General features: G+C 59.8%; 4 protein-coding genes across 9 annotated transcripts; all 4 read left to right on the forward strand.

Moving 5' to 3' along the window:
* The first annotated feature begins 19,974 nt into the window (after positions 1 to 19,974).
* Adgra1 (adhesion G protein-coupled receptor A1) lies at positions 19,975 to 51,370 on the forward strand. The gene is made up of 7 exons (XM_047537880.1): positions 19,975 to 20,352; positions 21,104 to 21,318; positions 27,820 to 27,947; positions 29,814 to 29,937; positions 33,331 to 33,476; positions 47,419 to 47,517; positions 48,325 to 51,370. The coding sequence occupies exons 2-7, from the start codon at positions 21,316 to 21,318 to the stop codon at positions 49,529 to 49,531; spliced, it is 1,707 nt and encodes a 568-aa protein (XP_047393836.1). The 5' UTR covers positions 19,975 to 20,352; positions 21,104 to 21,315; the 3' UTR covers positions 49,532 to 51,370.
* A 13,596-nt stretch (positions 51,371 to 64,966) lies between these two features.
* Kndc1 (kinase non-catalytic C-lobe domain containing 1) lies at positions 64,967 to 108,439 on the forward strand. 4 transcript variants are annotated; one of them, XM_047537886.1, is made up of 30 exons: positions 64,967 to 65,421; positions 71,932 to 72,130; positions 72,707 to 72,765; positions 78,427 to 78,573; positions 78,964 to 79,081; positions 80,134 to 80,864; positions 83,254 to 83,368; positions 84,048 to 84,119; positions 84,190 to 84,251; positions 87,245 to 87,403; positions 87,842 to 87,937; positions 88,259 to 88,343; positions 89,068 to 89,242; positions 89,318 to 89,982; positions 90,297 to 90,441; positions 90,811 to 90,890; positions 91,784 to 92,193; positions 95,816 to 95,909; positions 95,980 to 96,077; positions 96,876 to 97,096; positions 98,940 to 99,053; positions 99,263 to 99,410; positions 99,496 to 99,675; positions 100,159 to 100,365; positions 100,987 to 101,069; positions 101,230 to 101,380; positions 103,716 to 103,838; positions 103,913 to 103,972; positions 104,639 to 104,796; positions 106,825 to 108,439. In XM_047537886.1, exons 1-30 carry the CDS (start codon positions 65,320 to 65,322, stop codon positions 107,054 to 107,056), a joined length of 5,289 nt encoding a protein of 1,762 aa, XP_047393842.1. In that variant the 5' UTR covers positions 64,967 to 65,319; the 3' UTR covers positions 107,057 to 108,439. The 4 variants fall into 4 exon arrangements, 3 of the variants coding, with proteins under 3 accessions (XP_047393842.1, XP_047393843.1, XP_047393844.1); XM_047537887.1 differs by having other exon boundaries at positions 87,860 to 87,937; XM_047537888.1 differs by lacking the exons at positions 64,967 to 65,421; positions 71,932 to 72,130; positions 72,707 to 72,765 and adding an exon at positions 73,457 to 73,627.
* Positions 108,440 to 111,545: 3,106 nt separating this feature from the next.
* Positions 111,546 to 112,647, forward strand: Utf1 (undifferentiated embryonic cell transcription factor 1). Its single transcript, XM_047537863.1, has 2 exons — positions 111,546 to 112,098; positions 112,178 to 112,647. Exons 1-2 carry the CDS (start codon positions 111,546 to 111,548, stop codon positions 112,645 to 112,647), a joined length of 1,023 nt encoding a protein of 340 aa, XP_047393819.1.
* A 12,460-nt stretch (positions 112,648 to 125,107) lies between these two features.
* On the forward strand, positions 125,108 to 127,912 carry Ventx (VENT homeobox). Of its 3 annotated transcripts, XR_007106831.1 has the most exons (4): positions 125,108 to 125,436; positions 126,472 to 126,711; positions 127,124 to 127,236; positions 127,317 to 127,912. XR_007106831.1 is itself a non-coding variant. In XM_047537902.1 (3 exons), exons 1-3 carry the CDS (start codon positions 125,232 to 125,234, stop codon positions 127,506 to 127,508), a joined length of 510 nt encoding a protein of 169 aa, XP_047393858.1. In that variant the 5' UTR covers positions 125,108 to 125,231; the 3' UTR covers positions 127,509 to 127,912. The 3 variants fall into 3 exon arrangements, 1 of the variants encoding a protein (XP_047393858.1); XM_047537902.1 differs by lacking the exon at positions 126,472 to 126,711; XR_007106830.1 differs by having other exon boundaries at positions 126,472 to 127,912.
* Positions 127,913 to 131,642: the final 3,730 nt, after the last annotated feature.

Raw genomic sequence — 131,642 nt, forward strand, 5'->3', positions numbered from 1 at the left:
CACTGTGTGTGTCACAGTAGAGTCACCTCACTGTGTGCGTCACAGGTAGAGTCACCTCACTGTGTGCGTCACAGGTAGAGTCACCTCACTGTGTGCGTCACAGGTAGAGTCACCTCACTGTGTGCGTCTCAGGTAGAGTCACCTCACTGTGTGCGTCACAGGTAGAGTCACCTCACTGTGTGCGTCTCAGGTAGAGTCACCTCACTGTGTGCGTCACAGGTAGAGTCACCTCACTGTGTGCGTCACAGTAGAGTCACCTCACTGTGTGCGTCTCAGGTAGAGTCACCTCACTGTGTGCGTCTCAGGTAGAGTCACCTCACTGTGTGCGTCTCAGGTAGAGTCACCTCACTGTGTGCGTCTCAGGTAGAGTCACCTCACTGTGTGCGTCACAGGTAGAGTCACCTCACTGTGTGCGTCTCAGGTAGAGTCACCTCACTGTGTGCGTCTCAGGTAGAGTCACCTCACTGTGTGCGTCTCAGGTAGAGTCACCTCACTGTGTGCGTCACAGGTAGAGTCACCTCACTGTGTGCGTCTCAGGTAGAGTCACCTCACTGTGTGCGTCACAGGTAGAGTCACCTCACTGTGTGTGTCACAGGTAGAGTCACCTCACTGTGTGCGTCACAGGTAGAGTCACCTCACTGTGTGCGTCACAGGTAGAGTCACCTCACTGTGTGCGTCACAGGTAGAGTCACCTCACTGTGTGCGTCTCAGGTAGAGTCACCTCACTGTGTGCGTCACAGGTAGAGTCACCTCACTGTGTGTGTCACAGTAGAGTCACCTCACTGTGTGTGTCACAGGTAGAGTCACCTCACTGTGTGTGTCTCAGGTAGAGTCACCTACTGTGTGTGTCACAGTAGAGTCACCTCACTGTGTGTGTCACAGGTAGAGTCACCTCACTGTGTGTGTCACAGTAGAGTCACCTCACTGTGTGCGTCACAGGTAGAGTCACCTCACTGTGTGCGTCACAGTAGTGTCACCTCACTGTGTGTGTCACAGTAGAGTCACCTCACTGTGTGTGTCACAGGTAGAGTCACCTCACTGTGTGTGTCACAGTAGAGTCACCTCACTGTGTGCGTCACAGGTAGAGTCACCTCACTGTGTGCGTCACAGTAGTGTCACCTCACTGTGTGTGTCACAGGTAGAGTCACCTCACTGTGTGCGTCACAGTAGTGTCACCTCACTGTGTGCGTCACAGGTAGAGTCACCTCACTGTGTGCGTCACAGTAGAGTCACCTCACTGTGTGCGTCACAGGTAGAGTCACCTCACTGTGTGCGTCACAGTAGAGTCACCTCACTGTGTGCGTCACAGGTAGAGTCACCTCACTGTGTGCGTCACAGTAGAGTCACCTCACTGTGTGCGTCACAGGTAGAGTCACCTCACTGTGTGCGTCACAGTAGAGTCACCTCACTGTGTGCGTCACAGGTAGAGTCACCTCACTGTGTGCGTCACAGTAGAGTCACCTCACTGTGTGCGTCACAGGTAGAGTCACCTCACTGTGTGCGTCACAGTAGAGTCACCTCACTGTGTGCGTCACAGTAGAGTCACCTCACTGTGTGCGTCACAGGTAGAGTCACCTCACTGTGTGCGTCACAGGTAGAGTCACCTCACTGTGTGCGTCACAGGTAGAGTCACCTCACTGTGTGTGTCACAGTAGAGTCACCTCACTGTGTGTGTCACAGGTAGAGTCACCTCACTGTGTGCGTCACAGTAGAGTCACCTCACTGTTTGCGTCACAGGTAGAGTCACCTCACTGTGTGCGTCACAGGTAGAGTCACCTCACTGTGTGTGTCACAGGTAGAATCACCTCACTGTGTGCATCACAGGTAAAGTCACCTCACTGTGTGCGTCACAGGTAGAGTCACCCTTACTCTGTGCTGTCATGGGGTTCATAATCCCAGTGCCAGCAGACTCTCCTGGAATGTGGCTTCGTATCAGGTCCTCCTCCTCAGAGGGCTGCCCGTCACTGTCCAGTCACCGGGGCTTAGGTCACCAGAATGCCCACGCAGCCCTCCCCAACACCCACGAGGCACGTCTAGGCGCCAGGGTGTACGTGAGAGCCCACACTGCCGTCCAGGGCCACCCAGCAGGGCCACAGGCTACCAGGGCCACGGTTGCCCAGATGGGCCCGCCCCATGTTCTGCCCAGCACACCTGAGGAGTAGCAGTGCGTGGTTGACAGGGTGGAGCACTGCAGGACCTGTTTTTCTCCGTATGTTGCCACCCTGGCCTTTCCCTCCACAGCTGAGAAAGCCCAAGGCACCCAGTGCCCGGGTCTAGTTCTGCATACAGAACCCCTCCTCCTGAGCTGCTCCCACCTCTGGGAAGCCCTCTCTGGCCACAGCGCCACCTGCCTGATGCCCCGCACTCAGGGCAGCAGGACTGAGCACAGCACCAACTTCTCTAGGGGCTGGTCATGCTCCTGCCTGGACCTCACAGCACCTGCCCCCACCAGTCCACAGCAAAGCCCGTGCCTCTCCCAGACCCGACAGATGTCCCTCTTGTACTCACCTGTCAGCACCCTGCTCTGCACACGGTAGGTGCACAATGGATCAACATTTGGTGATTCAGATGTTCTGCACCTACTTTTACCCAGGGCTTGGTGCACAAGGGAAGGAAAGCTCTCTGAGAAAGGAGGCCCATGCCCTCCAGCCCCAGTGCACACAGCCACCCACCAGGAGGCCAGCCACTTCTGAAAGTTAAGTAGGACGGGACCTGAAAGTCATTCCAGCTGCCTGGATTTAGGGCAGTGAAGGAAGTCCAGTCCGAGCGTCCCTGGCTGGAGGCAGGAAGTACTCCCTTGGTGGTGAAGCAGGCACTCTGACCGCTCCCATGAGTCCCGGAGGTGCTGAGTGCAGAGGCCTGGTTCCAGCTGAGATGTACACAGCCCCCGACTCACACCATCTTCAGGAAACATCCCTGCTGGCCAGCACACCTGGATGGGCCTGGGAGACGCTGACCCCTGTCTGCCTCCCACTGCTTCTCCTCCATCTTCTAAACTGACCATTTCTTGTCCAGGACCCCATCTGGGGGCAGGACTGGCCCTGATTTGGAGGAGGAACTGTCCCCAACCCACAGTTACTGTCAGGGTGTAGCACAGGTCACCTAGCTGTAGTGTGAGAGTCATCCCATATACACCCTGAGAAAACACCCGGCCCAGGACCCCCAGACCACTCAGCCCCGAGCCAGGGGATGCCCTTGAGCCTCTCATAAAAGGAACTTGTACCACACTTTTCTGTCAGGGAAAGTCGTCAATGCTGGTGGGATCCCTAATGTGAACGCACCAGAGCTCACCCGTTCTAACACCAAGGAGAACAGATTGCTTCCGGATTTGGGTTCTTAAGGAAAACACTGAGGAGAACATTCTTTTTCTTTAGGAGACATGAGATCTCATTTCTCTTGAGTTAGAATGTGTTGGATGGAAGGATGGATGAGTAGGTGGATGGACAGACAGGTAAGTGGATGGACAAAGGTATGTATGCATTGGCAGATGAGTAGATGAGTGGATGGGTGGATGGGTGGATGGACAGACAGGCAGGTGAGTGGATGCATAGGCAGATGAATGGGGGAGGGAGGAAGGAAGGAAAGGAGGAAGGAAGGAGGGAAGGAAGGAAGGAAGGAAGGAAGGAAGGAAGGAAGGAAGGAAGGAAGGAAGGAAGGAAGAGTGAATGGATGGATGAGGAGGTAAGGGAATGGATGGATGCATAGGCAGATGAAGGATGGGTGGAAGTATGGGTGTGTGGGTGAACGGATGGATGGATGGATGGATGGATGGATGGATGGATGTTCACATGGAGAGTGAATGGACAAGTGGTGGGTGGATAGATGGATGGATAGATAGACAGACAGGTGGACAGGCAGGTGGGTAGATGGATGAATATATGAATGCTTAGGCAGATGAAGACTAGGTGGGTGAATTGATGGAAGTTTGGGTGTGTGGGTGGGTGGATAGAAGGATGGATGGAAGGAGTGGACAAGAGAGAGAAGAAAGAACAAATGGGTGGCTAGAGAGTTTGCATGGCAGCAAATGTTAAGGATATAAGATTATGTCACCTTTCACATGAAAAGAGGAAGGTTATTCCTCAGGAACAGCAGTTGAGTGTTTGCAACTCCTTTTACCCCTGAAATTCATTACACCTTTGTGAATACAGACAACACACAGGGGCAGACGTTTTTATTCATCTATTTATTTCACTAGAAAATTTTTTCTTTAAATTCAAGAACTGGATGACACACAGGGAAACACAATGGTGTCTCAAACTCCCTAAAAGAAATAGCAGCTCCTAAGTGATGCGTGGAGGAACTCTGCACTCCCTCACGGGAGATCAGTGGCCAGACTCGCTGCAAGGGGGTGCTGCTCACGCGCCTGGGGCTCACGCGGCTCCTTCCATCCGTGGTCCAGAGGGGCTGGGACGATGGGAGGACAGTCATTTTCTGAAACAAGGTGAGTGAAATAAACATGCAGGTTAGTTTAACAGAGACGTATTTGGGAGTTCCTCAGCTACTGGGTGAATTATACCTCCATCTGGTAAGAAATCACAGGCTCGGTGCTGTCTCCAGAAACAGTTCTTTCGGGACACGTCCAACGGTGGCAGCCAAGCAGTAGACCAGTTGCTGCCAGCTGGACAGGGCTGGTCAGGTGTGGGTGCATACGAGACAGACACACAGACAGTGGACGTGTGGGCAGGGACGCAGCCCTGCCTAGCACGCAGGAGTGCTGAGGCCCAGGTGCGGGCTGCAGAGGACCAGGGTGGCTCCTCCGTGCTCTGGACGCTCAGACACTCCAGCACAGCGGGAGGCCGTGCATGTGCCATCCTGGGAGCTGAAGAGCAGGCCACGAGCCCCGGCCATCTGTGCTGGGCCGCCTGCCTGCTGGCCACCTGCTGTCTGGGGTCTGTAGCTCAGAATCCCACAGAAACCAGTCCTGTGGCTTCAGATTCAGTGTCCTGGAGCCTCCCGCTCCTTCCCCTCTTCTTGTCCACTGTTGACCTTGACCCCAGTGTGAGGCCACCTTGGGGATAGACCATCAGTAGGAGAGGGATGTTGACCCAGGGGGCAGACAGAGGCCAGCGGGGCAGGTGGGTCTAATGACCTGCCTAGCAGGTGGACTCCAGGCCTTCTGGGCCTTCAAGAGAGGCTCCTCCTTGCGACACAATCGGCCTGTGAGCAGGTCTGTTGGTAGCACGTGTTGGAGGGCCTCGGGGCAGCGGTGTCCAGCCCCTTAGCCATCCACTAGAAGCCAGGGAGGCTCCAGCCTCTTCTGCACTGACTGAGAGAGCCAGTCCACCTTTCTGTGGTCACAGCCAGGTCAGGGCCCCTGAGACTCCACCGCGTGGCACAGCTCAGAGACCAGCCCCACCCGTTTCTCAGCCAGCGGAGCACAGCCTCCGTCTGAGCCGCCTCCCCGGCACCCATTGCCCTTCCCCCTGGACAGGCCCTCCCAGCTCCTGAGGTTCCCCAGGGAGCCCCTCAGCCAGCACGACACACCCACCATGAGGCCAGGGCTCTGCCCCCTGCCAGACTGGACCCCGGGCTCCTGTCCACCCATGTCTGCCATGTTGCCACGAGGCTGCCTGTGGCCAGGACAGCTGTGACTGCCAGGCTGCAGCCCTGGTGCAGCCTCACCCCACCCTGGCTTTCGGTTCACAGGGAGCCCTGACTCAATCACAGGGAGCACTGTCACTCTCGCTCACAGGGAGCACTGACTCGATCACAGGGAGCACTGTCACTCTGGCTCACAGGGAGCACTGTCACTCTGGCTCACAGGGAGCACTGTCACTCTCGCTCACAGGGAGCATTGTGACTCTTATTCACAGGGAGCACTGTCACTCGATCACAGGGAGCACTTCGACTCTGGCTCACAGGGAGCACTGTCACTCTGGTTCACAGGGAGCACTGTCACTCTTGCTTGGGGACAGTGGTGGGGGTTGGTCCTGGCCACAGCCCAGGGGCTTTGGCTCCCCAACTCACTCTGCCCAAGGCCTCCCTCCTGCTGGACATGCACAGATGCTCCTGGTGTGAGGGGCTTCGTTTGCTGCCAGGGTAGAAGAACCAGGCCACCTGCCAGGGGGTCGGCTCTTGCTGCCTCTCTGGGGACAAGTCAGGGGGGTGTGTGCTATGCCACCTTGAGGTGGCCCTGCACAGACATGTGAGGATCACGGGGTGGGAGTCCCAGCCTGGTCCCTGCCTGGGCTGCTGGGGGCCAAGAGCTGCGTCTGGGCGGGAAGTCCTGGGCCCTCCTGAGAGGAAGGCCTGTGTCCCCTGGTGGCCTCTGGTGCTCCAGGATGCCCCTGGGCGGCTCCAAGCAGTTAGGACAGAGAAGCCCTCTCCTTGGTGTGTGGGGCCAAAACCTGGCCCATGGCCCCTCCACGCAGCCCCAGCTCAAAGCCGGGTTCCCAGCCACCGCTTGCTGGGGCTCTTCTAGGCTCCTGGGCTTCTGGCACTTTATCCTTTTAATTAACACACAAGAACTGTGGCCTTTGGTCCCTTCTGTGAAGCAGCTCAGGCTCTGTGGGGAGACCAGAGAGAGTCCTCACCGTGGGGACCGCAGCTCCACAGCTCTGCGGCTGGCCTGGTTTAATCATTGCAAAACCCTTCGGTGACTCTTCATCTGTTTCAGACCAAAACCAATAAACACGTTCCTTTGTGGGATGCCAGCCAGGGCAGAGCCGCAGGGAGATCCGACCTGCCTGTCCTTCCCTGCCCTAAGCCAGGAGGGTCACGGACCTGACTCACCTCAGGCTCCTGGCCCTGCGGCTGGGAAGCCCTGGTGTGGCGGCCCCTTGGGTCTGAAACAGGTCCTGGTGCTCACACCCACCTGCCCCGGGCTCGGCCTCCGCACACGGCGCAGAACACCAGCAAAGGGCACTGGAAATGCCCCTCGCGCTTTCCTAAGCCATGGACAGATGGCCTGGACGGTTCCAGCTGCATTGGCCAAGGAAATTCAGTGCCCAGCACAGTGCAAGAATCCCTCCTCTGCCAGGGCAGGACCAGGTGCAGAAGGGACGGGCAGCCGTGGCACAGCAGGTGGGCATCAGCAGCAGCCTCTTCCTGGACCCTCTGGGAGCAGAGCCAGGGGAGGGAGAGGAGTGAAGCAGGGCAGGCCCACGTGGATCCCCCAGAGCAGGCTCCCTCTCCTCAGGAAAGAGCCAGCAGCCAGGCCTTGGCTTTGTGGGACGCGCGGTCTCTGCCCTGGCCGCTCTGCCCCACCTAGCCTGGCAGCGCTCCAATAAGGAGACCTTACTGGAGACCCTGCAGCTGGGCTGCGCCTCTGGCTGCACTGGGGACGGCGTGGGCTCATGGAGGGAGAGAGCAATGAGCCCAAAGGCTGGGGCTGGAGCTGTCAGGGCCTGGCAGGCCGGCCCCTGGGGGGCGCTGTCGGAAGGAGGGTCCGCAGGCTTTCCCTTGGCGCTGGAGCAGGGCTGGAGCACTCCTGCCCCTGGGAGGGACCTCAGAGGCTCCCTCTGGGCCCAAGACACCAGAAGCAAGGCCGGCAGCGGGACCAAGCCCTGGACCAAGCCCTGGACCACCTCACGCAGCCCCAGGCCCTGTGTCCCTCCCACCAAAACTTGGACCGCCCCACCAACCCCTGGGGCCTCCTCTCCTTCCCGCCTGCTCACTGCTGGCATCTGTGAGAATCCCCACCCACCCTGCGGCTTCCTGCTCTGCTGAGGGAACTGCCCCTTCACCAGCCTCTGAGGCTCCCCAGAGGAGCTGCCCTGAAACCCTGCAAGTGTCCACTCTGCCAGCACACTGGGCCTCCCGTCCACACTGTTCCTCCCCACCTGTGGGCCTCTATCTGTTCAAGGCACAGTTGGAAGGCTGCCTCCTCCTGGTAGCCCGCCCGCTTGCCCCGCTAGAGGATGGATGACTCCTGACAGCCTCCCAAAGACCACGGCCTCTTCCACTTCTCCAGACAAGCGTGCCAGGGATTCTGCTCTGTGCCAGCTTTTCAAAGCCTCTGGAATTTCCAGGCCCAGGACGCTCCTTCTTCGTGCACAGGGCCAGCCTCCCGCCCCAAGGACATCATGGCAGTTAAGCCCTGCAGGCCACGGAGGGGTCAGCTGAGGGAGGCTCCCTGAGGTCCTTCAGGAAGGGCCTGGAGGGGCAGAGGAGAGGCCGCGGCCCCAGGCAGCCACAGGGGCTCAGACTGTCCTTCCTGACCAAACCCCAAGAGGGGGTACCATAGAGTTCTTGGTGAGGAAGGGCCGCAGGGCCCACGGAGGCTGCCCACGGCAGGACGTCCACCTGAGGGCAGTGTGGGGGGTTCTGGGAGGGAGGGCGAGGAGTCAGCTCAGGGCCGAGCCACCAGGGTTGGATACCCCCGAGGAGCGGAGCTCACTGAGGCTGTGGTCAACAGCTCTGGGCCATGACCAGCCCCCGGATGTCAGCCCCCGGATGCCCAGGAATGGCTGTGGGCTCCAGCTGAACCGCTCCATCCTGCCCGGGGCGTCCCTGCGGCCCACTCTTCAGCTCCAAGGCAGAGTTCAGAGTGCACACGTACTCGCCACACCTGGTTGAGAGTTAAGAACTGCAGTTTCACTTACAGTCGCACATAGAGTGTTTCAATTTCATTTCCAATTTAATATCATCAGCTCAAAAGTGTTCTCCTCCAATCTTGAACAGCATGCGGGAGACGGCGCTCCTTCAGCAGCGCCTCCCGCCACGCGCATCCGGGAGTGCTGGCGCCTGCCCACAGTCTGGATCCCTCAGGCTGCTGGTGGCGGTGGCGGGGCCTACAGGTGGCGGTGGCGGGGCCTACAGGTGGTGGTGGCGGGGCCTACAGGTGGCAGTGGCGAGGCCTACAGGTGGTGGCGGTGGCGGGGCCTACAGGTGGTGGCGGTGGCGGGGCCTACAGGTGGCGGTGGTGGGGCCTACAGGAGGCGGTGGCGGGGCCTACAGGTGGTGGCGGTGGCGGGGCCTACAGGTGGTGGCAGTGGCGGGGCCTACAGGTGGTGGCGGTGGCGGGGCCTACAGGTGGCAGTGGCGGGGCCTACAGGTGGAGACACAGCTGCTCAGCCATGGGCCTTCCTCCCGCTTTCCTAGGGAACCAATCACAAGGCTGCCAACTCTCCCGGGAAGTCGTCTCCTGAGAACTGTTGTTTTTACCTCCATCTTGTACCTGTGGCACAATGTCCACCCACCACCCACCAACCAGATGTTCGCCAGCCACTGAGTTGAGAAAACAGCCAACCTGGGGCGGGGCTGCCAATCAGCAAGCCCAAGAGGGCTGGGAGCTTGGCCATGCTCTGCCCCAGGGCCAGGCGCTCCCAGTGCAAGGGCAGGGTGCAGGGGCAGCAGGGCTGAAGCTGCAGAGCTGGCCCATGGCAGGCGGGGTTGGCTCCACATCTCAGCGGACAGCAAAGACCCAGGAGGTCTGGGAGGCCAGCAGGTTCAGGGCCAGTGGGTGGAGGGTCAGCAGGTAAAGGCCAGAGGGTGGAAGGCCAGTGGGTGGATGGCCAGTGGGTAGGGGGCCGTGGCACTGGGGGCTGCCGGGAGGACCTCGCCGGGCGCAGTGTCTTCCGTGCACGCGCCCATGAGCACACACATCTGCCAGCATCGCAACTGGTCTGGTCCATGAGGAGAGGACATTGACCCCTGTCCTCCCCGAGGCCATGCACAGCCTCCGGCACCTCGGCAGCGCCTCCCTCTGCTCCAAACCCCAGACGTGTCATTGTCTATAAATGCTCGGCTGGACAGTTGAAAGATGAAAACTGTCTGGTCAATACCTCTGACACCACTGAGCAGCCTTACACGTCACAGTGGAATCCTGCGTCTGCTCCGGGGCAGGCCCGGTTCCTTCTCTGGATCTCCACCACCTCTGGCCCGCGTGCACAGGTGGGTGTGTCCCTGGCCCTCTGCCTGGGCCCCTGGCTGTGCCCTCCCTGCACCTTTCCTGCTGGGGGCGGGTATTCCGTCTGCCATTCCCCCTCCTGGACTTTGCCCCTGTCCTGGGTCCCCGTGGCTCCCGCATGTGGGCAGCCGTGCCTGAGGCCCCAGTGGCTGGGCGATTCTGGCACGGCTTGCGGGGTCCCACCTGTCCTCTTCTCCTGAAGGTCGCTGGCGATGTCAGCGGGCCACGAGGCCTGAACCCCAGCTCCAACACTTTCTCCTTTTGCTGAAACGCGTCTATAAAGAGGCTTCCCCATCCCCCGTCTGGGGACCCCTAGGCATTCACACAGGAACGCAGGACCTGGGGCCAAGACGGAGCTTGGTCCTGCACTCCTGTGCGGTGCCTGGGGCGACCTGTCCTGCATGTGTGGGTCCCGAGGACAGAACCAGCCCGTCCTCCACAGCCTCATCCTTGCGGCTCCCGGTCCTCCAGAGTCATCTGGTCGAGGCAGCCTTGCTTTCCGGTGACACAAGCCACCCAGGCTCCTCCCCAGGCCAGGACAGTCCTCCCTGGCGACTGGCTCCTGCGTGAGGAGCACGCCTTGGGGAGCTCCACGAGCACTCGGCGCGTGAGGAAACCGGTCGGCCTGTTTGCTCCCTGGCTTCTCCTCCTGCGAGTCAGTCGTCAAGCCTGGGGTCTCCCCAGGGGTGCGGAGGGGAGGCGGGGGTGCCCGTGTGAGCCGCCCGGGATGCCCGACGTGGAGCTTCGAAGGCCTCAAGCTGGAGGCCGCCTGACCTCTGTGCACCTGAGCAGACCCAGGTGGAGAGTGGCCTGCAGGAGGACAGGCCCAGGACTCTTGCCCGTGGGAACCAGGAGCAGTGCCCAGCTGGCCCTCCCGAGCAGCACCCCCTGGCACAGGGCCAGGACACCTGCCAGGCCTGAGAGACCCAGGCCACCTAGGCGGCCTGAGTCCTCTCACCGAGTAGCTGTTTGGGGACACTTCTCAGTAACAGACATTTCTAATGAACTGCCCCAAAGCTGTGGTGCAGGAGACCCAGGGGCGTTTCCATCTCAGCTCAGAGAAAAGCATGATTCCCTCAGGGGCCAGCCAAGCGTCCAGAGCAGGTCCCCCTTGGTCCTGCCTCCCCAAGAAGTGGACAGGTCTGCAGGTCTTGTCCACAGCTTACCTGGAAGGGGAAAGGTGTTGCAGAGGCACCTCCTCTTCTGGGGCTTCAGCAGAGGCCTCAGGGTCCTGCCTGTCTGTGGCCACTGAGGAAGCTGGCCTCAGGCCCCACGCCTCCATGAGGCCTGGCCAGCGGCTGCCCTCTGTGCCCAGCCAGCTGCACCTCCTTATCTGTGCACCCCAGGTGGAGCTGGTCTGGGAGCCTGGGCCAGCCGCCTGTCACACAGTGAGGAAAACCAAGGCAGGAGCCCCTCGCAGTCTCCCAGGGGCCGCTCACAAGTGCAGACCCAGTGTCCTATCAGACGAGCCCTGGGGCAGGCCAGCGGGGGCCAGAGGCCGTCGGAGGCAGGAGTCATGGGGAGGCCAAGAGGGCTCTGGTCAGAAGGAAGAAGGGGTGGCCAGAGCTGGCACTGCCTCTGCCCCACATCTGGGTCACTGGGGGGGTCCCAGGGAATCCCGTGTGGGAGCCCTGGTCAGGAAGACCCCAGCCGTGGACGTGAGCAGGTGCTGCCCAGCACTAGGCTGCTCCTGCACGCTGGCCCCAGGAGGGCTGGCTATGGAGGCTCCTCTGCCACCTGGTCAAGGCTGTCAGGTAGCATGGTACAGCCCCTTCGTCCCCTCCAGCTCCCCAGGTCTTGGGTGCCCAGCAGGGGCAGCTTAGCTGGAATGGGCAAAGGAGCCTGCTGCTTCAGGCAGAGCAAGGGTGAGAGTCAGGGGGACCTCGAAGGTTGACCTAAGAGGCCAGTCGAGGGGTCTGCCATGCAGGTCACGTCTGGAAAGACCACCTGTCAGGAGTCGTCCTTTACACTGGGACTCAGCAGGGCCCGGTGACCTAAGGTCTAAGTGACAGGGTGGCATGGTTCAGTGGCACCTCAGTGGCTCACCCCTCAACCCTCGTGGGCACGGGATGGCGGAATGCTCCTGCCTGGGCAGGCTCCCTCTGCGCCCACCGGTTGTTCCAAGTCCCTGGCACTGGGTGTAACGGACTTGCCTGTGCCAGGAGCTCCTTCACTGGAGTCGGCACCCACTGCCTCAGGGGCTGGTGGGTACAGGAGGAGCAGGGTGGGCCCTGGGTGCTGGCAGAGGGTGGCAAGGGTGAAGGACGGGGGAGCACATCCCCTGCTGGTCCTCGCCAGCTGCACCCACCTCCTCCTGCAGCACCTGGGAATCAGGACCCAGGGTCTGGGCTGCAGGGTGTCTGCTGCTGGCCCTCCCTGCCTACCCGCCTGCCCAACCCAGAAGCCAGAGAGCGCGTCGCGCGCCTGGCCTCCGTCACTCCCTCTGCCTCTGGCCTCTGCAGCCTCCGAGTCCTGGGAAACTGTGGACATGTGGCTGCACTTGTCAAGTATGTGGCGTTTGGAGCTACATTTTTAAATTAATGAAGGTTTCAGCTTTTATAGGTAAAACGTGCCCCTTACGAGAAGCCAGCTCCACCAAGCTGATCTCTTCTGGGCAAGCCCACGGCTCCCTGGTCCTGAGTCCCTGGGTGTCGAGCCTGCCGTTATTCTCAGTGCTATGCTTGACAAAGAGGTTCCCGAGAGAGCCGGTCTCTGGAGGGTGTTGGTGGTGCGGCCCCTCCCAGGGGCACTGCCTGGCCACAGCCCAGCTGCCCAGCCCTGCCCAGGAAGGCACCGGCTTCCAGGGGCTGGAGCAGGCAGCATGGAAGTTCGCTGGCTGCAGAGTGCACGTCTCCCCCAAGTCTGGGGCTCCTGCCTCTGCTCTGAAGCAGATAAGTGTTCAAATAACACGAATAACCACAACTAAGAAAGCAACCAAAAAGCATCACACATCACCACCTGCAGTCTCCCTGTTTCCCGTTTAAACTGGTACACAGTGAAGAAAGTAAGGGCCGAAAGCAGGATGCAGAAAAGAGGGTGATGAGTCCTCACGGCCAGCAGCCAGCTCAGGCTCACACTCACGTGGACACGCCCACACACGCATGCTCACATTCAAGTGTTCACACTCACACACACTCACTTGCTTACACACTCAAGCTTGCACACTCTAATGTTCACAGTCACATTCACGCTTGCACACAAACAGGCTTGTGCACACGCACTCTTAGGACTTGTCACTGTGAGCTGCACTTGGCCTGCTCTCCCGATGGGCTGACCGTCCCAGGGGACGATGTGTGGGTCACTCCAACTCGCCTGTTGTTAGTTATCTGCATTGTTCCAGACTCCTGCTCTTACCAGCAACTTACAGCAGGAAAAACTGACCGAAATTATTGGAAATTTTAAAATAAAAAGATTATTTTTAGGCTCAAAGACATTTTGAACGGAGGGAAAGAAATATTTCAAGATTTAAAGAGGACCATGCATAGTGGCACCTGCCTGTAATCCCAGCAGCTCGGGAGGCTAAGGCAGGAGGATCACCAGTTCAAGACCAGCCTCAGCAACTTAGTGAGGCCCTAAGCAACTTAGGAAGAACATGACTCAAAATAAAAAATTTAAAAAGGGCTAGATGTGACTTAGTGGTTAAGCTCCCCTTGGTTAAAGCCCCAGTACAAAAAAAAAAAGACTCAGAGGCAGAAGCAGTCCCTTGGTGTGCCAAAATTCTGGCCCTAGGAAAACCGGTGCCTGGGTACCATTCACCCCCAAAACAACCACTTTAACAAAACGCCAGGTGGAACCACTTGTTTCCACCACATCTAATCTGGCAAAATTGCTTTGGCACAGTTGCAGAAAGCTTGGCAGGAGCCAGGCAGGCCTCCAGGCCAGGGAGCAGGGCAGACAGCGAGGCCAGCTGAGCACCGATGAGCCAGTGTGGGCAGGGCTCAGGCAGAAGCACCCAGGCTGAGCTGGCCAGAGGGTGGAGGCTGAGGCTGCGACTGGACAGGGGTCTCTAGCAGGCTAATGGGGCCCAGGGCCAGGCCCAGCTGCCGCAGCCCCCACCCCCCTGGGCAGCACCAGGCACCTCTCCCAGGCAGGTCCCAGGAGGGCTGACCAGGCACTTGTGCAGAGTCTTCTGCACAGATGGCCCCCTGGACTGAGCCTGGGCCTGACCTTCAGTCTCCGTGGCTAGTGGGTGGTCAGGTGCTGCGATTTGGTCTTAAACATCACCCAAAGCCCAGGGGTTGGAGGTGTGGTCGCCAGCTGGTGGCCTCACGGGAAAGTAGTAGAAGCTCGAGCTGGAGGAGGTGGGTCCCTGGCTCTGCCCTGAAAGGTGGCCTGTGGTCCCTGCCCCTCCGCCTCTCTGGTCCTGCTTCCTGGCCACCGTGAGGTGACGGTTCCCTCCACCACTCGCTCCTGCCATTGCTCTTCCTCACTGAGGAAGCCACCAGGCCAACCCAACCACGGGCTGAACCCTCTGGAACCACGAGGCAGAATCAGCCTCTCCTCATTCCCAGCGGCTTACCTCAAGCATGTTGTCACAGAGACGCAAAGCTGACCATGTCAGGGAGGATGGGCCGTGAGCTGGGTGGGAGGAGTGGATGGGCATGAGCAGGGTGAAGGGGTGGGTAGTGGGCAGGGGCATGTGGGGCCCATCCTCTGGAGGGGGAGGGAGCGGCCGGGCCACCACCCCTTCTCCCTGAGCCTCCTCTCTTGGCCTGCGCCTGGCCCTGGTAGGTGGAGTAAGGGCCTGGACCCTGGTTCTCCCTGAGTCCTCCTCTCTCTCTGCTGCCCAAGGAAGCAGGCCAGAGAGAGTGGGGTCCTAGTCCTGACCACAGGGACAGGACACAGCCAGCAGCCAGCTCCACCCCTGGGAGGACCCCAAGGGGGAGCTCTGCCCTAGGGAGCACAGATCCCCAGGACACAGGCTCCTGTCCCGTGAGGACAGATCCTTTCACAAAAAAGCAGGTCACCTGGTGGATCATTTGGGTATGGAAACCAGAAGGATCCCTAAAATGTGGAGCCATCTGGACACCTGGATGCTTCACGTCTGTGCTCACCCCACACTCCAGGTGCTGGCTGCCAGCCGTGAGGCCAGAGGGTGGGGCAGCTCTGCTCCACTGCAGGAAGGCCAAGGCCACAGGGGCACACCTGCTCCCGAGGACCCGCACTGACTCTAGAGTCCAGCAGGTACTGTCTGCATGAAATGAGGACCTCAACGGAGCCAGTGTCTGCAGGCCAGCGCCTCGCGGCTGTGCTCTGTGGGCCGGCGTGGTTGGCGGCTGTGCTCTGTGGGCCGGCGTGGTTGGCGGCTGTGCTCTGTGGGCCGGCGTGGTTGGCGGCTGTGCTCTGTGGGCTGGCGTGGCCACTGGCTGCAAACCAGACTGCGTGGCTCTTTGTTGCTGCTCGTATCCCTGTGAGTGGCCCTCGTTAAAATTCTCAGCCGCACCTGAAGCTTCTGCGGTGGAGTTCATAGGCTCCTCCCTGCCTCCAATCTGCAAGGAAGGCTAGGCCATGCTTCGGCAGGGGAGGTGCAGGGGTGTGTTGAGGGGAGCCAAGCTGCCCAGCATGGCCACTGTGCCTGGTGCTGCGTCTGTGTTGTGTCCTCTATTAGGCACCAATGGTCTTGGACTGTGGAACCCCAACTCCATGGAGGGTGGTCAGGCCCCTCCAGGGCCCCCGTGTGCTGCCAGGGATGTGGGGTGGAGGTCAGAGTGTGCTTCCTTATTGCCCCAGGCCGTCAGCAGGCAGGCACTGTGTTCTCCTAAACACGAGGAAGCCCCTCCAACGTGCTGGGTGAGCCCGAGGCACATGGGGCAAGCGGCAGGGGCCACTGCCAGGACCCAGCTCCTGGGGAGGACACTGGGACACCCAGCTATGGGCACAGGCACCAAGAGGCACAAAGCCGCGCACACCCCATATCACCATGACCCCTGGGGGCACACCTACTTCCTGCCCTCTCCCCAGACCCCTGCCATGGCTCCCCAGTGCCTGAAGAATAGAATGAATCCCACAATGCCGAGCCCTCCCCACAGACCCCCAGCACGTCCCAGGCTCTCTCAGACTAGGCCTGGGGGTGTCAGAGGCAAGAGGCCCGTATGACTTCTCCGAGACCCTCCACAGAGCTGGCAAGGGTGGGCAGGAGGCCACTCCCAGGGCCTCCGTCATGATAGCAGGGCAGGGCAGGGCTCTCGAGGACCACCAAGGTCAGGGCAGCTTCGTCCCCTGCCATTCGTCCACGAGCCTCCCACAGACTCGAGGGCCCTGGGTTCATGCCTTATGCCTCCCTCAGGAGGGGAGGAACCTGAGGCCCGGGAGGCCAGCAAGACCTCGACAGTTCTGGCCTGGGCATGAGGAGGCGGAGGACGTCCCTCCCAGCCTGAGCCGTGGCCTGCAGAGGCCCCGCAGTCCAACCCCTCGGATCTCCCAGGCCGGGCCTGGACACAGCAGGCCTGCGCCCTACAGAGGGGCCTCCAGGCTTGAGAGGACACGGACCCCAAGCTACGAACACCTTTTGGAGGTGGGACCCACCTAAGAACCCAAAGGGGCCTGATGGTCAGGAAGCATGGTCAGCAGGAGCTGGGTAGTCAAAGGGCTGCTGAAGCTTTGGGCAGAGCTGGACTTGGAGGCTTCTCCCCGCTCCCATAGTGCTGGCTGAAGGACCAGCAGCATGCGTTAAGCACATTAATTCTATTATCTGGTCCTCAAACCCAGCCTCCCCTCGGGGTAAGCATGAGTTTGTTGGCTTAAATCTGTTAGAAACGGTCTGCACAGGTTCGGATTGATGCCGCGGGGGAGACGCTGGCTGCCATGGCAACCAGAGAGGGATTTCATTCCGCCCAGCGAGCCAGCGATGCTCACAGGCAGGCTGGCCACGGCCCCATGCCCTCCAGGGCCAGGCGCACATCCAGGAGGCTGCCATGTCCATGTCCCAGGAGCCTCTGATTTGCTTCTCAGTCTCCTCGAGGTGCCTGGAAGCAGGCAGCAGCGGACTTCAGTGCTCAGGAAGGACAGGAGCCCTAAGGCCCGCAGTCTCCGGGCCGTCCTTTCCCCAGGGGTGTGAATTTCTCACAAGGGCCAGTCCACACCCACAGCAGCCCCAGCCCCAGTCCTCCCGGAGGGGAAGACGGCTCCGTCACTGCCGGACATCCCCTCGACGTCCGTCTGCTGGACCCTAGCAGAGCGTGTCTCAAGGCCAGCCTCATGGCCTACAGGCCCCTGTTCTCCATGAACAGCCTGCAGAGTCCTGAGGCCCCGAGGTGCAGAGGGGAGTGTGACCCCCTGTGGGCCCCGGGCCTGGCATCTGGGACTGGACGGCTGCTGCAGGGCCGATCAAGCTGCTCCTTCTGAGCAGCCAGCTGGGTTCCCATCCCTAACAGCAGCGAGCAAGCTGGAGCCCACCAGCTCCCTGGGCAGAGGCGCCAGCATCCACTAGCCCACTCCACGGCCCGTGGAGGACCTTCCCGTCAGCCGGAACCACGAAGCGGCAGCTCTGTCAAGGCCCCGTCCCTTCAGAGGAGGGCAGCGACCTACCCTGTCAGTGAGACCTGCTGACCACTCTCATGAGATGTCCAGTGCACTGGCTTTTCCAAGAGGCAGGCAGAGATGGGGCAGTGGAGGGGCTGTCCCCGTCCACCTGTTGGAGAAATCTCTGACCAGGTGAAGCCAGTGTCTGCACTGAGTCAACTGCAAAGCTGGACCTGAAGGACCAGTGTCTGCATCCGGGGCAGCACTGTCCCACCCAGCTCATGGGCAGAGGGCCAGGCAACTCTGCAGTCCAGGTGCCTCGACTCCTCCCACGGCAGGGCAGACAGTGCTGCAGAGCCAGCGCCGGTCACAAGCAGCCTGTGAGCAGAACGTTCACTCTGAGCGGTTAGAAAAAATCAGAAGGAAAATGTCTCATGACACGTGAAAATCATGTGGCATTCAGAACTCAGTGCCCGTAGGTGAGCTTCCCAGCACCCACCTCTGCACGTGCAGGGCCGGGCACCGCCAAGCGCACCCAGCCTGAGGAGTGGAGCTGCCAGCCGGCCCTTTGTGGAGAGGCGTGCGGACGGACGGTCAACTCTGTCCCTGGGGCTAAGTCCACCACGTTTCCTCTAAACACATCCAGGTGTTGCTGAGAAGGGTTTCTGCAGACAATGCACTGCCTGTCTCCTGCAGGTAAAGGGGATTGTCCTGGACGACGGGAAGCCCTGTCCTGGTCAGTGGACAGACATGAAGACTAAAGCTGCCCAACTGAGAAAAAGGAATCCCATTGTGCACAGCAGTTCAGCCTGTGCCCAAGGCTTCCAGCTGCTGGGCCTCCATCTCCTGTCTCCCCACAATGAGCCTCTTCACCAGTGGCTATGTCCAGAATGGGCAGCAAGTGGCCACTGCTCTGCAGCTCAGCAGGCGGCAGGAGTGGACCCGGGAAGCACCTCAGAACGCGTGTGCGGAAGACCACCTCGAGGGAGGCCCACCCACGGGCAGCGTGGCGCCTGGCACCCAGGGGCCCGCCTCCCACTCTGTCGACCAGCACCTTCAGCGGTGACTTGGCCTGGCTGGCCTGGCCTGGCCCTGTCCTTCGCCTTGCTTGTCTGGCCAGGGAAGAGAGGGGACCTTGTGCCTTCGGGACACCTAGTGGGGAGATTCCCTTGCGGCAGACGTTGGAACGGTTGGGCAATGCTGGGGGCCGAGTCTGTGGCCAGCTGAGTGCACAAAGCAGAGTCTTGCTATGGACAGCATGGGGAGGGCACAGAGCTGGCCCTGCACACACCACGCGGGGGAACAGTGTCCTGAGGCTCCGGGTGGAAGAGCCCAGGCTCTGCTGCACTGCAGGCCAAGTGCCACCCGGGGGCCAGTTCCACCCTCCTGCCCTGGCCAGCTGGGCAGTTCTGGTGAGGCAGAAAGGAGACCCAAGGTTCCAGGCCTACTGAGAGCCCAGGGCGTGAGGCCCGTGCACCCCATCGACAGGCCAGGTGGCCCCAACGGCAGACTGAGCCATGAGGCAGCTGACAGCTGGGTCATGGTTTCCCAGGTCACCATGTCCTGCCCTGTGGGAGAGCAAAGCACAGATCTGTGCCCAGTACTGCCCCAGACCAGGTCCACAGCAGCTCTGAGGCCTTTGCTCCAGGCCAGGGTGGCTCCAAGCTCCAGCTCCAGCCCCTCTGGGAGGAGGTGGGACACCTTGCTCCGCACACCAGGACCGACTCTGGAGTCTGTGGGGCACAGATGTCCAGCAGAACCCTCCTGGCCCAGGGTCCCTCCCTACCCATTTGTTCAGGACCATCCAACCCTGGGGGAGCCATCCTGAGAAGTCGGGACACCAGGTGGTCTCCAGGACTCCTGGGAGGCTGTGGGCAGATGAAGGCCCCAGGGTCTCACATCCCTCAGCTGAGGTGCAGGGCGGACACAGCCCCCAGACAATGTTCTGGCCAGGCCCACATCCTGGGGACCCTCAAAATCCAGGGCAGCAGGTATGTGGAGATGCCCTGGAGCCGGCACCAGGCTGAGCACAGGGAAGTGAGGCCTGGGAGGGAGGTGGAGAGCCCAGGAAGGCGGCACAGCCCCACTAGCTGGCTTTGCCCCAGGCACCCCCAGGGGAGGGGCTGTGAGGGAGGTAGAGCCCCCAGGCTGCTTGGGGCTGGTGTGGGGCAGTGGGGCCCACCCTGCTCCACCAGCACTGTCCTCTGCAGGCCCAGCTCCATCGCCCAGGCTGCAGGAGAGGGAGGGCACCTCCAGGGGCAGAAGGGGCCACTTTCTGCCTGACAAGGCCTGTCCACAGGAGGACCAGCCTGCTGACTCACGCTGGGATGGACTGGGCTTCACCTCAGGCTTAGCATATTTGGATTTAAGGATATTTTCATACAAAGACTATGAAAACTCCTCCAAAATCAGTTTCCTGGTTCACGTTTCTGTTCTTGGAGTCTCAACAGGCAGGGATCTTCCTTAAAATCGAAGCCCCGTCGTCAGGCCCTCCTTTCGAGGGAGCGCTCAGGCCCCCTGAGTCTGTTGGAGGGGAGCATAAACCCTGGGCGGTTGTCTCTTTAAATCGGCTCTGCAGTGTGACGGGCGGGCGGCTGGCCGCCTCGCTGGGAAGAACCATTCCACCCTGCGGCAGGGAGCCGGCCACAGAGCCGCCATCCGCGCCTCCCCCAGTCCCCATGGTTACGGCTCCTGCTTCCCGGCCGTCCCTGGTCCCTGCCCGCCGCGCGGAAGGAAGGCAGGCACCGGCGGCAGGCGCCCCCCGCCCGGGCCCTGGAAGCCGCCCGCTGAGCCGCGGTGAGTGCCTGCTCTTCCTGGCTCTGACGCATCCTCTGGGTGCAGAGCCAGTCACCACCGTGCCGTGCGCTGGCCACAGCTCCTGGCGGGTGCTGCCCTGCAATCTGTTGATAACCGCACTTGCAAGCTCCAGTCTGATGCCACCGGCGATGGGAATCTGCTCCCCAGCGCTGGGGACCCGCCACTCTGCGCCTGCACGTGGGGGCAGGGGGCCAGCACCCCTCCTGCCATCTCTGCCAAAATAGGTGAGAAGTTGGTGCTGGTCCTGGGGTCTGAGCGGTGGGTGGGGGCCTCCTGCAGGGAGGCAGGGAACACCAGCAGCCAAGGCGATGGTCGAGCTGCTGGAGACAGTCCACTCATCAGGACCATTTCTTGGGCAAAAATGCCAACCTGGGGGAGAGACAGCCCCTGCACTGGAGAAGCAGGTCTGAATAACTTTGGGTGAGCTGAGTCTTGGAGCCCGGTGAAGCCAGCAGCCCCGGCCGGGGGAGAGCCACTGTGGGAGGTGCCAGCCCTGTCCACCACACCGGCAGCCTGAGCTTCCGCCTGCCGGGTCTGGCTGTGAGCCGGAGAGTCATTCAGGTTTATTTGACTCTCTTGATTTAAACTGACAGACATGTTTATTTGGCTTTGTCTGAAATGACCGAGTTTGGTTCTTGTACTGGATGGTGAGCAAAGATTGATTTTTAAACAAGGAGGGGAGTACTGCCCAGGAGGGCAGGCACAGGCTGGCGGCACTTCCCTCCTTCCCCCGAAGTCCCCAACTTGCGAGTCGGGCTGTCACCCAGGTCCCTTCATGCCCTGGACGGAGCCTGAGCCAGACTCCAACAGGCAGGACCAGCTGAGAGGAGTCCAGGAGGGGCAGACTTCCAGAGGTGCCGGCTGCTCCCCATCGGAGTCGGCAACTAGTGCTGACCTGTAACTGGCGAGGGGTCGGCCAGCCACGGATCATGGAAGGACCCTCCACGTGCCACTGACCATGCACTGTCTCTACAGATGGGCGCAGCCTGCAGACCCCTGCCCGCCCTGTTGCGGCCACCCCGGCACCCTGAGGCAGGCTCGTCAGGAAGCTGGACCCGAGGCTGCCATTTGGGGTTTTGACCTTCTGGATGGCCATGGAGGCTGGCGGGGAGAAGGGCGCGACATAACCCTCTCTGCCACAAGCCAGTCCCCTCCAGTGCTCCTGCCTGGGTGACTCTGCAGGGCTCATGGTGAGTACTGGACCCCCGGGCCATGGGTTGGGCGACCCCCATTCAAGGAGGAAGCCTGGTCAGGGAAGCCGGGTGAGGAGTGGCCAGCCAGTTAAGGGCAGCCCTGTCCTGTGTGGGGAAGCTCGTGGGGGCGGGGGCCCGCCCTGGGTCTCGCTGCCTGCCCAGTTCCTTCTGCTGGCTGCAGGCTCAGTGCGGTTCATACTGATTAGCTGCAGGCGTGTGGCAATGTCAAATCATTTAGTCCACTGATGTCCGTCCTGTGGGGACCAAGGCCTTGCCTGGCCCCTGGTGTCCCTCCCCCTCAGGACCCACAGCCGTCACAGGCCCTCCCCCACACCCCAGCTTATCTGATGCGGTTTTTTTGCCAGAAAGGGGCACGTTGTGGTCAGCTGACTGGAGCAGGGACCAGGACCCTGCTGAGGGCTCCCACAGCCTTGCTGAGGTTGCCGCAGGTCTAGACCCTCCAGGCAGGCGGACAGCAAGTAAATAATGCTTTGTGTGTGTTCATGAGGGACAGCTGATGGGGCAGCACGGCCGGGCGCGTGCGGGGAATGCCGATGGCCTGCGGGACAGCGCTCCCGTGGCCCAGAGGCCGGCAGGAGCGCCTCTGAGCAGGCCCGGCGTCTGCCTCGTGAGCGGCTTCTTTCTGAGTCACCACCTGGTTTTCCTCTTGTTTGACTCAAAGGGTCCAAACAAGAGAGATGCTTTCTGCCAAAACTCAGCACGAGCCCCAAGGCTGAAGGTCAAGGGCCACATGCCCTCTAGGACACCTGGCGACCATGTTCAAGGTTCAAGTGGCTCTCAGAGGACAGCAGGCAGGCCCTGGGCCCTGGCCTCCTACCAGTCCCTCGCTGCTCCCCAGGTGCCACGCCCAGCGTGGCTGTCCCTGCACTTGGCATCATGCGTGGCTTTCTGTCCTACGATTCAGAGCACCTGTGAAGTGGAAACCTGCCCTTGGCAGATGCCAGGCGGACTGACCGGGGCTTCCCAAGGCAGGGGTGGCCATGGCAGCAGCCCTGCCTGGGCACTCGGACTCAGAGTGAAATTTCAGCAGTCTGTGGGGTTGTTCTTAACAAATGACACCCACACCTGAGGATCCAAAAGGCACCAAGTGTGTTGTCCACCTCCAAGTTGCCTTGTTGGGGTTCATATCTTCCGTGGGTCTAGGGGCTGTGCTGCAGGTGTGTGGGCAGGTCCAACTGGGGCCCAGACGGGGGCCTCTGATGCACGGTGACTGCCTGCACAATGCCCACTCAGCTTCCCCAGCACCTGTCCAGGAGTGAGCAGCCTCCTCTGCTCCCTGTGTGAGACAGAGCTCCTGGTCTTCCAAACCACAACACAGCCTTGTGCCAGGTTCCCTCCCTGGACAGGATCCCTCCCTGGACACGGCCCTGTTGGACGCAAGCTCTGACAGGACAAGCCACTCCCTGCCAGAGGGGACACATCATTCAGGACCCAGATCCACTGTGAAACTGAGGCCACCTCCGTTCCCCACGGCACCCCTGCATCCCTGCTGCTAAAAGGCACAGCAGATGTGGCCCAGCTGCATCCCCAACAGGTGATGAGCCGGGAAGCCCAGCCGACTCTGAGAGGCATGCGGCTACTCTCATCTGTGGCCCTCACTCCTGACTCCAAGGACACCTGTTCCTAAGGGAACAAGTGACACCAGTGACTTGCAGTAAAGGTCGTGCAGGACTTTGTGCTCCCTCTGCTTCCTGGTGAGCTGACGAAGGTGCTGTTCAGGTGTGTGGCTCTGGTGGTCCAGCCACGCTGTTGGAGGAGTCGGGAGAGCAGGGAGGATGGGCGACGCACAACGGCGGGTCGCGGGTGGGATCGGGTGGCATGGGGCCGAGGTGGACGGTGGGGAGGTGCTGCGTGGCATGCTGCATGGGGGCGAGTGCACAGTGGGGTGAGGTGGCACGCGCTGGCCTCTGGACCTATCTGCACGCTCAGAGGGGGCGATGGACACGCTCCCTCCCTCCTCCGCTGCTGCACAGTGTCCGATGTCCGGGCTTTGTGTGGGTTTTGGTGCTGTGAATGGAAGCAGCAGCCAGACTGGGGGTCTCACTGAGGACTCGCTCTACCCCTATGCTCTGGATTTGGGGCTGTCATTGGGAGGTCCTCTGCCACATGCAGCAGGGCCCCAAGCCCATCATGGAGCCAGAAGCCAGAACTGGCCCAGCCCCTGCTGGAGCAGAGGGTCCCCATGCACGGTGCTTTGGAGCACCGCTGGGAGCCCTTATCTCCCCCCTTCCAAGCACTAGCGCCCCACATTCTAAAGAGGCTTGATGGGGTCACCACCCCAAAGGCAGGGAGTTGGAGCACAGAGACCTCAATCCTGGCCCTGTGGCTGCACAGGACAGAGACAAGCCCCAGAATAGTGCCTCTTTTCCCACAGTGCCCCAGATGGATGGGGACCTCAGTTGCTGCCCTAGGGCTGCCCCTGCATGAGGTCAGCTCTGGCAGAATCGAGAATCAGGACCCAGGCCACGTAGGTGATGGGACTGTCTAGCTCTGAGCTGCTGGAAGGTGCTTGCCGCGCCTGTGGTGGTTTGCTCCCCTCTGAATCCACGCCATGTGGCCAGGCCCGGGCGCTCCGTGGTGGGCAGGAGCCTGGACGCTTCTCTCCTGACAGGCACATAAGAGACCCTGGTCAGGATGACAGACCTGCAGTGTGCGCGCCCTCCCGGCCCAGCAGGCAGCAGACTGGACCAGGGCCTGGCGTGTGGAAAGCTCTCCACCTCCCAGCGCACCCCACCGACGTTTCAGAACTCTGACAAGTCTTCTCAGTTTGCTGCTTTTTGTTCTCTCCAATCTGAAAACTTCTAAAATGTACCTTGATCTCAGAGGTGGAGAGCGTCGTCCTACTGAACATTTCCCCTCAAATTCCGAACTTTAAGCAAGTAGCCCCCAGCCCAGGAGGAAAGTCTCCTTGATCTCCCTGTCCTGTGCACCCCTCCAAAATGCAGCCAGTGCAGCAGTATCCACGTCGTGTCCAGGCAGGTTCGTTTGTGTCGAGAGCAAGCAGGTCACCTGTCTTCTGGCTTTCCCAGAAACACCTTCATGAAAACGTGATTGCTCAATAAGATGCGATCGTCATTATAAAGGCATAGGGGACACTTCAGGCCTTGATGACATCGATCTGACTCCACAGAACCAAGAAGAACTAGGAAGAAGGAGGCAAAAGCAGAAGAACCGGGAGCGAAGGCCCGGCCCTCAGGGCGCCCCCTGCTCAGGAATGGGCCTGGAGAGTGGCCTTGTCCCTGCTTGGCACTCACTGCCCACCGTCACACAGAGGCTGCCCGGAGCCTGAGCACAGTCTTCCTCCCACCTTCTCCCTCCTGACTTCTTACCATCCCACACGTCCTTCACAGGACACGCCACAAAGGATGTGTCCTCCTAAAATAAGAGAAAGGGGTACGAGCTTCTCTGGGGACAACGGGGACGCCCCTGAGACTTAAGCGCCAAGCACTTTGGTCCAGGGGACGCCATGTTTCCCAGGGAACAGAGCCGTCTCCCAGTGGCCTCTGAGGCAGACTGCTGCCTGTGGGCACAGAAACCAGTGACCTGCCAGGCCTCTCGTCAGGGCCAAGAAGGCTGGGGCCTTGGTCCCTTCCTCCCGGCCCAGAGGTCCTCCCACCTATCCCCAGCCTCGGACCTGAGAGCCACTGCCTCTCTGTCCCCGCACCTGGGTGCCCCAGCTTCCTGGCATCAGAGGACTTACACACCCAAGCCGGGCAGATTCCAATGCACGTGGGATCGGCACCAAGATCGTGCCTAAGGAACATTTGCACAGCAAACTCTTCCAACAGGAACTTGCCCATGTGTGAACTTTGAAATGTAAAATGCATCTCTATTTTGCATTAGCTACTTTGAATTTTAAATGCCAACTCTAAACATGTAGAAAGGCACTGCCGGTAACTAATTTGGAGAAAGAAAAACAGGAAACCAAATCAAATCCTTATGACAGGAGCGCTCCTGAGGAATCCACTCCTGACCCCAGTCATCTTGCTGCATCATCCCCAGGCCCCAGCGAGAAGCGGGTCCCCACCCCAGGCAGGTGGGACATACCCCTGCCCCGGTGGCATTTCTATAAACACCTCTGAGTCTTGAGCTGGCTCACTGAGAGGTTGGCCTGTTGCATTAAAAACCAGTTCCAGTTTCTCACGAGGCCAGCCATAGCCAGGTGACTTGGAACCACAGACGAGGTGTGTCCAAGTGCAAGTTCCACGTGGGCCCTGGGGACAGAAGTGATGCGGCGGGCAGGGTCATGAGGGAGGCTGCAGACACCGCTTCAGGCCAAGCCAAGCCCTCCCTGTGCTGTGACTGTCCCCGCACCCCGCCCCAGCAGAGCAGGCCAAAACGGGCAGGAAGGCTGGCCCAGCACATGTCCCACTGCAGTGGCAGTGGCCCCGCGGAAGGCTGTGGAGGACTCATGAGCCCCAGACGCTGGTGTGAAGCCCGAAGCAGCCTAGCGGGTCATCGTCATCGGAGGAGGAGCCAGACGTCGCTGTGCCCAGCCGGACCTCTGCCCTCAAACCCTCACAGTAGCCCCTCTCAGCAGCGGGGAACTCGCCACACAACTCGACAGGACTTCTCCAGGACATGCTGACCGTGACAGACAAGGAACAGCCTTGGCCATCCCAAGGTGACACAAGGGTCCCCATTACCCCATAGCCAATGCCTGGAGGTCAGGCACCAGGAGATGCGTGAGCTCCCCAGTAGGCCAGGCAGAGGAGGCCACTCTCACCCCACTGGCAGGCCACTATGCTGCAGGAGGCCCCTGACCCTCGGGAACCAGGGATCTCGGAAGATGCAGACGGGCCCTTCCACCTTTGCTCTTCTCAGAGGGAACGGGGGCCAGGAGTCTCCAGGCAGCCTCCTCTTCCCAAACCCTCAGGGCTGTGTCCACGCCCATCACCGACCTGAGCCTGACTAGTGTCCAGGAAGAAAGGACCTGCTGCAAATGCTGCCCTGGGGAAGCAGCCAGTCCCACTGCCTCCCAGACACCCTCACTCAGCAGCGCAGGGCCTCCCGACAGAGGCTCCTCCGCGAGTGTGGCAGGTCTGGCCAAGGTCCAGGAAGAGGCTTTCCTGAAGGCCAGGATGGGGCTTGCCATTTCCTGGTCCATCAGGGACAGGGGACCTCGGGGTCTCGCATTGCAGGCCACGGTCTCCCGGTGGACTCGCCCTCTGGCAGGAGGACAGCTGCATGGCCCAAGAGTCCCGCAGCTCCAGGTCTCCCAGAGTCGTGCGTGTTCTGCCCTGTCTACACCTAACCCTCAGACAGAAGCCCTGTGCTGCCCACGTCCAGCAGGCTGGGGGGACAGAGAGCAGGACAGTAAGCACCAGAGGCAGCTGCTGCCTGGCCAGGGCATGGCCCCCCAGAGCCGCCTTGAGACTTGACCCTCTGCCCAGACCCACATGGGGCAGTAAGGGGACACCTCCATCCACTGCAAGCATTTCCCCCAGGGGGTCGGTTCTACCCCAGCAAGGAGGTCGAGCTCACCTGTAAGCCCTCGGCTCTGCCGCCATGCACAGGGGAGTGGGGAACGAGATGAGAGCGAGGTCCTTGGTCCCCCGTGTGTTTATCCACAGCAACGCCTTTTCCTCCGTCGGCCATGGTCGACCTGCACAGACCTGTTGCAGTGTGCTGCCCACTCCCAGGGGTGGCTCAGAGCAGAGCAGGGGTGGGTGTGAGGTTCGGTGGGCTAGGGTGGGGTGGTGTCTCCCCGCCTCTCTGCAAGGTCTCTGAGACCCAGCGGGCATCTGCTGGCAGGCAAGCGCTGCGGAGGTCAGCACCGTGTCCATGTCATTCTGCTCTGCGTTGCTGTGACCAAGAGGATGATGTAGAGAAGGAGGGTTCATTCCAGCTCAGGGGTTCAGAGGTTCAGTCCACGGCTGGCCGGCGGCACAGCTCTGGGCCCAGGTGAGGCAGAGCGTCATGGCAGGTGGTGTGTCTGAGGAAAGCGGCTCAGGACACGGCCACAGGATACAGAGGGCTCCACTCGCCAGGGACGGAAGATGAACCCTACAGAGGCGGCTCAGGACCACCCCCCGGACGCAGCCCTCCCGGCTACTGTGACCACCCAGCTGGTCCGCCTGGGTGGCTCAGGTCGCACCTCGTAGCGGTCACCTCACCTCTGAGCGCCCCTGCTTGTCTCACGCTGGCTTGTGGGGATGACCATGTCTGAACGGTACCACCCTGCCTGTGCCAGCCACCGCGGACAGCCGGGCGAGGCAGGGCCGCTCTGGAGGAACACCACCCTTTGAGAGCCACCGTCGAAGCACGCAGGACGCCTCAGCCGAGCCGAGCTGGGCAGACGAGGACCGGGCACACGCGGGCAGAGGCCGCTGCAGAACCCCTTCTCCTGGGCAGGGTCTTCTCAGCCACCACCTACCCCTCAGCGGGCGCCTGGGCCACCAGAGGGGAGGCCGGCCCCTGACCGGCCACGGGCGACCCCTGGCCTGGGGTCACACGGCGGCTCTGCTTCCTCCCCAGGATCTGAAGACCGTACTCTCCCTGCCCCCGGCCCCAGGGGCGTTCCTGCACCCCGTGGTCTACGCCTGCACCGCTGTCATGCTGCTCTGCCTGCTGGCCTCCGTCCTCACCTACCTCGTGCACCGGAGGTAAGGCTGGCAGCCGCTGGCCCCGCACGCCTGCCCTCGGCTGCAAGCCCCTCCCCTGTCAGGACACCCTGGGGGACCCCGCACGCCCTCCAGCACCCAGGGCGACTCGGTGGCCTCAGGGCCTCCATCTGTCCTCAGCTGCAGCTCCACGCCCTTCCTGTAGGGGGAGCCTGTGGGTCAGCGCCCTCCACTCAGGGCCTCCATCTGTCCTCAGCTGCAGCTCCACGCCCTTCCTGTAGCGGGAGCCTGTGGGTCAGCGCCCGAGAGCCCATGCCCGAGGCCGGCAGAGCCCCCACGAGTCTCCGTGCTGAGACTTTTTATTTGGGAAGAGCAGTCTGCTTGGATTCTACTTCTGAGCTGGGCTCTGGCCACCCTGCCTGGGGCGGGGATGGCCTCAGGGTCTCTGTCACCTGCAGCGGCACTGAGCTGTAAGCAGGGTGCTGACACAGCCAGGCCACCCACAGCCAAGACACAGGTCAAGCTGGGCCTGGCCACGGCCACAGCGCAGAGACAGGGATGCAGTCAAGACAGCAAGTCACTCAGGTTCATTCGAAGCCACAATCATAGAGAGAGGTCTGGGAGCCAAGGTCACAGTCATGGACAAGAACAGAGGCCATGGCTATGAGATAGGAGGGGCAGGAACAGAGGTCTTGGTCATGGGAGAGGAGGGGCAGGAACAGAGGCCTTGGACATGGGAGAGGAGGGACAGGAACAGAGGCCTTGGACATGGGAGAGGAGGGACAGGAACAGAGGCCATGGCCGTGAGAGAGGAGGGGCAGGAACAGAGGCCATGGGGGGCAGGAACAGAGGCCTTGGACATGGGAGAGGAGGGGCAGGAACAGAGGCCTTGGACATGGGAGAGGAGGGACAGGAACAGAGGCCATGGCCGTGGGAGAGGAGGGGCAGGAACAGAGGCCTTGGTCATGGGAGAGGAGGGACAGGAATAGAGGCCTTGGTCGTGGGAGAGGAGGGGCAGGAACAGAAGCCTTGGTCATGGGAGAGGAGGGCAGGAACAGAGGCCTTGGCCATGGGAAGGGGCTTTGAGGGTCTGAAGTCCTTGTCTTTGTCACTGGGTTGCCATGATAAGTGACCGGAGATTGGGTCATTAATAAGTTAGAAGAGAAGTTGATTTCTCACAGTTCCGGAGACAGAAGAGTCCCAAATCAGCACAGTGATCGTTCGGTGCCTGATGAGGCCTGTGTCCTGACCCACAAGAGCCGCCTGCTCTCTGCGTCCTCCCGTGGTGGAAGGGGCAGGCAGCTCCTGGTCCCTCTACAAGGACCCTGATCCCATTCACTGGAGCTCTGCAGACATCCCACTCTCGGTTCCATTGTTTGGGTGATTACGTCTCAGCATAGGAACAGGGGCACACACAGTCGGACCTCAGCCCCGGGATCATGGAAGAGACCCAGACATGTTCAGGGCCATGGTGAAGTCCAAGGCATGGCAGCACCAAGCCCTGGCCCCCGCCAGTTGGGCAGCGCCTTAGACACATTGTTGTCATGGAGATGGTCACAGCCCAGGTGACATCCCAGTCCAGGTTGTGGGCGCCCAGTCACGTAGCTATGTCCTCCCCAAGGGTCAGACACCTGCTGGGAGGAAGGAACCCATCTTGGGAACCAGACATGGCGTCCCTTCATCTGCCATGCTGTGAGACTGGTGGACTCTGCAGAGCCTCCGCTTCGCTCTCTAGGCGATCTTGCAGGGAGCTGTTCCCAAGCAACTGCTGGCACGCGTTGGCACAGCCGCCATCTTGTCTGCGACGCTGGCCCCACTGAGGGCTTCCAGCGCCCCCAAGGGTGATTCAGGGGAGAGTGCTCTTCCCTGAAGTGCCGGTTCCTAACCTGAGGTCTCTGTCTCCCGCAGTGCCATCCGGATCAGCCGGAAAGGCCGGCACACGCTCCTCAACTTCTGTTTCCACGCAGCCCTGACCTTCACCGTGTTTGCTGGCGGCATTAACCGCACCAAGCACCCAATCCTGTGCCAGGCGGTGAGTGTCTTCGTCCTGCTTCAGATGCCAGTGTCCTCAATGTCCCTGGGGTGGGAGTGGGACTCTGCCTCCTGGCTGTGAAGGGGTCAGGCATCCATCCAGCGCCTGCGTGACAGCTGTGTCCACCGGGAGCCCCCAGTTTGCTCAGTCACACAAAACAGCACCCCCAGCCTGGCCCACTCTGAGGCTCTTTCCCAGGAGTTGGGCCGCACTGCCCCTCCTGAAGAGCCCCCGGGTGGGGCTCAGGGGAGAGTCCAGTCAGAACCCCAGATGCCGCCTGCCTGAGGTCAGGGGAGCTCAGGGCCACCTGCAGACCACCTGTGGTTCTGTTCTCTCAGGGAAGGGAGGTCCTCAAAACGCCCAGCATGAAAAGCAGTGAAAGCCACAGAACGGATCCTCTCCACTCCTGTGCTGGCCTGATGCTGTTTAAAAGGGAAAGTAGGAACTACCTCCTGCTCCTGGAAAGCCCATGGTGGAGGTCCTCCCCTAAGAACCAGGCTAGTCCTGTTCACATCCGGCTGTGGCTCAGGCCCAGGAGCCCAGCTGTGGCTCCAGGGTGCACACACAGCCCCTGACCTGCTCTGAGCCCAGGCTCCATGGTGGGGCTTCTCCTGTACCCAGAGCAACACGCCAAGGACCCATGCAGTCTGTCACTTCTTGGGCCAGCATCTGCCTGGGCCCCTGGGGCCTCAGGCTGGTCTCCTGCTGCCCTAGTTACTACAAATGCAGTGGACGTCTATTGATGGGCGCGGGGGAAACCTGCCTCATTCCTTGGGCCTGGGCCCGTGTGACCCAGCACTGACCTCAGTGGCTGTTGGCATCCCCTGACCTGTCCAGTTGCAGGAGAGGCTCGCCCCAGGCATTTGTGTGCCTCAGGAGCCACCCAGGCTGCAATCGAAGTTCTCCTCCCCTGAGCTCCTACCACCAGTCACACCCAGCACCTGGGGGCCGCCTTCTTTCCCAGTACTGAACGGACGTGAGTCTGAGTGTTCTACGGGCAGGGCAGCCACACCTGGAGACAGTGCTGGTGCCCCTGAGCCCTCCCGCCGCGTGTTCTGAACCCGTGACTACATGCCATGTCCAGGCGGGAAGCCAGCCCAATGCCCGGGCCTGAGCAGGAGAGTTGGTCACACATGCCTGAAGAGACCCCCGGGTGGGCAAGCTCTCGAACTGCCCTTCATGAGCTGGGGCCACAGCAACGCCCGGAATCTTGTTTGTGTCCTGCTGTAGACGGCCATCTGCAGCCTTCTGAAAGGCAGTCTTGTGGTTGTTCTCTTCACGTCCAGCATGTTGTCTCCGAGTGTGCCCCAGCCAGGCCCTGCTAGCCACACAGCCCCGGGAGTCGCCCTGGGGCCTTAGGGAACCCCGCCACCCCCTGCAGGAACCTGCACCAGTCCCCAAGCTCCAGCCAACCTGGACCAGCAGCCGGGGCTCGAAGCCAGTCCGGCCCCAGCAGAGTGCTCGGCAGGCAGGGTCAGGTCAGGAAGTCAGGAAATGTCTGTAGAGGTGGTGTTCTGCGGGCAAGGCTCCCTCCAGCATGAAGAGCCTCTGGACAGAAGAGGCCCTCTGCCAGCTGGCGGAGGAAAGACCATGGCCTGTGCAGATGCCGTCCCCACCTCTTGCTACCATTCCAGAAGGGGCAGGCCTGTCCACTCACTCACCCACTCACTTGGCCAATGTGCCTGCCAGGTGCCAGGCCAAGTTGTGCGGTGGAACAGCCGGAAACAAGCCTGCCTCGCTCAAGTGTTGGAGCTGGACTCCGGGCAACAGCGGACAGAAGACAAGCACAGACAAGCCGGCAGCACCCTGGGAGCTGCTTAGCTGCCGGCCAGAGGAGCAGAACCAGGCCCAGAGGCCGCTCAGGACACACCTCGGAGGCCGCAGGAGCCAGCCCCCCCCCCGAGGGTTAGCTCCCAAGCGTGTGGACCCGGATGGACATGTGTTCCAGGGCTCACGAGGTGGAGCCCGGTGGGTTCTGACCGGCAGCCTGGCAGGCAGGAAGGGGGCTGGCCTGGGCATCCACACAGCATGGTGGCTCCAGCACCTGCTGCAGGGGAGACACCGAGGAGCCAGATGCCTCCACCTCGGTCATCCACCTGTGACCACAACCCAGTGCGGGAATAAGGGCTCCCAGCCCACGCCCCAACACCACAGCAGGATGCCCAGAGAAGTGGCCCCAGGCCTCTGCATGACTGGAGAGAAGAGGCCGTTGCTATGGCGACAGAGATGACCCTGAGTCTCACTGAAGTACTAAGTGACATCATAAGCGACACCCGTGGCCACGTGTGTCAGCGCTGGCCCTGGCCCAGACACGCGGGCGTGAGCGCTGCAGTTTGCTATCTCCTTTCCTGAGGTAGCTGCAGTGCTCTGGCCTCCCGACGTGTCCATGCACAGCCTAGCCAGGCCAACCCCTGAGCGCTCTGCCCTCCCCGCCCTGGACTGATGCTGGGCTCCTTCTGAGGACGTCTCTGAGTTTCTGTGTGCACACAACAAGGGGAGCCACACGGGGATTCTTGAGGAGCGAGAGAGACTCTCCTCCAAGTCCAGGTCAGGCCCAGGTGGCCGCTGCTGCCCATGCTCTTGGGGGCAGAGAGCTCCAGCACCTCATGCTCCTGGCCGGGCTAGGGTCCCCTGAGATGTGCACACCAGCCCCCACCCCGCCCAAGGGCCAGGCACGCCCAGGAAAGCCCTGAGCCACTCGCAGGGAGCTCCTCCAAGACCACAAACAGAGCGCTTTGATCTTTCCACCCCCACAAAATCCTCGTCAGTCATCATAGAGTTCACTCATACGTAAAAATGGAACTTCAGATTTGATAAGTCGTTTTAACGGTGCAACGTTAGCTTTATTCAAGGAATCTCTGTATTCCTTAAACGTTTATGTCCTTTCCAATTATAGCAATATTTTACTTGTCATTTTGAAATGTCAGGTTATTACCTCAAAGGTAACCCCGTCTCAGGAAATCAGATGGAAAGGAAGTAGTGCGGAATGTGTGATTAGCTAGCGCACAGGGCCGGCCGCCGCTCGGGCCGTTTCCATGGTGATGAGGCACTGGCGGGCTGTCCGAGCCTCGACCATGGTGCTTTCTCTTACCTAGTGCCACAAATGGCAGCACTCGCAGTGGTTCCTGCCGCAGGCTGCACTGGGACAGGAGGCCAAGGTGTGGGCGCTACTCCAGGAAGGGTGCTTGAGCCACGGGCAGCCGGGGCACCTGCCCACTTCTCTGCAAGAGATTAAAACTACCCAGCCACAGGTCTCTGCCACCCCTGCAAGTGCCCCACACACTCCCGAGCCTCGTTTCTTGTCACTGACAGGTGTAGAGTGTGGTCCCCTGGGAGCCTGGTCACCAGGTGGGCCAGCTGCTGGGCCTGTGGCTGACCCCTCTCCCCCTGCAGGTGGGCATCCTGCTGCACTACTCCACGCTGTCCACCATGCTGTGGATCGGAGTGACCGCCAGGAACATCTACAAGCAGGTGACCAAGAAGGCCCTGCCGTGCCCAGGCCCAGACCAACCACCGTACCCCAAGCAGCCCCTACTCAGGTACCCAAGTCTGTTTCCCCGCACAGCTCCCTCTGCCGCTGGGGCCCCGGCCCCTGCGCCTCCCCCAGGTCTCGGGAAAGCCTGTCCAGGCAACTCCAGGCCTGGAGATGATCAGATCTGCATGGTCACCTGGGGCCGGGCAGCACGGGGGTGACCTGGGGGATGACGTGCTGGGTGGGGCTGGGTGGCTGTGGCTCGCCCCTGGTCTCAGTGACACAGAGGCACCTGCTCCTCAGCTGAAGAGTCATTACACACTCAGGCACTGATTTTAAGGTGACCATGGCTGGCCTGTGGGACTGGAAGGGTCTGGAAAGGGGCCCTGCTCCCTGCTCAGGGGGACTCAGCAGATGTGACAGGAGCTGTGTGTGTTGGGGCTGCGGGAACAGCCCAAGGCGAGGGCGAGGGCGAGGGCGAGGGCGAGGGCGAGGGCGAGGGCGAGATAGCGGCCCCTCTCCCCACGGCAGGGCACGGAAATCCAGGTTCCTCTTGCTCCTCACACTGCAACCGTAACTGGACAGCAGCAGGAGCTTTGCTGTCTGCTCTTCCAAGCGGAGACCAAACCCCAAACACTGCAGCCTGCAAATGCCCAGCTCAGAGCAGCGCCCCCAGGCTGGAAGCAGACCTCATCTCCCTGTCCGGGAGGTCACTGAGTCTCCACCTTGGACCTATTACTGAGTCCTCCTGGAATGACCCTGCCCGGGGGCCCTCAGTGTTTGAAAGACACTTCGCCCAGAGGTTCTTGTGCCGGGCACCTGCTGCTGCTGGAGGTGTGATTCCTGAACTGTGGACGCCCAGCCCCTCACAGCTCCCTCTGACACTGACCAGGAAGGACTACCCCCAGCTCCACCATGGTCCAGCACCATTGGAAGAGCATTTGGGGCAGGCTGCCCCTCTGCAGCCCTCTGGTGGGAATGTGCTGCACCCGCCCCTTCCCAGGAGTTGGTAAGCTGGAGGCTTTTCTCTCAGAGCCCCTGAGGGCCCTCCACACCCTGGACCACAGCCTCTGCCATGATCTCCTCCACCCAGCATCCCACTCAGAGGTGGCTCTTCCCCTGGCCCTACAATGGGCATCTGGGGTCTGCACTGCGGGTCCCAATCCCAAAACTCATGAGCAGCCTGGACAGAACATTGCCAGCACCCAGGTAACGCTGCTCTCTGAGCTTCAAGTCCCGAGTGCCCTGGCCCAGCCTGAAGTTCTCCAATGAGGTAAAAGGAAAATAACATCCCACAGGCTCTTTAGGAACACCAGTGATGCTCTGGGCTCTCCACATCTTGAGAAGCCCCTTCCGGAGGCCACAAGGTGTTTGTGTGCATTCCACACCACCCACTGGGCTTTGGGGAAACCAAGTCCATTCCAGGGAGAGCACAGGGAAAGGGCAGCCATGTAAGATTTTGCAGGACTCAAGTGGATGAACCCAGGACAAGGCTGCCTCCCCTTTCTGCATGAGTTTGGGCACCATGTGGCTAGGTTAACTTGGGTGCCTCCTCTCTCCATACCTGGTGGGCAGTGGGTGCTGGCCCCTCAGCCCCAACATATGTCCTTGTCCTTGTGTTGGCTGTGTGGCGGAGGAGGAGGGCTCAATGGAGGCCTGGCAGAGGGAGGCCTCAGCCTCTGAAGGCTGGAAACTTTCTGTTGAGTAGACTCATTGCCAAGGTCAAAGTCATGTCTACCTGCTCCCAACCATGACCAGGGTTTGTGGTTTCCCTGACAGCAGGTTCAGCAGGTGTTTTGCGACTTTAGATGGTGAGTTGCCTGGTCTCCCTCAGACTTGGACGTGCCCCTGGTGCACATGGCCAGTACTGAGGCAGGGCTCCCTGAACACCCTGTTTGGAGGCACCACAGAGGGGTCCAGGCCCTCAGAGAACAGCCTGCTGGGCGTGAGGAGAAGCAGTGAAGCAGTGGCCCACCCAGGCTCCCTGACGACAGAGGCAGCGGGAGCCCACCCCGTGGCAGGCTCCGGGACGTGAGCCAAGCTCGGCACCAAGGAGGGTGCCTGGCCACTGCAGCAACACCCAGCCCGACTGTGCAGGGCCAGGTGAGTGGCAGGCGCGGGGCCTGGGAGCAAGCTGTCAGGCCAAAGGCCCTCAGGTGGAAGGCTGGCCTGGGCCAGCACAGCTCACAGCTCTAGACTGAGAGTGACCAGCTCCACTGGGGCCACAGGACACGCGGTTCACGGAGGGGGAGCTGCCCCTTCCACGGGACTGGATCCTGCACTCGCAGGACACGCGGTTCACGGAGGGGGAGCTGCCCCTTCCACGGGACTGGATCCTGCACTCGCAGGACACGCGGTTCACGGAGGGGGAGCTGCCCCTTCCACGGGACTGGATCCTGCACTCGCAGGACACGCGGTTCACGGAGGGGGAGCTGCCCCTTCCATGGGACTGGATCCTGCACTCGCAGGACACGCGGTTCACGGAGGGGGAGCTGCCCCTTCCACGGGACTGGATCCTGCACTCGCAGGACACGCGGTTCACGGAGGGGGAGCTGCCCCTTCCACGGGACTGGATCCTGCACCTGCAGCCCCGGGTCCTCCCGGCAGCGCCTCGCGGCCTGCAGCACAAGCCCCACAGCTCCCGGTTGGCCTCCCTGGGTCCTCCTTTCTCTTCAGTGCTTCTGTACAGGGCTCCTCCTGGCGGCGCTCCCACTTTCCTTGTCCTCGTATAGAAACATGGTCCCTGCACCCACGGTTCTGCAGCTCCTCACGTCACCTGTGCCTGCGGACGCTGCTGCAGCTCACGCCAGCCCAAGCACTCGTTTCCCTTCCTGCCTGGCTGCCCAATACCTCCAGGTCCGGCAGAGGTTACCACTGCTGTTCTTCCTAAAACTCAGCTCGGTTTATCTGCTTTCCCTGTCTATCATCATTTCTGCTCTGGTCTTGATGCCCCTTCTCCCACTGACTTCGGGTTGGGATTTCTCTCCTTCTGGCTCTACAGCATGACCTAGACCATGGATCTGAGACCTTTCTCCTTTAAGGTGGACATTTCCCTCTGAGCTGCTCCTCTGGGTCCCAAAGGTGTGTCATGGGGGTTTCGCTCAAGCTCAGATCCTCTTCTAGCTTTCCTCAGGGTTTCTTCCTTGGCCATTGGTTATTTAAGAGCATATAGTTAGGGGTGGTGTGTGCAATCATGGAGAGCCCATCTGACCACGTGGCTGTGACTGCCAGTCTCTGTGGAGTGATCTCCACATGAGACACGTCTGTTCCTGCCCCATGTTTGGAGAATCTGCACCTGTCACGTGGCTCTGCAGGTGCTGTGGGAGCAGAAGGGCCAGGAGGAGGGGGTCTGTGCATCCTCCTGTGCCGCCAGCTGCAGCCAGGCTGGCCAGCACCTGCTTTCTTGGGACCTCAGGAGATCTAGGATTGTGGGCCACGTGCCCAGGGGAGCTGCCATCTCCAGAGAGGGCCTGGGTTAGGCCCCTGAGCAGGCTTCGCTTAGACCTTGCTGGGGTCTATGACCCAGGAATGGCTGTAAACTGAGTAAGTTAGGTCCTAGAATTTTGGTCCTGCAGGTGAGACACCACCTGGAACTGAGTGTCAGCCTTGACCAACACAAGTGCCGCTCTTAGCTTTAGAGCAGAGCCCTGGGGAGGGATAGCCTCAGGGCCTGAGCTCTGCTAAGGACATTCTGGATTTCCCAAGGGACTGAGTGAAGGTGACCTTGGGCAGAGTCAGCACACACCAGAGCAGGGTAAAGAGTGAAGAAAGATAGTGATGGGAGGAAGAGGATGGGAGGGACATGAGGATGGGAGGGACATTAGGAAGCAAGAGAAGAGACCCCAAGAGGGCAACGGCCCAGATGAGAGGGACAGAGCTGCACTGAACTGTTCCATCCAGCTCCTGGGAGGCACTGCCCAGGCAACCCAGACCCACACAGGGCCTCTCCTGGTTGTAGGACATGTTACTAAACCCACCACTGTCACGTCTGACATGCTGAGCTCCTGCCCATTGGTCTCTGCAACTTTGCCAGACTCCACGAGGTCCAGACATTGGTCCCACCACCTGTAGAGGAGATCAACCACCTCAAGTGACATTGTAAGAAACTATGACCACCCTCCTATCATCCACGTGGAACCAGGACCACCTCTTCACTATCCACAAGGAACCAGGATCTCCCTACCCTGTCCATATGGAATCAGGACCTCTCTCCACTATCCACATGGAATCAGGACCTCCCCTCTACTGTCCACAGGGAACCAGGATCTCCCTACCCTGTCCATATGGAACCAGGACTTCCCTCCACTATCCACATGGAACCAGGACCTCCATTCCACAGTTCACATGGAACCAGGACCTCCCCTCTACTGTCCATGTGGAACTAGGACCTCCCTACATAGTCCACACAGAACTAGGACTTCCCCTACATTGCCCACATGGAACCAGGACCTCCCTCCACAGGACACAGGGAACCAGGGCTCCATTCAACTGAACACAGGGAACCAGAACCTCCATTTCCACTGTCCACACAGAACCAGGACCTCCATTTCATTGTCCACATGGAACCAGGACCTCCCTCCTCTGTCCACATGGATCCAGGACCTCCCCTCTACAGTCCATGTAGAACTAGGACCTCCCTACACAGTCCACACAGAACCAGGACTTCCCCTACACTGTACACACAGAACCAGGACCCCCTCCACTGAACACAGAGAACCAGAACCTCCCTCCACTGAACACAGGGAACCAGGAGTCCTTCCACAGGACACAGGGAACCAGGACCTCCATTCAACTAGACACAGGAAACCTCCCTCCCCTGGACACAGGGAACCAGGACCTCCCTCCACAGGACACAGGGAACCAGGACCTCTCTCCACAGGACATAGGGAATGAGGACCTCCCTCTACAGGACACAGGAAACCAGGACCTCCCTCCATAGGACACAGGGAACCAGGACCTCCTTTCAACTGGACACAGGGAACCAGGACCTCCATTCAACAGAAAACAGAGAACCAGGACCTCCCTCCATAGGACACAGGGATCCAGGACCTCCTTTAATCTGAACACAGAGAACCAGGACCTCCCTCAACTGGACACAGGGAACCAGGACCTCCATTCAACAGAACACAGAGAACCAGGACCTCCCTCCACAGGACACAGGCAATCAGGACCTCCCTCCACAGGACACAGGGATCCAGGACCTCCATTAATCTGAACACAGAGAACCAGGACCTCCCTCAACTGGACACAGGGAATGAGGACCTCCCTCCACAGGACACAGGGAACCAGGACCTCCATTCAACTGGACACAGGGAACCAGGACCTCCCTCCACAGGACATAGGGAATGAGGACCTCCCTCCACAGGACACAGGAAACCAGGACCTCCCTCCACAGGACACAGGGAACCAGGACCTCCATCCACAGGACATAGGGAATGAGGACCTCCCTCTACAGGACACAGGAAACCAGGACCCCCCTCCACAGGACACAGGGTTCCAGGACCTCCATTAATCTGAACACAGGGAACCAGGACCTCCATCCACAGGACATAGGGAATGAGGACCTCCCTCTACAGGACACAGGGAACCAGGACCTCCCTCCACAGGACACAGGGTTCCAGGACCTCCATTAATCTGAACACAGGGAACCAGGACCTCCATCCACAGGACATAGGGAATGAGGACCTCCCTCCACAGGACACAGGGAACCAGGACCTCCCTCCACAGGACACAGGGAACCAGGACCTCCATCCACAGGACATAGGGAATGAGGACCTCCCTCCACAGGACACAGGAAACCAGGACCTCCCTCCACAGGACATAGGGAATGAGGACCTCCCTCTACAGGACACAGGAAACCAGGACCCCCCTCCACAGGACACAGGGTTCCAGGACCTCCATTAATCTGAACACAGAGAACCAGGACCTCCCTCCACAGGAAATAGGGACCCAGGACCTCCATTCAACTGGACACAGGGAACCAGGACCTCCCTCCACTTTCCACAGGGAACCAGGACCTCCATTCCACTGTTCATTCAGAACCAGGACCTCCCTCCACTTTCCACAGGGAACCAGGACCTTTATTCCACTGCCCACACAGTGCCAGGACCTCATTCCACTGAATATGTGGAACTCCTGATTAGGGCCTGGTACCCAACTCTGGTCACCAAATGCTGATACTATGAGTAGTCTTGGGTGCATCGCCTCAGTGCCTAGTCTGAGTTAGATATTGCTGAACAAAATCCATCTCTAATTTTCCCTTTTGTGATCAGAGTGACTGCTGTTTCCCACTCTTGTGTATGGTCAGGGCCACTGCCTCCCACTGTCGGAGGCCAGCTGCCACGGCACTCAGGCTGTCGCCTTCCTGAACACGGCCCCTCTTGCAGCAGGATGCTCTGCAGGGCAGAAGCCCCATCAAGCAGGGTCCAGCGAAGAAAGTCATCCCCCTGGGAGGGGAGTCCACAGAGGACCTCCTTCCTCCTACATCAGCCAAACGTATGCTGTTTCACCCTGGAAGGCCAGCTCAGGACACCATTCAGGATCTTGCTGGAACAGGTTACAAGGTGCTCTCTTCCTGCAGCCTCAGATCCTCAGCCTCGCACACGCAGTCCAGGGGGCTGTTCAGCAGGCTCGGTGCCCCGATCACTCAGCCCTGCCTGTTGGCAGCAGGGGAACATGCCCAGAGCAGAGGTCCCTGACGCTGGCCCTCACTGACCAGGAGCTGGCCCTCCCAGAGCAGTGTCATCTGCAAGGGGCAGCCTCCTGAGCAAGGCTCGCCTTCTGCAGGGGGAGCCACTGGACAGTCCACTCTGGACTACATGGGTGAGAACAGATAGATACCTTAAAGAAAGTGAAAGAAAGAAAGAAAGTGGCCGGGGCTGTCGCCCAGGGTTAGAGGACTGCCTGGCCTGCAGGAGGTGCCAGAACTGAGAAAGATGAGGGGCACAGACCGAGGCCCCTGAGCCGACCCTCCTGTCAAAGCAGGGCAGGTCGATGCAGCCCTTCTCTGAAGGACTGACCGCCTCAGGGCTTCACGCCAAAATTTCATAGTCCAGGCGGCTTCCCGAAATTTTCCTCCCTGAATCCGAGCACTTTCCAGCCAGTGTCTCCGATTTCACCCATGTCATGACAACAGTCAGCACTGCTGGGGTTCCACACGCACCCTTGGACTGCATGCACTGCCCCCTTCACCTATTAGGACAGGTTAAGTCTTGGGCAGCCTGGGCTGCAGGCGATGGCTGCCTCCCCACCAGGGAGGGTTCTGGCTATACCTTCCGCCCAAGTCTTCCACTCCCACCAGCCAAGGGGAGACATTTTGAACCTTCCTGCTGCAATTTTGTAGATACTTAGGGGTTAATTCTCAATTTAGCTACCTGTGACCACAGCCTGATTGTACGGTCTGTTCTGCTGCTTCCAATGCCACGCACCAGGTGGTTTCTGTCATTGAAGGTCTGCTGTTTGAAAGGACAATCACAGAGGCACAAAGACCCCCTTGCTGCACATCAAGGACACAGTTCCATGCCCACATGTGGGGCCAGCTCTGTGTAGGCACCAGGCCCAAACGTGTCCTTCAAAGGCACATTTGCAGTTCCCTGGGACCCTGCAGCCAGGAGCACCTGCTCGGGCCGCAGTGGCAATCCTGGACTACCCTGGGCTTGGATGTGCTCACAGTCAAGCACTGGCCGGGCTTGACCCACACAGGGCCAGGGCCCTGGGGGCACAACAGCCCAACTGCTTCTGCAGACAGTTCTTGGGCAAGCCGCCTTAGTGAGCTGGATCACAGGCAGGTGGACAGATGCTGGGCAGGAGGTGGGGCACAGCTGGCACCCCTCCTCCAGGAGCAGGACACGGTGGCATTCATGAGGGAGAGGAAGGGATGGAGAGGGCCAGGAGGCTGGGGGAGGGCACTCAGGAGGGGAAGGGCCCGGGTGTGTGGGAGCTCCAAGTCCCAATGAAGCAGCCCCCATACCTCTCTGCACGCATCCTCAGGCATCAGGTCAGAAGGGGCCTTAGGGGCTGGGGAGATCGCTCAGTTGGTAGAATGCTTGCCTTGCACGCACAAGGCCCTGGGTTCAATCCCCAGCACCACAAAAAAAAAAAAGAAGGGGCCTTAAGTTAGTCTCCTGGCGCACCCCTGAGCTTTACAGATGGAAAACCAACCTCAGAGAGCTGCAAAGGTTGCCCCAAGGAGCAGCTGGACAGCCAAGATCCAGTGGTAGACAGACACCTTGGCCCTTGCCAGTCACAGAGTCTCTTCACCCAGATGATGGAGGGCCCACCGGGGACACATGCCCCACCTAGACAGACAGGGCCTTGGTGGGGTCACATTCCCCCAGAGAGGCAGCACAAGCCCAGGACCCACTCCCCAGATCCCTCTGCAGGGCCCAGGGCCAAAGCCTCAGTGGGCAGGCAGGTAGCACTGGGACTGGTACCCACGTGCAGCGACGGCCCCTGAGGGCCAGTGTGGGCAGAAATGTCTAGGGCAGAAAGGACGCAGGCACTCGGTGCGAGCGCAGCTCAAGCCATCCCGAGCAGCGCTACGGTGCCTCAGCTGCCGCCTGTCTAAGGCTGTGGATTCTGATCCCACCTACCACCAGGCCAGGAGACCCTTCTCCCACTGGACTGGGGGGTTCCCCTGGCAAAGATCACATCTGGGTTAGCCGGAGTGGTCACAGGCAGCAGGGGCCTGGGAAGAGACTCCATGGCAAAGGAAAACCATTAGAGGACCTGTCAACGGACCTGGACACCCAAGCCCCAAGAAGCTCACTGGGAATCCAAGAAGCTCAGCTGTTGTCCACTGCAGAGCTGCTGAGGCCAGCAGCTTCCCAGAGAGAGACTCACCGCAAGTGCAGAGAGGACTGTAATTAAGAGCAATTGAGGAAAATTAAGAAAAGCACAAAGAACAAGTCCCCAGAGTGAGATGGGACAGTGATGGGATTGCTTCCAGGCCAAGGACGTAGACCATGTCTACAACCCAGGCCCCACCGGACGCACAGCACTGACTCTGCATAGACCAGGGAGCAGTCTACCGGCCGCTGGCCCTGTCCTGGCCCCACGGCCATCTGCACTCCAGGCCCCTTATGGAAGCGTCCTCGAGGAGCTCAGGCTGCCTGCCCAGCCCCCAGGCCATCATCAGACCTGGGCCGCCCATGCAGCCCCGATTCCTCCCTGCCTGCCAGAGACCCTTCCCAGGAAAGAGGCAGCATGCTGCACTGGACCCCAGTCCCCAGCTACTCCCTGTCCCTTCTGCCCACTGCCCTCCAAGCCCCCAGGAGCTCCGAGATCTGCTCTTGCTTAGACCCCTCCAGTTTTCTGTGCCTAATGGGGACTTCTTTGTGATGGTCACCTAGAGGAGGCTGACCCCAGTGCTGAGGGGCTTGGCCTGTGCTTCTCTGTTCTGAGCAGCTACAGGGCCAGCAGAGAGGTGCCCCAGGGCGTCCTGGCTATGGCTGCTGGGGACGTGAGCTCCCTCGAGGGCTAGGCCTGGCCCCCAGCTGCCGGCAAAGGTCTCAGACCTCATCTCCAGTTGTCAAGGCCACCGCCTCTCTGACCTGTCCGTCTGCAGACACAGCTGCCTGTGACAGGAGGGAGGCAGGGCGAGAACAAGCAGGCCAAGGTGACCCCGGAGGTCCTGGGGGTGCCAGACCACACGCCTGGCGTCCACCAGCCCTGGCATGAGTTTCTCAGCATTCTCTGTTCTCACCGCCTCCAGGAACAGCGCCCAAGCCCCTTCCTGCCTCAGGCCCCCAAACGCCTGGACCTGGCTGCTTCAGGTCCTCGAGGACCCTGACCCCCCCAATTGCCACGTCCCTCAGGGCTCATGTCACAGAGCCACATCCTGGGCCAGGCCTCACCCTGCTCCTGTTCTTCTTCTCAGTTAGCTGGCAGCCAACATGGCTGCTTCCTGCAGTGTGCAAGCAAGAATGTGTGAGAGTGTAAGTATGCATAAGTGTGTTCAGGTTGTGTGTGTGCTACCCGAGTGAGTGCATTACGTGTGCAAGGGTACAAGTGTGTACATGTAAGTGAGTGCAAGTGTGCCTGTATGTGCAAGCATGTGAGCACTGTGAGTACCCACAAGTGTGTGTGTACTGTGCACATCTGTGTGCATGGAAATGTGTGAGCATGCATTGTATACTGTGATTGTGTGTGTGAGAGTGTGTGTGATTTGTGCACATGCATGCATGTGTATACAAGCATGCGTGCATGTGGTGTAAGTGCTGGTCTGTGCATATGTGAGCATAAGTGTGTGTGCATGTGTGTTAATGTGCATGTGTGTTACCTACTGTGCATGTAGGTGTTTGCAAGCAGGCATTTGTATACTATGTGTGTGCATGCAGGTGTGTGTACAAGGGTGCTTTTTTGTACTCTACAAGTGCATGTGCACACATGTGGATAGAAGTGTGTGCAAGCATGCGTGTGCGTGCTGTGTGTGATATTAGTGTGCATATGTGTGCAAGCAAGAGTGTGCATGTGTGCAGGTCACCGAGAGTGTGCATGTGTGCAGGTCACCGAGAGTGTGCATGTGTGTAGGTCACCGAGAGGCCCTGAGTTCAGGTAGAGGCAGTGCTGCAGGTTTCCAGGTCCCTTCTTGGAGTTGAGCCTGTGGGTGCAGAGCAGGGTCAGAGAGTCTGCCCCCCAGGGTGTGGACAACTGGGCAGGAGGCGCTGGGGGAGGGCCACACAGCTCCATCATGACTCCCCTGCCATCTGCTCAGTCACCCACAAAACGGTGGGCTTGTGTGTGAGCACAGACACCCTGGCGGCAGCACCCCGGGTCTGAGCCCTTTCCCACAGTCACTCTGTGTCCTGGGAGACTTTTTTCCAAAGGGACCATCGATTCCAAAGGGCAAAGGTGAATTTTGAGGCAGAGTCAGGGGGCCAAGGAGGAGGTGGACGAGGAGCTCCAGGGACAGGTGAGATCACCTGCTGAGGCCTGGCCAGGCTGGGTTGGAGCAGCAGCTGCTCCTCTGAGGACCCATGTCCACCATCCACACTGGTGACCACCCAGTGGCAGCAGCAAGAAAAGTGGCAGCCAGATGGGAGGCACTGTAGCGGCCTCCAGCGCCCTCTACTGACTGAACCTGGCCCCGCCACCAGGAAGGCCCTGCAGAGGAAGCCCGCCCGCAGAGGTGTGGGAGGAGGAGGTCCTGGTGCTGCCCTGGCCTCACCTCCCCCAGGAGCCCAGTTGAAGCTGAAATGGCCTGCAGTTAGGAGGTGCTGCGGCCAGGCGGGGCTGGGACAGAGACCAGGACGCCAGGATAGTGTTCCACACCAAGGGTAGAGAGCCCCAGGGCCCCAAATGAAGAGCCTACTCCGAAGGGCTCCCGTGGCCGAGCAGTCAGACTATCTCCCAAGAGGCACAAGCTCGGACAGGCAGGCCTGGGCTCCCAGGGCCTGGGCAGGGAGGGCCTCACGGGCAGGGGAGGCTGGAGCGGAGCCCACAGGACTGGGCCAGTAACTCAGAGGATTGGGTGCTTCCAGAGCCCCTGCTGACTTCAGGGACACAGGCCAGGTGAACCCCGTGGACTCCCTTCACCCAGGCCAGAGGGGCCCTTGGTGGGCTCCAGGCACTGGGCCGAGCTCTCCCCACCTTGCCTCAGTCCACGGGGGATCAGGCAGGGTGCTGGTGACACCGGCACCAGGCCAGATCCCACGGCGGCCTTCCAGCCCCGCACGGCACGTGTCCTGCAGTCCTGTGGCTGCCGCCCCTCAGACTGGACCCTGTGTGCCTCCATGGCATTGGGTCCCACTGAAGAGACACTGTGCTGTGGCAGGTGCCCCTGCACTTCCAGAACATACGTGTCTGCACAGCACTGGAGCCAGAGACCGCACCCCCGTTCTACCCCTCGCCAGTCCACCCAGACCTGCACCTGCCCATCACCCTCCACCTGCCCATCACCCTCCATCCATCCATCCACACCTGCACCTGCCCATCACTCTCCATCCATCCATCCACACCTGCACCTGCCCATCACCCTCCATCCATCCATCCACACCTGCACCTGCCCATCACCCTCCACCTGCCCATCACCCTCCGCCTGTCTATCCACATCTCCACCCATCCATCTCCCTCTGCCCATTCATCCATCTGCCTAGTATTTGTGCATTTCAGTCCATCACAGCCTCAGCAGACGCCCTCCAAACTGTTCGGCAGTCTGTCTGCAGGTTCCGGGTTCCAGGTGTGTGGGGTTCACTTACAGTGAATCGCACGGAGCTCCCCCTCCCTCGAGACCAAGCCCAGCAGGGACACACACCAAGCAGAGAGCTTGACCGCATAAACCCAGATAACCCCAGGGAGACGCTATGAAGACGGTGTCAGAGGGAACCACGAGCCTATGCAGGGCAGACTGGAGGACTGTCCTCCCTCCAGGCACTGCCCAGTGCCTTGGCCGAAACCACTGACTGACTATCCCAGACCCCTCCCACGATGGGTCTTCTCCGCTCCTTGTCAGGGACTCAGTCCTTTCTCCAGGATCACGTTGGCCTGGTCTCCAGCCATAGCGTGGCCCTTTGAGATGGCTCCGCATGGTCTGTGGGTCACACTCCACACAGATACGGCAACAGGCTGTTTGGGACTCCTGGGCTGATGCCTTCGATGCCTTAGGGTGGCCTCTCTGCTTTGTTTTCCAGTGGCTTCTGCTAACGTATCAATATAAATCCATGCTGTGTTGGCCTCACCCCTTCCTCAACTCACTCCCTATCCTGGCAGCTGTCTGCCGGGAAGCTTTCTCCCCACCAGGGACCAGGACAGCCTCCACCGGCCTCCTTGGGCTCTCTCATCTTTGTGCTGCAGGGACGGCTCTGGGGCCAGCCCACAGCTGGACCCTACTTCTGCCACTCTGAGGCCCTCTGCCTCCAACAGGAGCAACGGGTCCCTTCAGGTCTAAGGCGGAGCCTCCGCTTCAGCCTCCGCTGTGCCTCCTGATGCTGTGCTGTGGTTCTTTTGTTGTTTTTTCGTTCCTACTTTCCTCTGTCTTCGGGGCTGTTCTAGCGCTTTACAGTTTTTGTTTTAATTTATTCATTAGTTCTTTTCCTATCAACTTCTTGTGGCTGCTTGAGAGACTATGACCTTCAGCTTCTTCACACCTGTGTAAAGTTCATACTACTTCACATAAAATACCCAGAGAGCCTGGCCTCCGAGGCCCACCCGCCTCCTGTGTGAGACCCAGGTGGCGTTGAGGTCCTCCCTGAGGAAGTGAAGGCTGCCAGGCCTCCGACGGTCCCCAGTGTTCTAAGTCTTCTTACTTCCTTTAATTTTCGAAGGCTGTTTTCTTTGGCTACAGGAAGCTTCTAGGCAGCCTGGATTCCCTATGGGGGCCTCCTAGTCCCAGTCCTTGGATGTGAGACCTAGTATCAGAGCTTGTGGGACACGCCACTTCCCCGGGTCTGTAACATCCAGCTGGACGGCTCCTTCTCAGCAGGCGGCAGCTCTGTGGTGCCCCTTGCTGGGCACAGGGTGCTGTGCTGGCCAACCTGTTTGCCCTGGGAGCTGTTGACCAAGGGCCCTGTGAGGGAGTCTCAGTCCATCAGGGTGAACTGCTGTCCCTACAGGACCCGGCTCCGAGTGACAGCTCTCCCAGCAGGCACAGAGGGCTGGAGGGGCGGAGGACGTCGCCCTGAGGCCAGGAGTGTAGAGTCCCTAGACTAACCTGGGGCAGGAGGGGCACCACCCAGGCTTTGCTGAGGACAAGTCCAGAGGAGACTCGAGCCACCAGCAGCCAGCCCCCTTAGGGAGGGGCCCACCCTGCCTCCTGTGCCCAACCCACTTCCACCCTGGGTTCCATGAGGCTGGGGTCTGCTGCAGACCAGAGAAGCCACAGGCCCACCAGCAGCAAGCCCAAGGGAGCAGCGCTGCTCCCTTGATCAGGCTCACTCGTCCAGGGGGAGCTGCCCGCAGGGTCCCTGGGCCACCTCTCGGTGCACCAGGAATGGCTCGAAGCCCACGCTGCCCCTCTTGGAAGCGTGGTCTGCTCCCGAAGCCAGCGGTCAGCACCCTCTGCTCTCTGGCAGGTTCTACCTCATCAGCGGAGGCGTCCCCTTCGTCATCTGTGGGGTCACTGCGGCCACGAACATCAGGAATTATGGGACTGAAGACGAGGGAACGGCCTAGTGAGTGCTGGCAGCCTGGGAGAGCGGAGGGTGGGCGCGAGCAACCCCTGCCCGGCTCCTCCCGGGCAGCCCAGCCTCCCGTGCCCAGGTTGGGGGTGGGTGGCAGGTACCCACAGGCGGCCAGTGGTGTCAGCTATCAGTGACCATCCCTGAGGTGCCTGTGGTAAGAGCCCCCTTGAGAGGAGCAGCAAGTCCTGCCCTGAGCCCGGCCACTCAGCGGTGCCCTGCCCCTCCTCTGGGTGTGCAGACCCTCTCTCCCTACAGACTCAGCTCTGCATTGCTTTCCTTGGACACCCAGGTAGGAGAAGGCTGGGGACAGATAACAGCTTGGCCACACCCCAGCGTCACCTGCCCCCACACAGGAGCAGGCCCAGCACGGGCCACACGGAGGCCGATCTGACCCTTCTCCCTCTCAGCACCCTCCCCATCGTCTCCCTGGGCACAGAATGTCCAGCCTGGCCACTGGGCCCTGGTGGACCCCTGGACCCCTCCCAGCCCTGCTCTCAGGCCCCCTGTCCCCCAGCCTCACCTACCCCAGCTCTGCCCCTGCCACCTCCACACCCAGGACACTGTCCCACGGCCCCCGACCCCCCAAGCACACGGGAGGACCAGTGGACCCATCCAGACGGTCTCCATGGCACTGAGCTGCGGGTGGTAGTCAGCCAGCACCTGCGTCCCACCACCCTCGGGCCTCAGCTGCCCTGCACTTTCCCTCACCGCCAAATTAAAGCCGCCCACTGAGGTCCCCGGCCCGGGAGCTCGGAGCCGGAGCCGGCGCCCGGGCTGCTCACCCACGTCTCCCCACAGCTGCTGGATGGCCTGGGAGCCCAGCCTGGGCGCCTTCTACGGGCCCGCCGCCTTCATCACCCTGGTCACCTGCGTGTACTTCCTGGGCACCTACGTCCAGCTGCGACGGCACCCGGAGCGCAGGTACGAGCTCAGAGAGCGCACGGAGGAGCAGCAGCGGCTGGCGGGGCCCGAGGGGGGCCACCGCCACGGGGCGCGGCCCTGCACCCCGCCCGCCTGCGGGCCCCTGGCCGCCTCGCAGCTGCAGAACGAGCACTCCTTCAAGGCCCAGCTGCGGGCCGCGGCCTTCACACTGCTCCTGTTCACGGCCACGTGGGCCTTCGGGGCGCTGGCCGTGTCGCAGGGCCAGCTGCTGGACATGGTCTTCAGCTGTCTGTACGGCGCCTTCTGCGTGACGCTGGGGCTCTTCGTGCTCATCCACCACTGTGCCAAGCGGGAGGACGTGTGGCGGTGCTGGTGGGCCTGCTGCCCCTCCCGCGGGGACCCCGGCCTCCAGCCCAGCGCACACCCCACGCTCGATGCCAACGGGGACGTGCTGGGGCACGTGGCCTGCCTGCAGGACTCACCCTGCCCTGGTCAGGCAAGGGGCTTTGGACACCCGGTGCCCGGCCACTGCAAGATGACCAACCTGCAGGCCGCCCAGGGCCACGTCAGCTGCCTGTCGCCCGCCACCCCCTGCTGCGCCAAGATGCACTGTGAGCAGCTGATGGAGGCGGAGGCCCACGGCCACGTGCCCGAGGGAGAGGCCTTCCTGCACCAGCCCCACCTGCACACGTGCCTGGAGGGCAGAACTAAGGCCCACTGCTTCCACCCGGCCGCCCCCGCCCCCGCCCCGCGGGAGTACGCGTACCACATCCCGTCCAGCCTGGACGGCAGCCCCCACAGCTCCCGCACGGACAGTCCCCCCAGCTCCCTCGAGGGCCCGATGGGGGTGCACACGCTGGCCTGCTGCACCCCGGGGGACCCCTTCCCCATGGTCAGCCAGCCCGAGGGCAGTGACTCCAGCCCAGCCCTCTACGGCTGCCCGCCAAGACTGCCTCCAGGCCCTGCCCACCTGGAGATGCTCCGCAGAACACAGTCCCTGCCCTTCGGAGGCCCCAGCCAGAACGGGCTGCTCAAGGGTGACGTCCAAGAAGGACTGCCGTTTGGCACCGACGGGACCGGCAACATCCGGACTGGGCCCTGGAAAAACGAGACCACGGTGTAGCTGGAGCCAGAGCACGCTGGCCTCCAGAGCCCCGTCCCCGGAGAAGCTGCGGCACCACAGGGGCCGTCGCCTGAGGGGCTGGGGGTCACAGAGAGACTGGGCCTTTCAGACGTGGCTCAGCCATCGCCACCAAGACCCTTTGTTGTGAAGACGCCGGTGAGAAGCATTCGGCTGTGGCCTCCACCAGCCCCAGGTGGACCTGCTGTCCACATACTGTCACCCACTCTCTATTTGTAGTGTCCAGTCCCCAGGGCAGCTCAGAAACAGAGCACTGGATTCTATCAAAGGAGCTGCCCACACCCCAGGCAGAAGATGCAGGGTAGTGACCAGGAGGCCTCAGCAGGGCCCCCTTGGACATTCCCAGGCATTTGCGAGGGTGCTGAGCTTGCTCCACGGGCCAGGGGACCTGCTCCTCCAGAACACGCTTACACTGGGCAGTGTCTGCAGACCCCTCTGCTGTCCTCGTGTCTGTCAGAGCTGCGGGTGGGGCTCACCCCGTGGAGGCTCACTCCCTGCCCCCACACCAGCCCTGCCCTGGATGTAGCCACCCGCAGCCCACAGCACCTGGATGCTGGATGAGCCCCATGCCCCGCTCTGGAGCTGTGGGGAGGAGCAGCTCATGGCTGCCGGCCTTTGTGGGTGGGTCTCGGGGCTGTGCCTCTGCAAGATGCCCAGACCCTTCTCAGTGGAGACTCGGCTCCCACCGCCAGCCACCGTCAGGCCTGGGTTCTGCCCCTGCGTGGGCACGTCACAAGCAAGTTCCCTTGCACAAAGAAAAGGGGCTAACTGGGGGGCAAGGTCACCAGACAAAATTCCTTTTTCTCTTTTGCATTTCCATGAACATCTGGGAACAAAACCCCAACTCAAAGGACAGATGTTGATGAAAGCAGGTGGCCCGTCCCTGGGCAGAGTCCTCCAGATGCAGGAGCTCATGTCCAGGGGCCATGCCTACAAGAGCCCACAACCCTTCCCCTCCTTCTCCCTCCCAGCCTGTGGCTCATGTGCACACACGCACACACACATACATGCCAGAACATGTGCACACAGGACAGAGCGCACACGCATGCACACCGTACATACCACACACGTACATGCGTGTATACACATACACACGTACTGGAATACATGGACACACATGCACGCATGCATGCAGGATCCTTACTGTACACATGTGATGTGTACACGGGCCAGCACATGCGTACTCCATGCACACGTGCACAGAGTCAGGTGTCTTCAGCTGCCCGAGCTCGGCTGTCATTGCAGCTGTGGGGTCAGCAGCAGGCCAGCCATCCACGTGCCTCACCCTGTGCTCTGCTCTGCCCACCAGGCAGTGGCTGCAGAGGAGCAGAGCCTTCTAACATGTGTCTCAGAGGAGAGGGCGTGGGTGCGGGCATGTGCACGCCATGTGGGAGGCCACGCGAAGGCCCACACTTGGGGTCTGAGTGGAACCTGGGCCTAGCACTCGGAGACCAACAGAGACGCCGCGACTTCCCACAGCACTGTGCCCAACATGGACTCCTCCGTGCATATGGGTCAGCACAGGGCGGTGAGGGCCACCAGGTGGGTCAGTCCCCGTCACTGTGTACCTTCCCACCTGCTTCTGTAGCGACGCGTGGACCCTGACATGCTGCCATACGCTGCGGAAGCAAACCGTCCTGACAAAATACAGTGTTCAGCATTGTCTGTCCTGGGTGAGGCTGGTCAATAGCATCCGTGCGTGTTTCTCGCCCTCCACGGGAAGGAGGGTCCGGGCGGGGTCAGGACCTTGTCCAGGATGCTCCCCGGGGCCCCTCAAGTCCTTTCTACCCTCTGTGCCCCTGGCAGAACAGAGAGGGCACCTCACCATTCAACCAAAGAATTCAGCATTAAACACTGAACCTTGCTGCTTTCTGATGTTGATTCCACCTCGCGAGTCCAGGTGGACCAGGGTGTGGCTCCCTCCGCCTGTGCTGTTTTCAGAGCGCAGACTCAGGCGTAGCTGTGCCCAGGAGAGCGTGGCGCAGCCACTTCCACGGACGGTGCAGTGGGAGGCCGTCCAGCGCCCATCTGCAGCCTCTGTGTGTCTCTTCCTTCCTGGTGAGTGTGGAGGGGAGGGCTGCTGCCATTGGGGGTCTTACGTGCATGAGTGTGAGCACACAAGAGTGCCCGTTGTGCACAGACTTGCATGTGCACATGTGAGTGTGCGTTGTGTGCACATATGCACATGGACGTCCTTCAGAGGTAGCATGGGGTGCCCTCCACCTGGTGTGTGATCCCACACACAGGGTTGCTGCAGCAACTCTATCCATCTAAAGCAGCAGAGAGCCAGAGCCCGACACCTGGACCCCGGGGTTCTGCTGCTTCCTGCAGCCAAGCCCCAGCCCTGGAGGCGCCTTGGCATCTGCAGATCTCCCGGGAGACTCCCACAGCACAGCCAGGTCTCCGATCTGCCTGCTGGGGTGCCAGAGTTTGTTAGATCAAGAGCACCCTGGACTGCTGCCTCCTCCAGGAAGCCTTCTGGGCATCCTACAAATGAGATGGTCAGGGAAGAGCTAGTGGGGCCACATTCCGCCTGCATAGCTGAGACTCTGAGACCCACAAAGCCTAGGACAGCTCTGGGCCCCAGGAGCCTCCTTCAGAGGAAGGTCAGCTCAGAGGACAGAACCCAGCCATCAGTGGTAAGGAGCAGCCCTGGGGTGGGACCTGCTGCAGACCCTTCTGCTTAGATGGCTGCCCTGGGGCTTCTGAGCTCTGCTGGGCCAGGGTGTCCTGGCCATGAAGCAGCAACGGGAAGCCCTTATCTAATCCAGTCCTGCTGTCACCCAGAGACCCTGAGTCTGGGCCAAAGAACGTCTGCTGTCCCGTGGGTAGCCAGCCCTCCTCCAGGCCACAGACTGGGCTTCCCGCCTCAGGCTCCTCCCCCAGGGCACCGCCAGGACTTGCCATTGAGCCCAGAACTGCCCAGCCCCTCTGCAGCACAGCCTGCCGTTGGGCTGAAGGGGCATCTGTTTCAGCAGAGACCAGACCATCCGGCAGCCTCTGAACTGGGCTGGGCTGAGCCACGGCTGTGATGGGTGGAGTGCCCAGCAAGGCGGGCAGAGGTAGAATAGAGAACACAAGGTGAACACTGGACTCGGTACAGGGCAGAGGCAGGGCCCCATGGGCATCTGGGCAGGTCACACGGGGCAGGGAGAGAATTTGAAGTTCGCAGGCCTGAGCAGCCTCTGGGGACAGCAGAGCAGGAAGGAGCCTACAGGGGACAGAAACAAGGCTGAGGGGAGTCCCAGGGCCACTCTGGGAGACAACCTCTCCCCAGTGGGTCAGGCTGCAAGGGCAGCAGCAGCAGAACAACTCCCCAGCCAGGTGCCGCTGGCTCCCGAAGGCCCAGAGGCAGGGGAGGTGGGAGGAGCAGGGTCCACATGAGCAGCTCTCCCTGCGGTGGCTCTCGGCCTCCCGTGTCTGGGCCAGCAGCCTGAGCACAGGAGTATTTGCCCCACAGCCAGCCCTCCTAGGCCTCGTGCAGGATGTGGGCACCACCCCACTGGCTTTGCTCTGAATTGACAGAGGTGCCCTGAAGATTTGATGCTACTTGACACATTGCAGAGGGTGAGCCCGGGCACACCTCGGGCCTCAGCTCCTGACGCACACACAGTCACAGGTGTGGTGGCATATCTTGCGCAGCATGGTCACCCTGGGAAGCAGAATCAAGACTGAAGCCATCTTGTGTCCCCAGGCCTCACACATGCTCAGGGTGTCCTGGTGTTGGGCTTCACTTGCCCTCACCCTCCCATGTTGGCCCTCTCCATCACAGGCCCCCTGACTGGCATGGTTGGGGCCTTGGCACAGACCTAGGGCAGGTAGGCCCCACAGAAACATCTGGGGCCAGACTTGTGAGGCAGACCCTCTGGACACCAGCCACCTGGTGGACACCACTTGGCTGCTCCAGCTCTGTGGGCCAACAGGTGGAGGAGGATGGTGAGCAGAGGAGACCTGCTATTCCGGCCAGTCCAGGTCCTCCTGGGAGGAGGGTGAAATTCTGGAACACCCAGGGAGAGCCCAGGACCCACATCGCCCTGTCGGAATGCTCCCCAGCAGATCTGGAGTTTGTGAGCCAGTGCTGTCCAACCCAGAAGGTCCCCATATTGGCCACAGGGTCAGAGAAGCATTCAAATTTCCCACAGGCAGGTGCAGGGCCCCCAGGCTGACCAGGGAAAAACTCTGCTACAGAAAAATCAGGTGAATTTGCAGGAGCTGGACTAACCTGGGCTAGGGCCAGGAGGGGGCTCTGACTCTTCAAGTGTCGACACAGGGGCCTGGACTTGAACCCAGCTCTGGCCAGGAATGGACTTGGGCCTGCACATCAGCCGCTCAGGGCCAGCTCCATCACAGGCCCCAGGGCAACCTGCAAGGCGTGTCCCCTTATCTAATGTCCTCCAGAACTTGGCCCTGCCCTGGGGACAAGGTCAACATGAACAGAGAAGGAAACACAGGACTGGAGGAGGCCCTAGGCCTGGACACCCAGCCCCAGGGAAAGTTCCAGCTACACAGAGGATGGGCAGTAGACCAGTATCTGGACAAGAGGAAGCCATTCCTAAGCATCAAAGTCTGCAACGTGGATCCTGGGGTGCAGGTGACGGAGCCAGCAGGAAGCCCCCCTTTGGCAGCCTTGATCCCCCCTTCTGTCCTGCACAGAGGTAGCAGGCATGCAGTAGGAGGGCAACAAATGCCCATCCAGAGACCCTCCATCCAGGTCCAACATGCTGACTCCTGACCCAAAGCAGACCACACATGTCAGTCAGTCCTGCGCCCCTGAATCACAGCCGGAAATCTTCAGGGGAAGGGAGAAGGGCTCACTCACCATGTGGGGCAGATGGTAAGATCGAATCCCCGCAGAGGAAACCTGTTCACAAGTGTGAGCCAAGCTCTCTGGGGAAGCTGCACCTGCGCTGAGATCCTGCAGACGGCCTGGTCCAGCCAAGGAGCCAAGTCCCGGGTTGCCCAGTCCCTCCCAGAGCCACTTAACCCCACTGTGGCCTCTAGGTGAAACCCGGAGTGAACAGCTAAGTTCAGGCCTCCCGCCCACCAGCCCCAGGTCAAGGGCACCGTGAGGTGGCATCTGAACATAGAAACAATCTCCCCGGGCCATGGCCCCCAGAGACCCCTGACCAATGCATTTGGTGAATGTGTGGATTTGTGACCTTCTCTCGCTGTTACTAGGGAAGTCCACGCAATCTCCTCGCAGCAGAGCTTGCTGTTCCAAGTGACTCGAATTCAGGTTCCCAGCCCACGGTCACTCAGCTGTGGCTCAAATTAGACTCTCTCTTATGTCCTTGGAGCAAGAACAGTATTTGGGGAAGTGCTGACCAGTGGCAGCCAAGTGGACACCCGGAAAGGCTAAGGAGCCCTGCTGTGGCCCCACAGGTTCCAAGGGGAAGTGCCCATGGCCTGCAGCAGATGCAAAAGACAGAAAGGGCCCTGAGAAGTCACTGGCCATCCTCAAAAGGAGGAATCAGCATACAGTTGGAAGCCCGGAGGTGGCAGAGACCCAGACTCATCTGGGCCATGCCCACGCGGCTCCTTCCAGGCGTCCTGAAGCCTGGTTCCCAAGTCCCCCTGAGATCAACAGCAGCAGAGTCAGAAGGGGCAAGTGCACCTGCCTCAGGGCCTCTCCTGTTCCATCAGGTTCACTTTGCAGGTGGCGGGTGGAGACCTGTGCTTCCTCTTAGACACACAGCAGCGGCCAGGAGAGATGGAGGCCTTTCTGCACCTCAGTGGCGGGACGGGCACATGGAGCCGGTTCTGCCCTTCCTGTGTGGGACAGTGTGGGAGAGCTCCCAGCAACTCCTGTTCATCTTCACCACTGTCACTGTCACTGGCAGGAGGAGGACTCCGGGGAGACAGCAGGAGGCAGCACAGTAGAAACCTCAGGCGTGTCCAGGGGCCACCACAAGGACGCACAGCAAGGATGAGCTGCCCCTTGCCCACTGTCTTTAGACCCGTCTGCAATAAACCTGGTAAAGTCCCACTTCCTTGGGATGTGGCTCTTCAGGTGGCCAGGAGATGTGAAGGCCCTGTGGAGGCTTCCATCCCGGGCAGCAGGACACAGATGAGACTTGGACTTCCCAAAGGCACTGCTTTCCTGTCTGGAGCCAAGACAAGAGTGACCCTTGGAAAGCTCGGAGGCCTCTTGGGGCCGGTGCAAATGACCCATGCACAGCCCATGCACCGGGGGGACACAAGAGAGGAAACCTGGCGGCGCACCTGGCTGCAGAGTGACTCTAAACTCGTTTAAATTCACTCTGAGTTTGTTCTGCGATTCTGTCTTCAAAGATCAACATCAGTCTGCAAGGGATCTGTCCAGGTCTTGAGCAGTGTGCACTCCAGAACAGACTGCCTGACTGGGTAACACTGCCTGAGGAGGCCCCGCTGGCCACACCACAGTGTGAAGTTTGCTTCCGAACTTTGCGCAACAGGAAAAAGCAGCACGCAGCTCCTCTGCACCTTTGTGGAGGGCTCCTGTGGCCAGATGTGGGTCCCCCGCAGGCGCCAGCTAGAGTTCCATCATTCAACTCTCTTCTGACACTTCTGCGGAGATAGCCTCAGACCCTGCAGGCTGAGGGCCCTCTCAAGACTAGCCTGCCTGACACCAGAGGCAGGTCCAAACAGCATGCCCAAGGCCCCCTCTTAACTCATTACATGTGCGGCGAGGGCTTGCAGAACTCAGGGAGACCCTTACTTGAGTTTATAGGTTTATTCTAAAGGACGTGATGGAAGTGCCAGTTGAATAGCCAAGTGAAGGCTGCACAGGGCCACAGATCAGGTAAGGGGTTCCCGAGTCCTGGGCAAGGCTGTGCCTCAGCAGAGTCTCCAGCGCCTCCTGCAGGGTTCCAACCCCACCTCTGGTCTCCCCCGTGACAGGCCCTATCCTTGAGACTCTCTGAGGGTCCTATGGCACCTCATTCACATAAACTCCAAGTCCTCAAAGGGCTCCTTGGGGTAACAAAGACATTCCTGCCACTCAGAGATTCCCAGAGTTCTGCAGCTTTGTGATAGGAAACAAGGACAAACACCAAAGACACTTCATGAAACACCTCAAATAAAGAAGGAAAGGTAGCCAGGCACGGTGGTGCACACCTGTAGTCGTAGCAGCTCAGGAGGCTGAAGCAGGAGGACCCTATTCAAAGTCAGTCTCAGCAATTTAGTGAGGCCCTAAGCAACTCAGGGAGACCCTGTCAATAAATGAAATATAAAAAAGACTGAGGGTGTTGCTCAGTGGTTAAGGTCCCTGGGTTCCATATCAGTACCAAAAAAAGAAGGGGGAGGGAAGGTACCAGTACTGGGGGGAGGGCTGTGAGGTGCAGGGCTAACCCCAGCAGCCGAGAAGGCTGGGCTTGCCCACAGCCCCGGGACCCGGACCAGGCCTTTTCAGCGAGAGTCTGAGCAGCAGAGAGAGGGATGCCCTGCAACCACTCTGGGAAGCGAGCCGTCAGGGGCTCCCGGCTCCCCAGGCTCTTCTGAAGCAGGCCAGTGATTGTGACTGCATTTGAAGTTCTTGCTTTGCTGGGCAGCAGGGGTCAGGGCCTTGCCCGGCCTCCTCCAGTGCTGGACAGCAGGGTGGAGCCCCCTGCCGGCATCCACCCTTCTTAGAAGTCATTGTGGGTGGCATCTAGTGACAGCACAAGAGAGCCGGCTGCTGTGAACTCCACATCTGTGACGTGGCCAACCCCTCGAAGGAAGCGGGCTGACTAGACCAGGGCTGGGTGTGGACTGGCCCCAGCTGCACAGGAAGACCAGCCCTGCTGCTGGGCACACTCCTCATCTACCCTGGGACCACACAGGGCAGGCACTCGCTGGACCCAGGACCTCCCTGCCCAGGAGCAAACACCCTCATGCAGCCACAGAACTGCAGACAACCCCAGCCCAGGGCCCCCTGCTGGGGAGGCCCTGCTGCTCCGGACCTGGAAGGCGCTTTCCGGAGTCCTCGCAGTAGTGACGGTGGGACAGACACACACGGCACGGAGCTGTGAGGGGCTACTCAGAATCCAGACACTGTCCACACATGCCCAGGGCAAGCCTGGCAAGTGGGCTCTGGCACGGGCCAGCAGCCTCTGTGCCACAGGTCTGCTAGGGTGCGGCTGTGGGTTGAACGGGTGCCTCTGAACAGACGTGAGGTCCTCACCCAGGCGCCTGTGAAATACAGCCTGTGCGGAAGTCACTGAGGTAAGATGAGTGGTGCTGGGCCCACCCGCGTCCCTGTGGGAAGAGGGAAGTTTGGTCACAGACACACAAGGGCACAGGGGGACATGCGAGGGCAGAGCAGGGACTGCCACCGTGTCACAGCCAAGGAGCACTGGGGGCCGCTGTAGCCAGGAGCCTGGGGAGAGGCCCACCTCGTGGTTCTGCCAACACCTTGACTTTCCAGACGCCTGTCCTCAGAACTGCCGGAGATCTACGACTGCATTAAGCCCTTGGTTACAGCAACCTCAGAACAAGAATGCAGACACCCGCTGCAGACCAGCCCTACTGAAGAGCTGCCCCACTGCTCAGCACGTCAGCTCCCTCTCCCACGTCCCGCTCCGGCCACACTACATCCACTTCAGGGTCTTTGCTCTGACTGTCCCTCTGCCAGGAACGCTCCTCCCCCAGAATGGTTCAGTCCCTCCCCCCTTCTAGAAATAGGCCAAATGTGACCTTGCGTGCACCTGGCCTCCAGCACCCCTATCCTCTGAAGCGCTTTCTTTTTCTGCAAAGTACCTGTCAAGTCCTAACGTAAGGTATGATTTACTCTTCATAGTTGTGTCTGGAGTTATTAGCGGAACCCTCAGTCAGAGGGCTGAGCTCTGGTCCCAACAGGCCAGTCTGGACACTCACCATGACTGCTCAGGCAGCAGAGGGATGGTGGTGGTGAGGCAGAGAAGGCATTTCCTTAGCGAGGACAACTGGGAAGGAACAGGGCTGGTGTCCTACGCCTGTCTTCAGGACACAGGCAACAGTTCCAGCACTGTGCAGAGGAGGAGCTAGGGCAGGGACCGGAAGTGTGTGTGGTCAAGTGGTCTTGGCTAAACTGAGGTCTGCTTGACCCGTATCTCAGGTTGTGTCTATGGGGTCCCGATGGCACCAGGGAAGTCACTATTGCTTGAGGGACAACTTTGGCTTCTGTCAGGTGATGACCTACCTGCAAAACTTGCTGCTCCTGAAACTTGAGATCAGTTGGGAAGGAGAAATAATTCAGAGAAAGAGAGAGTTGCAGGGAGAAGGAGAGAGGGAGGGAGAGAGAAGAGATTAGACACAAAATGGAGTTAACTAGGACAATGACTAGGTCCTGCTTTAAATCTCCAACTTTAAAGGAGCCCCTGTTACAGAATTTACTTTAAAATACATTAGCATAAGCAATGGCAAATAGCAAACTCAAGTCCCTTCTCGGTGAAGATAAAATAACCCTAATTCTCAAATTATTTCCAAGACAACTTTTGCAAACACAGTAACCAACACCTAATTAAAAAAAAAAAAAACACACATAAATAAAAAGCAGCAGAAACAATAACACTAAGGAAAATACCCCCAGGAACTCCCATTATTGGAGTTTTCAGACACATGTGTTAAAATAACCATGCTTAACTTGCTGGCTCAAGGATATAAAAGATAAGACTGAGAATTTTAGCAAAGAATTCAAAACTTCTAATAATATACTATGATTAAGTTCTAGGACCCCCCCCAAATTCTGAAAGAATTCCATGAATAGATTGGATGGTAGATTAGACACAGTTAAAGAGAGTTTGTAAACCAGAAGATGGACCACATGAAAATATCCGGAATAAAGTTTAAAAAGAAAATACAGAAAAGAGGACAAAAGACATGAAGGAGAGTATGAGTAGATCTATCACAAATGTAACTAAAATCCAAATATCAAAGGCTTGTTAGGGGGGGTTCAGGGGGAAGAATAGGGTGTAAGAGAAAGTAGCTGAAATAATATCTAAAGATAAAACTTTCCAAAATTGATTAAGAACACAAACCATGGATTTCAGAAGTTCTACAAACTTCCAAATGAACAAAGATGAAAAACAAAATACAATAACAATCAATGCAGTGTAACACAGAAGAGAGAAAAAGGAACATAGAACCAGGGGGAAAAGATCTTAACAAGTGATAGATTTAATGCAAATGTATCAGTAATAGAGTAACTATAAATGAAGTAAATGTTGCAGTTGAAACACAAAAATGGTCACACTGGATTTTATTTACATCTTTATCTCTGTCGCCTTATAGTGTTAACAAAGACACAACTTAAATATAAGGATATAGAAAGGGAAAAATAAGAGCGAGCACAAAAGTCTTGCCTAATCAAACACTGTTGATTTTAGCCCTTGAAATATTTTCCCAAATACTTTTTAAGGCAAAAAGTATTTGCCCAAATTCACAAAGAAGTGCATTTCCTAAAGACAAAGGATAATTTCAATAGGAAAATATAAAACGCCTGTGTTTTGCATGTGCAACAACAAATACCTCAGAACAGGCAGACTTAGCAGAAGCCAATTCTCGTCATAGCAAATGGTCTTCACATACCTTCCCAGGTGCAGGCAGTGACAGGAACATGCCCCAGGAGGAGCATGCTGGCTCCACAGCTGCAGACCAGGGCGTCCCAGCAGGAGCTACTCACATCGGGATGACTAGGAAACACCCCATGTTTGGAATTCAAGAAAACATTTTGGCCTGAGTGACCAGGATATGGTGATATCAACCCCCGTCGTGCTAAGATTGTGCCTCGAGAGAGGAGGGTCTGGGGGGAGGCCGAAAGTCAGTGGGCCTCACACCCACCTGGAGAATAGGAAAATGACTCCCTTAGCCGAAAGCAGAAGGGACGAAATAACATGGGGAAGAACAGAAATAGGTAAAATAAAATGACACATTCTTTGAAAAGATGGACAGATCGACAAAAAGATCGACAACCCTCAAAAATCTGATCAAAAGAGAAGAAAGAAAAGAAAGGCATGGGGGCCGTGAGCCGGAACTGGACGGGCTCCAGCTGCCCGTGACCTCGAGAGGACCAAGCGGGGCAGGCAGGTTGGGACCTGGACTCCCAGGGGAGAAGGCGGTCGGACAGCTTAATGGTTATGTAACTCAGAATTGAAACATAATTTGAAACGTCCCATAAAAAAAGTCATCCTGTCCAGATGGCCAATGGCTTGATCACACTGAAGGAGGACCCAACGGAGTTTCACAGGAACTCTCCCAGAGGACAGGAAGAAACACAGCCCCTTATCCATGGGCAGGCATGACCTGTACTTAGAGCCAACAAGGACAGTAAGAGAAAGACAAATCACCGTCCAGTGAAAGCAAAGGCAAGACCACCCCCCAAAAAGAAACCCTGGACCAAGTCCCGCGGTGTTGGGAAGGAGAAAGTCACAAGGGTGCGCACCCGTTCCAGGAACGCTCGATACCTGTGTGATCATCAGCAGGACAAAGGTGGGTATCACAATCATCTCACAGGTAGAGAGCACATCTGACCAACTCTACAGCTGTTTGTGGTTTTAAAAAGGACTCTTGGCAAATTGCAGGAGAGGGAAGCTTACTCTGCTACAGGGAGATTTGAAAAAGAAAAATCTCAGCAAAATGACACTGATTGTGAACTAGAACATCAGGAACCACACCACTGCCATCCCAACACGGCACAGGAGGTGCTGCAGGAGCAGCGAGGGCAGGATGTGACAAGGACCAGCTGCCAAGAATCGGACCTCCTCACACAGGAAATCAGCGCCACTAGAGGCTGGAACTGACAGGCGTGCTGAGCAGCGGCTGGACGTGAGGTCATCACACAAAAGCCCATTTCATTTCCATGACCAGCACTGAGCAGAAAGTCAACTCTGTACAAAATTGTCATTACAACAACACAAGTTCACGTACCCATGATAACAGATGTGCACACGGTCCCTTCACAGAGAACTGCGGGCATCCCCTGGAGGACGGAGGAGACTCCGAACAGGGAGAGGAACGCGTGCGCACAATCAGACCCTCGCAGAGACCTGTGGAAGAGCAGGGCTGCTGTGACCCAGCCAGACATCTAGGGACACAGCACTGACTTTAGAATGTGCACAGAGACCTGAGGGACCAGGAGTAGCCAGGACACGCCTGAAGGGAGAGAGGGCCACGGGCGAGCTCTGCATGTGGACAGCACTGCAGCCCACAAGACAGGCAGTCCCGGGCGCAGCCTGCGTGCTGAGGATGTGGCTTCCTGACCAGTCGGCTGGAGGTGGACCGTCCCTTCTTCACGGGCTCCGTCCAGCTTCCCAGAGCTGTTTCTCACCGGGAGTGCCAGGTGGAGAGCCCAGTCACAGGTGTCAGGAGTTTCGCTGGGCTCCTCGGAGTGTCCCTGACCCACATGTTGCAAGGAAGAGCTGAGCTGGGACACCCGTCCTTTCCTGATCTCACCTCCACACCGAGGCACTGCGAAGACACGTGACCTCCGGTGGGGAAGGCCACGGGGACACGGGCCAGGAGCTCGGGCAAGGTTGCATCAGGGCGCACGCTGGGAACGTGAACTTCGCATGTGCCTTCGTACTCCAGGCTGGTCTGGCCCTCGGTTGCACACTTGCCTGCTTGGGAGGAGGAGGAGGAGGTAGAGGCTGTCAGGGGGAGGGGACGCCCGGGTGGAGGGGCCGCAGAGCCTGCTGCCGGAAGCTGGTGCCCAGGCATCAGGGGCTGGCAAGGCGACAGTCAGGTTCCCCCGCCAGCAACGCGGGAAGCGCCACAACCCTGGGGAGGGCGGCTCTACCTACTCTCTGCTGCCCCAGCACCCCTGCAAGGAGGCCAGGACGGGACAGTGCGGGTGCACCCAGACACGTACCAAGACCAGGAGCAGCCCATGCAGAGGCCTCCTCCGTGTCTGCTCCCACCTCACACCAGCGACCTTACCACTTCCCTTCCCTCCACCCCGTAAAATGAGCACAAGCCTGATGGCCCTGCAGGAAACAGAAGGGTCAGAATGTCTTGTCCACTGAATATTCAGCACTAAAAAGCACACGGATCTGTCGCAAGGGTCAATAGGAACTCCACGGAACAAAACATGTCACAGGAGGACAAGATTCGGGGCAAAGCAGGATGTCCAGGATGAGCTGAGGGAAAGAAGTTCAGAGAGATTTCTGACCTAAAAAAACTGTTTGTGGATTTTGTGAATGATTGATGGTGGGTTAAAAAAAACCACTTTGGTATTTAGCTTCTTGAATACATTGACAGGAGTGACTAACAGTTTTATTTCAGAGCATCAATATTTATACCACACAAGAAATCACATTCTTTGCAATTATTTACATTTTTTATTTTTATTTTTTTTAATTTAGATGTTGACTTGAAAATATACAAGTGGTTCGACAGCTTGTCAAAACTCTTTCTGGGAAAACTACAGCCAAGGTTTTGAAGTCCCCACCCCACCTGCCTTGTCGAGCTGAGCACCAACTGCACGGCCAAGCACAGGTGTGAGCCCTCGACTGGAGAGGTGGGGGTCAGAAGGACAGGACGAATCCCAATAGCAGCTGAATGTGGCAAGGGCTTGGTGACAACATGAGCCAGATTTCCAAGCAAGTGTCCAAGGCTGGGTCCCTGGGTGCCTGTGGAAGAGGGAGTTCAAGGCAGGCAGGACTTGGCAGAGGGCAGGGATGGGGCAGGCCAAGGGGAGGTCTTGGAGGAAGGGTAATGGGGGGGACAGAGGACAGAGCAGACAGGGAAGAGTAAAGTCAAGAAGCTAACTGTCGGAAGACCAGAGTGCCACCAAATCACAGCTTGGGCCCAGGGCCAGAGAGTGCAGCCCGGCCTTCTCTGAAGAAGTCTGACACCCCCCAGAGAGACCTCAGGAGCAAGGTGTGCCAGCTAGGCACGCGAGAGGCACATGGACAGGAAGGTCAGTCCCAGGGTCTGTTCATGGAGAATACATCAGAGTCCGCTTGGACGGGGCTGACCCATCAGCTCTGGGAAGATGGGGCCCGATGGAGGCCTGCTCTGATCTAACCTATGCTACGACATCGGAGGTACCAGAACACGGGCCCATGCGTGCTGGAGAAGCTTGCTGCAAACGCACATGGGCATGCTCAGTGAGGCCCACCAGACACCTGCTGCATACGCTTCCCGTCACTCCACTGAGCAGTGAAGACCAGACCTTTCGGGAACACCTGCAGCCCTGACAAAGTCCCACCCCCAGGCTGGGAGCCTTCCTTTTGTGGACATACACCCCCAGGTCCCCCTGGGGGAGCACTGGGCAGCAGGGGAGGCAGAGGCGCCCTGCCATGCCCAGGTCTTGACAAAGGAGCGTGGCACCTCCAGACCCTACAGCTGGGGAACCTGAAGCCCAGGGCTCAGCTCTGTTATCCAGACTCAAAGGACGGGCTGCCACTCTGGGGCTGGAGTGGGTCTGCCTGCTGTGTCTCGCCTCCTTCTGAGGCTGAGGCAAGCGCTACTGCAGACCCTGTGTGGTGCCCAGAAAAAGCAGGGCCATCTGGCAAGGCCACACAACTATGAGATGTCTTTTCTCCAGCCGTGGTTTCCTGCACTCCCCAACCTACCCTGACTGCTGATCCAAGTTCCTGAACACCCCAGGGGGCGCTATGCTGGATTTTTATTCAGTGGACTTGGATTGGCCTTGGGGGTCAGTTCTTCTTGTTCTGTTTTTTGAGATGATGTCTCACTATGCTGTCCAAACTGGCCTCCAACTCCTTGGTTCAAGCAATCCTCCTGTGTCAGCCTCCCGAGTAGCAGGAACTACAGGCACACACCACTGGGCCATGCATAGGAAAGGGTTTTGAACAGGTGAGGCTGTACCCAACCACTCCCGGCAGTTTCTCCAGGGAGCTCCTTACACCTGCCAGGAAGGGAGGGGGCCTGTGGGAACCTGACCAAGGACAGACAGTGCCTATCCACACTGCACATTCAGACTTTGCAGGACCTGTCACAAGAAGCACATATTAAGAACCTTCTGTATGCCTGACCAAGTTAGGCTCCGGATTTAGGGCCAGCCGCATAGGCAAGCCCGGCCAGTGTCCTCTCTCCTAAGAGACCTCGGACCCACAGTTCTGCTCTCTAAGGGTGAGGAGACCCCACCAAAATGACCGCTCCCGTGGAAAGGTGGGACGCAGGGAGTCTTAGCCCTGGGTAAAGCTCAGGGAGCGGGGAGAGGGGCAGGGGCAACTGGCCCTTTGCTAGGCTCTCCACCCCACCACCCCAAAACTCACTCTGGTGCGCAGGAAAGCCCAGCACCCCGCCCTCCCCGCGCGGCCACTGAGGACACTGCGGCAGCCTCGCCCCCCGCGGAGGCGGAGTAGGGAATGGGGCAAAAGTCGCCGGCTACGCGCTCTCGCGCTCTCGCCGAGGGCCAGGCCCTTACGCCCTCGGTGTGCCGGGCGTGAGTGCGGACCCGCCGGCGGCCCTGGACCGAGTGGCTCCGCCCCCGACAGCCACAGCCGCGCGGGCGGCTCGCCGCGCACCCCGTAGAAGTCGTTCTCCCAGGACGCCCGCGGGGCCCCCAGGCCAGCGAAGTGACACGGCCCTCGGCACCGCCCCGGCACCGCCCCAGGCGTCCCCCGCGCCGGTGACACTGCGGCAGGCGGCGGGCGCGTTGCCATGGCGGCCGACCGCGCGTAGCTGGTGGTGCCCAGAGCGGCCCAGCGGGCGCAGAGGCGGCGGCCAGCCTCGGAGGGGACCTGCCGGGAGAGGACCCCAGGGGAGCCAGCTGCCGGGCAGGGACCCACGGGGGCGCGCGGACCTGCGAGGGGCGCGGACCTGGCCGCAGCACCAGCCCGCCGCGCAGGCCGGGCGGAGCGCGCAGGATGCAGGCCATGGACCCTGCCGCCGTGAGCCTCTATGAGGAGGACGGCAAGGACCTGGACTTCTACGACTTCGAGCCGCTCCCCACCCTGCCAGAAGACGAGGTGAGCCCTAGACACCGGGGACCCCACCGGCTCTCGCCGGGATCTGCGGAGGAACAGGGAGGGCTGGGCGGTCCCCGCCCCCGCAGACCTGGCGGAGCAGGTGGTGGCCGCCGGGAGCCCTGTCCTCATGACCCCCAGTCCTGCTGGAATGCCTCATGGGACGGCAGTGGAAGCTGTCACTGCCAAAGTTGGCGCCCAGCGTTGGGTGGGCTTGTTCTTGTAGCTCTTGGGCAGACAAGTGGGGCACGTCAGCACCCAGACAGTGTAGGGTGCTGTTTACCTTTGCAGTGGGCCAGGCTCAGAGCCTGGGTGGAGGGTTAATGCAGGGTGAGCACTGTGCTTCCCCAGGACTGAGCTGTGCTTCCTGCCCGGGACTTGGGAGCCTGAGGCAGACCCCCCTCCCCGGGGAGTGCTCTGCCTGTGGTCTCCCTCCAAGGGGCAGAGAAGCTGGGCCCCACTTGGCCCACAGGCCATGTCGGCGTCAGAGGCACTAACTCGGTGCTGTGAACAAGTATGAAAGTGGCCCCAGAGACTGTGGCCAGGTGTCTGGGACACCCTCTCCTCTCAGAATATGGAGTCTCTGGGGAGAGCCTTCCAACTTGGGCTTCTGGCTCTCTGTTAAGGAATATGGCATTCTGTAATCGTTGGGGACAGTGTGATGCTGAAGACCCTCCTTTAGCCCTCCTGGGCAAACTGGCCAACTGATGAGTGAAACTTGGCCAGAACCCTCCTGGAGCAGAGGCCCCATGGCTGCAGTCCCCAGGGCCTGGCCCCGCTGCCAGCCCCATACTTCCCAGAGGAGTGAGCTCCGGAGGGAGAAGGAATCCATTGCTGCTGCCTGGCCACCCAGAGGCCGCTTGAGCAGTGCAGGGGGTTGGCACGGCCACCACCCCCGATGTGGCCTGGATTTGGTGCAATTAAAGGCTGCAGAGAGGAGAGGCCAGGAAATAAATAAACCTTTGGATATCTCCCTGGCTTTGATGGAAAAGAAAAGGTGTCCTCAGCCACAGCCTTCAGAAACTCCCCTAGAGGACGCACTCCAGTGCCCCCTCAGAAGATTCACCCTCTGGTCGCCATTGGAAGCAGATCTGAAAACATGGCTCTGCACACAGTACGTTTGTGCACCAGCTGCTGAGCTTGGGAGCTCTGCTCTGTGTCCAGCACCCGAGGCAGCAGCAGGCACCACAGAAGGCAATGCCGAGTTTGAACACAAGCTTGCCACCTGAGCTTGGTCTGCCCTTCCGCCACACCATGCCACCTTCTGTCACAGGAATGTCCCAGCACCCCCTGGACTGGATCAGTCTCGGTGTGCCTGGGGTGTGGGGGAGTCTCCTCTGTGACTGTGCAGAGACCTGCAGGTGAACTGTGAGGCTAACATTTTAGTGGTGTCAGTTCAGGTGGGCCTCTCAGCAGGGGAGGGTGCTGCCTTCTCTCCTGTGAGCAGGAGTGGGGTCCCCTGGGCCCAGTCTTGAGATGTCAGACGTCCTGTGTCTGAGAGCAGACCTGGAGTCCAGACTTCATGCCTCTTGCACTGCCTGGCTTGGTTCACATTAGAGGGTTTTGCTTCCTACCTATCAGCCTCTGCACCTGTCCTGTAAGGTAAGGAAGAGGGTGATTGTCATGTCACCTGGAGGGCAGAGCCACAGGAGCCTCCATGGCCCAAACCATGCACAGCTCCCAGGGCAGTGCCAGTGAGGACACAAGAGACCACGTGGGACCAGTGGAGCCTCCAGACAGCCCAGGACGCCTGGGATGGTCCGTCCACATCTCGATCCAGGGGAAGTCCAAATGACTGGCAAACTCAAGAGAAAGTTCATTACAATCAGGGGAATGCAGAACATGCCCGTCCTGAATATCTTCCGTGGTCACTAGATGGCGATAACTGAGGTGGACAGTGGTGTGTGTGGGCGGGACCCACAGGCCAGCAGTGCTCCCTCACTGCTGTGGGAGTGTGAGCAGGAGCAGCCTGTTGGAAAACAGCTTGGCATTCACTTGTGAAACAGTCAACACCCCACAGCCCAGTCCGCCCCGAGATGCGCGGCACATGGGCAGACCATAGTATGCAAGGAGATGCTGGGCTGGAAACCACCCAGAGCTCAGTGAGTGGACGGCAGTATCTGGCTAGGTCCTGGAGCTACCGCCACCCTAGATCCCCGGCCACCTGCAGGCACACCGCAGAGGACCTTAGGTGCACCGTGGAGACCTTCTGCCCAGGCACTGCCCAAGGCCAACCTCTGGGAAGAACTGTCCCTCCCTGAACTCCCATGGATTTCAGCTGCTCTGGACAGGGCATATGGGGTCAGAGGCAGAACAGCATAATCAGACCTGGGCAGCACTGTGGCTACTGGGCAGGCAGACACATGCCAAGTGGCCAGGGCTGAGAGTCAGGGTGCAGACCAGGGCAGGCTAGGAGGTGAGGATAGCTCCCTTGGGGGCCAGGCAGGGCCTCCCGATAGCAGGAGGGTCTCACCCTTGTCAAACCCAGAAAGCACCTCCCAGAACTTCTTAGGGTGGGACTGGCTGGGCTCTGGGGCTAGTGGCTGGGCCACACAAGGAGCATCTCCCAGTGTCCCCTCCTGGACTCCGTGTGACATGCTCCTGAACCCAGGAGCCCAGAACAGGGGGCAGCCTGAGACCCAGGGAGAGCTACTTCCAGGAACAGCCTCAGACAGGGGAGGGCGTCCTCCTGGGGAGAGCAGGCCAGGGCTCTGTGGCAGAGCTCCCCTGGCCTGGCGGTCAGGCTCCCCGGGGCCTGCCGCCTGCCGTGCTCTCAGCAGTGAGTTCGGTTTGGGTTGGAGGTCCTGTTGGAACATACCACATCTCAAAAGTCAGTTGATTGTAAGAAGTGTTTTTGAAGTGGACACAGTGACCCCTGAGTCCCCTGCAACCCAGACTCAGAGTCTGTCTGAGCCACGGGGGAAGGCCCCCTCAATGCACAGAAGCCCTGAGCTGAATGCTTTGCACAACCAGATAAGTACCCCATCCTCTGGGACAGGAGATGAGCTGAAGTGCCACCTCTGCCCTGGGGAACAGCCCCTGGGGATGGGGACCCTCCTTCCAGGCATGGGGGTGCGCTTAGGCCCACACAATCGCAGGAAAAGGACTGCTCTTTCCTGCCCAGCAGGGAACAAAATCTGGGTGATCCCCCTCAACCCCTGGGCAGTTCCTTGCTGGAGAAGGGTGAGCAGGACCCTCTCACCCACCCCAGGAGCTGGGCCTGCACCCAGCAGAGGGAGCTGCTAGAGGCTGCGAGGTCAGATGGCAGGAGCCAGAAGAGGCTGCAGTGTGAATCATGATGCCCCAGCCGGAGTGGGCCCTCTGGGCAGGGGTGCCGTGCAGGCCTCCACAGGAGCCCAGGCCAGCTGTGCTGACCACAGCACTCCCCTTCCTTGGAAGTCTTCTGTGGCCCTAAGCCTCATGGGACCCACTTAGGGGACCCTGCAGCTGGGCTAAGCATATTTCACTTGGAGCCTGGGCCTGCCTGGCGACCAGGCTGACAGCTGTCCTTTCCAGAGGCAGGCACAGGCATATGGCTGGGCTCTGTTCATGAGTGGCCATGGGGCCTCTGCTGGAATTTGGGGGGGCCATGGACTGAGGCTGAGCGGCTGGTGAGTGCTGCCCACATCCCTCCCGGTCTCTCATCCTTGCCCCTGGCCCCTTAGCCAAGGCTCATCCTGTGTTCCTGCCTCCTCTAGTCCAGGCCTCAGAGGGTGGGTGGCTGCAGGGCCCAGCATCCAGGCTGGGGGTCCCTCGGTGCTGGACGAGGAGATCCAGAGGGCCCGGGGTACCTTGTGAGCTCTGAGGCAGAGACAACCTTGTCCTGGGAGAGGCCCGAGCCCCACGGGAAGCAGCGGCTCCAGACCCTCAGGGCTTCTGCTTCCTCCCACTTGGACCTTCGCAGCATGAACAGTGCTGGGGGTGCAGGTCTGCAGCTGCCCCGAGCACTGGCAAGCGCTCAGGGGCACCTCGCCCTGAGCCTGAGAAGGAGGTGGTGTTGCGGCCACAAGATGGCCCTGCAGTGTGCCTGAAGAGCTCCCTTCTCTTGGCAGGCTCTGTCGCTGCCTGCGAGCAGGCGGGCTGCTGGCCAGTGTGAGCAGCGGCAGCAGCCTGTCGGCAGCCTTGCCGTGGGACTGGGCCTGGCACAGACTCATGTCGTGGGCGGGCTTCGTTCCTCCTAAGTGGCACGGAATCACGGGGCCTGCTGGGGCAGTGCCTCGCTTGGCGTGTGCTCGTGAGTGTGTGCTGTGTGCTGTGTGCACGTGCGCTGCGCTGTGCATTCACATGAGGTGCCTTGTGCTGGTGCAGGTGTGTATGCAGGTGTGATACACGTGTGTGCACATGGGCCTCATGGGTATGGCTGGATCCTTGGGCGCTCTGGGTCCTGAGGAGCCTAGGTGGTGCAGGGAGACCCACATCAGGAAGACTGTGTCTCAGTGTGCTGGTCAGCTTCATATCACTGTGACACAGCACTTGGTAAAAACAGCTCAGAGGAGGAAAGGTTTATCTGGGCTCATGGTTCCAGAGGTCCAGTCCATGGTTGGAGGGCTTCATTGCTCTGGGCCTTAAGTGAGGCAGAACATCATGGGGGAAGGGCATGGAGGGGGATACTGCTCAGGTCATGGCAGTCAGGAAAGAGAGAGAGGGAAAGACAGGGAGGAAGGGGCCTGGGACAAGGTGCCCGTGACCCACTTCCTCCAGCCAGCCCATCACCGCCCAATAGTCCATTCAGATCACGAATCCACCAACAGGCCAGCCCACTGATGAAGTCAGGCCTTCAAGGTCAGTCACCTCCAAAACCCCACCTCAGGACACTGCTGTGTGGGGACTAAGCCTTCAACACACGAGCCTTTGGGGATTGTCTAGATTCAAACCAGAGCAGCCAGGGAAACCCAGGAGCAAGCAGAGAGCATGCCGACACAGAAGGAGCTGGAAGGTCTAGGGAAGTGTCATTACAATCCCCTCCCTGGACCACAGAGGGACACGCACGGTGGATGTGCAGAGACACACAGCAGGGCAGACCCAGGCCACACCATGGAGCCCTTGGCTCCCTCATCTGTGGCTGTGGGGATCCTGAGCAGGGCCACCTGGAGGCAGGCTCACCCTTTAGGACCTGAGCTCTTGCCCACACTTGAAGAAGAGTCCATGTCCTGGGGAGCTGCAGCCAAGGCTGGGACAGGTGCTGGGGGCTTCGCCTCCTGTCCCATCCTCACCCCTCCAAGAGTGCCCACATCCTTTGCCGACCCAGAGCCCCAGCCCGGTTCCCTCTGAGCCTCCTACCTTATCCATAGGTACACAAACACACACACACAGGGCGAGCAGCAGGGGGCATGCACCAAACAGGGCCTCGGAGTCAGGTGTCTGGTGTGTGGGTGAGTCAGGACGTGTATCGTGACTGGTGCAGAATTGTGTGACTACGACAGGCCTGTGGGTATGTGTGATGTGTGTGATGTGTGTGGACGATGTTGGCATATGTTAATGCATGAGTGGAGGAGTGTGTTTCTGTGCATGTGCATGCACATGTGGGAACAGACAGTAGGTGGAGACACATGGCACATGTGTGCGAGAGTGTGTGTGGCAGCCGTGTGCGTATGAGTGTGGTGTTGGTACAGGCCATCGGGTCCCTTGAGCTCCACAATCCTGGAGCCTACTCAGAATTTGCAGTGGCTCAGCATGGGGAGGCCAGGCGGTCAGCTGAGTGGGGTCCTCCCCACTGTGTCCTCCATGTGAACTGCCCACAGCTAGCGTCTGGACGCCTGTACCTGTCACACACATGCAGTTGAACGTCACATGACCGGGTTGCAGGCTCACCACCTCAGCCCTCCGGGCGGCTCCCTGTGCACGGGAGTGTGGTCTATAGGTATGACCGTGGCTTAACCTGTGCACAGCCTCAGTGAGCTGGCTGAGCTGCGAGTCGGGCTGTTCTGAGCAGGTGGCCAGCTGGGCACAAGCTCACAGGCTCGAGCCAGCCTCCCGGGAGTACAGCCACGTTCCTACGCGACACGAGCAGACGCCGGCTCCAGGCTACATGCTGGAGTTTCACCAAATGCTCACAGTTCTGACTGCCAGAGAACAGTGGGATGGGTCTTTTTTTAAAAAATGACCTGGCCAGGAGGGGAGTGTGGCTCAGTGGTGAGGGGCTGGGGAGCACAAGGAAGCACAAAACCCTGTGTTCCGGCACCAAGACATAAATAAACAGGTAAAATTTAAAAGGCTGGAGTGAGATGTGGTGGCCCCCAGCTGCAGGCTCAGCACTTGGGAGCAGCCAAGCCCAGAAGCACAGGACCAGCCTGGGCCAGGCCATGAGACTCCATCTCACAACAAGGAATAATAGTAACTGGAAAAGTCCCGGCCCGAAACTCCTTTCCCAGCCCATGAGGTGAAAGACCACCGCAAGCCCCCTGCTCCCCGAGAGCCCAGCTCGGTGCTGGGCGTGTGCCCTGCCTGGACGGCTCGGTGCTGGGCGTGTGCCCTGCCTGACCCTCCGTGGGCTCACCACGGCCTGTCTTGCAGGAGAACGTGTCGCTGGCCGACATCCTCTCCCTGCGGGACAGCGGCCTCAGCGAGCAGGAGGCCTGGGCCGTGTGCCTGGAGTGCAGCCTGTCCATGCGGAGCGTGGCCCACGCCGCCATCTTCCAGACGCTGTGCATCACACCGGACACGCTGGCCTTCAACACCAGCGGCAACGTGTGCTTCATGGAGCAGCTCAGTGGTGAGGCCAATGGCAGCCGCCGGCGGGCGGGGCTGGGACAGAGGCACCCTCTCAGGGCATCGTGAGCCCTGGGCAGCCAGGCAGACCAGGGCCCAGGCCCAGGGCCCAGGGTCCTCAGCCTGAAGAACTGCGGAGGGAGGGAGGCAGGCCGCACATGGAACTCGGGAGGCCTGTGGGCTCCTGCTGCTCCAGGCTGGGCACATGCCCTTGGAGAGCCAGGGAGGGTCTCGGCCAGCCTGAGCCCCCCACTCGACAGTGAGACCACGTGGCTCAGCTGGCCAGGCTGCCCTGCACCTTCCCAGGGGACGCAGAGCTGCTGGGCAGTTCCCCAGATGGCCTTCAGGAAGAGGGACAGAACCCTAGGGGACAGCTAAAGGTTCCTCTTTTCAACCACTGCCTCTCGCGATGCCTGGGCATCCTCAGGACTCCAGTGGGAGGGCAGAGAGGAGGACGCGGCCGTGGCCTAGCAGCCTTCCTGACTCTGCCCGGAGGCTCCTGGCTGGGTTCTGGTGGGCGTGCCTCTTCGCCCTGCCTCTGGGTGGGTGATCAGAACAAGCCTTCTCTTTGCCTCTCCAGATGACCCCGAGGGTGCCTTTGTTCCCCCAGAGTTTGACCTGACTGGGAACACCTTTGAGGTAAGTGCTGCAGGAGGGCAACCCACCGGGCGCCCCTCCTCGCTGCCTTTGGAGCTTCCTGACCGCCTTGGCTGCTGCAGTGGGCTCCCGGCTGGCCTCTGAGCACACCCTCCATCCCCAGGGGGCCGCCTTAGGGCCCCACCTTCAAGCCTGAGGACAGCAGTGTGGAGGGGTGGCTTTGTGCCGTCTGTCCTTCCTGTGAGTGCCTGATTTTCATTCCCTGCTGTGATAGCACATCACGGGCCTCGGAGGACGGCCCTGCTGGCCGGGAGAGCGGGAGCGGGAGAGCTGGGAGCGGGCGGGGAGGAAGCCGAGCACTTGGGCTCTTCTGAGGCAGTGGGCAGCCGTCCTCCCTCTCAGGTGCAGCCCGCCCTGCACAGGCTTCCCGCCCCAGGCCCAGCAGGCGTTCACCGCTGTCTCACTGAAAGCATCGCCCTTTGCTCCTCACACCGTATCTGCCTGAAGCCTACGTTGCTCCTACTTTATTCAACTCCAGTTAACAGACAGGATCCGTGCGTTGTCACCAAAGCACATGTGCAGTGACTAACTCAGACTCTCGTGTCCGTCCCCTCTTACCCAGTGTGACCCCCGGACCCCTGCTCCTTCCTCGTCGCCGGCCTCTCCCTGGTGTGGTTAGTTGGCCAGCTCCGATGCACACCACCCCGCCACAGAGCAGGCTCTGTCCTGTTGGGCCCCCAGGCCCATCCCTGCACTAGGACTGGCTCTCTGAGAAAGCCCCGCGCCCACAGGGCCGTGCCTGCGGGGGCATCCGGCTGCTCTGGCGCTTTATCCCAGGTGAATTTGGGAATCGGCTCCACAAGTCCCAGGAAGCTCAGCTGGCACGTGGCTGGAGTGGCTCTAGGTGAGATACCTGGCGGCCTCTGTGAGCCCCTGACAGCGCCTCACCTGCCGTGGAGTCCTGGTGTTAGGTTTTCATTAGATTCGTTCTCAGGATTTTGTTACATTCTGCTTCTGTTCTGAAGCTGACGTTGTGTTTTATCTGCAGTCTTTTGCGGCTTGTTGCTAGTCTACGGAGGTACAGGTCACTTTACTATCCTGATTTTAAGTCCACCATCTTGCACAATCTGGCTGTTGTTTCTAGCAGTGGGCAGATTCTTTTAGTTCTTCTCTTTCCCTGATCAAATCACCAACATAGCCACCAGGTTACCCCTGGGGTTCCCTTTGCTGTGGCACTCTGTGCGATGAGGAGCAGCATGGAGCGGGCTAGAAGCACAGTGCGAGCCCCTCCTGCCCCCGTGAAGGGCTGCCCATTCCAAGTGCGCCCCCACCGTTCCTGGCAGGACATCTGCCTTAGCACAGACGTCCCCTGCTGGACCGATCACGTTGTCCTGAGTGCACGCTGCGTTTCTGCGAGGTGCTCCTTCTGTGTTCCTTGAAAGGATGATGTGATTTTTTTCTTTATCAAGATTGACTTCCCGGGCTGGGGACACAGCTCAGTTGGTAGACGGCTTGTCTCGCGTGCACAAGGCCCTGAGTTCAGTCCCTCACCACAAGAGTGATTTACCTGTTTATCTCCTGGTGTTAAATCGCCCTTTCTCACTGAGGAAAACCCCGCTGGCCAGCTGTCTTCTCCCCTGCACACGGTGGAGTCTGGCTCAGGAGTGACCCTGTGGACTCTGCTGCGCGGTCCGTGGGTGGCTAGTGGTCTTGCCCTGCTGGTGTCCCAGTCTTCGCCCTGTGTGTCTGAGCACGGGATGAGCTGGCCTCCACCGCCCGGCAGAGCTTGCTGCAGGCGTCTCTGTCCTGGCAGAAAAGTGCATCATCACTGTCCATTCTAGTAGGCAGACGCCCAGCCCACCCAGCGTTCTCACAGGGTGGGCTCTCTGGTCAGCTCCGGCAGAGGAGAATGGGGACAGGTAGAAGCCCTCTGTGGCCGGCCCCTCAGGCCGCCCCTGCCCGAGCGCCAGTCTGCACCTCCCTTTCCTGCCCTGGGCAGCCTCACAGCTTGCCTGGTGGGTCTGTCCGGAGTCCTGCACTGTCTCCTGGGCACACACACTTCTCTGTCGATCATTCTCTCCTTTTACTTGTTCCTTTCCTAACCGAGTTGGACCCAGCTCACCCACTTTCAGCTCCTCTCCCCAGTGTCCATGTCAACAACACAAGGCCATGAATTTCCCTCGACATGTGAGCTCTGCTGCATCCTGTGAGCTTTGCCACACAGCATTTGCTTCTAAGAACCTTATTTCCATCAAGATTTCTTCTTTAGCCCCTGAGTAATTTAGCCTTGTGAGTGGGCCGGGTTTTGGTACCTTTCACTGAGACGTATATGCAGATGAATGTACCACGGGCACGTCGCCACCCAGGTCCTCTCCACTGCACATCCCTGTGCGCGGCATCCGCCAGAGCCAGAGCAAGATCCACGCCAGGACCTGCCATCCCTCGCGGGCCTCCAGGCCACGCAGAGCTGAGTGGGTTTCTCCCAGCTGTTCTGCTTCTCAGGATGGACTCAGCAGGGCTGACTGGGCGGCTGCTGTGTGAGTGTGTGGTCACTGGCGAGCGTTCAGGCCCAGTGGGCCTCTCTCATTCCCGAATGCACTAGGGCTTGCTTTCTCTTTATAACCTCTCACTCGGTCACACTGTGGCTTCAGAGTGCTGTCCATGTGCTGTGGTTTTTTGCAGTTTGCTGGGTTTTCTTGGTGTTAAGGTTCGTGTTCCCTGGGCGGGATGCAGGCTTCCTGTGATGTGGCACAAGCCTGTGCGCTGGCCTGTGTCTGTAGCACCTGATTTATTTTAATGTATTGCCCACTTACCCTACTACCATCGAGGTAAGTGCGTTGAGGTTCGGGCTCTGCTGGTGGGTGGATGTGCCTCTTCCTGCAGAGGATGCTGAGCTCCCGAGTTTGCAGAGGTGTTGGGAGGAATCCTAATTCTTGGCTCACAGCAGTTAATGTCTCAAGTGTGTAAACTTGCAGAGAGGAGCATTCCGCTCTGACCACTTAGGAAAGTAAACAACTGCCCCAAGTTCACCTAGTATTACCAAGGGAACCTGTATAGGGGCCTGGTGGTCTGATCCCCCATGGCACATTGTGATTGGGCAAAAAGTTTATAAAATGTATGGCTTTTCCTGCAATAAACGAGTTTGCAGGTTGCTCGCCACAAGCCTGCTTTTACCCAACTCCCAGGGCCTGGGTTCTGACCCCCTGGCTCCTACCTGTGCCTGAGCTAGCCTGTCACACCCTACACAGAGGCACTGTGGCCCTGTCTGGATGGAGCCACCAAGCTTCACCGGCAGCTCCCCAGGAGACCAGTGTGAGGCAGGAGGGCTCAACATGCTGATCCCAGGGGGACACCCAGGAGGCTGGTGGGCGTGGGACAGGGGAGGGGCCCCAGGTCCTCACAACTCAGAACTGATGAGTGACAAGGAACTTCTGTTCTGAGGACCCCCAGTCAGTCCCCAGGGTGACAAGAAGGGTTCCATCCTTCTACTCACAGAGCAGGTAGGTCCTTCCTACCTTGTTCTGTGGAAAGGCCCTTGGGGTACACGAAGCCTGTTCCCACATCAGCATGGGCCAATCATCTGGGCCAGGCTGCAGTGCCAAGGTCTCTGTTCTGTCCCAGATGAACTTTACTCTGGGGCTCTTGCCGGGAGCTGCAGGACCCCTGAGTGATCAAAGTGCTGCAAATGGAGCCCAGGCACGTCCAGCTCAGAGGCAGCTCCAGAGCCTGGACAGCCCTCGCCCAGCTCAGGGGCAGCTCCAGAGCATGGACAGCCCTCACCCAGCTCAGAGGCAGCTCCAGAGCATGGACAGCCCTCGCCCAGCTCAGAGGCAGCTCCAGAGCCTGGACAGCCCTCGCCCAGCTCAGGAGCTCACCCTGCTGGGGGCAGCCTTCACCCATCTCACCCTCCAGGCACCACTGTTCCCAGGAACATGTGGCAGGGCACCACGGCCACCATAGGTGGACACCCCACCCAGCCTCCTGGGTCTCTGGACTGAGGCACGGGTGCTTCAGGCCGTGGCTGCTGGCTGCACCCAGGCTGGGCCGCCCCATCCCTCACCTATGCCTCCTCCTGTCACCCCAGACCCCACTGACTGGCCATGTGCTGATGGTGCTGATGGATGCATCTGGGCCCTGCTCCCCCTGCAGCTGGCCTGCCCCACCCCCACATACTGCTTCCCTGTCTCCCAGAACAACCTTCCCAACTCTGACCTCACCCGTCACTCTGTTCCAGGTACCATGCAGCTACCCTCCTGGGACCATCTCCCCTCCACTTCTGAGACTGACCCCTGGGCTCCCTAAATCCCTGGACGCACTGCACACCCTGTTGGCCCCACAGGCTCTCCTCCAGCCTGCAAGACCCTGAGCACATGCAGGTTCACGGGGGCCAGCCAGGAAGACAGGCTCACTGTGTGGTCAGTGTGTCACCTGTCCGTGGGCCTGTGCTTAGCAAGTGCCAGGCCACAGACAAGCCGTGTGGACTTGAGCGACCACTGGCAGAAGGCCCAGGAGCTTGTGGGACAGACAAGGTGGAAGGTGGTAGACGGCAGGGCTATGGCCTCCATCTCTTGCCTATGTCCTCTGCAACCATTCTCAGATCCTGTGCCTACTGCTGCCTGTCATTGTGAGGGTGACAACACTCAGGGTTCCCTGAGGTTCAGAGAGGGTCTGTGGCTTGGCCGAGGCTCACAGCATGTGAGCGGGGCCTGGGGCTGGGATGCCATTCTCCCTCTGCCAGGGGTGGGGGTGGCTCATGGTCCTGGTGTGGGCATGAGGAGAAGGGATGGGCTCAGGACAGTCAGGGCGGTGACATGGACCCTGAGCAGGATGCATCTTGGACGGGGCAGAATCACCTCATCTGTCAATATGTCTGCAGACCCGACCCCAGGAGCACAGAGATGTCAGAGGCTAGCCAAAACAAGATACCTCACAAACAAATGGCACCCTCTGCGTTGGCAACTACCACTAGAAACAAAGCTTACACATTCCTTTAATAATTGCCACAAAACCATAGGAACCAGGGCGCAAACGGACCGGAAAGCAAGCCAGAGGCAGAAAGCCCCCCATGGGCGAGGGGTACCACGTCGTGGGGGCCCTGGGTCCATCCCAGTACCGGAGAAGGCGGGGTGTCCAGTCACTCGTCAGTTAAAAGGAAAACCAACAAAACAGTCTCTCTGCAATAGAGATTTTATTCTGTAAGAAAGTCAGTCTCTCCCAAATTAATAAAAGAAGCCACTGCAGTTTCGACACAATCCCAACCACGCTGGTTTGTTCTTGAAGTGCTGAAGGCTCGACGGTGCCACTCGGCACAGGGAGGCAGCGGCCGCTGCAGCCCCACCAGGACCCGGGGCTGACCTTCAGCGCAGCTGGCGTCCCGGCATGGACCACGAGCAGATCCTACCCCCAGGCACAGTTAGGAAGGCCCCCACTTTCAAAGAAAGGCAAACCCGTGCTTGCCAGCCTTTGTTGGAGAGCACCTAGAAAGGGCCTGAGTCCGCGCTGGCAGGGCCAGCAGTGGCTGGACTGGACAGGAGGGCAGAGCATGCACATGGGGCCTCTGGGACCTGGGGGCAGCGTGATTGCTGCTGCTTCCTCCCAGGACGGTGGCCGCAGCGGGCAGTGCCCGTGTGTTCCACCAGGAGTCCCGGCCTGGAGGAGGGTGGCCGTGGCAGAGCGGGCAGTAATGGCTCCTTGCCACCGCAGGCTCACATCTACTCTCTGGGGGCGACCCTGAAGGCTGCCCTGGAGTACGTGGCGGAGCCTGAGCTGGAGCCCAGGCTGAGCCCAGACCTGGAGGCGCTGCTGAACCAGATGCAGGCAGAGGACCCCAGAGACAGGCCTGACCTGGAGGTGAGTCCACAGCTGTCCGTTGTTGGTGCCCACAGCTGACCACCTGCCCACCCTGCCTGATGCTGCACACCCAGGCGCACACATGCACAGAGCCCAGCAGCCTCTTCAGGGTCTCCCAACCAGAATTCAGTGGCGCTGCTTTGTGCTTGAACACGGGCATGACTTCTGTCCTGCAAGTCTGCAGTGAAGCCCTGGCTTGCAGTTGTCGTGAGAACAGGATCCTGTCCTCTGTAACCTGGGACACCTTGCCTTTTTACACAAAGGGTGCATGTGGCGGGCAAGAGGGCAGCCGGGGACAGGGGCCTCCTCGGAGCTACACTGGGGGCAGTCTCAGGAGGCAGCCTCCTCCTGAGAGCCAGCCTCACCTGGATGGCACACGCGTGTCCGCAGAGCATCATAGCACTGTGTGAGGAGAAGGTGCAACCCGTATCCTCGTGCCGTCTGTGCCGGAGCCTCTCAGCCGTCGGGAGGAGGGTGCTCTCCATTGAGTCCTTCGGAGCATTCCAGGGTAAGCACGGGCACCCACAGTACATGCCTGCACATGTGCACACGCATGCATACATGTGCACATGCATGCCATGTGTAGGCACAAAATGTGCATCAAATGTGCACACGGTGCACACACACGTGCACCCTCCTGGGGAAGTGTGCGTTAAGATGCATGCACACTCACACTTGTTCACACCAACACCCCTGCAAACACCCACCACACCAGTCACCCATGTGTGTGCTCAGTAGAGCGCCCATGCACCCACAAACACGTCCACCTTTACATGCTCACACACATGCAGACTCACAGGTGCATGCAAGCATGTACATGCATCCACATGTCCACATCACGTGTGCCAGGTGTGCATACACTGGCATGTACACACTCATTCAGTGACCCAAACAAGTCTTGCAGAGAGCTGAGCATCAGGCTTGCACTCGGATGCCACCAAGGCTGGTGCTGCCCTCCTCCTCTGCCCATCTCCAAGCTGCCCTGTAGAAGGAAAGCCCACAGTCCTGCATGCCCACACCACAGTGGTCTGGAGACACTTGCTCCATGTGCAAGGTCGTTGCTGTGCATCTGGGGTTTCTCTGCACACATGGGACCCTGGTGGAGTCTGGGGAGCCTCCAGGGGCCTCAGGAAAGGGGCATGCAGGCCCTCACAGTGGCCAGAGGGTCCTCCCTGCCAAGAGTGGCCACCAGCATTGCTCCCACAGCAGGGAAGGTGTAGTTTTGGGGTGCAGAACGGCCGCCATAGAACGGTGCCACTGAAGTAGGCCGCAGCATCCTGAAGAGCAGGGTGCGTGGCACGGCCGCCCTAGGATCAAGTCCACACTTGGCAGGATCACGTGACATCCTAACAGAAAAGGAGGAGCTTGTGGAGGGATGTCTGGACAGCAAGGGTGACCCAGGGACGCTGCACCTGGCAGGGCGCGGGGGCCGCTGGATGACCCCGGAGGTCACTGGGCCCTGCCTGAGGGGAGGGTGGGAGCACAGGACAGACGCCCGCCCGCCAGGGTGGCCCCACGGTCAAGGCCCCTCTGTGGTGACCACATCCTGCCTCCTGCCAGACGTCGGCGAGAGTAGCTGGAAGGGAAGACCTGCCTCGAGAAGCTCAGGGCCCAGGAGGCCGCCCGGGGACTCCAGCGCTGACCCAGAGGCCCTGCCCGCCCCGGAGGGCCAGCCCCAGCCCCAGCCCACTGCACATGAAGACACAGAGCAGGAGCCCAGCAGGGGCCCCAGACCCCAGCCCACCAAGCCACTGCTGTCAGCCTCCATGAGAAATGGCGAGAAGCCCAGCCGGGAAGGGCTGGCCAGCCTCGTCCTCGACAGCAAGTGCCCCCTCCACGAGCTGGACAAAGACATCCTCAGGCGGAGCCTGAGGAAGGTACAGACGTTTCCCAGGCTGCTGCCTGAGGGCCCCGAGGCCAGTGCTCTCTGCCTATCACTGACCAGCTCAAGGAGACAGCTGACCATCTCCGAACTCTCCCACCCTGATCCCAGGAAGGTCTTTCTGGAGGGGAAAAATGGCCTTCCTAGCTTCAAGGCACAGCCCACAAGTAGACTGTGGCCCGAGCAGGAACCCCCGCTCCAGCCAGAAGGGGCACCAGATTCAGCGGACAGGGAGCCGGGGTCCTCAGGACAACCAGAGACCCCACTCTCCGGCCAGCGGCCTGCAGGAGAAAGCCCCCTACCCTGTCCCATGGACCCCAGAGATGCAGGCCATGAAGCCCAGACTCCAGGGGACGACGAGGGGATTCCAGAAGGAGCCGGGCAGCCAGAGAGTGCAGCCACAGAGCAGGTTGGTGGGCGAGGTGGGGTGGGGTGGGCACGGCTTGGGCACCAGCTGCTGTGTTTGAAGGAAGCTGTGAATACGCACGTTGTCCTAGGTGCTGCTCTCAGGCCAGGACCCCTCCCCAGCCCTGAAGGTGGGCGTTCATCTCTGGACGACCAGAAGCAGCCCCCAGCCACCCCCAGCCCACACGCCCACCACACTGCACAGCCTGGGCCTTAGTTTTCTTGCCAGGCTGAGGCTGGCAGCTCCCAGGGGTTGTTTCCTCAGTTCTCGCCCCAGGGCCTCCTTGTCCTGCTCTTCTGTTTGAAAGGCCAGAAACCAAAACTGAGTTGAGATCGCTCACCCTCCATCCTGGCACAGGAAGGTGCCGGCAGGCGCCAGGATTGTGCCACACCAAGATAGGACCTGCAAGGATGGGACCTCAGGCAGGACAGGGTCCCCAAGCAGGACAGGTCCCCCAGCATGGCACTCTCCCTTGGGAGAGACAGAGGGTTCTGCTTGGAAGCAGCAGAGGAAGCTTGGGAGGTTTGGTTTGTTTTCGCTGTTGCCATAGACTCTCAGAGTAGCATACAATTTTTGGCCCTTCTATTCAGCCTAGTACCTAGGCCAAGTTGGAACTAGCAAGTACATTATTAATTCTCCATATTTGTCAGTTTCTTGTTACTATAACAAAATACCTGAAGTATGCCATTTTATAAAGAAAAGGTTTAACTCGGCATGGTGGCACACACATGTAATTCCAGCAACTCAGGAGGCTGAGACAGGAGGATCGCAAGTTCAAGGACAGTCTAACCAACTAAGCAAGACGCTGTCTCAAAATAAGATTGACAAAAAGCAGGGGGAGGGAGGGTCACTGGGAATGTAGCTCAGAGATTGCCCAGCTGGAGGCCCTGTACTCAATCCCCAGTACCAAAAAAAAAAAAAAAGAATAAGAATAAGAATAAGAAAAGGCTTGTGTGGCGCACTGCTGGAGGTTCAGGGTTGAGGACTGCCCTGTGGAGGCTTCTTGCTGGCAGGGGCCCCACGTGGGGCAGCAGGGACCGCGTCTCTGGTCTCTCGGTTCATGGGCTCCACCCCATGACCTGGCCAACTCTCTCAGGTCCCAGCCCACCGCCAAACCCCAGGTTGGACCCGTGCCACCCTCTCAGTACCTCACAGTGGGGCAAAACGCCCCCCTGGGCACTCGTACCCGACCCAAGCACAGCAGGCTCCCCGCTGGCTGCTCAGCCCCCTGAAGCTCCATGTCCCCAGGGCTGGCACCCCTCAGGCGAAGACGCCTGGGCCAGCGGCTGGAGGACAGGGTGGCCTCCACCCTGGAGGACAGGGTGGTGTCAACAGCCTCCTTCCCACTGGGCGCCATGAGGAGGGGCAGGCGATTGTGGTCACACTGTCCTTCGTGTTCCCACAAGCAGGGCAGGGACATCAGCAGGAGTGTGCCCGGTGCCCAGGCAGGGGCCCTGCCGGCCTGCCCAGCCGGCTCACATGGCGGCAGGTGTGGTCCCAGCACCCCAGGGCGGGACACCTCCTCACACAGGGCTCACGTGCCCACTTCCAGAGGCACATCAGGGTCCCGCGGAGTGGCCTGCAGAGGGCAGCACTGCCGGGGGGCAGAGCAGAGGTCTCCAGCCTTGCACAGGCCGGGGCTGACCCGTGACAGGCCACAGACAGAGTGAACGGCTCGCCTGGCCGGACCTCAAGCCCTGCAGCCCAGCCGTCAGACACGCCCCGTCCAGTTCCAGCCCCAGAAGGCAGGCCACCAGCGCAGTGGCCAGACCAGCAGCGAGGGAGGGGCCGCGCACGGAGGCCGCATGGGCTCAGCCCTGGGGGCACCAGGGCCACACTCAGGGTCCCCAAGCTCCCCACCCCCACTTCTGACCCCCAGGCTGGTGCCTCTGGCCCTGCTCGCACGGCCACGCGCAGGGGCGGCACGGGGCTGCAGGAGTCCAGTGTGTGGGAAACCCAGGGACCGCCGTGCACGCCCCGAGGTGGGCGCCCAGGGCCCACCCCTGGCCCCAGCCCAGCCGCCGGCCCAAGGGACGCTGCCGCGCTCCAGGTCCACGTGTGGCAAGCGGAGCCTCCTGTCTCAGGGCGCCGCACCCTCACTCCCACCGTGGACAGCACAGGCACTGTCCCCTGGGCCCTGTAAGCCGTGACGTGGCCACGCCTGGTGTCCAGCATGTGCCCAGAAGCAGCGGCGGAGAGGCTGTCTGGGTCTTCAGGGGGCACCAGGCTCCCCGTGGCTGCACGCTCAGGCCCCACCTGCCCTGCCACGCGCCCGCGCTGGACTGCCCGTGGGCACTGGGCGGGGGTCAAGGCCGCCCTCGCCTGTCATCTCGTGGAAGTGCTTCCCATGACCGAGGGCAGAGGCCTCTTCACAGGACGACTCTCCCCACAGAGCCTGTCCCTGCAGGACCTCCTGTGCCAGCTGGACCGGCCCCTCCGGGAGTACGAGCTGTGGGCGCTGTGCCTGGCCTGCCTGCGCGCCCTGCAGACCCACACCCAGCACCCAGGTGGAGAGTGGCTGGGGGAGGAGGGGTGTCCATGCTGTGAGCCTGGGAGGGGGCAGCAGTGACCAGGATGGGGGCAGTGTTCACACAGTGACCAGGAATGGGATCAGTGTCCATGCTGGGACCAGGACGAGGGGCAGCGTTTCACATTGGGTGTAGCCTCCCAAGCTGACCCTGTGAACACAGGACAGATGAATGTCCCCTGTGCTATCGAGCTCAGGAGGCCATGGCAAGCACAGGTCTAGAAGGACAGGGCTGACTCGGTGACCTGCCCTCACCCAAGGCAAGAGGAGCTCACCTTCCAGGCCAGCCTGGGCAGCTGAGCCTCACCCTGTCCAAGATAAGGACCGAGAGGGCCGCCTGCAGCTCCCTGGAACACTGTGGGCGTGTCTGGGGCCCTGAGACCCAGCCTCCTAGGTCGGCCTCCTGGCGCAGTGCGTGGTACGGGTCGCGTCCACTTCTCCTGGTCCCGCCCTTCCCATCCCCAGCAGAGGAGGGCGCTGCAGCAGGTCTGTCCTGAGGCCCTTCTGCTGGGGGTCGAGGGGCAGCCTGCCAGGGCCTCTGTGGCAGGAAGAAGCTGGGCCACAGCAGGACGTCTCCTGGCACACCCTGGGTGAGGCTGGGGCCGCCCACCCTGAGCAAGGCCCACGGGCAGCCACTCCTGACTCGCACTCCGTTGCAGCCTGCCTGTGCCTGGACAATGTGCTGCTGGCCGAGGACGGGGCTGTGCTCTTCGGGCCGCCCCCTGCCAATGGTACGCACGGGGCGGGGATGCCCGGAGGCTCACGGGGCGCACGGACCGCTGAGCTGCTGTTCTCTCCTAGGCGCTTACAACTCGCTCTTTCTGGCTCCCGAGGTGGCAGAGGAAAAGCTGGTGACAGAGAAGGTAAGGCCCCAGCTCCCCAGGGCCACCTGTCCCAGCCTTGGCCGTGCCCTGTCCCCACCCTACCCAGTGGCCTGGGGCCCGAGTGCAGTGCCCTCTTCAGCACCTCGGCTTGCCTGGCAGGTGCTGAGCAGTGTCCACCACAGGGCCTCCTCCAGGGGCCACAGGCAGGCAGAGGGCAGGGCCCCCAGGCAGGATGAGTGTGTGTGCTGGAGCAGCCCCCTGGTTCCAGAGGGCCGAGGGCACCTTCAGGGAAACTTGCAAGGAAGGCGTTGCTACCCCAGCTTAATAGCTCTGCGAACTCCAGGTGTGACTAACTACACTGCCACCAGCACTAGGCAGGGCTTCACCCCCAGAGGTGGAGGGGCCACTCCAGGGACTCCAGGAACTGGACACTCCCCACACCTGAGTCTGCATGGAAGAGGACGGGCAGCTCAAGGGCTCCCCTGGGGAGCTCCCTGAGGGGCAGGGCAGGCCCCACGGCTCCTTTTGCCTTGTGTGGAGACCTGGAGCCAAAGAAGCCCAGCTGGGAAACCCCAGGGGCAGACGAGGCCCCACTAACCTGGTTCTCTGTTCAGAGGAAGGAGCAGGCTGTCTAGACACGAGTCCCAACTGCAGCCCACACCACAGAGCACTCGCTGCCACACGGGCCAGCAGACAGGAGCTGGCCTGTCACCCTCACGGTCAGTGGGGACTGCAGCCGGACGAGGCCAAAGGGTCAGGCTTCAGCAAGATCAGGGCCCCGGTAGGAACACCTGCAGATTTCTACTGAAGATCCCACCAAAGCAAGAGCCGGAAGATCTCCCCTGGAATGAGAGAGTGTGGGCCCTGGGGTGACAGACACCAGAGGTCACTGAAGGGACTTGGGAGCAGCCATCCCAACAGCTGCAGGGAGCAGTTTTACAAGCATGCTTGAAGCAAATGACAAATGGAAACGGGAAGTTTCAACAATACAGAGAAGACAGAAAACTGGAAATCTCAGAGCCGAGCTTTAAAAACCAGACTCAGCATGCTAGGAGCCTGGCACTCAAGCCCAGCACCATGTGCACACAGAACGAATCAGTGGATGGGAAAGTGGTGCTACCAAGACAGAACCACAGACGGGACACGTTGGGACAAGAAAGAGAAACACGGAAGAATGAGCAGAGCCTGAGGAGCTTGTGGGAACATAACAAAAGATGTAGTAGCCAAGTCATCAAAATCCTGGGAGGAGAAGGCAGGCGGGCAGCAGAGGCACTCAGAAATCAGGAAGCAGACTCCCGATTATGGCAGAATGCACAGACCTACAGATCCAAGAGGCTCATCAAACAGAGCAAATTCAAAGGAATCTACACCAAAACAGCACAATCAACCTCCTCATGCTCCTGACCAAAAAAGAAGGAAAGCACAGCTCCTGTGCAGGGCAGCCAACCAGATGGCACTCGCACACACCCACGGGCTCCAGCCCTGGTCCTGAGGACCCCGTGGCCAGCACAGACCCTTCAGAAACAAAGGAAGGACAAGAGAGTCTCAGGTAAAGAGAAGCCACGGACTCGCTGCAGCAGATCCACCCTGCAAGAACAGCTAATGGGAAACTGAGCAGGAGGGAAGACAGAAGGAAGGAGAAAGGGAGGAAATGCCCAGTAGAAATACAGTGGCCACAGCAGTCACCCCGACAACGGGGAGGCTGAGGCAAGAGCATCGCAAAAGGAGCAAAGCCAAAGGACTGGGGTACGGCTCCTGATGACGCAGTCCGGGTCCCACCTCCATACCACAAGGGAATGCCACAGAGGACATGGACTTGGCGGGAAGAAGAGAGAGAAGACGTGAGTTACCAGCACCAGGGAGCACAGAGGGGCTTCGGATGGCCCTGTGGACATGGAGAGCATGGCCAGGGAGGGCTGTCCACAGCCCTCACCCGCTCTGGAGCCTCAGATAAAATGCCCGGTTCTTCAGCAGCAGAACACCATCACCCAGGAAAAAGCAGGTCACTTGAACAGTCCATCAGGTATCGAGGACATCTTGTTTATGATTTTAAAACTCACCAGAATGTATCTCTGGGCCAGACGGTCTCACTAGAAAATATGCCAAGTGTTTAAAGAACAATTAGCACCAGTTTTACACAATCTTTTCAAGAAAGCAGAAGAGAAAAACACTTCCTGATTCATTTTATGGAGTTAGTATCACCCTGATCCCAAATTAGACAAGAGTACCCAAAAAAAAAAAATCAGTATCTCTCACGAGATGAAGGCAAAAATCCATAAGACATATGCAAATGTAATTCAGCAATATATACAGCAGTCGTATGCCACAACAGAGGGCTTTTATTCCAAGGATCCGAGTCTGCTTCAATCCTCAAATCAAGGTAGACAAGCACATTAGCACTATGGAAGGAAACCCACGATCGTAATGATTGATGCAGAACACGCATCAGACAAGATCCAACGCCCATCCGTGATCTTACGAAAGAGAAGAAAAACTAGGAAAACTAGAAATAGAAGAAACATCAAGTCAATAAAAAGCATCTACAGGAAATAAATAAACACAACAAGCAATCTGCGGCCAGCATCGTGGTACTCAGGGACCGCTCTCCAGAAAGCGTCTCAGGCCTGCACGTGGGGCCCTCGGCAGATGGAGCGTCCGTCTGAGCACACAGAGCAGGCGCCTGTCACGGCCCGCTGCTAACTGCTGGGCCGCATCCCTGGGCAGGGCGTCCAGGGTGCTGTGGGGCAGCTGGTCTCCTCACACTGCCCATCTGCTACCTGTAAGGACAGAGGTGGGAAGTTCCCTAGGAGCTCCTCACGCTCAAGTGTTAAAGATCAGACACAAAGGGGGTGTTAGATGTACCGCTCCGACCTGCCCAGGCTCCCCTGACGGCCAGCTGGGTGGACCCCTGGGCTCTGGGCAGGTCCTGACTCCACAGGGCTGTGTCTCGGTGCCCCTCAGGACACCAGGCCTGCCTTGCCTGGCTGGCCCAGTGGCCTGGCTGCCCCTACCCTCCTCTCTCGGCCCCCCAGGCGTCCGTGTACTGCGTGGCCGCCATCCTGTGGACTGCAGCCAAGTTCAGCGTGCCCCGTGAGCACAAGCTGGCCCTGCCTCGCAGGCTCAAGACCCTCCTGCTGGACATGGCCAGGCGCCACGCCCCCGAGCGGCCATCTGTGGCCGAGGCCATCAAGGTAAACACAGGGCTGAGCCCTGCGCACAGTCCCAGGGCCTTCGGGCCACGGGCGAGGGAGGGAGCAGGTCTCATTCCTTGCCCACATCCACACGGGCAGCCCTCCTGCTGTGCATCCTCCTGGCTGCGGTGTCCTGTGCTCATACAGGACTGGTCCTGGCCGGATCCACGAGGCTCTGCAGAGGGGGCCTCTCCTGGCCCAGTGCCTCTCGACTCGGGCCCACATGGGCGGCAGTCCTCGGGCAGCCCCTGGCACCGCCCGAGCACCAGCAGGAGCTGTGGAGCTCCTGTTCAGTTTCCATTCGCAGCTGCAGACAGAGGCCAGATCCCAGAGGCAGTCTTGCTGAGGCCTCCTGGCCTTTGCCCACCCTCCCTGCAGCATCAGGGGACATGGCCGGCGTGGTGGGCCGAAGTCCAGGCCACCCTCTGGCTTGCCCAGCCACCTCTCTGCCCTCAGGTGTGTGGCAGCTATCTCCTTCAGCGAGGCATGGACAGCAGAAAGATCCTCACCCACCTGCGGGTGTCCACCTGCAAGGTGAGACAGTGCTCTACGGCTCAGGTGACCTTCAGGGTGGGTACCCCCAGGGGCACTGGACACCCCTGCAGGCAGTAAGTTGGGCTTGGCCACCATCTCCCCACTCCCTGGAAACCTTCCACAGCCTCACTGACGTGAGCACCAAGGAGGCCTCCATGGCCCCTGCTCCAAATCTTAGGGGCAGAGGCCCTCTGTTCTGGGCTCCCCCACCCCACAGAAAGTTCCTTGGACTGGCCTGTGGCCACCACAGGGCAGATGTCCATGCTGCACCTCCAGTGTCCTGTGACGAGCTGTCTGTGACCTTCTGCCCATGTTCACCAGGAGGAAGAGACAACTGGTCTCCAAGACACCTTCTCTGTGGTTGAACTGAAGCCCCGGGCAGCACCTGCTCCTGAGACCAGCCCAGGTGGGTCAGCTGGCTCCTGGGAGTCCTGCCCTGGTGGGGACATCATGGCTCCCAGACCAGGGCAGTGAGTGCAGTGGGCAGCCGACCCCGCCCACCAGGCCTCATCTGCCCACTCTCCAGTCAGATTCCCTCCGCTGCTCCAAGTGGGCCAGCCCCCCTCCACCCACGCTCCCGGCCCCTCCACCCACGCTCCCGGCCCCTCCACCCACGCTCCCGGCCCCGCTCCATCCACGTTCCCGGCCCCGCTCCATCCACGCTCCCGGCCCCCCTCCATCCACGCTCCCGGCCCCCTCCACCCACGCTCCCGGCCCCCTCCACCCACGCTCCCGGCCCCCTCCACCCACGCTCCCGGCCCCCCTCCACCCACGCTCCCGGCCCCCTCCATCCACGCTCCCGGCCCCCTCCACCCACGCTCCCGGCCCCCCTCCATCCACGCTCCCGGCCCCAGTTCCCTCCAGACCCAGCTCCACGCCACCAGCTCCCTCCCAGCAGCACCTCCACCCGCCGGCTGCAGCCAGCCTCCAGCCCGTCCCCCCGCCCCAGTCCTCCCCAGGCATGGCCACTCCACCTTCCAGGCCCTCGGGCCAAGCCTGGCAGAGGTGGGCCTGGGGAGGCACGGGAGGACACAGTGCCCAGGCTCGGGCCCGATGAGCGGGGGACCCCGAGGTGCAGGTCGGAGCATCTGCCAGCCCCATAACCACCCTCTCCTCACCGGCCTCCCCAGCCACCCGCGGCCCAGGCTTCCTGCCAGGCAGTAGTGACACCAGGCTCGTGGCTGTGCCAGGGCCCACGCCTCACCTGCCCTCCAGCGAAGGAGCCAGCGAGCCGCCAGAGGCCTTCAGCACCAGAGCCACGCACTTTAAACCCCTCGTCCTCACGCAAGACGCAGGTGTGGCCAGGTGAGCGTGCCCACCCTGGCTGGTGACACGGGGCACATGGGTGGCCTTCCTCAGCACTCTTCCTCTCTCCCACAGGGACCAGCTTGCTGTGTCCTCAGGGCCAGTCGACCACCCTAAGGAGAGGAGCAGCCAGCTGGACACGGAGGGCCAGGGGAAGCAGGTGTTCCAGGGCCTCTCCAGGGTCACCAGCCTGGAAACACCTGGTCACCCAGTGCCTGGTCCAGGGCCACAGGGAGCAGCCCCAGAGCCTGTCAGGGACGGGGGAGGCTCCTGCCAACCAGGCCCCGACCCCGCCAACCAGTCGGAGGGAGCCACGTCGGTGGTGCCTGGCCCTCCTGGCCCCGCCCCGCCCCAGAAGGCCCTGACACTGCAGCCCGACCCAGGGCCAGACGGGCAGGCCCCAGCTGGAGCCTCGCTGCCCCCAGGGCCCTCCTCGGCCAGCCACGGCCCTCCTCATCCATGCAAGCCACCCAGGAGCAAGGCCACAGAGTCAGAGGGCCCCCGGCCAGTCCAACGGAGCCCCGCCCCGGCTGCACTGGGTCCAGACAACCCCAGGGGCCCAGAGAGTCACCCTGAGAGGCCCCGGACAGCAGACCGAAAACTCCCTCCGTCCAGCGTGGACGCCCCACTGCCCGCCACGAGGACGGCCTGCCCCTCGCTGCAGGAGACCATGCGCCTCATCAGGGAGGAGTTTGCTTTCGACGGCTACCTGGACAACGGGCTGGAGGCTCTGATCATGGGTAGGGGCCACAGGCCAAGAGCAGCCCCAGGACCAGGCAGAGGAGGGCAGACACTGACCCCAGGGGCAGCTCAGAGGGCAATCTGGAGCCCCACTCGTTGTCCCCACCCCAGGAGTCAGGGACAGTCAGCCCAGCAGTGACAGGGAAGCAGGTGCCAGGCAGCCTCAGGCAGGAAGCAGGTCTGGAAAGCCCACCTCATGCCCGCCACCCACACCCAGCCCTCTGCACCCCAAGACCACCTCCTCCAGGTGACAGAGCAAACATGAGAAATGCCCCTGGCCCACGTCCCACCGCCCTGTCGTTTGCACAATCAGGAGAGTATATTTACGCCTTGAAAGACCTCACCTTCGCCACCTTCTGTGGCGCCATATCTGAGAAGTTCTGCGACCTCTACTGGGACGAGCGACTGCTGCAGAACCTCTTCAGGGTGGTCAACCAGCCGGCCTCGCCCTCTGACAGGTGGGTCTGTGGGCCAAGGCCACCCTCCGGGCCCCTTCAGGGTGGCTGCACACATGGCTGCTGGGCGTGACAGTTGTGGGGTGTCCTTGCTGTTGGGCAGGGGGCGCTTGTCCGGAGCTCTGCTACCTGCGGGGGCAGCACACCCCAGCTGGTGATTCTAGCAGAGAAGTCATCCTGGCCTGTCCCTTGGTTCTGTCCAGCGGGACTCTGTGGGGTCAATATCATGGAAGGTGCAGGTAGCTGGAGGCCAGAGGTCCCACCTCCCCAGTGTCTGCAGGTGAGGCTCCACGCTGGGGGCCTTTCTGCATATGCCCAAGACCTACCTCGTCCAGGAGGGTAGGGGTCCTGACCAGTTGTTCTGATTGTCAGTACTTCCGAGGAGCCGGGGTCTCAGCCTGAGAGCTCATCCGGTTCAACGATCGGCAAAAGACCCTCACTCCACGGACTGGGTAAGAGACGGTCTGCAGCTCGGGACAGGGAGCAAGCTTTCCACAGACAGCTCTCTGGTTTCTCCTGTCCTGGCTGTTCAGTAGCAGGAAGGGCTTCCAGTGTCCAGAGCAAACTTGCCCCAGGGACACCCAGGATCCTGGGGCTGAGGGCTGTCGGTCAGGGGGACTTCCTCCTTGCTTTTGCCAGCCACCTGCACAGCACTGGGGGCCTCTGCACCCCCCTGGGAACACTAGCCATTTAAATACTCTGAGCTGGCTTCCTAGACTGTCAGCCCAAGACTCCAGATCAGCTGAAAACTAACTTCCGGAACCTGTCTGAGGGAGCAGAGGCAGGCCGGCAGAGCAGGTGGGTGCTAACCACTGGGTCTGTCAGCTGGCAGGAACAGGGCCTCGGTGATGGCCTTATCCCTATTTAGCAAACCAGGGAAAATATGGTAGGCCAGGCCTTAGGTCCACCTGCTCCTGATGGCCAGGCACTCAGGAGGCTGCCAGCACAGACAGAAGCTTCAGAGTTGACAGAGCCCAGAGGGTAAGGGAGCAGGGAAGGGGTACAGCTGGGTCTGAGTTTGACCGTCCCAGAGAGGTTGGGCTGCAGGGACAGAGGGGCCTGGGCCTGGTGGCCAGGGCTGGGACAGAGGGTCCGGGTCCCACAAGAAGTTTGGAAACAGTGCGCATGCCCACACCTGGCGGTGGCACGTCACAAGCAGAGTGGTGTCCCCAGACTCCCCAGTCCCGTCCCCAGGACTGTGTGGCTGGGACCCACCCCAAGGGCAACAGGCCTCCCCCACACAGCATGTGCAGGGGCCCCATGCTCCCTGTGTGGCAAGTCCCCTCACGTTCATTGGGACACAAGGCCTGAACCTCCTTCCTGACCCTCATCTCTTTCTCTCAAGGCAAAGAGAAAGTGGCAGGAGCCCGGGGCAGCGGGGGCCCCTGCTCACCCCCCACACAGTCGGACAGAGACTCCGATGCACTCTCACAGGGAAACTTTGAGGTGGGATTTCGGCCTCAAAAGTCAATAAAAGCTACTCGAGAGGGTCAGCCTGAAGTGGACGGGCAGCAAGACCCTGTCCCAGAGCCTGCCAGCAGGGCCTCGGACGTGGACACAGTGTCTCAGCTGGCCAGGCCCAAGGACTGTGGCCCTGCAGGGCCTCTGGGTCCAGCTGAGTTCCAGAGCTGCAGCCCTGGCTGGTCCAGCGCCTTCTACGAGGCTGACTGCTTTGGAGCTGATGTCCACAACTACGTGAAGGGTCTGGGCATGCGGAAGGCCAGCGGGCACCCAGAGCCTGAAGCCGAGAGCCCCGTGAGTCCAGGGCATCCGCCCACTGTGGGTGGGGTCACTGTGGCCTTGGGAGTGCTGTGGGCAGCAAGCCTTGCTCAGGCAGAGCTTCAGGTCACTCCAAGGGTGGATGGCAATGTGCCCACCTCTCCCCGTAGTCCTCTCCACCGGTCCCTTGGTGGCAGAGCTCTGCCCATTAGCACGCTGATCTACATTTTGGAGGCAGGTGATAGATTTCTCCCGTCAGCCAGGTCACATGGCTCAGGTCACCCCATTCTGGCCACCATGGAAGGTTCAGATCATCTGCTGGCAGGACACACAGGTAGTCTTTTCCTCCCTGCTGGGACCCTGACCTCGGGCAGTGCCATGTTGAGATGATAGCAAGCACTAGAAGCGTCTTGTCCACAGCAAGTCCAGGCTGGACTCAGGTTGGTGTGGCCTGGCATGGGCTTCTCTGGTGGGCAGCACCATCCAGGTTAGGGGCAGCCCAGGCTCTTCGCTGGTCAGCAGGGCACAAGCAGGCTGTGGCTTGAGCAGCCAGGCCTGGGAAGCACGGTGTTCAGGAAAGCTCTGAATGGAAGGCAGCTGTCAGGTCCAGGCCCCTTGGGGTCCCTGGCAGGAGAGAACCCTTCAGCACAGGGCTCCTGGCCCTTCCCCCTGCCCGGGCTTCACCCACCCCCATCCCCAGCCCATGGTGCCTGGGGACCGGCCAGGAGGGGACACTGCGCAGACGTCCACTGACTGGCAGGGCCCAGGCACCATGCCTGGCAGGGGAGCCACAGCACCCCGCCTCCCACGCCAGAGGGACTCCCGCGGCACTGGCTCCCGACCCCCGCCTGCAGCCGTGGTACCCCCAACACCCACATCCTAGACTGGACACCTGGCTTTGCTTTCATTGTTTGGGGATTGACAGTGGCTCCGTTCATCCCCGTTTTCTTCCACTTTCTGTAATTCCTGGTTTTTCCAACTTCCGCCTGACGGTGGCTTTGTCCATGTACCCTGCACCCACCCAGTGGCCGTGGTGCCTGAACTGCACCTCAGATCGCGCACGCGGATTTCTCTAACAAGGCAGTGCTCTCCTGATGTTCCAAGAGTTCTTGGTTAGGACGGGCAGAGCCTCCCTCACCGTCCTGGCACCTGGGCCTAACGAACCAACTAGGGTGGACACAGTGAGGCCAACTCTTTGCTTTCCTCTCTAGCATCCCAGCATGTGGGATTTTAGGTCACATAGATTGACCTACAATCAGTCACAACAGTCCTCAAAGAACCTGCCTGCCACTCAGGGTGGTGCACAGTGCCGCTGACTGTTGGAAACAGCCTCTCCCTGCGGTGCGTCTGCACAAGCTGTTCTAGCAGGCGGCAGGCACGTGCTGGGATGCAGGAACCACCTCCAGGTTCCTGGATCCTTGGCACCCACAAACCCTCCCCAGGGACTTGTCAGCATCAGCATCTCCACGGCAGACGAGAGGCGACGGGGGGACAGAACCCAGAACAGGGTGTCCTCCAGGGACAGATGTGAGCTCTGTCACACAGCCCTGGGGCTGCGGCCCATGCTCAGAAGCCAGGATCACAGGGAAGCATGTGTGGACAGCTGCAGAGCCCTCGGGCCTGGGTCCAGCCAGTAGACAACTGGGCACAGCCTGTACACATAGCTTCATGGGCTAGTTGCCCGCCTCTGCCTGCGTGGTCCCTGGGTTTCTCTGCAGCAGGATGTTCTGGGTCTGCAGTGTCTGTAAGGAGCCACCAGCCACGTGCAGCTACTGAGCACTTGAATGCTGGACTGTGTGGCTAAGAAATCGGCATTTTGGTTTTATTTCATTTTAATAATCTAGACAGCCTCACGTGGCTCCAGGTGGGAGGCCTGGGCTCTGGGCAGGCAGTCGTGGCACAGCCACGGCAACTGCTCCCCACCTGCTTCCACCGCGAAGGGGAGCTGACTCCAGCCGCCATTAAGGGAAGGCAGACTTGAAGCCAGGCTACCAGGTGTCAGACCCTGGCTCTCCTCTGCCCCCCGGGAAGGTGATACTCCTCAGCTTTTGGGGCAGCTCCAGCAAGGACCACTCCCATGGAGTCCTGCCACGTCCACGTCAATGTCCTCCAGTACATTTTGGGACAGTCCCTGCCCCAAGTGTGTCACACCAAACAGGCAGACCAGAGGTCTTGGACCACCTGGCCCAACAGTAAGATTCAGGTTCTGCTGGGTCTCAACCCCTCCCACAGCTGCCTGGGCCTGGCCACACTGACCATCGTGGCTGCCCACTGGCCCACACCCTGCCTCTTCCAGCTGAGGACCCACAGGCGCCCCAGGCTCCAGACCCATCCCATCCAGCCCAGACCAAGGCCCCGGGGTGCAGTCAGGGAGGTGGTGGCTCAGGCCATGAGACAGAAGGGACATGATGGGGACAGGGGACTGCCTGACAGGCTCAAGAGGTGTCCTGGGGGAGTGAGGCGCCCTCCTCCTGAGTGGGAAACGAGCCCTCACAACACCTCATCCAGCTGGGACTCCCAGCAGCTCAGGAGGCTGAGGCAGGAGATCACAAGGTCAAAGCCACCCTCAGCAACTTGGCAAGACCCGAAGCAACTTAGTGAGACCCTGTCTCAAAACAAAACATAAAAATGGCTGGGATGTGGCTCAGTGGTTAAGTGACCCTGGGTTCAATCCCTGGTTGAAAAAGGAAGAAAGAGAAGGAAAAACACCTCATCCCAGGACCAGCTTAGACCACCTGGCGTTGGGCATCTGGAACAAAACCCAGGTCAGGGGAGTCCAGGACAGGGGAGTCCTGCTGTCCTCATGGAGGTGGACTGACTCAGCTGAGCCCTGATGCCTTCCGGGCAGGACCTTGGGTTCCAGACAGCCTCAGGAGAAACACTCACCGGTACACATACTCGTCTAGAGCGGCCTTGAATGGCTGGAGCCAACCCTGCTGCACCAGCCCATGGTTTGGGGTGGGGCGGCTCTGCATGCCAGCCGGAACCCCGGTGGTGAGATTCCTTGAGCTTGACTTAATAGGAAGGCAGTGACCCCAAAACCCATTCCCACCAGTGGCCCAGGGGTGGGTGGCGGCGGCTGGAGAGTGACCATGGTACAAGCGCTGTCCCAAGTGCCCCAAGCCTGACAAGGGAGCAGCCAGGGTGGCTCCCCTGTGGCCACAGAGACCAGGTGGCTGACCCTGAGCCAGTACTGTCAGCAAGGCTGGGGGCAGCAGGAGGGCCTCCCGGACCACATGCGTGGCAGGTGGGCAGTCTGCGGTGGACCCCAAGACCAGGGAGCCCCAAAGAGGCCTGATCCTGGCCCTGCCTGGAAAGGGAGGGAACAAGACTTCAGGAAGGATGGGCGTGACCCAGGCAGGGCTGGGGGCGACAGACCAGCAGCCACGGATGTGGTGACCCTTGGAGGGATGGTCACCAGCTGCCCTGTTTCAGTGTGCCATGGAGGCACTTCCTACCTGTCCCTTTCTCCCCAGTGGACAGACCAGCTCTGCCCGGCCCCCAGGCGCACCACCGTGCCCTCTGCTGCAGCGTGGTACTCCCTGGGGAGGAAGCTGCCCGAGCTGTGTCCTTCTGGTCTTGGACTCTTGGGACGGGCAGGTGCTGGCTCTGGCACACGGGCCGCCACGCTGGGCTGACACGCTCTGCTTCCTTACAGGAGCTGGAGCAGCAGCTCCTGATAGAGAAAAGAAACTACCGGAAGACGTTGAAGTTCTACCAGAAACTCCTGCAGAAGGAAAAGCGCAACAAAGGTAAGCCCAACCCGCCACGCAGGCCGGCCCCAGACCCTGGGGCGCCTGTGCCAACCTGCTCTGCCCACAGGCTCTGAGGTAAAGACCATGCTGTCCAAGCTGCGAGGGCAGCTGGAGGAGATGAAGGCCAAGGTGCAGTTCCTCAGCCTGGTCAAGAAGTACCTGCAGGCAAGGCCCTTCCCTGCTCAGCACCCAGCACCCAGCACCCAGGCTCCCTCGGGGTGGGCAGGACCTGCAGGCAAGGCCCTTCCCTGCTCAGCACCCAGCACCCAGCACCCAGGCTCCCTCGGGGTGGGCAGGACCTGCAGGCAAGGCCCTTCCCCTGCTCAGCACCCAGCACCCAGCACCCAGGCTCCCTCGGGGTGGGCAGGACCTGCAGGCAAGACCCTTCCCCTGCTCAGCACCCAGCACCCAGCACCCAGCACCCAGGCTCCCTCGGGGTGGGCAGTACCTGTAGGCAGGGCCCTTCCCCTGCTCAGCACCCAGCACCCAGGCTCCCTCGGGGTGGGCAGGACCTGCAAGCAAGGCCCTTCCCTGCTCAGCACCCAGCACCCAGGCTCCCTCGGGGTGGGCAGGACCTGCAGGCAGGGCCCTTCCCCTGCTCAGCACCCAGCACCCAGCACCCAGTACCCAGGCTCCCTCGGGGTGGGCAGTACCTGTAGGCAGGGCCCTTCCCCTGCTCAGCACCCAGCACCCAGGCTCCCTCGGGGTGGGCAGGACCTGCAGGCAGGGCCCTTCCCCTGCTCAGCACCCAGCACCCAGCACCCAGGCTCCCTCGGGGTGGGCAGGACATGCAGGCAAGGCCCTTCCCCTGCTCAGCACCCAGCACCCAGCACCCAGTCTCCCTCCGAGTGGGGAGGACCTGCAGGCAGGGCCCTTCCCCTGATCAGCACCCAGCACCCCCTTGGGGAGGGGGCAGTGCAGGGTGAGTACTACCAGTGGGTTGGTGACCTGGCCCTCCCCCAGGTCATGTACGCGGAGCGCTGGGGCCTGGAGCCCTGGGCCCTGCCGGTGATCGTGAACCTGGCGGCTGCCCCCTGCGACACCTTGGACTTCAGCCCCCTGGACGAGTCCTCCTCCCTCATCTTCTACAATGTCAACAAGCCCCCATGTGGGGGCCGGCAGCAGAAGGCCCGCATCCTGCAGGCCGGCACACCGCTGGGGCTCATGGCCTACCTGTACTCCAGGTGCGCCCGGGGCCTGGGGAGGCGCCCGCCCACCCTGGGGCACACAGTGAGACAGGAGGGGAAAGCTTCCTCAGGAAGAGGCGGGCAGGCCCGCCTAGGCTGGGTTGTTCAGTTCAGGAAAACATCCGCTCAGAGTTCTTGACCTCGTTCACCGCCACTGCCGGCTGCCTGAGGCCCAGCTGGTGTCTGCCGTCCGGCACAGGGTCTCAGGCGAGCCTGGAGGCTGTCTCGGAGCAGAGGACAGGCTGTACAATTCGCACAACACAGTCTTTCAACACGAACGCGCACGGAGCCCGGCGCCACTGGGTCCCTCTGCATGCCCTCTGTGGGAACCTCCAAAGCCAGGCGCGGGCTCCCACTCAGCTGTGGGCTGCTGTGCCCCAGCCTCCGGGCGTGAGCTCTCTTTTGGTGTCAGATGCCCCAAGTGACCACCAGGCACAGGGAAGAGCTCTGGAAGCACCTCCCCTCTGCAGGGCCACAGGGCCATCTGTGGCTGGGTGCCCGCCTCTCCCGCACACCAGCCCCGTCCCCTCTGGCCTGGCAGCGTCACCGTGCCCCAGGCACCAGCCTCCCACAGGCTCTCTTCAGACAGCATGCCCCACACTGGACCTGGGCCCAGAGATCACCTGGGACTTCCCAGACAACGGGGGTCCTCCTGGCCGCCACACCACTGCCATCCTCTTGGTTAGCGTCTGTGGCAACCCCAGAACTGACCCTTGCATGTCACAGGCCTGGGGAGGACAGTCAGGGAACAGGGTCCCCCTGGATGCTCAGGCCTAGCACCACTGCCTCCTGCCCACCAGCCCGTCTCCCAGGGACACTCACCCAGTCATGCTGGGGCCCCCGCCAGCTGGGTCTCCAGGCTGACCCTGGACTCAGCCTCCCTCACCAGCAGGAGGGTGCAGCCATGCCCACCAGGGGCCCTGCTGCCTGCCACGGGGGCGGGTGGTGTGGTGCTACGTGTGCACAGTGCGATGTGCAAACATAGCGTGTCATGGGCGTGTGCTGACATTGGTGTGGCGCATATGACGTGTGAAGTGCGTGCATGCACATGTGTGCTGTAGGGTGGGGTGGGCACTACGTGGTACTGTGCGGTACGCGTGTGCGTGTGGTGATGCGTCAGGTAATGTGGGCACAGTGCAGGACTGTGCACAACTGATGTGCATGCTTGCACACACAGTGCATGCTGGGGCAGTGTGTGGTGTAGACAGGTGATGTGTGGCATGCACACTGGTGTCCACGTAGGGTGTGGCGTGGGGGAGCTCAGCACTGTGATGGGCAGCGCCCTGGTGGTGGTGAATGCTCTGAGAACCTCACGGGCTTCACCTTTGCAGGGCCAGCTGAGCCAATGGCTGCCTAGGCCCTCCCTAAGCTGTGCCCACCAGTGTCCTCGTCCCTCAGAGGTCTTCTGTGGTGGACACGGTGAACCAGCCCTGCACTCCTGCCCTGCCCCGGGCAGCACCTTGCCAGGCCCCCCACCCTCTGGGACCCAGTGGGGCTCCAGTCAGCCCTGTGAGCGCAGCGCTGCATCCGGATGCGGCTCCTTGGCACCGAGTGCAGCCCTTGGGCAGCCTGTGGAGTGGGGACAGGGCCTGGCCGTGAGAAGGCTGCCTCTGAAGCCTGGGGACGGCGCGTGGGCAGGGCCCGCAAAGGTGCCCGAGCCCACCTGGGACCCGCCCACACGCAGGAGCAAGGGTCCGCAGGGGCCGCCCTCTCACTCAGGCCCGCGGCCGCACACCTACTCTCTCGCTGGCCCGGGATGCCCGTTGTCCTGCGCAGCTGAGCGCAGGGCCATGGGAAGGCCGTCCCGAGGCCCAGGCCCAGGCTGCGGCTCTCTCCCCAGCGACGCCTTCCTGGAGGGCTATGTCCAGCAGTTCCTGTACACCTTCCGGTACTTCTGCACGCCCCAGGACTTCCTGCGCTTCCTCCTGGACCGCATCAGCAGCACCCTGTCCAGGTACCGCCACACACGACGGGTGGGGCAGGAGGCCTGCGAAGGGACCCAGGGACCGGGGAGCCTGGCCAGGGAACGGACCTGCTGGCCTTGGCCTCCCTCTCCAGGGCACCAGGGCTGGTGCCGGGGCTGAGAGGGGCAGCGGGCTATGGAGAAAGCTCCGCACACCCCACGTGCCCCCACCCACAAGCTGGCATCCCCTCTCCCGCCAGGGCCCACCAGGACCCCACCTCAACCTTCACCAAGATCTACAGGCGGAGCCTCTGTGTCCTGCAGGCCTGGATTGAAGACTGCTACACCGTGGACTTCACCAGGAACACGGGGCTGCTGGGGCGGCTCGAGGACTTCATCTCCTCCCAGGTGGCCAGTGCACCTCTGGCCGGCCAGCACTCCAGGCTCCACAGAGGGAGGCGCTGCCCTGACCCTCCCCCCATGCTTCTCCCAGATCCTGCCCCTGGATGGTTCTGCGGAGCACCTGCTGGGCCTCCTGGAGGTGGGCACTGACCGGCGGGCTGACGGTTCCCCTCGCGGCACAGACCTGGAGGATCCCAAGGAGGCTGAGGAGGACGCCAGACCCTTCAATGCCCTCTGCAAGAGATTCTCAGAGGACGGCATCTCCCGGAAGGTGGGGGCCTTTCCCAGGGACGGGCTTCCCTGTACGAGCAGGTGAAGTTCCCTGAGCCCCACCTGGAGGGCGTGGTATGCAAATGCTCACACACATGTGCACGCACACGACGTGCCACATCTGGAAGGCACACTGCACACACAGACCTGCACATGCACGCACATGTGCACCCACATGTGCAAAGGCCTGCACACGTGTATGCATGTCGCCATGTGCACAGACCCGCATCGGGTGTGTGTACACATGCGCTCTGTGCACACCCCTCTCTGGGGCTGGCCTCTTGTCCTGGCAAGGGCAGCCAATGAGCTGGGTCCTACTGTGCCTGGCCAAGGACAGTGCTCTTTGTGCCAGCAGGAGTGGGCGGGAGGGATCTGCTCGACTCTAGCTGACCCATCTGAAGAGTCCTCGGCAGGACCCGCCTGTCCTCAGCTGGGCCACCCACACGTGGCCGCCTGAGCTGGAGGGGACCTGGCTTGCCCGCAGAGCTTCTCCTGGAGGCTGCCCCGGGGCAACGGGCTGACACTGCCGCACCACAAAGAGCGTCAGTACAGCATCGCGTCCGCCTTGCCCAAGCCCTGCTTCTTTGAAGATCTCTACGGCCCCCACACCAAGGCCAGCGAGAAGGGGTCCTGCTTCCTGGCGGAGCACAGCGCGCACCAGCTCTTCACACAGCTGACGCTGATGCAGCAGGCGCGTGCAGGCCCTGGGCACCGGGAGGGGCAGGGGTCCTGCACGCGGGCCGGCCGCAGCCGCCAGGGGCAAGCCCAGGGACACATGCTGGCATCACGCACCTCAGTAGACACTTCCCGGAGGAACAGATGGGACAGTCGAGGAGCCACCTGGCTGCCGGGAACTCAGGTCCCAAGGGGCAGCTACCTAGAGCGGAGAGGCAGGGACAGACCAGGTCTCCAGCCAGGCAGGACCCCCCTTCCCCTGCTCAGGGCACATGGATGGCGCTCAGGCCACCACACACGGGGCATCTCCCTCTGGACCTGGGCCAGCCACAGCTCCTTGCCCAGCTCCTCTGCTCCTGGCCCAGGCCCCTCCCTGGCCCCCTGCCATCCTGAGGCACTGAACCACCAGGCAGGTGACAGGAAGGCCAAGAAGTCTCCCATCATCAGGGTGGCGTGTCACCGGTATGGGGACTGAGCACGGGGAGCTGCTGGCCAAGCTCCAGGCACGCAGGCGATCGCCTGGGTCACCCTGCACTCCCAGAGAGGACCCCACACATCCGGCCCTCTTTGGGACACTGCTGTGATGGTCAGGCCCCTGGGGACAGTGGTCTCACTGTCCACTTCATGTTTCTGGCAGGAATTGTTTCAAAAATGCCACCCCGTCCACTTCCTGAACTCACGGGCCCTGGGAGTCGTGGACACAAGTGGAACCATCCCCAGGTGAGCGTCCACCCAGTCCCTGGTCTGCAGGACTGGTGAGAGGGCTCAGGCCTCCCCTGAGGGCCTCCTGGATGCTCCTGGCTGAAGAGAGGCCGCGCTGTCCCAGGCCAGGCGGGGCAGCTTCCCACAGCCCAGGTGAGGAGCTCCTGCTGTCTTCCAGAACCAGCTCTTCGGAGTCTCTGTCGGCCAAAACCTGCAGCCTGTTCCTGCCCAACTACGTCCAGGACAAGTACCTGCTGCAGCTTCTACGGAACGCAGACGACGTCAGCACCTGGGTGGCCGCCGAGATAGTGACCAGCCACACCACCAAGGTAGGAGCCTCCTGCCATGAGGTCAGAGGCCCGGGACCCGGGTGTGTGAGCCCTGCCCAAGACAGAGCGGGGCTGCTGTTCACACTCACATCCCTCTCACGTAGGGCCTTCCACAACGGTCCACAAAGACAGACACACACGAACACACGGCGAGGGCAAAAGGCCCTCTTACACACACTCCCTCTCACACACACAGCACCTCCAACAGGCCCTCTTACACACACTCCCTCTCACACACACAGCCCCTCCAACAGGCCCTCTTACACACACTCCCTCTCACACACACACACAGCCCCTCCAACAGGCCCTCTTACACACACTCCCTCTCACACACACACACAGCCCCTCCAACAGGCCCTCTTACACACACTCCCTCTCACACACACACACAGCCCCTCCAACAGGCCCTCTTACACACACTCCCTCTCACACACACACAGCACCTCCAACAGGCCCTCTTACACACTCTCCCTCTCACACACACACACAGCCCCTCCAACAGGACCTCTTACACACACTCCCTTCACACACACACACAGCCCCTCCTACAGACCTTCTTACACACACTCCCTCTCACACACACACAGCCCCTCCAACAGGCCCTCTTACACACACTCCCTCTCACACACACAGCACCTCCAGCAGGCCCTCTTACACACACTCCCTCATACACACACATATACACACACAGCCCCTCCTACAGACCTTCTTACACACACTCCCTCTCACACACCCTTCCCTTGCGACAGGCCCTCTTCCACACTCTCCTCACTCTCCCTCTGTCCTGCACACACTCATCCACTTCAGAACACTCCCCACGGCCAGGCTGCCGTCCCGTGTGAATTTGCCTGGCCTGTCCAGGGCTGGGCTGTGACTCCCACCTGCCTTTCTATGGCCACCACGCACCTGCCTTGGCTGCAGCCCCTGGTCTTCCTCAGGCCTCCACCATCTGGAATGAAGGACACTCTGCTCAGTGTCTGGCCAGGTCAGGGTCCAGCTCCAGCAGCCATGGGCCCAATCCTTGGTTTCGAAGTCCCCCGGCCCTGGGCCCACCTGAGGCCTTCTCAGCCTGACCTGACCACCTGCTCTCAGGAGGCCCCTGGCAACCCAGGAGGGACATCCCCGCCTCAGGCCTCAGCCTTCACCCAAGGAGGAGCCAGGTGTCCAGCCTCTGGGCCCAATGGCTCTGCAACCTCACAGAGGCCCCACTGCAAGGGCTTCCAGCTTCGTGGCCAGGGGTCGGCAGGGCCTGGCTTTCCATAGAGTTCTTTTCCTTTAGGGTGGCCACACTCCCAGGCAGAGGGCAGGCACTGGGGTGTAAGGACTCCTGGGCAATGTGACCCTGAATTGCCAAGACCGGCCTCAAACTCCCAATCCTCCTGCCTCAGCCTCCTGAGTCCCTGGGATCCGTACCACCAGCCCCATAACTCTGCATTTTTACAATTAAAACTTAAAAACAGGACTGGGGATGTGGTTCAGGGGTAGAGTGATGGCCTGCAGGTATGAGTCCCTTGGGTTTGGGGGTTTGATCCCAGCACTGGGGAAAAAAGAACTAGAAACACAAAAAAGTGATAGAATGATTTTACTTGAAAATGCTGGAAATGATATAGTTTGCATCTATGGGGGGAAAATGAGAAGTTGACTTACAAAGTTTGAGCAAGTCAGTCTTTGAAGACTCTTTAAGAGGCTCAGCTGACAGCCAAAGCCGAACCAAGGACCTCCCCCCAGGAAGGGCCCCAGCAGACCTGGGAACCCCCAGTGGAACAGCACTGAGTCCTGTTCCCACCTGAAGGATGCCCGGCATGGCAGCAAGGGCAAGGCAGCTCAGGAACCAAGGATGAGTCAAATTCTCCAGAATCCAGGAAGTGGCTGGAAGTGGGTCTGTGAATGCAGCCCCATGGTGCTGCTCTGAGCAGGGTGTTTGGCTAGATCAGCCCCCCATTGCTGGAGCAGGGGATGGAGGGAGGGGGACGGAGGAAGGGGACAGAGGCAGGGGAGGAGGGAGGGGGACGGAGGACGGGGACAGAGGCAGGTGGGGAGGGACCACACCGGACTGCAGAGAATCCTGGTGGGAGCTGGCTGTTGCATCAAAGCCCGCCCCACTGCCAGCAGAGCCCACAGCACCACTCAGACCTGTGCACCCGACCGCCTCCGTTGTGCACGAGCGCCAGCCACACTGTGTGCCTTGAACCTGGGTGAGCTCGTTCACTGATGTGTTTCTTTTGGTCCAGCCTGGTTTTGCAGTGCTGGAGGATGCTGGGCAAGCCTCTCCTGAGCTGCACCCAGCCGTTTCTTCAGCTTCAAAGACACTGAATGTTTTGCTTCTGCTTTTCAGCTGCAGGTGAACGTGCTGTCCAAGTTTCTGCTGGTTGCGAAGTCTTGCTATGAGCAGAGGAACTTTGCCACGGCCATGCAGATCCTGGGCGGGCTGGAGAACCTGGCCGTGAGGCAGTCCCCTGTGCGTGCACCTGGGCCGGGGCTGTGGGTGGGTGGCACACAGCCAGCAGGGTCTCACCTGCGCTCCCATTACAGGCCTGGAGAACCCTGCCCGCAAAGATTGCAGAGGTCCTGGAGGAGCTGAAAGCTGTGGAGGTACGGACCCCAGAGCTTCCACGCCCGGCAGGGCATCCACCCAGGACAGCCCACATCAGGGCCCCAGACACAGCCTGGCCACCTGGGCAAAGGGGCCGCACCTGCCAGGTCACATGGCCTGGCCAGGTTGCCTTCCAGCACAGGGTACAGGTGCCCAGGGCGCTGACGGGGTGGGAGCAGGCCCTGCGCGTGGCTGACTAGGAGCCGGCTCCCAGCACGCAGGTGGTCCCTGAAGCACTGCTGAAGCGCCCGGGCATCTTCCAGTGAGGCGCAGGAGCCCCAGCTGTGGCCTGTGGCAGACACCCAGGCGCTCACCGCCCAGCCCCAGCACATCTGTGCTCACAGCAAACGCAGACACGCAGGCAGGGCCTGCACTGCTGGCACAGGCCTCCTCTGGGAAGGCTGGGCCCTGGCCCTCCTGGAGCCCAGCAGAGAATAAGGAATCTGCCATTTGAGCAGCACAGAGCAGAGCTCCCTGCCAGCATTCTGTGCCCAGAGCATAATGTCCAGCTTGCCACCCTCAGTCCAGGAACCCCAGGTTCAGCTGGACTGGGTATGCAGAGTGCTGTGCAGCCCCAGTAGCCCAAGGCACAGGCCCATGGGGATGGGCCTCCTGGAGAGGCCACTGCCCTGTCTCCCTGCCAACACCCCTGGTCGGGCCTCCAGGTGTTCCTGAAGAGCGACAGCTTGTGTCTGATGGAAGGCCGGCGTTTCCGGGCCCAGCCCACCCTGCCCTCAGCCCGCCTCCTGGCCATGCACATCCAGCAGCTAGAAACAGGGGGCTTCACCATGACCAACGGAGCCCACAGGTGGAGCAAGCTCAGGTGAGGGGGCTCAGCATGACCAACATGCCCCACAGGTGAGCAGGTTCAGGTGGGGGCTTCACCATCACCACAGCCCACAGGTGAGCAGGTTCAGGTGGGGGCTTCACCATCACCACAGCCCACAGGTGGGCAGGCTCAGGTGGGGGCTTCCCCATCACCACAGCCCACAGGTGAGCAGGTTCAGGTGGAGGCTTCACCATCACCACAGCCCACAGGTGAGCAGGTTCAGGTGGGGGCTTCACCATCACCACAGCCCACAGGTGAGCAGGTTCAGGTGGAGGCTTCACCATCACCACAAGCCCACAGGTGGGCAGGCTCAGGTGGGGACTCCACCATGACCACAAGCCCACAGGTGGGCAGGCTCAGGTGGGGGCTCCACCATCACCACAGCCCACAGGTGAGCAGGTTCAGGTGGAGGCTTCACCATCACCACAGCCCACAGGTGGGCAGGCTCAGGTGGGGGCTTCACCATCACCACAGCCCACAGGTGAGCAGGTTCAGGTGGAGGCTTCACCATCACCACAGCCCACAGGTGAGCAGGTTCAGGTGGAGGCTTCACCATCACCACAGCCCACAGGTGGGCAGGCTCAGGTGGGGGCTCCACCATGACCACAAGCCCACAGGTGGGCTGAGTGCACCCCTCCTCCAGTCCTCCTGCTCGTCAGAGGCCTGGGCACTGCCCTGTCTGGGCCCCTGCCCTGCCCCAGGACCTCAGCCCTCCCTCTACTGAGACCTGCAGCTAGGCCTCAGAAATGGTGCTTCCTGCACTTCAGTATCCATGGTCCCTAGGTGCCCCACGGTCTCTGGTGGCCTCCTGCGGACCCAGGCACACTTTCGTGCCCCCTCCCCGGCTCCTGCAGCAGGGAGGCTGCCCAGAATGTGAATGCCCCCAAGGCCGGTGTCCCTTCTCTAGGCCTCCCGGGGGCACCCCCCTGAGCCATCCATGTGAAACCACGGTCAGTTCTCGGGCCATTGCTGGGTCCTGCTTTCCCCTGACCAACACACTCGGGACTCTGCCATCCACATGTGACCTGGGAGGCACAGACCAGGAACCGGCTGTAAAGCCCACCGCTGTGACCCTGCAGCGGCCGGCACACCCAGGCTTCAGAGGGGCCAGGCAGCCTCTCCTCAGACCCAGGCCTGTCCACGGTGCCTCCAGGTGCCTACAGCTTGCAGGTGCCCAGGCCCCGGTCTCCGCTTCCCCTTCTCCTCACCCTCATGTCTTCACCCCACGCTGCGTCATCCACACGGATCAGCGCCTGGTCAGTCTGGGGCCTGGCCGAACAGACGAGGACCCAAGGACCCAGTGCACAGTGGCTACTTTCAGACAGAAAAAATGATGATTCAAATAAAATAATTTAATTATTTTAAAAAATAATTAAAGTGCCCCCAGAAAGTAAGCTTGTTCTGAGATATCTGATCCTGAGAGACCAGAAAGCGTGCGTCCACACACAGAACTGACAACACGAGGCAGCGCCACCCTCTAGAAAGGACCTGGGCTTAGGCTCAGTGACCACTTTTGATTCTCTGTGGATCATGTGGATGCAGCTGGCCTCTGATGAACAAAGCCACACGGCTCCTGCTGGACACACCGACTCTCCATCCAGAGTTGGGTGGAGTGCCCGTCCACAGGGCCTGCGACCCCCCCAGACAGGCGGAGGGGCCGCGTCCTCGGCCGGTGCCCCAGTGGTGTGCTCTCCACTGGCCATGCTGCCACGTGGGCAGGCACCGCACGAGGACTGGTCTGCACGCGTCCTCCCCCATGAGCCAGGACCACTGGGTTCCATTCATGCCAGGACATTCAGTTCTGCAGACTGACAGAGGCTCTCCAATAAACACTGTGAGGCAAGCGTAGGGAGGAGGTGGACAGGCCACATGGCACCCGGGCTGAGGCCTTGTGAACAGACGCAGGGAACCTGTCCTTCGGTAGGTTTGAGCCTTTCCTAAAACGCACCAGGACTCACACCTGGGGACAGGACTCCCTGTGACTTGTGCAGACTGACCTTTTCTTTTCCTTCCTCACGACAGGAACATAGCCAAGGTGGTGAGCCAGGTCCACGCATTCCAGGAGAACCCCTACACGTTCAGCCCTGACCCCAAGCTGCAGTCTCACCTCAAGCAGAGGATCGCCCGCTTCAGCGGGGCCGACATCGCCATCCTGGCAGCAGACAACAGGGCCAAGCTGCACCAGATCCCGAGCGAGAAGCACTCTCGGAAGATCCAGGACAAGCTGCGGAGGATGAAGGCCACATTCCAGTAGCCAGGGGCGTAGCCAGGGCGGTCCAAGCAGGACCAGACCGACGGGAGGTGGCTGAGCGCCCGGAGCCCTGCAGAACCCGGACTTCCACCAGGTCCGGATCTGGAGGTGGAGCTCGGAGGAACTTGCCCAAGTCCCTGCCACAGGGTGTGTGGAGCCTGCAGCCAGTCCCAGCACCAGAGTGGCCCGGCCCTTCCAGGGCACCGTGCAGGGTGGGACAGCATTCGTTGTGCCCATTTCTGCTACAACTTGAAACGAAACTAGAATAAGTAAACCTCCCGAGTTCCATATTTACACTATCTCCACAGACTAATGGTTCTCCCCTACTCTTTGGTGACTTCCCCCAAAACAACCCAAAACCCACCCACCCTAACCCCACAGGTTCCAAACATGCTCACACAGCAGTGTTCCCACACCTGCCCAGAAGCAAAGGACCAAAACTGACCCCTGCTCTGGTGGCTCCCAGCTTCTGACCGGGGCCCTGCTGGGGTCAGCTCCCCCACCCACCCACCTGGCCTCCCACAGGTGCCCCACCATGCCCAGCCAGCCTTCCTGCTGTGGTGGCTGCCCCTCCCCATGCCTGGTACCCCAGCTGAGAAGAGCTGCCCTGAGGGACAGGTCCAGGCGAAGACTCCAGCCCTCCAGCAGGGTGCAAGGCACCCACAGCAGCTCCAGAGCAGGGAGGCCCCCGAGCTGACAGCACCTACACCTGCCCTGCAGCCGGGGCAGCACCCACGGCCTTTAGCAGCCAAGCATGTGCACACCCGACCACCGTGTCCCCTGCTCTGCACCAGCACCAGCGCTTTGTCAGACGCGGACATGAGGCTCGCTCCGTCCGGGTGGTACCAAGCCCCTCTCCAAGCTTGTGGTCTCAGGCAATCAGTGTTGAGCACTGGCTCAGCGAGTAGAGAGCCCCTCTGGCCAGGGGCTGGGAACACGTGGGGTGCAGTGGGGTCAGGGACCCGGCTGGACCCCACAGGCATAGGCCCATCCCAGGCACCACTGCTGGGAGACCCAAGGCTGTCTGTGTTTTAGGGTAGGTGGCTCTCGTGGGCCAGCTAGGGACGTTCCTAGGGCAGCTGTGACCCACGGTAGGCACTGAACCTCCAAGGCTGAGGTGTTTTTCCACGAATCGGCTGAGAGACAGCCCTGCCTTCGCGGATGCGAGAGGGAGGCGGTCATGTGGCCATCCGTGCACATGCCCTGTTTCTGGGCTCTGCTGTGAGGACCCTGTGTCCGTGTCGGATGGTGTGTGTGGCGCAGACAGCGTCCAGCGGGAGGCACTCCGGCGGGGCCAGCGCCCCTGGGGAAGCGGTGGCTTCCGGCTTCAGCACTGTTTGCATGGCACCCTGATGTCACGCGGTACGGATTTCTGAATAAAGTCATTTCTACTGAGCTGCTGCTGCCTGCCTCGTCCCAAAGTGGTACCCCGCTGCGGTGTAGACGGTCTTCCTGGCCCTCGAGGGCTGCTCAGTAGATGTGCCTGGCCCAGACCTGCAGCCAAACTGCCAGGTCACAGGGCCGCCCCTCGTCACTCTCCCACACTAAGTGACACCCAGTGGGGCCAGGTCTGCAGACTCACCGCTAACGCAGGCGCTGCCAGGAGAACCCCAAACGCCTTAACTCCCGGGAAGGAGAAAGCAAACCCACCCTCCTGCTGGGGAAAGAACCTGCCCTGGTGAGGACCGCAGACCAAGTGAGTCTGCGCCTCGGTTGTTTCTCCCCAGCCAGTTCCGGCAGCCTGCAGGGAAGGGCCTTCAGCCCCGGCTCAGAGCCGGGTGAGCGGGGGCAGCCTGCAGGGAAGGGCCTTCAGCCCCGGCTCAGAGCCGGTGAGCGGGGACACTTGTGGGGATTCTCCTGACAAGACTGGTTAGGGAGTTCCTGTATGAACAATGCTGCTCTCTGCCTGGCAGTTATGCCAAAACACAATGGGCAAGCAAAGCGGCAGTCATTCCAGGCTGGTGATCCAGGCATCCCTACCCTAAGGTCACTGAAGCCCTGGTCCTGTCGCCCAGCCCTGCCCCTCTTGAGGGGCTGGGAAGACACTGCTCTTGGAGGGTCTCCCAACAGGGCAGCAAGTCTGTCAACTTAGATCCTGGAGCCCCCACTGTGCCACTCCCAGCCAGCTGGAGCCTGCCCCTCACGTGGCAGCAGAGGACTCCAACAGGAGGCTCAATGACCCTGAAGCCACCATGCCAGTAGCAAGCCCAGGGAGCCACGTGGCACCTACATGGACACAGATACGGCAGTTGCCCAGTCCAGGAGTCACCGGGCACCAGCACAGGGCACCTGGAGAAGGCCTAAGAAGCTCGAAAACGGCCATCTGTAGCCCAGAAACGCTGCCCCAGGGCTGGGGATGTAGCTCCGTTGGTAGAATGCTTGCCTAGCACGCATACAGCCCTGTGTTCAATTCCCTGCACTACAAACAAGCAAATAAATGATTAAAAGCCATTTTAAAAAAAGAAATACTGCCCCAGACAAACCAGGCTCATGTGGCCAGCCAGAGGCTACCAACACTTGCCCCTGGCATAAGGGACACAGGCAAGCGGTCCCTGGTCCTCGCCCCAGCCCTGACCACAGAGTCACCAGTTAATGAAAAGGTGGCTCATCACATCACACCACAGGTGACCGAACACCACGTGGGATGTTCAGCTGGTCAGCTCCCATCCTGGAGACCCAGTCTCCTGTCTGAGGGCTCTTGCAGCTGGTCCAGGGCTCCAGGGAAGCACCTCACAGTTCCAGAGGCAGCATGACTCTCACTGAGGCACCGCGCTTGACCCACCCCTCTGCCTGCCAGTCTGCACTCACCTCGCCCAGTGCCCCCACCTCCCTGGATCCCTACTGCCTCATGGGGAAGCATACTTGGGGTCCCCAGATTAGGACAGCTCATGCTCCCACACAGTAATTTTCCAAGGAATGTTTAGGGAAGTGAGAATCCACCCCACTGATCCCCAATCCTGCTCCCCCACAGGATAAGATGTGGGCTGCCCTGCAGTCTATAAATGTCCCTGTGCAGGTTTTGGGGGGGACATCAGTTTTCGGCTTCTCTAGGTAAATGCCACAGGCATGCCTGATGGATTCTAGGGTGAGAGTAGTTCAGTTTTACGAGACTGCACCAGAATGTCTCAAAAGTGTCTGTTGTAAACCAGGTATAGTGGTCCCTATCTGTAATTCCAGTTACTCTGGAGGCTAAGACTTGAGGATCCCAAATTCAAGGTTAGCCTCAGAAACTCAGTAAGACCCTGTCTGAAAATGAAAAACAAAAAGGGCTGGGGATGTAACTAAGTGGTACAGCACCTCACACCAAAAGTAAATAAATTAATAAATAAAAGGCTGCTGGGTTCTGCATTCCCACCAACTCTGAAAAAGCCCTCATCTTCCTCACCCACCAACTCTGAAAAAGCACTCATCTTTCTCGCCAGCACTACATGCGGTCAGCGTCTGGCTTTGGGCCTCTGATGGGGGGCTGCCTAGTTAGGTCTCAATGACAAATCATAGTATCTTCTCACCATTTGCCACTGGGGGGTTGGAGATTATTTTGTAGTTTCCACGTACACAGTCCTCCCATCTGCAAAGAATAAGTATCTTACTGCTTGCTTTCCAGTTTTTATGAAGCTTATTTATTTTTCTTGTCTTACTGCACTAGCCACAAATTCTAGAATAATGTTGACCAGAAGTGATGTTGGGCATCCTTGTCTTAGTCCTCGTCTCAAGTGGGAAATGTCTAGTACTTTATGTCACCTACAAGGAAAGCTGTAAATACACTTTACCAGACCAGAGACGGTCCCTTTCTGTAGCGTGTGTGAATGACCCTGGGTCCAACAGCGGGCCACAGCTCTTTCAGATCAACCTCTATCTACCTTAGGGAAGCAGCCTGGCTTCAGGGATGACGCCTGAATTAGTACAATCAATAGGCCTCACGTGCGTTTGACAAGACACAACTACACTGGGGAGCAGGGTGGGGCGGCCGCGCCAGGACAAGCACTATCTGGTAAAAACACTAGGAGGCACTAAAGACGGACAAGAAGGCGTGATCGTTTTCTGCAGCTGGAAGGGTTCCACCCTGGACATGGGCGGTGGTGGTTAAAGGCCATGGCACATGCGTGAAAACGCAATGACCCCTGCGCACCTCCCGCGAGTTTCGGTATTATATTGTACTTCAATTAATGGTTTTAAAAATAAGATCACTATTGTTTTCCAAGTTCTTCCCCGTCGGACAGGGGCTGAGCTTTGCTCTCGTGTACTCAGGTCTAGGCACCCATAAGGAAGGGCAAGAAAACCAAGGCACGAGGACCAGCCAACATGAACTTGGCGGGCCGGAGTGGGCGGGGCAGCCGGGGCGGGGCGGCCGGCGGTGGGAGGGTCGCGTAGACCCGGCTCCGACGCGGAGGGCGGCGCAGGGTCCTCAGAGCGCGTGTGGGCGGCTCGGGCGGCGCCCGCCTCTGCTGTTCGGCCGCGGCCCCGAACCCGCGCGCCCCGGCCCGGCCCCGGGATGCTACTCCGTCCCCGGCGGCCGCCACCGCTCGCGCCCCCCGGGCCGCCGTCGCCAACCAGTCCCGACGCCGACCTGCGGCCAGCCGGGGACGGCCCAGGGACCCCTCTCGTGGGTCCCGCCACGCCGGGCGCGCTGGCGGAGCCCGAGTGGCCCCAGTCTCCCGTGTCCCCGGGATCGGCACAGCGCACGCCCTGGAGCGCCCGGGAGACTGAGCTGCTGCTGGGCACGCTGCTGCAGCCGGCCGTGTGGCGCTCGCTACTGCTGGACCGACGCCAGGCGCTGCCCACCTATCGCCGCGTGTCCGCCGCGCTGGCCCGCCAGCAGGTGCGGCGCACGCCAGCGCAGTGCCGCCGCCGCTACAAGTTCCTCAAGGACAAGCTCCGCGACGCCCAGGGCCAGCCGCCCGGGCCCTTCGACGCACAAATCCGCGAGCTCATGGGGCTGCTGGGCGACAACGGGCGCAGGCGGGTCCGCCGCCGCCCCTCCGGGCCTGGACGCCCCCAGCGCGGCCGCCGCCCGGCCCCCGCCGCGCCCGCCCCGGACGAGCCAGGTAAGCGAGGGAGGGAGGCTGGGGGAGGGGGGGAAGCGGCGCCCCGGGCCCGCGACCCACCACGCGCTCCGCTCCCCAGGTGCCGCGCTACAGCCGGCCGCCCGGGACCCAGACGTGGACGCCGACTGCGCGCTCAGGTTCAGCCCGTCCACGCCGAAGTCTGCGGACGCCTGCCGCGCCCCGGGCTCCCCGCCGGCCCCCGCCCAGACCGCTCTCCGCACACTCTCCCCGGAACGCGGCCACGCGCCGGGCCCCGCACCGCCGCCGGACCCCGCCCCCGAGGACCCGGACGCGCCGCCCGGCAGCCCAGAGGACCGCGCGCCCCCGCAGGCCGCGGCCCCGTCGCTGAACGCCGCGCTGCTGCAGACCCTGACGCACCTGGGCGACATCGTGGCTGTCCTGGGGCCGCTGCGCGACCAGCTGCTGACCCTGAACCAGCACGTGGAGCAGCTACGTGGCTCCTTCGACCAGACGGTGTCCCTGGCCGTGGGCTTCATCTTGGGCAGTGCGGCCGCAGAGCGGGGAGTCCTGCGGGACCCGCGCGAGTGAGGTCCAGCCGGGCCAACCTCCCTCTGCAGGGCAGAGCCCCCTCGCCTGCCTTGACCCCTTCCTGCAGCCCTTACCCCCACCCAGACCTAGGTACGTTCAATAAAAATATTGTTTTTCCGACTCGACCCTGTGAATGAGTGGTTAGGGCTGCAAAGGTCAGGGCAAGGTTAAAATGCCCGGGGTCCCGGGGAGGGGCTCCGGCTTTCTCCTGAAGTTATGCTTTCTCCTGAAGTTATGCGGCCACCCTCGGACTGACACCTATGGGAGCGCAGTCCCCAAGGGGAGGGCATCAGGCATCTGGTTAGGGGCCCCTGTTTCCACCCAGCGTTCTCAGGTCCCCCTGGACCCTGCCCACCAGAAGCTCGGGCGGCTGGGGCGGTGGGGAACGTCTGCCCTCGGCGGGAGGGCCGAGCGGCCAGAGGGGGGAGGGAAAGAAGGTGACGGCGTCCGATCCGCCGGGCACTGGGTGGGCGGAGCGTCCCAAGGCCCCACCTCCTCCTAGACAAGTCTGGAACCTCTGGGCTGCACTCAGTCGCTAGCACCTCACAGAGGATCCTAACCCTCAGCTCCTGGGAAGGCCCCCATCTTGTCCCTGGGGAGGTGGCGGGGCTGGGGTCTAAACATTTAGGCGAGGCTGAGGGCAGGGTCCCTGCAAATCCCACAGGACCTGAAGCAAAGCTGCCCTGCGAGCTTTTTCGCAACTGCAGTTCCTGAGCCCTCCCTGGACTGGAGAGTCAGGGTGGGGGAGGGCGGGGCGGCCAGAGGCAAGAATGTAGCCCGAGGCCCTTCACTAGCATGACAATGTGTGCTTAAGCCAGACAATGGCCCCGTTTTACAAGTACGGGAGCCCATCCGGGCCACTCGGCGGAGGGGTTTGCCCAGTGGGTGGTCGGCCACAGCCCCTCCCCCACATCCTCTGGGGAGACACCAAATAGGCCCCACCTTTCCCCTGGGCACCTGGGGCAGCCCCTGAGAAGAGGGCCTGTGCCAGGTCCTGGGGCTCCGTGAGACCAAGTAGGGCGCTCATCCGGATGTCGCCTCCTAAGACACCCACCCCCATTCTGCCTCGAGATGGAAAGCCCCCAAGGCCTTTTGAATGCCCCACGCCTGTGTGCACACCCTGGGAAGTCAGAGACACCAGCTAGGACACTGCACTTGGGGGCCCCAGACTTGACAGGATCCTGTCTCAGTAAAATGAAGAAAGGGCTGAGGACTGAAAATAACTCTTTAACAGAGCATGGGGACAGAGCTCTGCCAGCACCCAAGGGAGGAAAAACACGCTTCTGCTTCCCAGCAGCCCCTGTGCTAGTGCCCACGTCCCAGCAAACGCCCACGTCCTAAGGTCGGCGCTCGCTCTGAGCTGAGCTGCCTGCCGACCAGAGGTGCTCCTTGCTTCCCTGCCACTTGTAGTGACGGACACCCCTGCCCTGGCCCTCTTCTCCGGAGTGAGGAGGGTATTTTGGCTACGTGCTCTAGGGACGGGGGAGTTAAAAGGCCAATGCTTGTAGCTCCCCTGAGCTCCTTGGCTAGTTTCCTTGGACTTCAAACCTGCCTGCGTTGCCTGAAGCTGCTGCTTCCTCACGCTGCCTGCCAGAGAGGCCTCTCAGACTCCTCTTGTGCCAGGCATCCTGGCTCTGCCCTGGTGAGTGGTGGACATCCCTGCCCCAGCCCACAACTGATTCTGATAGGGTCCCCAGGGCCACGCCTCAGGCTAGTGCCCCTGTGACTTGCCAGAGCCCCCTTGGCCAGGAGATCCTGAAGTCCAGCATTACTGCCTGACCCTGCCGAGCAGTGGTTCAGCCAGGTGCACGGCCGCCTCCTGCCACAGCACCATGTCCAGAACATCTTCCTGACCCAGCGTTCCACACCCGGCCCCTGGCACAGCACTCTGCCATGACTGCAGTCGCTGCAGGTCCCTCTGATCCACAGTAACGCTCACTGTTTGCTGCGTGTTTTCTCCTTACCACTACTACTGTTGTTTTGCTCCAGTGGAGATGAGGTTTGCCCTTTCGCTTTATTTGTGTATTTTGCATCACGAAGGACCCAGGTGGCACAGATCTGTGGTGCCTGAACCACATCCACCCAGGTAAGTATGCAGGGAGTGGGTGCTGAGGTGCACCCCAACCCTTGTTAAATTTTTTTTATTAGAGCATTATAGTTACTCATTGGGTTCATTTTGATGAAATCATACATACATGGTATTTGATTTCAATCCCTGTTTCTCCACTTCCCTCCCGTCCTCTCTCCTCCCTACTCCCCCCCCTTCCTCTATGCTATTGATCTTCCTTTCTCTCTTTTATTTATTTTTGATGGGTCTTCCTATACATACATGAAGGTGAACTTCCCCATGGTGTATTTATGTATGCACATGACATGATTTTGTTAAATGCATTCCACATTTCCTCCCCTTTCCCTTCCCTCTTCCCTGCCCCTCAGTCTTCTACTCCACTGATCATCCATCTTCATGGTATTTTACCGCCCCTACTTTTTTACCTTATTTTGTTCTAGTATAACTGTGGTTCAATTTATACTTTGAATACAGCCCTGGCTGCTCTGTCACTGCAATTTAACTTAAAAAATGGACATGCTTCTTTCTCTTCCTCTCTTCCTGCTCCTCCCTAATCTCTCCCCCTCCCTAATCTCAGGGGAAACAGATTACCTTTCTTCCCCATCCTAGGCAGAGTTATCTGTCCTGAGTACACACCCACCATAGGAACCAAGTAATCCAGACTTCAGGGATGGTACCAGAAGATCTCAGAAATACTGTCTCCCAAATTAGCAAGTGAATGACAACTCCACCCGAGAACACATGGAATGTACCCTTTGAGTCACCTCTTTAAAAGTCCCCTGTTTTGCTGGTGGGCAGAATCACAGCCTCTATAACAGGAGTCCCCTGTGTTTCTCCTTTGCTAGCAAAGCAATAAGCCTCTTTCTCTTTTTTCTCAAAACCATGTCCTCGTTATTGGATTGGCACTGGGGACAAGGACCCAGTTTTCAGCAACAAACTTGGCACCCCCGACGGGACCCGAGAGCAGCCCCCACTCCAACCTTCTTGGCAGGTCTGGCACTCCAAGGAACCCCACGTCCATGCTGAGGATTCATGGTGCTGGCGAACTTGCTGAGAGCAGGCGAGGCCTCCCATGGGACCAGAGGAGCTGTTCCTGTGCGTGAAGGGAGGGACTGAGGGACGTCCCAGCAGCTGCCCATGCTCGGGGAGCCCCACCTTCACTCCCTGAATGGTACAGGTTGCTCCACATGGTGCACTTTGAGAAAAAGGAAGCTGAACTCAGGAAAGTCGTGACGCCCTTGGCCATTTGGTGTGCATGCCAAGACCCTTGATTCCATACACCTGGTTCCTCTGTGGGAACATCTGGTCCTCCTTCTGGGGACATCTGTGTCACCACTGATGCAGGAATCGATGGGTAAGCAGGACTCGAGAACCTAGGGACACGTACTCCCTTCTGGTCCGTTCTAGGTTCTCATGTGTTGGTTGGCCCTGGATTGGGGAATTTCCTCTGGTTGTCTCTCTGTTGTTTTGCTTGTATCTGCTACTGCCCCTTTTAAGATGTGGCCAGTACTGCATTGATCCCATAGGTAGTCTCTTGGGAAAGATCTTGGCTGGTCAATTTAAAAGCTCCCATCTGTTGGCCACGGTTTGGGGCCTCTCTGGCTGGTTGTCTCTGTGTTTCTCTTTTGTACAATCTTGTTTTGGAAGTTGGTCTGTCAAAGATAAAGTGAATTGAAGAAAGGGCCACCTATAAGTCTGTCTAAGATAATGTTTTACTGTAATGATCCGACTTTTAAAAAGCTCTCTAGATGATTATGCAATCTTGCAGTTGGAGTTGATCTGTCAAAGGTAAAGTAAGTGGAAGAAATGTGTACATGCAGGTCTGTCTGTTTTAAAGTTTCCCCTCTATCAGCCCTGGTTTTGGGATCCTCCCTTGTCTGTTCTTTTGTCTGTTACTGGCCCTTTAAGACATGGGCCATGCTGCCTTGATCTTACTGGTAGTCTCTTGAGCATAGAGATCTTGGCTGCATGAGCCACCTATAGGGATAAGCCTGTCTAAGAGAAAGAGGGATTGCGGTAACACAATCTGGCCTTTGAATGGTTTTTCTGGATTATTATACAATCTTGATTGAAGTTCGTCTGTCGGGGTAAAGTATATGAAAGAGACTCTGTACAGACATTCATGCATTTGCATAAGTAAGGGGTCTGAACCGTTAGGAATAAAGTTGAAGGTGCCACAAGGCACTGCCTCTGGTGTGCAAGGACACCTGGACACCAGAAGAAAGTGTTTAAAAGATTGAAATTTTTTAAACCCAGTGCCGGCTCTCCCAGCACTGTTTCTCGGCTTGGCCCCAGGCAGCCGCAGATCATCTCACTGTGGGTCGAGGACACCAGTCCTAAATTGGGGGGGCGGGATCCCATAAAAACTGCCAAAGAGAACCTGGCCTCTCCCCTGCCTTCCAGGTCATTCCGCCCCTGGGGCGTGAAGGCTGCTGGCCACAGATGTGGCAACAGGTTCTAGCACTGTCGGGTTGTGACCTGGCCACAGGAATGAACTCCCCTTTTAACATCTGACAGGACAACCCATTTAGCCAGGGAATAGTCCTCACTGGGGCAAAGCAGTTCTTGCTATAACAGTGTCCCATCCAACTAAATGCCTGGGGAGACGCAGAATAAATAACTTGCCCAGAAAAGAAAAAGACAGAAACTAAGGTAAACCTTGTTTTGTAGGCAACCTCTGCAAAGGGATCTCAAGAAAACCTAAAGAAAAGGATGGAAGGGCCTCCTCCATTGTGTAGCAATATGTCTGGTGACAGTGGGAGACTCAAAGTTGATGGCATTGTGATAATGATGACGGAGACAGGTCAGGCTCAGAAATATCCTGTGCTCCAACCCCTTGAATGCAACCTGGGAGAAAAAAGATTAGGGCACAGTTTTTAAATATGCCGGATTGTCCAGCCCTCTCCTGGGATGAAGTTTGTTATGTAAATTAAATGCACAGATAACATTCGTAAGGTCTGTTTCAGAATATGAATTTAATAAAGGGTCCAAAATTAGAAGATTAAAGAAAAGTCATAAGTATGAAAATATATTTTACAACACAAAATTAGAAGGTAAAAGAAATGAGAAATGTTTCTGGATAAGAAAGTATTTTGTCTTGGGTTAAAGTCCAAGATGAAAGAAGGCAGAACAGGCAAAAAAGTTGTGAATGTTTAAGTAACTCACAGAAGGTTTGTGGAAGGTGAATCCCAAAAAGTTTGTGTTTCTGATTAAATTGGCTATAATTAGTATAGCTAAAGTTATTTGGACTTTAATGTACTGATATGAAACAAAGTCCGAAATATCTGCTCTATCAAGATAATTTTCTTGTATTTGTTAGGTTTTATTACTAGGGGAAACTGCTAAAGGAATTAGGGTTTGGTTTGTGCCTGTTAAAGTCTTAAAAGATTACTTTGTAACGGTTATTTAGGTTATAACAATATAGTTGACACCCTAAATATATGCAAATAGGTATACATATGCATCTGAGAACTGTATCTCTCTAAGTTTATTAAATGAAAGTTTATGTAAGTTTACTGGCAAGATAACCAATAAGTGCTCTTCTTTATACATTGTATCTGACATAGAAGGACCACGCTGTCCTTTGAAGACCTGTCTCATATCTGTTTGCTTCAACTAAGTCAATTTCTGATCATTAACACTGTTTCCTAAATGTATAAGAGATTTAAGGCTACCCTTTTGATTTTTGCTAATCCATGAAGACCTGTGATTATTGTTACTATATACTCTAGATTCTAAATTGTACTTTAAAAGTTAAACTTAGTTAAATATAAAGCTTAGGGGAGCATTTTGCCAATTGATGTTCTCCAAACTAAAATTATCTGTAGCACAATCTTGGATTTGTATAGAAATAACAAATTTGGTTGTTATTTATTCATGTCATTGATGTTTTATAACTGGATAAAGTAACCTGTTGTCGATAAGTTATATATATACAGTTTTGTGTTACTCTTCACACTGGAATTGGAATTTAAGTGCATTTTTGGCAGATAATAAGGAGAGCCTGATCTGTTTAAAGGTGAAATTGTAAACTATGGAAGCATCGTGCCACTCGTTCCACTAAATAAAGTTCATAAGCTCTCTTAGCCTTTGACTCAGGTTTCAGATGTGATGTGTTGTGTTATTTGGGAAGAGCCCAGCCTCACCTGAGATAAGGCTCTGCCTCCCACCTTACTCCACGTAAAATTGACTCTAATATAGGCTAGACTTCAGCTCATTTAAAGTTGTGTTCAAAAGATTGATTTTTATTTAGCTTTTTTTTCTATTAACTTATTTTTATATGGTGCTGAGGATCAAACCCAATGCCTTACAAGTGCTAGGCAAATGCTCTACCACTGAGCCACAATCCCAGCCCAAGATTTATTTTTGTTGTGAAGATTACTGTTACCTCAATGGGGAATATAATATATAACTAAGTAAAGGTTCAAGATCATAAAGGTGATTTTGTATTTTCTTGTAAACTTTATAATTGTTGCCTGTTAGTGTTTTGCAGAAATACTTCTTAAAAATTTTTTTTTTTTTTTGGGTGGTGCTGGGGATCGAACCCAGGGCCTCATGCTTGCAAGGCAAGCACTTTACTGACTGAGCTATCTCCCCAGCCCAAAAATTTTTTTTAAAAAAGGTTGATTTAAGTTAATAAGCCATCACCTTACAAGACAGATAGTATATAATGTTGTCTTCAGTACTAATACTAACCCCAATAAAATGAAAGAGGTATTTGTAAATTTATAGATATTAAAATTATAACCTGTTATTCCCTCTTTAAGCCTGGAGAAACTGGCTTGCTGGGTGTTTAAAACCAAAAACTTGGAGACCAAAGTCCAGGAAGTAAAAGGGTCAAGGAAAAAGCAGTCAGCATTTTGGCCCTTGCCCTCTGTGGTTAGCCAGGATGCAGAGAATGATGGACCCCCTCTCTGGGCCCTGAAACTCTTGAGTCACCCAATCTGCTGATCAGTGAGATCCAGAGGACCCTAGAGAACAGTAAGCCAACCAGCACACGTTCTGCAAAGAGGAGGGTCACTGGAGAGCAAATGTCCCTGATGCTTCCAAGAGAAGCCACGTATTGTCAGCCAGACCCCCACCCATCCTGAGAAGTGGCACCACGGGCAGAGGGAAGACAAAGGAGCCAGGTGGCTTCGCCCACGTCCCCAACAGGGACCTCTGAGGAATCTCAGCTGACTCTTAAAAGTAGATAGGAACAAGGTCGGTTTTAACCAACCTGGTCTAAAACACCCAGCAGGAGAGTATAGCCTGAGCATAGTCCTACATGGACATTTAAAACGAAATACAACTTAATATGTACACTTGTGTCAGCCCTACCAAAAGTAAGTAAAGCTGGAGGCTCTAACGGAAGGGTTCTTGGTTCTTGTGTGAGAGCGCCTAATAATGACCAAGAGTTGCAAATTGTCCTGAGTTAATTTGAATCTGATTTCATAGACCTACAAATCTTTCTAACCCCCAAAATTGATGAACTTGATCTGTTTTTCACCAATAAGGTTGTGAATTACTGTCCTCATGGTTTTCAGAGACTGCTGAAATACTAATTGCTTTTGTGCTAATTATTTACAAAAAAAAAGCCATGCTTTGCTGCCTCTACTGTTGTCTTAGCCCCTGCGCTACGCATGCCTCGTCCAGTCACCTCCACCTGCCACTGTGGACCTCTGGACTGCTCTGATGCTGAGTGCCCCTAACTGTCCATGCCCCACCTGATGGAGAACAAGGACTTTGGGTTACTTCTCCCAAACTCGCCCCCTTTCAGAAGGAAGCAGTTTGGAAATATTGTTGCCCACTCCTCCACAGGAATGGAATGTAGAAATTGACGGTGTGGAATGTGACCTTGGTCCAGTTTATGCTTTGAATACAGCTCTGGCTGCTCTGTCACTGCAATTTAATTTTTAAAATGGACGTGCTTCTTCCTCTTCCTCTCTCCCTGCCCTCCCTAATCTCAGGGGAAACAGGATTACCTTTGTTCCCCATCCTAGACAGGCTTACCTGCTTCTGAGTACACACCCACCACAGGAACCAAACAGTCCAGACTTCAGGGATGGTACCAGAAGATCTCAGAAATGACTGTCTCCCAAATTAACAAGTGAATTACAACTCCACAGAGAACACATGGAATGTAGCCTTGTCGTCTCTTTAAAAGCCCTGTTCCTGCTGGTGGGCAGAATCACAGCCTCTGGAACAGGAGTCCTCTGTGTTCATCCTTTGATAGTGAAGCAGTAAACCTTTTTCCCTTTTTTCAAAACCACATCCTCGTTGTTGGATTGGCATCGGGACTTGTTGATTTTATTCGGAGACAGGGTCTTGCTGAGTTGCTTAGGCCCTCCCTAAGTAGCTGAGACTGGCTGATTCTCTTGCCTTGGCCGCGCAAGCCTCTGGGATTACAAGCGTGCACCGCCACGCTCTGACCTCACTCTTCTCACTCTGGATAATGGTGTCTGCAAAGATCCCTGGCTTTCTGCGAACGCTGGCTTGGGCGGCTTCCCTGCTCACTCCAGTATTCTGAGGTCATTCTGCCTTCACCCACCACGCTGCCCACTGGGGCTGCCACCTCATCACCAGCTGGCCTTCACAGCACCCCATCTTTCCTGATCTCTAGTGAAGCCTTCACTTGCTGTTCTTCCACCTTTTAACAGAAGGTGGCGCCACCAAGGCAGGGCCTCACTCTCCCTCACCTGTATCTACTCAGTCCCTCCCCAGGCCTGAGACAGATGCAGCCCTCCTTCCCCCACCGTGGGCAGCTGGCGATTGTGAGCTTGGACTTGTCTTCAGCAGGTTTTCCACGCGCTCTTCTTTCTGGTAGGCTTTTCCACTGGCGCCACGGGGTCTCATCAGTTTCCTGCCTTATCCAGGGTGTGCACCCCTCGTTTTCTGAGGCCTCTGTTGTCATCTATTCTTCATGGTCCTGTGAATCATCTGACAGCGGCTCTTATCCAGACTGTTCGCAGGATCAATCCCGTTTTCTGGCTCTGTCTCCTACCAGAGGCTTCCCACAAATGTCCCTTACTTGCAGGCTTTCCTGGGAGGACTGCCTCCAACAGTCCTGGCTAAGTGTCTGACGAGGTCCAAGCCCCGTGTCCCTTGCTGGTCCCACGCCTCCGCCTCTCGATGGTGCTCCTAAAGCTGGCTTCCACCAGGAGCGAGCGCCCCTTCCTCGGCCCCTCCTGTAACCCGCCGGACATGCTCCCGGACTCTGAGGTCCTCTGTCCTCTCAGCACAGACCTCCTGTGCATGGCTCCTGCCGTCATCCTGTCACCATCCTTGGGTGGGGGCCCTACCCACCCCCAGGTTTTCGAAGTGGCAGCCTCTCCTACATTCCCCAACATCTGGGTTCCCGTGGGTTCTCACAGCAGCCGGCACTGGCCTTCAGCGGGGGAGGGGTGGGTGACATGCCTGGGGCCACACCAGGACTGGGACTCCCAGTCACAGCTCCCTGGGTACGTCCACGGCCACGGGTGCCCGTGTGTCCTGGGAGGAGCCCGTAGGCTGTAATGGTATCCTCATAGCTCAGTAGGAGCCCATCAGGCTCAATGCCTCTGGGTCACCACCCTACCAGACCTGGGTTTTTATCCCTGATGCAGAGGCTCTGGCCAGAGGTGGCCAGCTAACTGCCTCCCCTCCCTGAGGAGCCTCTCACCTGCCTGGGTTCCATTTCCCTCTTGCCTGCCATAGTTTCCAAGAGTCCCTGTGGATGGAGGCCAGTGAGAGTCCATACCAAGTCCACCAGAACCCTTGCTGCAGCCTCGGATGGGCAGCGGGCAGGGTGGAGGCAGAACCCTTCCTGAACCTCTGGGAAAGGGTGCAGCCTCTCCCCAGATGACCACTAGGGGCTCTGCCCCCACAGAATCCCACCCACAGGGGGTCTCTTCCCAGAGGGCCAGCTGGTGTGGGGTCAAGCCCACACTGCCCCCACCCACATCTTTCCCCTCCACCAGGAGCCGGAACTAGCAGCCAAAGAGCTCTGGTCACAAGGAGGGAGGGGCCTTGAGGGCAGAGGGTGCAGAGGGTACAAGGGCAGGTGGGGGTGGGTCTGGGTGCGGGCGTGGTCAGTGTGCGGATCCAATCATGTGGTTGACCGAGGCAGGGCCATCGAATTGTCCTTTTCTCCTAGGAGTTTGAGGGGGCCGCGTGGGGCTAGGGTGTGGTGAGACCTGGGCAGCCTCCCCAGAGGGTGGGCGGCTCTGGGGAGTCCATGGTTCCTTGAGCAGGACAGGCGAGGAGCCGCTGGTCCGAAGAGTGCAGGCTCGGGACCTGGGCCTGGGTTGTTGCGGGGGCTTCTGGCTTTGGCGAATGGAGCGGGTGCTGCCGGGCGCTCAAGTCCTGCAGCGGACTTGGGAACATGGGCTTGTGCGTTTGGCCACTCCTTCTACAGCGCCCAGCCCCGGGCAGGTGCGCGTGTGCGGAGCAGGCTGCGAGGTCCGCGGTGCACCATTCCCAGAGGGGCAGGGCTGCCGTCTGGGCCTGGAGATCAGCGTCTAGCCCCGGGCGGTAGGGGTGGGATCAGGGGCTGCACGGCCCTCTGTGGGGCGCCGGTCCCAGAACCGGAAGGGGCCGCTGAGGAGCCAAGCAAGAAGCTGAGGCAGGGGTGTCCGGCACCACACGCGTGCGTTTCAGCAGCCACGGGTGCAGAGAGGGGCCTGTTCTCGGGAGCTGTCCCAGCTGGGTGTAGCTGACCGCTGGGGCGAGCAAGGGACCAACCCCGGCAGCAGCGAGGGGGCGGGACTGTGTGCCCAGCTGCGTGGAGGCAGGTCCCCTTCGGACCCGGGCGGGTGCGGGATACCGACGGCGTCGCAGAGCTGTGTGGAGGCAGCGTGCAGGGCAAAGATCCCGTCGGAGAAATTAGAAACAAAGGAGCCGCACGGTGGCGCACGCCTCGTGATCCCAGGCTCTGGGGAGGCTGTCCGAGGATCCCAAGTTCCAGGTCAGCCTGGGTAGTTCAGACCCTGTTTCAAAATAAAGAGCTGGGGATGCAGCCCAGTGGTAAGGCGCCCCTGGGGTCAGTCACCCCGCAAGGAAGGAAAAAAGTACATTTTTCAAAGTGCGGGAGCGATTTACGATTCATAGTTAGGGCTTTGGAGCGCAAAGCCTGGTAATTCCCGAGGGCGTCCTACTGAAGGAGTGCTTTGACCTTTTCCTGGAGCTCTGAGAAGCTGGGAGGGGGCCTGCCTTTGCCCCGCTGAACCACCGCCCCGGGGGCAGCCTCGCTCTGGGGCCTCTTTCCAGGGAACAAGTGGAGCATCCTTGGAGCACCGGTGGCCACACGCGGCTGAGGGGCTCTCAGTGCGCCCCCTACCTGCAACCTGGAAACGTCCCACGGATCATACAGCAGTGCTGCGAATCCCCTTTCCCGGAGAACCGAGAGACTAGCTCTATAGCACGGTCTCTGGAGGTGAAGCCGGGCGGCCTCACCACCCTTCCTCCCAGAGGCTACGTCCCAAGATCCTCAGCGAGCGCCTCGCCAGCCTCACGCTTCAGGGACGGAACCCTACGGTCTGGTCTCCGGTGGAGGAAGGCGGCTGGCGGCAGTGGTGCAGTCCCAGCTCCAACGCTTCGCCTGTGGCCCAGGGTCAGCGCAGGTCAGCCCTGGGTCCAGTGGGCCTCCCGGCCCTCGGGCTTCCCAGCTCTAGAGGCTCGGGGGCGGGGCAGAGCGTTAATCCTGGGTGGGGCCGGCGCCCCCAGAGCCAGAGCCTGGGACTGAAGCTGGTCTGCGTGGAGGCGGACTGGGGCCGGTTTCCGCGATGCTGCCCTGCCCTAGGTCCACCGGCCAGCGAACTTGGTCCCACGAGCACGTGCGACCAGCGCGTGCCCCAGAGGTGGACTCAGCGCACAGGCTTGGGGTCGGAAGTCCTGAAGGTCGCGCGGGATGAACCCAAGAGGCTCATGCTCCGTCCCCAATCTCAGGGACAGCGGTTAGTGGCCCCTGTCATTCCTGCTTGGAAGCTGGCGAAGGACTGTTCACCTTGAGCAGGCAGCCAGACAGGGCAGACTTGGAGCCGCCCAGAGGCTGGACACTGGATTCTGGACACTGGTCTAGCTTATTGTGGTGATTGTGAATATCTGCCCAGCTTGACAGGCTGCCTGGATCCACGCCATGGCCAGTGCACCCCATCTGCCAAACAACACTCCAGGTGTGCACACCTACCTGTCACCTCCAGGTTGGAGGGGAAAGGGGCTCCAGAATCAACCGCAGGAACTGCGGTGGGAGGGGACACTCCTCAGGTTCCAGCAGCCTGGACCAAGGGTTGTGCAGAGAGATGAAAGCATATAACTAGTCCCTCTGTGCCACACCCCCACCCCTGCGCCAGACATCTCGGAGCCTGGGAGGCCTGAACAGCCTCCTTTGTGCTGGGAATGGAAGGCAATTAGGTGCTACTTATCTGTGGGATCTGCAGCCCCCTATCCCACCTCTCCCTGAGCTTATAAATGCAGCCCCAGCGGAATCCCAGTTATTGCATTTGGCCATCAGGGCTGCACCATCCTCTCCAGAGTGCCGTGGGTGGTCCTGCCATTGGCCATGCCTCCCTCCTCTCTGCCTGGTGGTTTCAAGCTCTCCCCTGGCTTTGGTTCAGTGGACTGGCTCTCCCAGAGCAGCTACTCTGTGCCCACTGTCACCTCCAGGCCTGCTGAAGTCTCTTGGGCCAGACTTCCTGGCCCAGGCCAGGCATCTAGCATCCAGGAAAATCATTTTTCAGACCAGCCTCTACCAGAGCCGGTTGCTGGTAAGACCCTTGGGAGGCCTTCCCAGATAGGGCTGGGAGGACTCAGGGGCGGGGAAGGCCTGTACACCCTGCCTGTCCCTCTGTACAGGCAGGGGTTGGGGCAGTCCTAGAGGGGCTGGAGGTTGAGATCTTGCCTACATCCTGGGAGTGAGTGCCATCCCTGGAAGCCAACAGCCATGCAGGAGATTTTCCTTCTGCCCTCCCTTGCCCACCCCACCTCTCCCAGCCATGCTGGGCCTCTGGCTCACCTCAGCCCATTCCCAGTTCCTCCAGGGCCCTGGTGTGTGTTGTGTTTCTTTTGTGGGATGAAACACAGGGCCTCACACATGCTAGGCAAGCATTCTGCACTGAACCATGTCTCCAGTCCTTTTTAAATTTCTTTATTTTGAGACAGGGCCTTGGTAGGATGTACCCATGCTACACTGCAGTCTGTGTGTTGTGAGGGCCTGACCCAGACGGCTCCGTTTTGATGCTAGGTAGCAGATTCAGCATGCACATGCACACATATGTGTCTGCTTTCCTCCTCCAGAGCTGGGTTTTTATGGACCCCCCCCCCTTTTTTTTTCTTCCTGTTTTTGGCCGAAAACTCAGCACCAATCTGCTAAGTGGCCACAAGGAGCCGGGTGGAGGTGTTTTAGTTTGCTGAGTCAGTCAAAAAGTGCCTCAGACTCCACAGAAATATACTTCTTATAGTCCTGGAGGCTGGATTCCAAACCACAGTGTGTGGGCCCTTTCCCCCAGGGTGCCACCTGGGTTCTCCAGGCACAGCCTGACCTCTGTCCCTGGACGTCCCTTCGATGTCCTCATGTAAGGACACTGATCAGATTGGGCTGCGGCGCTCCCCACAAGCTCCTCTGACCTTGGCCATCTCGAAGGTCCAGTTTTCAGAATTGGCTGCCCGGAGTTGACTTCAGGGTGGGGTTTGGGGGAGACATGACTGTCCAAACAGAGGACGGGCTTTCCTGTGGCTGCCATCTCTGAGGACGAGGTGTTTGAAGGGGATGCTCTCACAGTGGCCTGCTCCCACTCTTCCAGGGACAAGGGACAAGCTGGGGCCACCTCGCCTTGCTTTGCCAAGCCCTTAGTGCCTGCCTCACCTGATGGACCTCCTCCACAGCCTCCCCTGAACACAAGAGTGTGCAAAGAGCAGAGGGCGGGAAGCCTCTGGGTCAGGGAGAGCCCTGGGGCTGGACTGCTCTGGGGACAGGCCTGGTGTGTCCTCGCGCCTCTGGGAGGAATGTGGCAGAGACTGCTGACAAGAGGCACTGAACCTAAGTGAGAGCCCTTGCCTGCACTGCACCTGCTTGGAGGGTCTGTCCAGGAGGGTGGCCACATGTGCAGAGTGCTCAGGACACAGAGAGAGGCTCCCCACCCCCAGTCCGGGGTGTCCGGTGCCTGACCCACCCCAGGTGCCCTAATGAGAGAAGTGTGGCCCTGTGTGGCAGTCTCCTGTGGGACACAGTGAAAGGTGGCAACAGTGACCCACGGTGTAGCCACAAGAACGGGTCCCCTACCTGGGCCCCTCCCACCCCTGGGTAGCGCAGGCCCCCCACTGAACTGCCGACGAGGGGACCACAGTGCTACCGCCTGCTTTGTCACCCAGCCACTCGGGCAGCCTGGGAGGCCAGGGTGGCTGCTGGTCTGCGCCTGGTGCAGAGCTCACACCCGCTCCCCCGCACTCGCACAGCCTTCACCTCGGAGCAGCCCAGTGCCCTGGAGGGCACCTTCCAGCACCACCAGTACCTGGGCCCACTGGGACAGAGGAGGCTAGCCCAGGAGGTGCGGCTGTCAGAGGCCCAGGTAAGTAAGGTGGAGGCCCAAGAGGGGTCCCTGGGCAGGGGCCTGTTGTCATCCAGCTCTGAGCTTACACATGGTTTCAGAATCGCCGAATGAAGCACAAACGCCAGGCTCAGGACTCTCTGCTGAATGTCCCCTTGCCCGGGCCTCCCCCGAGAGCCCTGGTCTGGGGTCTGCAGCTGCAGTGCCCATGGACAGCCTGGCCTGAGCCCCGGGCGCTGGTGCTGCCCCTGGCTGCTTCTGGGGTCTCTGCACCGTGGAACAAGCTCCCCTGACTTCTGTGGGCCGTATGCCCAGGTCAGCCTCTGACGTCCCTCGCTGGCTTTGGGAGCCACCTGCACACCTGGAACCAGCCGTGTCTGCAGCACTCTGGTGCCCACACAAGCTGCTGGAGCCCAGGGACACCTTTTGAGGAAGCATGAGGCTCAGGCCCTCACGGCAGCGTGTGCCCATCTGGCAGCTGCTCACCGTTGATGTTCACCACACGGTGGCCCCAACCCGTAACTGGCCTTGGACACAGTCCTGTCCACAGGTGGGGCTTCAACCCTGGCCACACAAGATCCTGAGAACTTAGAGCTGAAGGAGTTTTGTGTTCTGTGTTTTCTTTGTGGGGTGGGAGTCTCACTAGGCTGCCCAGGATGATCCTGAACCCCTGGACTCATGGGATCCTCCCCACTGGGCCTCCCAAGTGCTGGGTTCTTAGATGTGCCTCCACACCCAGCTCTGAAGACGCTATAAGGCCACCCCTTTGCTGGAAATCTCTGCAAGCGTGCGTTCAGGATCAGCTGATGTGTCAGAACGAGGTCAGAAGCTAGAAGTGGGTTGGTGATGTGGAAGGCTCTCAGCAGATGAAAGGAACAGTCATTCAATAAAAGGTGTTGGAGAAACTGGTTTTCTGGCTGGCAAAAAATACAGTTTTAAGGTTTGTGTGTGAAAAGGAGCCTTGGAAGGAAAGCAAGGTGCCGTGTCCGGCCCTGGGCCTGGGTGTGGAGTGCCACCTGGACCTGCAGGGCCCCTGCTTAGGAGCCCCGGACACCTCCCCTTCCTGGATCCAGCCATGTCCTCACACCCTTCTCCTGCACTGGGACCTTGCCCCCCACGGGCCAGTCTCTGGCAACGGAAGCAAGGGACACTGGTGGGGGGTCGGTGCAGATGGCAGACCATGCCTGCAGGACAGCAGGCAGGCCAGGGGCCAGAGCAGGGTCCAGCAGGAATGGGCAGCAGGGGACAGAGGGACGTCAGGGATGGGATCAAGTGGCCCTCTTCAGTACCAGGCGGGCGCCTGCCCAGCCCCCAGGTGGGGAACTCCCCTGTCCCAGGGCCAGCGTGACCCCAGGCTGACACTCGGAGCAATCAAAACCGAGCAGGGCAACTGCTGGTCTGGCTGGTGGGCTCCGTGTTTGCACTTTTCTTCCAGATTTTCTTCTGAAATTATCCTAGGAGGGTGCTGGGAAGGGCTGCCTGGACCAGCTTCTCCATGGCCGAGCCCATCCTGAACCCTGAGGGCACCCACACCTGAGCTCCAGCGGAAGGAGGTCCCTTGGTGGGGCCCCCTCTAGCCTGACGACTGGGCTGGGGAGTCGAGCCTCCCAGGCCCTCCCCAGCTGCAGGCCCTGCCCCTCCACAGAAGGCTGTGGCCGAGGGCGGCCGCAGGCTCGCGCACCCGTTCCCCACCGCCTGAGGGGTGCTGTTTCCCCTACTGCTCAAGCATCCACAGGCCCCTGGGGACAGTCGGCTTTCAAGGGTCCCACGGAGACAACTGAAGGACTGAGGGGGTCCGAGGCCCCCTTCTGGGGGCAACAGGAGGACATGACTGCTTGTGCAGGGAGGGCCTCTTGGGGGCTGCAGCATGGTCCGGAACCTTCTACCCAGAAGCCCCCTGCCTGTGGGGACCTTTCCCCTCCCCACACCCAGTCTGCACCTGAGGAGGGAGATACCAGCCGCGAGACCAAGGACAAGCTGGGCCCAGCCCTGGCCAGGCTCCCAGCTGAGAGAGGGGGTCTTTTGTTGGGCTGATTCTCAAAATGGAAACCCAGCAGCCTTCCAAGACAAGGGCCCAGACTCGGGGACCTGGCTGGAGGGAGAGGCCCCTTGAGAGTGACAGTGGACATCACTGTTCACACTGGATTCCATTTTTCTGCACCAGGGTTTAAGGCCACAGGCCAGCTGGGGAGCCTCTGCTCCTGGGCTCTCCCGCCCATTCGCAGCCTCCCTGGGCTCCGGGCTTCAGAGAGGGGGCGCCAGACCTGCGCCTGGCCTCTCAGCCCTGCCAGGCCCCCGGGATCGTTTCCTTGTTAATCAGGGTCCCGGGACACCGGTCGCACTTGGACGAGCGATGGAGGAAAGCGCACAACACAACAGCTCCGTTGAGACTTTTATTTCTTGTTCGTTGGCCACACCAATGAGCCCCACTGAAAGCCACCTCAGGACATTTCTGCCTGCTGTTTCGTGTTTGAGGTGCTGGGCATGGAACCCAGGGCCTTGCTCTGCCAGGCACGGCCCCAGCCCAGCCTTACTGACATTGCTGATGAGAAATACGCAAGGGTCAGAAAGCAGCAAAACCTGGACCCAGTGCCCGGGACCCCTGGCTGGCACTTTGTCTCCTCCAGTGTCAGACCCACCGCCATCCTCCTGTGTGCAAAGCAAGACCACTTCTTGTGCTTTTCCACCTGTAGAGAAGTTTCCAGATGAGTCCTGGGTGCCAACCCCACCCCAGGTCCCAAGAAGGACGGCCTTGCCCCACCCGGCAGCCCAAGCCCAAGCTAGCAGGGTGCAGGGCACTAGGAAAGCCCACCCGTGCTGCCCTTGCCCTACCACGCTTGCCGCCTCTCCCCAGGAGGAGGGCAGCCAAGCCCAGCTGGATCCGGTGGGAAGGAGGCAGGGGCTGGCAGGATGCAGGTGTCCGGGCCGGCGGGGGAGGACTCACCGCCCCATTTTCCCATGCCCTATACCTCTTTAGGCCAGATCCTCAAAGAAGTATATGCATAGGAAAAAGGAACGGCGAGAGCTTCTGACTTCTGCCGAGGTGGCTCTTCACCCCTGGAGGGCTGTCCACCAGGAAGGGCCGTGCGAAGCCAGCAGCGGGGAGCTGCTGACCAAGGCCCACCACCCTGCGCTGAGGAGGGCCTGGTCAGCTGACGGTGTCCCCAGAAGTGGGCCGAGCCTTACCTGGTGCAGACCCCTGGCTGCTGGGTCCTTGGTGGCCAGGGAGAGGGCGGAGGACTCCTCTGCTGTGCGGTGGTGCCCGGCTGCTGCCCGGCCCCAGAGCCCCATTTATGCACGGCAGAGACCTTGGCCAGCAGCTATCCCATGTGGTCAGAGGGTTGCTCTGTGCCAAGGACCCCGTCCCACCCCCGCACCTGCAAGGCTGGGGCACAAAGACCTGCTCTGAGCAGGCGAGTGGGCGGGTGGGCAGCCAGGCCCCTGGGCCGGGGCTGCTGGCTCAGGAGCTGGGATGGGGCCAGCCCTGGCTGGCTGCCCCTCGACACTTATCTCACAATGTTGCTGCTGCTTGCGTCAGGGGCCCAGAACATGCACACGGGGGAGAATCACTCATCCAGGAAGGGGGGTATCTCCCGTTCACGGGCTGCCCAGCTCTGGGACAGCAGCACCTACAGCTGGCTCTGCTGGACACCAGGCTGCAAGGACCTCAGACTCAACCAGCATGCCATGGCTGCCCTTACTCTTCTGGGCACAGAGCCCCAGGTCCCTGCTTCTGGGGAGGCCACCCCGTCTGAGCCTCTGGTGGCCTCTGTCCTCAGGGTCAGGTGGATGGACATTGGTCCCAGAGAGCCTTTCTGGGGCCACAGACTCTTCTCCCAGAGCCCCTGGGGTTGCAGGGCAGAGCTCTGCGGCCTCAGGGGCAAGAGCATAGGGCCAGCATGGGGAAGGCACCACAGAGGCAGTGGACCAAAGGCCCCAGGCTGCCCCACAGGAACCTCACAGACGACGCTCCTCCCCAGACCGAGGGCCTCAGGCAGGGCCAAGCTCCCCTTTGGCACAAGGAGAGACCCCAGAAAGGCCCTGCCCTTGGAGGGGGCCGGAGCCCTGGCCAGCGTTGCCTCCCCAGGACCTGGGGCAGGGGTGCAGCTGGGGAACGAGGCCCAGGCTCCTCACTGCCCATCGCGGCTCACCTGAGAGCCGGAGTGCGTGTGTGGCACAGACACAAGGCAGACACAGACCCAGTGAGGCACTTGGACACCCACGTCCTGCCTGGCCGAGTAGCTCAGCTCCAGCAAGGTGAGGAGCAGATGCTTGGTCAGTGCTGGCCAGAGCTAGGGGACAGCGGCTCTGAGTCTGTGTGTGACCTGCTTCCACGTATCTGGCTGGCCTGTTCTCTCGCCCTCCTCTTACTCAGGACTCCATGGGCAGGGGAGGGCAGGCTGCCCACAGGTTTGGGGCACACCAGG

Source organism: Sciurus carolinensis, unplaced genomic scaffold (genome assembly GCF_902686445.1).
Source record: "Sciurus carolinensis unplaced genomic scaffold, mSciCar1.2, whole genome shotgun sequence".
Lineage (NCBI taxonomy): Eukaryota > Metazoa > Chordata > Mammalia > Rodentia > Sciuridae > Sciurus > Sciurus carolinensis.

Coding starts and splice junctions, on each gene's coding strand:
- Adgra1 (XM_047537880.1), top strand. Junction 27,948..29,813: donor ACCTACCTCGTGCACCGGAG/GTAAGGCTGGCA, acceptor TGTCTCCCGCAG/TGCCATCCGGATCAGCCGGA. Junction 33,477..47,418: donor CCCAAGCAGCCCCTACTCAG/GTACCCAAGTCT, acceptor GCTCTCTGGCAG/GTTCTACCTCATCAGCGGAG.
- Kndc1 (XM_047537886.1), top strand. CDS start 65,320: ATGCAGGCCATGGACCCTGCCGCCGTGAGCCTCTATGAGGAGGACGGC. Junction 87,938..88,258: donor TGCGGGTGTCCACCTGCAAG/GTGAGACAGTGC, acceptor CATGTTCACCAG/GAGGAAGAGACAACTGGTCT. Junction 101,381..103,715: donor TGACCAGCCACACCACCAAG/GTAGGAGCCTCC, acceptor TCTGCTTTTCAG/CTGCAGGTGAACGTGCTGTC.
- Utf1 (XM_047537863.1), top strand. CDS start 111,546: ATGCTACTCCGTCCCCGGCGGCCGCCACCGCTCGCGCCCCCCGGGCCG. Junction 112,099..112,177: donor GCCCGCCCCGGACGAGCCAG/GTAAGCGAGGGA, acceptor TCCGCTCCCCAG/GTGCCGCGCTACAGCCGGCC.
- Ventx (XM_047537902.1), top strand. CDS start 125,232: ATGCCTCCCTCCTCTCTGCCTGGTGGTTTCAAGCTCTCCCCTGGCTTT. Junction 125,437..127,123: donor TCTACCAGAGCCGGTTGCTG/GTAAGACCCTTG, acceptor GCACTCGCACAG/CCTTCACCTCGGAGCAGCCC. Junction 127,237..127,316: donor TGCGGCTGTCAGAGGCCCAG/GTAAGTAAGGTG, acceptor ACATGGTTTCAG/AATCGCCGAATGAAGCACAA.